This window comes from Sceloporus occidentalis, unplaced genomic scaffold, assembly GCF_023333645.1.
Source record: "Sceloporus occidentalis isolate IW3139 unplaced genomic scaffold, rSceOcc1.0.p SCAF_25, whole genome shotgun sequence".
Lineage (NCBI taxonomy): Eukaryota > Metazoa > Chordata > Lepidosauria > Squamata > Phrynosomatidae > Sceloporus > Sceloporus occidentalis.
Window position 1 is genome coordinate 13652133 of NW_028317005.1, and position 144179 is coordinate 13796311.

At 39.4% G+C, this 144179-nt stretch overlaps 4 protein-coding genes across 4 annotated transcripts in view; 2 read left to right on the plus strand and 2 right to left on the minus strand.

Annotated features, from left to right (window-relative positions):
- The window catches only part of LOC149300424 (large ribosomal subunit protein uL29m-like), a 4628-nt gene extending 2220 nt beyond the window's left edge, over positions 1–2408 (minus strand). The window contains exons 1-3 of the mRNA XM_089485341.1: positions 2300–2408; positions 1926–1986; positions 1585–1681 (exon numbers count right to left, since the gene is read on the minus strand). Of these exons, the coding sequence (XP_089341467.1) occupies positions 1585–1681; positions 1926–1986; positions 2300–2408 (267 nt within the window). The remainder of the gene's footprint in view (positions 1–1584; positions 1682–1925; positions 1987–2299) is intronic.
- Positions 2409–3466: 1058 nt separating this feature from the next.
- On the plus strand, positions 3467–8655 carry NDUFB5 (NADH:ubiquinone oxidoreductase subunit B5). Its single transcript, XM_089485440.1, has 6 exons — positions 3467–3584; positions 4909–4994; positions 6185–6251; positions 7463–7524; positions 8030–8136; positions 8535–8655. Exons 1-6 carry the CDS (start codon positions 3467–3469, stop codon positions 8653–8655), a joined length of 561 nt encoding a protein of 186 aa, XP_089341566.1.
- A 5615-nt stretch (positions 8656–14270) lies between these two features.
- On the plus strand, positions 14271–51952 carry LOC149300426 (ubiquitin carboxyl-terminal hydrolase 13-like). Its single transcript, XM_089485346.1, has 21 exons — positions 14271–14381; positions 27065–27190; positions 28980–29040; positions 34296–34414; positions 34743–34885; positions 35167–35351; positions 35757–35851; positions 37400–37587; positions 38588–38659; positions 39337–39430; positions 42580–42705; positions 42945–43098; positions 43279–43453; positions 46279–46367; positions 46503–46625; positions 47224–47250; positions 48168–48311; positions 48899–49059; positions 49576–49735; positions 50855–50939; positions 51865–51952. The coding sequence occupies exons 1-21, from the start codon at positions 14271–14273 to the stop codon at positions 51950–51952; spliced, it is 2526 nt and encodes an 841-aa protein (XP_089341472.1).
- Positions 51953–67128: 15176 nt separating this feature from the next.
- On the minus strand, positions 67129–110662 carry LOC149300427 (PEX5-related protein-like). The gene is made up of 14 exons (XM_089485342.1): positions 110600–110662; positions 107151–107255; positions 99102–99213; positions 97447–97637; positions 94301–94419; positions 93702–93798; positions 85511–85606; positions 77462–77578; positions 75764–75907; positions 74515–74585; positions 73211–73408; positions 71339–71504; positions 70815–70972; positions 67129–67333 (listed from the first exon to the last, which is right to left on the minus strand). Exons 2-14 carry the CDS (start codon positions 107217–107219, stop codon positions 67129–67131), a joined length of 1743 nt encoding a protein of 580 aa, XP_089341468.1. The 5' UTR covers positions 107220–107255; positions 110600–110662.
- Positions 110663–144179: the final 33517 nt, after the last annotated feature.

Sequence of the window (144179 nt, forward strand, 5' to 3'; positions counted from 1 at the left end):
AACCATCTCTCTCTTCCTGCTACTAATCCCTCTCGCTATACAGCTCAGCACCCTGCTTGCTTTTTGCAATGGTTTATTACTTTGCCTGCTTTCCTTTAAGTTATCAGTAATAATTACCGTATTTGCTCGATTATAAGACGACCCTGATTATAAGACGACCCCCCAAAATCTGAATATTAACTTAGGAAAAAAAGAAAAAGCCTGAATATAAGACGACCCTAAAGGAAAAAAGTTTTACCAGTAAATGTTAATTCATGTAAACTATTTTTTTAAATAAAAGCTATGATTGAGAAAAATATTTTTTTTGTTTTTATTTCCTTGTATTTTCCAACCTGTCCCCCAGTTACGCACATCTGCCCCCAGGCTTGCCACACCAATATGGCACTGTGGCCCATGATATGCCTTTTAACCCTCTATATGCCACTGTGCCCCATGGTATGCCTTTTGACCCCCTATGTGCCACTCTGCCTCCAGAAATGCCTTATACCCCTATATCCCATTCTGGCATTTAGGGGGTTAAAATGCATATTATGGGGCAGAGTGGCATATAGGGAGGTATAAGGCATTCCAGGAGGCAGAGTGGCATTAAGGGAGTTAAAAGGCATTGTATAGAGCACTCTGCCTCCAGAAATGCCTTATACCCCTATATGCCACTCTGGCATTTAGGGGGTTAAAAGGCATATTATGGGGCAGAGTGGCATATAGGGAGGTATAAGGCATTTCAGGAGGCAGAGTGCTCTATTAAATGCCCCCTTAACGCCACTCCAGAAATGCCCTATGCCCCCATTTAACACACACACACACCCTATACCCCCATTTAACTAACACACACACACACACACACTCTCTCCCCCCCCTCACCCCTCTCTTCCCTCTCTCCCCTCTCTTACCGGTGCTTCCAGCCGGGGCAGCAGGTTGACGTCGCCTTCCGCTGCAGCCGGAAGGAGGTGGAGTTGGCAGGGGGGGTTTGTATGCGTCCGTCGCGTATACTTTCCCCGGCTGTCAGAGATCAGAGTTCCCCGCACCGGTGCGGTTCCGGTGCGGTTCCGGTGCGGGGAACTCTGATCTCTGACAGTCGGGGAAGGTCTACGCGACGGACGCAGACAACCCCCGCTGCTAGCCACACCTCCTTCCGGCTGCAGCGGACGTTGTCTACGCGAATCGCGTAGACGTCAACCCGCTGCCCCGGCAGTACAGCAGGAAGCACCGGTAAGTGTGTGTATGATGGGGGGGGGGGTGAGACAGGAGGATCCAGGTCCCCTGCAGCGGTGGGGGGATCTGGATCTTAGTCTCCTAATCAGACCTCTATTTGAGGTCTGATTAGAAGACGACCCCGATTAGAAGACGAGGGGTATTTTTCAGAGCATTTGCTCTGAAAAAAACCTCGTCTTATAATCGAGCAAATACGGTACTCCTAAATCCCTCTCTTCCAAACAGTACCCCCAATGCTATATGCTGCCTTGGGATTTGTACGACCCAACTGCATTATTATACAGCTTTTTTACTCATCCATAAATATACGATTTGCTTTATAGTTTACTGCCACAAACAACTATTGCTCCTTCCCTTTGGCCAGCTTCATACCTTCCTCAGACGTTCCGGGCTTGGCATTGCCAATCTCTGTCTTTTAGACTCCTGCTCCAACGTCAGAAGCATGTTTTTCTCTTTTAGCAACACGTACCTAAAGTGAAAAAAAAAAAGAGGGTACGAAACGTAAAACATATACACACGAGACACTAAATGACGCCGATTAAACTATCAAATAATATTTTTGCTTCTAAGCATTTGCTAGCGCAGCATAGAGCAAGTTCTTGTTCCTCGAATTGAAAGTTTACTTACAACAGACAATTTGACAGAAAGCATATTCCCAACCCAAATGATAATTAGAAAAGAAAGTTTATCTTGAAGCAAAGATCTCGTCATACCAGAGCTTATGTAAATCTTCGTTGCTTTTGCCTCTCAGCTGTTTAGAAGTCCAAGCATCACCTATTAAGATGAAAAAAATCAAAACAAACAAGAATGACCTTATGCCTTTTCTACGCATGTTTAACTTCAATGTAGTAACCGCTACGAATTCCTGCTGGAAACCTGTTCCATGTATCTACCACCTTCTCGGTGGACGAAAACGTCCTTACATGTCATCTACGCCTCTGACCTTCTAGTTTTAGATGAAGACCTCTCGCAGAAGTGCAGCGATCCACAAAACCAAGCTGTCTCCCTTCCACGGCACGGGGTATAAATACATGGGAGCATGAAGAAAATATTAAACGATAACTTAAAAATATAGGTTTGAACTGACCAGACTTCACTGTTGGTTCTCCCCAGTTCTTGGGATCGTCAAAGAACTCTTGGAGACCGTTACATGCGGCTGTTGAGTGGAGGAACTTGCATTCTGATGTGGGTTTCATCATCGCACTGTGAAATATGCTGAAAAAGAGCATAATATTTACACAAACACACATAAAAAAACACAGCACCCCAAGGTGTTTATTGACATCTCTACCCGCTCCCCCAGCTAGAGCTTCCCATCACTGCAATGCTGGTAAAGACGATACCTGTACCGGCTTCCTGACGTATAACGGATTGCAAGCTTTTGAGACCATCTAGGTCTCGTCTTCAAGCATATTATAGCTACCCTAAGTATAATACCTGCGAAGCCTTGAAAGCTTGCAGAGCGTCACAAACCTACACACAGATACGTGGCTGATATTACTGCAATCTTAATACATGAAGCAAATGCAGTGTACCCCTTATATGGTGGGCCAGTGACCACAGGGGCTTCTTTATTAGGGGTCCCTGTTTGGTAAGAGTCAGTCACCCCATCTAAACCTATGTCTTAGACTCATGCCAGACTGCGAAGGAAAAGGAAAGACCGAATATATTCGCCTAGGGTAACTCACATACCCCGAGAGACCACCCGACACCCGGCCTGCGGACTGCAGGGACCTCATCATCCCCGCTCCGACCCACAGATTCCTGCATCCTGACAGCAACCTGCACACCGAGGTCGCCGCCATCTTGGCAAGACCCACAATCCCCTTTTGCCGGAAGTGTCCCTGGAAAATATGTCAGCCTCGAAGTGCTGGGGAGTTTACTTCCTGTGACTGTCAACATAAGCGCGCCGTGTAATTTAGTTTATGAAGCAGTTTATATATTTCTGCTACGATGTATTTTTACACAATAAATAATATCAGCTCGGGTCATAAATACCTTATATCAGCACCGTGTCTCTCATAACAAATGCGAGTAATCTTAACCGTACAAAGAAATTGGTGACAGCTCGGGCGACAGACAAGCGCAATCCTACAGAACACATATTATACTGTTGCTGAGGTAAAGATTTGTTGTGCAATTAAAAAAAACCCCTGCGCTGGTCACATGGGGTATTTGCCCTTAGTAAACATGTCTCCAGCGGCTTCGTTTCTCCAGTGCCCACCCACAATCCCCTGCTTCGCTCGTAGCGAACATGGCGGGCATGAGCCTACTGAGTTCAGCGGCGGCTCTTGTCAGTCGGCTCCGTCCAGTAAATCGCGGTTTGCTCGCAGGGAATGTTCTTTTCAGAAACCTACCGCAGCCTGGGAACGGTAAGAGCCCGGTATAGGCATCCAGGAGCGGAGCGTGCGGCCTGGAACCCAAAGCAGGGCTGAGTGACCTTGATAGGTGGCGGGTGCTTGAGTCGTCTGTGGGCTGACATTGGGACTAGGGACCCAGGCTTTTTGTGGGGTCCAGCGAGGTATATGTACCAGTAATGTGAAGTAAAGGGGTATCATCTTGTCTTTAATTCAACCGATCTTTATACAATGCAAAGGCGCTCTATTGCTTTAGCCTCCTTTACAATGAGAAGAGTATCGGAGGTAAATCCTGGCACCGCTGTCATTGCCATTCATTAGTGTGCTGGTCACATAGCTTGATTATATGTTGTGCTGGTAGAACCTCAAGCAGATGTATAGATCAAGAGAAAGCAGGTATGATTCATGACATCACTACACCGTACAAGTTTATTTCTTTACGCCTGTAGTGGGAGTTTGTATAGCACCCCGAGTTTATGCCACGATTTACGAAAATTTATTTATTTGTTTGAATAGTAAGCAAAAATATTTGCATTTTTGTAACGTAGTTAAACTATACAGAAATGTAATACAAAAATCGTTAGTTACAGCGACGGTGTATGAATACATTTAATGAGATCGCATACTTATCAGACTTACAATATTGGGAACCCCTGACTCCCAAATAATATCTTTTCGAAATTTTAGGCATGCCTGCGGATTCTCGAGGTTTGACCCTGCGTCTCAAGGTTTTCGCACCAGTCTTGGGGTGATGGGGCAGATTCCTGGTCTAGAACTGATATCTATCTTTTCTGCACTGCTGTGATTAAATATAAAACTCCAGTTGCTACCAGTATCTTATGGTTCATATGCCTGCTTGACTGCAGGTGACTCCGTTAAGTGTATCTTTAAAGAATGACAAGTTTCTATAAGGACCGGTATTAGACCCATTCAGTTAACACATTTGGAGAGTCGCTACAAGTAATCGTCACGACTTGCCGTTAAAGGATTATTATTTCAAGATTCATGGTCAGCTCATTTAGAAAGTTCCCGGGGAAGACCATCTTCTCCGCAACTCTGAGATCAGCGTTCATTTCTTTCTGAAGAAAGAAAATCTTAGAAATGTTTGCCCCCACAACAAAAATACAAGGTATATGGGGAGATAACTTCACCATGTTCTTGTTTACTAATCAGTAAACATGCTTTAAAATAGGTGCTTCATACAGATTAGGTTATATTGAAAAGCGTAGTTTTGGTGATTGTTTTTTATGCATTATTTACCTTATGATATATATATATATATATATATATATATATATATATATATATATATAATTTTTTATTTTTTTTAATTGTCTAGTGCCCGTGCGATTTGGCAGCCATGGAAAGAGACTGTTTGTCATCCAGCCTTCAAAGTTTTATGATCAAAGGTTTCTGCACTTATTGGTAAGAAAGAAAAAAGAAGAAAAAAAAAAAAAAAAAAAGCGGCTTCTCCTAACAGTGACAGCACCGATAACAGATATACCGTATTTGGTCGATTATAATGAAACCTGCCAAAGTTAATGAAAGAAAAAAAGGCGTGAACACAAAATGACCCTTTTGGGGTAAAAAAAAAAAAAAAACCTCACTCTCTCACTCATTCCCTCTCATTCATGGAGAAAGAGAAGTGTTTTTGTACCTCCCTTTTCTCCATGAACCTGCAATATTCTGGCTTTTGGAGTACTTCCGCGAGAGGGCAGGGCCGCAGCGCTCCTCAGGGAAGAGGGTATGCGCAGATGCTGGGCCCTTTTTTGGAAGTACCTGGATAACAAGGCTGATACCGGGGAGAAGCAGATGAAGGCAGAACAAGAAGGGCAAGAGAAGAAGTAGAGCTGCAGAAAAAGAGACAGGGACACGGAAGAGACATTGAGAGAGCATGAGAGTGTGAGTGACAAGCCCCTAGGCTGTGCAGCAGTGCCGCAAATCTAAGGTCTGATTAAAAGACGACCTCGATGATAGGACAAGGTTTTTTTTTGTTTGTTTTTTTAATCCCCCCCCCCTTTTAAAAAACCTTGTCTTATAAATCGAACAAATACAGTACTTGTCTGTTGGTAGCATCTATAATTAAGCCTATTTTAAATAAATTCCTATACATTTTCTGCAGTGAATTTTGAATGTTATAATATGTACGTTTTGAAATGAGAACTGAGAGGTAAAATAAGATGGAGTAATTAGTGATTGTGTAGGTTTGTGATATAGGAAATAGAAGTTAGACAACATGTTGTTTGTCTCTACAATAGTATGACTATAGTGTAAAAAGTTTTTTGCCACTACTCGTTATGAAGGGCAGGTTTCTCCTACAAGTAAGGCTGAACTGGCCCTTTACCATGGGTAATTCAATAGGTGAAGAGATTTTGAAATCATCTGATTTAACCATACATGAGACGGGGCCGGTCAAGTCTTTGGATTGGGCCTTTGTAGTGTGTAGTGAAGTCAAGAAGGTGAAACCACAACTCTCCTGTCGCCCATCCCTGTCTATACTAGATGTTTTGTGTTGCTTTCAGTCAGAAGTTGCAATCTTATCCTATTTGCATCCAAATTTGGCGCAGAAACGTCTGCCTGTGAAGTAATACATGCTTCTTAATTTCTTCTTTCAGAAATTTTACATTCTGTTGACAGCAGTACCCGCAGCTCTGTTTGTAACGTATGTCAATATTTTCATCGGTGAGTATCGAGACCCCCTTTTAATCTGGTAATCTGAACATTTCTAGAAAAGAAGAAATCAATGTCAGTATGTTTGGCTGCAGTACTATTATATTGTTTGTGGGCAGGTGGTGCTCTCACAGTAATTGCAAGTGCTATTGGGTCTAACGCTTAATTGCATATCAGGTATACATTTACACCAACAAAAGAAAAAGTGTGTCCGGTGCTTTATGATGCCAGAAACATATGAAGAGGACTTTGCATGTAATATAGCATTTCAATCATCCATAATAACCCAGTTAAAAGTTGTTCTTTGTCTTCTTTCGTTTCGTTTCATTTGGTTTGCAAGGTTGTGCAATATATATATATATATATATATATATATATATATATATATATATATATATATATATATATATATATATACACCGTATTGGCTCGGATATAGGCCGCCCCCGTATATAGGCCGCACCCTAAAAGTTTGGTGCTTTTTTAAAGAAAACGTTTTTTTCTTTAAAAAAGCACCAAAAAAACATGCTGCCCCCCGAGATATGCTGCCACTGTCCTCCCTCCCCGAGATATGCTACCACTGTCTTGCCCCCCCCCGAGATATGCTGCCACTGTCCTCCCCCCGAGATATGCTGCCACTGTCCTCCCTCCCCGAGATATGCTGCCACTGTCCTCCTCTGCCCCCCGACTTACCGGAGCTGACTCCCGGGTGTCTTGCGAGGCCGGCGGGGGACATCTACACAATACGCGTATACAACTTCCGGTGCCGGATGTGCCGGCACCGGAAGTTGTATACGCGTATTGCGTAGATGTCCCCCGCCGGCCCCGCAAGACACCCGGGAGTCTGCTCCGGTAAGTCAGGCGGGGGGCCAGAGGTAAAACGCATCGTGCGCTTAGACAACCTCCCGTGCCGGCGCCCCCCTCGTGGGAAGTGCTGGCAGGGGAGGCTGTCTGAGCGTATCGGGGAGTAGGATGCAGGTCCCCTGCACCGCTGCGGGGGATCTGTATCCTAACCCCGCTGCCTGCCCGGCGCCCGGGACTGCATGTCCCGGGCGTCGGGCGCTAGACCCCGAATATAGGCCGCACCCCCACTTTAAAGACTTAAAGTGGGGGAAAAAAGTGCGGCCTATATCCGAGCCAATACGGTATATAATTTGTGTTCCTTCTGATTAAAATGTTTTTTTTTTTGTTTTAATGTGATGTGGTTTGCTTTATCTTATCAGGAGAAGCTGAGCTTGCAGAGATCCCTGAAGGTTATGTTCCAGATCACTGGGAATACTACAAGGTAGGTCCTGTATGATAAGCACTAGACAGCTTTAGGGTACTGAGGGTTGACTAATTTCTCATTTCTGCACAATTGTTGAGGAAATGCATCTGATCTTTATGTGACCTGGTGAATTCCACCAACAATTTTGACCCAGAGACCCTTAAGGATATTAAACTTTGATGTGTCCATCACACTGGGCCAAGAGTCAGAGCAACTGGGTTTCAAAGTTGCTACTAACTTCCGCGAGTCAGAAACCATTATTTAAGCAGGTGTTTTGCTTTTGATGCTCTAGTGAAAACCAACAAGAATCTTTAACAACAAATATATGTGGTCGCCCTGAGAATTTGACCATTCACCCTAGACCAGTATGGGATAAAAACTTTGAGACCTAAGGCTCTGGTCGTATGTCATATGCTTTTAATGAATTATGTCACTTGCCATACATGTCTTATTGGTCATGTTATAGGTTACTTATGTTATTTAGCCTAAGTCATTTTATGGTGACATCTGATTTTATTTTTAGCATCCAGTCACAAGGTTTATCGCCCGCTATGTACTTGACTCTCCAGAAAGTTTATATGAAAAAACGATGGCTTTAATAGACACTGAAGCTGAGAAAGCCGATCTCCGGTAAGTTACAAATAGCTTTCAGCTGCATTGCAGGAGTGTATGAAGAATGCTAAGTCCTGAAAGCTTCTGGTGTAAGATCAATAAGGGAATATTTATTTTAACCCACAAACAATCTTTGAGTGAAAGAGGACTCTCTCAATCTCTTTATTGTATTGCACAGAATGCATTGATCTCTGTCCTTGTGTTTACACTCATTTCACCATTATGAATATATAACACAAATCCTTGCTCTGCTTCACAATCTTAAATACTTGTGACGATTGCCTTTATTGCTTGTACATGTTGTGCTCAGAGGGCCCTATGAGGCTATATCTCAGCCTTAGTAGGGGGTGAGTCAAGGAAAGGGATCAAGGTAACGGCTATTAAAATAAAACGTAATTTTTATTTCATTTTTACAGGTTGAAAGAACTTGAAGCACGCCGATTGATGAGGCAAAGAGGAGATGGTCCTTGGTATCATTATGAAACGCTAGATAAAAACCTCATCAATTATGCGCACAAGGCTACCCCTGATGATTAGGGACTACTAACATTCTGAAAGGCTCTGAATCTTTCTGATCATAATAAATTATGTCATGTACCCATGGGTTCTCTTTGTTTCAAATAAAGTTTTTCAATACGGTGTTGTCCGTCCTCAAACCTTACAGTACAGAAAAGTCATGTTAAGCATCTTTTACCTCAAGAAAAAAAAAACTTTTTTTTTTTTTTTTTTTGATATTCACTGGATATGCACTCAATTCTTGCTTTTTTAAATTTACATTAGTATACTGATAAAAAAAAAAAAAAAAGTTAATTTTATTGCATTCTTCACATAGCATGGAAAGGAAAAATGCATTAATATAGTCTATCCAGTCAAGTAGCAAATGTGTTTGAATGGGGGTTGGATTCTGTTCCGAATAAGAGAAACAGTGAGCCATTGAAACTCCCACTTACAAAATTTTCTCCTTCTCCTTCTCTAATGGATGGATGCTTGGATGGTCTAATTCTATCCCGTTTCCTGTTCCAAATACATATTTTTATTGGAAAATCTTATATCATAAAAATATAGAATTTCAATGGTTAAGAACCATTTGAGTCATCTGCTTTTTCCTGTACCAAGAACCTTAAATCTTATACTCACCTGGGTCTTGTTATCTTTCAGCATAGAAATCATGAGCCACCTGTTATTTTTAAAAGAGGGGTGTACTTCAACCTCTACCACTTCTGCCAGAAGATATTTCTACCTAAACACTACCCTCTTGGGTAAAGAAGAACTTCCTTACATTACTCTGATTCTCTAGTTTTAGACTGAGCTATTATCATAACATTCATCTTACCCTCTCTTCTCCTCTATTACATTTTGATTCATTCTCTGCTATGATTTCCTATATGGAGTCACTAAGGAATACTAGAGTGAAAAAAAACCAAACATTGATTTCTTTGTGAAAGGAGGAGCACATATTGTCTGGGATTTTATAGTTCCTCACCCTTTGTCTCATTCCTTCTTAGGCTTTTCAGACTCAGGCTTACAGAAGTAAGGTCATCTGATGTTACTGTTACTGTAGATGTTCTTGTTGATTTGTATGGACATTATTACAATCATCTGTTCTTTGGCAGGTCTAAAAATTAGACCTTAGATGAACAACAACACATGACATACTAGACTGTCATGATTTATTCAACAAAAATAAAGCCAAAATGGAGAAACCATGTGTGTACACCTTATGATTCAATAGCTTGTACAAACACTTTTATCAGTCTCGCATTGTTGTGGAGGAATTTTGGACTAATTTTCTTATATTTCTTCAGTTCATTGAGGTTTGTGGGCAAACAGCATTTCAATCGGGTTTCAATTTCAGCCAATCTTTAGCCGTTGGACAGACTTACATCTGACTCTAGAATGCTTTAGAGGCTTTCTACTGGCAACCCTTCCAAACAAATCATACCTGTTCAGTCTTTTTCTAATTTTCATAAACTTTAACATTTAACATGATAACTGAGGTATGTAGCGTCTAAAATATAAAACTTGTTATTTTTTGCAATTTCTCTGAGCATTGCACAGTTGGACCTTGGGGTGAATTTGCTGGGACGTCCACTCCTGGGAAGATTGGCAACTGTCTTGAATATTTTCCACTTTTCAATTATCTCTCTCACACTGTAGAATGATGGACTTTAAATTGTTTGGAAGTGACCTTATAACTCTTTCCAGATTGATGGGCAGCAACAATTGCTTCTCTAGGAGTATTGCAGATGTCTTTCCTCCTTGGCAATGTGTTAACACCTGCCTCAATGCTTCATACCAGCAAACTGCTAAGACTTTAGTTTTTATAGAGGTGGTCACACTTGCTGACAGGGCCGGACTGGGACTGAAAAGCAGCCCTGGAAAAATTTGGAGACCAGCCCCATATAGTTTATCTCACGGTGAAGCTCTTATACCCACACGCACCCCTTATACATACCCGAGTCACACTATGTGCAATTCTTTTTATCTCATTATTTGTATTAAAATGCCAGAAAGCAAAAGTGTTAAAAGGCCCTAATAAATTAAATACATTACACATAATAGGATCAAAACATTTACTACTGCGAACATTGTTAGATGAAAGAGTTCCATTTTATTTAGTGGAACAAAACACTGATCACATTATTCTTCACGATATTCTGGTAAAAAACTTTTATTTCTTTATTAATTCATGTAGACTATTTTTTTCCATATTTAATAAAAGCTATGATTGAGACATATTTGGTTTTTATTTCCTTTCATTTGACAACCTACCCCCGAGTTATGCACCTCTGCCCCCAGGCTTGCCACTCTGCCCCCCTGATATGCCTTCTAACCCCCTATATGCCACTCTGCCTCCAGAAATGCCTTATACCCCCTATATGCCACTCTGTCCCATGATATGCCTTCTAACCCCCTATATGCCACTCTGCCATATAGGGGGTTAAAAGGCATATCATGGGGCACTCTGCCTCCAGAAAAGCCTTATGCCCCACTATATGCCACTCTGCCTCCCTGATATGCTTTATACCCTCTCTTTATACCCTCACTCTGCATCCAGAAATGCCTTATACCCCTATATGCCACTCTGTCCCATGATATGCCTTCTAACCCCCTATATGCCACTCTGCCATATAGGGGGTTAAAAGGCATATCATGGGACAGAGTGGCATATAGGGGGTATAAGGCCTTTCTGGAGGCAGAGTGGCATGAAGGGGGTTAAAAGGCATATCATGGGGCACTCTGCCTCCAGAAAAGCCTTATGCCCCCTATATGCCACTCTGCCTCCCCGATATGCTTTATACCCTCCTATATGCTCCTCTGCCCCATGATATACCTTTTAACCCCCTTTATCCCACTCTGCCTCCAGATATGCCTTTTGACCCCCTATATGTCACTCTGCATCCAGAAATGCCTTATACCCCTATATGCAACTCTGGCATATAGGGGGTTAAAAGGCATATCATGGGACAGAGTGGCATATAGGGGGGTATAAGGCATTTCTGGAGGCAGAGTGGCATATAGGGGGACACACTTACATACACACACATGCCGATTTTTTTTGTTTTTAACAAATACAAAAAACATTATACAGTACAAAAAATACATTATTTTACTCACCTTCTACTTGTCTTGACTTCCTGGTAGCTGCACACTGTTCTCCTCAATGCTGACAGGATGCCACTGACCTGACATCCGGTGCTGCAGCAGTCTGAGTGCGAGGGGGCGGAGCTTCCACCTCACGCTGCTCCCATCACTATGCAGCCATCAGACTGCTGGGAATGTAATCTAAACGGCCGGTGCGTGCTGATGCCGCCGGCCGGAGCTCTTTTTTTTTTAATTTATATGGTAAGCTGGATCGGCCTGCCATATAAAGTAAAAAAAAGTATTAAAGCAGAGGCGGCCGGCGGCATCAGCACGCACCGGCCGTTCAGATTACATTCCCAGCAATCTGATGGCCGCATAGTGATGGGAGCAGCGTGAGGGGTGAAAGGTCAGTGCGAGGGAGCGGAGCTTTCACCCCTCACACTGCTCCCATCACTAGACGGCCATCGCACACGGCTGCTGGGTGCTGATGCCGGCCGGCCGCATCAGCACCCAGCGGCCGCTTTGATTAGATTTCGGTAAGCCTGGGGGGCAATTGCCCCCCTGCCCAGCCCGCCCCTGGCACCGAGGGAGGTGTTCATTGCCATTTGCAGCCGCTCAGCGGCTGTCTTCATGGTAAGTCTGCCGGCCGCCCAGCCCACGGACCTTCCGGCCCACCGGGAAATTTCCCGGTATCCCGGTGGGCCAGTCCGGCCCTGCTTGCTGATGAATTAATCAAAGGCATTGGATTAGCAGCACCTGTCTGCTACCTAGCATCTTAGTTCCTATGGAAGCAGTAAGGGTGTACTTTGTTTTTCACACATGGTTTCTCCATTTTGTCTTTATTTTTGTCGAATAAACAATGACACAGTGTAATATGTCTTGTTGTTCATCTGAGGTTGTATTTTCCAAATTTTTAGACCTGCTAAGGAACAGATGATTGTTGTCATGTCCTGATATGTAAAACCATAGAATTTAAAAAAAAGGGTGTACTTTCTTCTTCACATGACTGTATGTATAATGCAGCAATACTATAATTGTTTTTCTTATTTTTACCTTGTATCGCAGGGAAAATACCTCTGCATGTGTGTGTCTAGGCATGTGTGCTGCTGGCATTATAATAAATTATACCGGTTTTATACCAGAACATTTTGACAATCTCTACTCAAACGATCTCTGTGACAACATATTTAATGCTCAATTCTGTAGTTAATATACACACTTAAAGAAACAGACATAACAAAATATTGACATTCTTGTTTGTTACGCTGAAGTCACTTGGCTTCGCTCCTTGTTAATTTGATAGTATGCTAGCCTGTTCAGCTGTCTAGCATGCCATGAGTGTGGACTGGTCCTGGCAGGGGTTAATCCTGAACTTTGATGCTTTGGGGGGAATGCATGTTCCCAATGTCTGTGCATGTGAGCAGTTGATGTAAATAATCAATGTTTCTAAGTGAAACACCACACTGCTAAGGCAAGCAGTGTTTACGTCCAACAACTGCCTGCCTTCCCATTCATCTTGTTGTTGTTATTATTATTATCTTTATTAAAAAAAGCAGCACTATCTCCAGTTAAAAAGCTGGTAGGCTAAAGTACTTCTGAACATAAGTGAGAAAAAATGCGTGCAGTTTTTTTCATGTAGCAAGATTTTTATAATGTTTTTGATTTTATAGATATACAAAAAGAAAGCCAAACACCTTCTTGCCTGTGAACTATTCCCTTATGGGTTAATACTGGCTAAGCTGAATTTGTTATATACAGACCTACATTATTTGTTAAGCATTTTGGTGACTGAGCTCATCTCGCTTATTTTCATCACTTCTTTGTTGCCACCAAAAACGTAGAAGTTTACTATTTTGACAGACGAATAGTATTTGTTATTAAGTTATTCTGTACACACTGCTGCTTTCATATACAAGGAGAAATTCTTGTGCAGAGCAGCAATCAGAAGGAATATTATCAGCTGCCATAGCGATTGCACTACTTTTAACAGTTAATGTCTGCCATTGTACAGTGCTATGTAAATCAATATTATTATTATTACTGTTATTATTAATAATAATACTATTCTCAAGTTTTGTTATTCTCCAAGACAACTTTTCCAAATGCCACCTAGAGCATGGCGATAAGCCAATGTATCAATTACTCTCTGCACACAGATCAACCACTTTCACAGGGCAGATTATGAGTGTTTCACTCACTATATTAGATTGAAGTCCCACTACATGGATCTGAGCCCCTTGTCAGACCCACCAGCAGCAGCCAGAGGGACTGGGGGGGGGGGGGGTGTCTTCTCCATGCAGATATGAAGGACCAGCTGGCCATTTCTGCAAAATAAATAAGACTTGGCCATCTATAAATAGCCAGTAGCTCTGGCAGCAGCAGCTACCTCCCTTCTCACTCTCCCTTCTCCCTCCCTCCATCTCCCTTGCAGCCGCAGCAGCAGCCGCAGGACCCAGGGCTGGTGCGATTCGCCATTGGATTAAAATAGCATCATCTGCCTGCCCTCTATCGCCTGGGCCGCAGGGCACGGAGTCACAGCATTGTTTGGGAGCAGCAGGAATGTGAAGATGGCTGCAGATCTGGGAGAACTGATTGTCCCTTACATGCCCACCATCAGAGTGCCCAAGTCAGGGGACAGGGTCTACAAGACGGAGTGCGCTTTCTCCTATGAATCCCCAGTGAGTGAGCTTGATGTGTGCTCCCAGTTCCCCTCCCCACCGCATGCAGCTTGTCTTGCCTTTCTCCTCCTTCTTCTTAGGATCCTGATCATCAACAACACGTGAAAGGAGTAAGAGCACTGAGCTCCTTATTAATATATTCCCTGTTCTGTTATCAGCCTCCTGCACTGAGCTCCTTATTAATATATTCCCTGTTCTGTGATCAGCCTCCTGTACTGAGCTCCTTATTAATATATTCCCTGTTCTATGATCAGCCTCCTGCCCGAACTCCTTATTAATATATTCCCTGTTCTATGATCAGCCTCCTGCACTGAGCTCCTTATTAATATATTCCCTGTTCTATGATCAGCCTCCTGCCCGAACTCCTTATTAATATATTCCCTGTTCTATGATCAGCCTCCTGCACTGAGCTCCTTATTAATATATTCCCTGTTCTATGATCAGCCTCCTGTACTGAGCTCCTTATTAATATATTCCCTGTTCTATGATCAGCCTCCTGCACTGAGCTCCTTATTAATATATTCGCTGTTCTATGATCAGCCTCCTGTACTGAGCTCCTTATTAATATATTCCCTGTTCTATGATCAGCCTCCTGCACTGAGCTCCTCATTAATATATTCCCTGTTCTATGATCAGCCTCCTGCACTGAGCTCCCTGCCTGGGAAATCCCACGTGGGCTTTTGCAACATTCTAACTTTTACTGTTATTAAGTAGCAGGGGTTCTCCTTGTATTAAGACTTGATGAGATGAAGGTTGCTGTAAACTCTGTATATCAAGTGATTTCAGGTGTTGGAGAACTAATTTAAGGAGCTAATGTGAACCTGCACTTTAAAAATGGTCCTTGATGGACATTTGGCTTTCTATCTTTTTTTTTCTTTTCCCCATGGTTAACTTAATCCCAAATCAGAGGTTTGCTGCTCAGATGGTAAAGGACAGTTTGGGTTTAAATGACCTATGAGCTACATTGTGAAGTATTGTTTCTCCTCAAGGTGCTTGAGATACCTTCAACTAAGTTTCCCCAATAAGCCTTCCTCCTCCATCATCCAAAAATCAGTCTGTATGCAACAAGTACATTTATGCTATTGTGAGATGGCACTAGAAGTGAAAATATGTTTGGTTTTTTTGCTTTCTTCTTAATTGATTTCTTTATATATATATATATATATATATATATATATATATATATATATAATATATTTTTTAAGCATCCCAAATCAGTTTTAAAAGTGACTCAGCTGTCTGGCGTTTATCACACATGCTGGGGCAGTTATTTTTATCCACACACTTCAGGTTTCAAGTGTCAGGCAGCAGTTTACCCACCCATTAAAATCCCACGGCTTAAGAGGCCAAAGTACCCAAACAGGCAGTATCTGGGTCGGCAACTATTTTCCTCCAAAATATTGATGGTTTTATTGGTAGCAAAAATAAAATGTATATTAATGTAATCTAATATGTATATATATATATATATATGCATGTGTGTATTATATATACTGTTATATGTATGTGTAATGTAATTGATTGCGATTTGGAAGCCAAAACCATTTTTTTTTTGGAAGCAATTTTTTCCCCCCTAAGTGGCAAGTTTCTGAAAATAGCTAAATTGGGTGCATGTTTTGCCATCTTTTGGATCAAAAGCAGGAAGGATAAGTAGAAAGTTTGAACTTGGTGGACTCAGGTCTTTTTTTTCCAACCTAAATTACTATGTTAGTAAAGTGAAAAGTTATAAATTATTAATGCTAGGAATATTTAGGGTTTATATTTCTCTATCTCCCATAGGATTTTTCAGCTCTGTTAATTAATACTTTGAAATACTTTTAAAAGTGAGCAAGCGGTCAGGTGCATTTTGGTAAATATGCTCCAACTATATAGTTAAACTAGATTTGTCACTTTTTCCTAAATCATGTATTTCACGGTTATGAACACTAAATAAGCCAATGTAATGGGGTTTACAGATTTAGATATCCAAAATATGCATCTAAAGTGCACCCACATATATTTTAGAATTATTACATTTGTTGCAATTGTAATTTGTTGCTAATGCATATTTTAATGAATTCCATGCCATTTGTTGAAAAACTTCCCTAACAAATTTTTGTCCTGCCCGAAACTCTGTTGCCCTTTCACCTAATCAGCTTTCTATAATGAGCGGGAATGCCTTACATATTTCCAAGACATTGCATAGAAGTAACTCGCACGCTTCATATGGGACATGCTAGGAAATTCTCATGACAAGTGCACAACTTTTTAACTGTAAAATGTTGGGAATCCCGGCCTGTCTTGCCGTCCTTCAGCCAGGGAGGGTTCCATTGTGTCTGTAATTCCATTGTGATCTGGAGCCAGATATCTGGTCTCTGATGATAACTCTTTATCAGGCAAGTCTAAGGAACCATCATTTCTCTACAAAGCTTATAGTAAGTGGTAAAATGATGAGCACACTGAGTTTCTTCTGAGGGACTGTGAGGAAACTCCTAGGACTTGTAGACACTTGCAGGATGATATGCTGCTTATTTTTGTCCCAAAGTTCCCATCTGCCTTGCTGCCTGTCACGTTTCACCATGCGCTAGCTGGACTTGTTCAAACTTTGTTGTTCATTTTCATTTACCGACCACTAGTGGCCGCCCTTGCCACTCAGACCACTCTGACTAATTATCAGGTCCAGCTGCAGTGGCTTACCTGATCAAGTCAGCCTTGATAAACCTGCCCAGCCCTGCAGTCTGGGCCTTGACATTGAAGTTGGAGGACTACCTGTTTGGTTCCTGATTTGTTCCAGTACCTGCCTTGTTCCAGTACCTGCCTTGTTCCAGAACCTGCCTTGTTCCAGAACCTGCCTTGTTCCAGAACCTGCCTTGTTCCAGAACCTGCCTTGTTCCAGAACCTGCCTTGTTCCAGAACCTGCCTTGTTCCAGTACCTGCCTTGTTCCAGAACCTGCCTTGTTCCAGAACCTGCCTTGTTCCAGAACCTGCCTTGTTCCAGAACCTGCCTTGTTCCAGAACCTGCCGTGTTCCTGAGTTGCGGCCTGCGCCCCACTAAGTGGACTCCCAAGAGGAGTGCCCTGCATCGCGACTCCCAGGATGACTGCCCACTAGCGGACTACCCTGGTTGAGTGCCCTGCAAGTGGGCAACCTGCCGTGTGCCCCGCAAGTGGGCTTATCTGCCGTGTGCCCCGCAAGTGGGCTTATCTGCCGTGTGCCCCGCAAGTGGGCTTATCTGCCGTGTGCCCCGCAAGTGGGCTTATCTGCCGTGTGCCCCGGAAGAGGGCTTCAAGTCGTGTGCCCTGCAAGTGGGCTTATCTGCCGTGTGCCCCGCAAGTGGGCTTATCTGCCGTGTGCCCCGCAAGTGGGCTTATCTGCCGTGTGCCCCGCAAGTGGGCTTATCTGCCGTGTGCCCCGCAAGTGGGCTTATCTGCCGTGTGCCCCGCAAGTGGGCTTATCTGCCGTGTGCCCCGCAAGAGGGCTTATCTGCCGTGTGCCCCGCAAGTGGGCTTCCTGCCAAGTTGAGTGACTTTCTTTGTATTTATTGATGTACCATTGCAGTCAATACAACTCTTAATCCAGATCTGTTGTCTGTGGTTTCTTCCTGCACCTGTCTGTAACAACCCCAGACCATAATGCATCGTGGGGTACAGACAGAGCCCCTCGTATCCCCTGCACCTGGGCTCCTTATCAACCTGTGTTCTCAGCTCGTGACAGAATGTCAAGGCCCACACAAGGAGTTCGCGGGGATACCTGCAGTGCTGGAATTGTTGGCAGAATGTGTACTCCACCTATGCAAGTCGGTAAGGACTGTGGTGGAAGCTGATTGCGTGGACACAAAAACCAAGACACAGACACAAAGAAAGAAGGCTGCTAAGAGCTTTAAGCGAGAGCCACTCACCAAAAAGGAAATACAGAGAAGGCAAGAGGACGACCTGTGCTTTTATTGTGGAGGGACTGGCCACAGGATAACATATTGTCCGCACAGACCAGTCAAGCCGTCCGCAACCCCCATTGAGAAACCCCATGTCCAGGAACCTGCATATGACGTCAGCAACGTTACAAAGCAGAAGCATCCCCTGTCGTGACCACAGACAGGTAATGCAGGGGTTAACCAGTCCTCGGCACCTGAGGATCCTACGCCCTCTATAGTAACGTCAGATGACCTCCAGACCTCGTCTGACGCCCCCGAGTGGTCTGATATGGACAGTGCGTCATCTGAGGCGGATGTCATGGATCTCAACCCCCCAGCTGTTTGTGCGGTAAGGAACACCACTCCTACCACTCACAGGAGTAGGAAAAGGACACTCCAAACCGCACAACACTCCCTAGGAGCTCCTGGCAACGTCCTTGCATCAGATGGAAAGATCGTACACAGAACAGAACTGAAACAGTACGAACAACGTCTCCGTGACCAAAGGTCCAGTAAGCGTTCCTCTTTTCCACCTGCAACCCAGCCCTGTCTTGGTGCTATTCAACACCGCTCAGAGGAGAACCGTGCACAGGGCGAATACCTAACCCCTGGTGAATTCAGGAGTAGATGTGGGACAAGACAAGCACTTACCGGGACTATCACATCTGTCTATCCAGCCCAAATCAGCACAACAGAACCACTGCCATCAGATCGTGTAGTGACTTCCAACGGCAATGTAATATGTCGTGAAGACCTGGAAGCGTATGAGAAAGCACTACGTGCTAGGACAAAGAAGAAGTCTCACCGCAGACGGTGAGACCACTGTTCCATGGTTCTGTGAGCATCCGGAGGCTGCTCCTTGCAGTGGGGGTATGTCACGTTTCACCATGCGCTAGCTGGACTTGTTCAAACTTTGTTGTTCATTTTCATTTACCAACCACTAGTGGCCGCCCTTGCCACTCAGACCACTCTGACTAATTATCAGGTCCAGCTGCAGTGGCTTACCTGATCAAGTCAGCCTTGATAAACCTGCCCAGCCCTGCAGTCTGGGCCTTGACATTGAAGTTGGAGGACTACCTGTTTGGTTCCTGATTTGTTCCAGTACCTGCCTTGTTCCAGAACCTGCCTTGTTCCAGTACCTGCCGTGTTCCTGAGTTGCGGCCTGCGCCCCACTAAGTGGACTCCCAAGAGGAGTGCCCTGCATCGCGACTCCCAGGATGACTGCCCACTAGCGGACTACCCTGGTTGAGTGCCCTGCAAGTGGGCAACCTGCCGTGTGCCCTGGAAGAGGGCTACAAGCCGTGTGCCCCGCAAGTGGGCTTATCTGCCGTGTGCCCCGCAAGTGGGCTTATCTGCCGTGTGCCCCGCAAGTGGGCTTATCTGCCGTGTGCCCCGCAAGTGGGCTTATCTGCCGTGTGCCCCGCAAGTGGGCTTATCTGCCGTGTGCCCCGCAAGTGGGCTTATCTGCCGTGTGCCCCGCAAGTGGGCTTATCTGCCGTGTGCCCCGCAAGAGGGCTTATCTGCCGTGTGCCCCGCAAGAGGGCTTCCTGCCAAGTTGAGTGACTTTCTTTGTATTTATTGATGTACCATTGCAGTCAATACAACTCTTAATCCAGATCTGTTGTCTGTGGTTTCTTCCTGCACCTGTCTGTAACAACCCCAGACCATAATGCATCGTGGGGTACAGACAGAGCCCCTCGTATCCCCTGCACCTGGGCTCCTTATCAACCTGTGTTCTCAGCTCGTGACACTGCCACACGCTTTTCAGCTCAAAGCCCATGAATCCCTCAATCCAGCTCTACTGCTAGTCAAAAACTAGAAAGGTGACTCGGTACTGTATTAATTCATGATCTAGTAACCAAAAGTCCAACTAGTTGAGCTTCACTTTCTGTTAGAACTGCTCTTCCTCATATCTGGCATATTCCTCATGTTGCCTGATGGACACTTGATGCGAAGGCTACAAAAGATTCCAAACATACCAACGAATAACAAGGTTCAGGGCATGACACAGCCCTTTAAACATTGCTTTTATCCAGTAGACTCTCCATAATATCCATAATGATATCTCAATACATGCCTGTGTACGTGATTCTACAACCTAGTCCACCAACATTGTTATTGGCATTGTCCATTTAAAAAAAAAAAAATACAAGCTAAAAATCATAACCCTTAAGATTTAGCCTTCAACTAATGGGGAACAAGAGGCATTAAACCCCTTGTAATGCAGAATTTACCTTCTCCTTTACAAAGCCAATTAGTGTTCATGCATCTTATGGTAAAAACATTTGCTGGTCATATGATGGGCTCATTTTAGAATGTCAGTGGGGTTCTTGTTTAAATATGTCCTCTAGTCACCTGATTGACTATAGGAAGAGCAACTGCACTTGTGTTAAAGGATCACTACCACCCTCATAAGCGCTTTGATGCATACAATAGCTAAGAGGTCCCTTTTAAATTACGTGGTGCCCATGTTCTGCAGAACCCTTTGTATGCTTTTGCCCCTTTTCCCCACTCTTTGCTAGTTGGCATGGAGGAGATGTTTTGGGGCTGAACACATCTCTTGCAGTGTGATAGTCTTACAAAACAATTTTTGTGGATAAAATATATCTCACAAATTAGCTGAGAGTTGTATGTCAAAACCTTTTTTGGTTTTAAAAACCATAACCTGTGATGTTCTAATCAGGTACGTGTGTTCCAAAAATAGTGTGTATCGCAATACCTCGTGTTGCTGTATTGTATACGGTAGTCGAGTGCTTACAGATTGTTATTGTTTTTATTGCCCAAATGTTCTGGTCTGAGAGTCGATTCTTTTTTGTTACCTGAAAATAGAAATTTCTTTTTCTTTTTTTAAATTGTGACAATAGAGATCAATTGATCCTGAGTTGTGAAACTTGATTAAAGAAAATGATGTATTCATAGATGGGGAGAGCGGGTGGCTTTATAACGATTTGTTCTGTATATGGTTGAATACTTTATGTAAAATATGTTATAGCATATATAATATCATGTCCTTTTATCATATTAAATTATATCATATTATAATCTACGGCTGGGAATTTTCATCATTGGTTGCTGAATTATCCCTTTTCCGGAAGTTTTTCAGGCATGCATAGATGAACTATTCAATGTGTATTTCTTAGATCTAGAAATAAACATAGAATGTTAATTAAAGGGACGCTCCAGTGTCCCATGTAGCCTCACCAACAAAGAATGGATAATAAAGTTCTTTGTAAGTAGGGGTTACAGCTTCCCTCTATGCAGGGAAACCATAAAAAATGTAAAGGGGACACTTGACTACCAAATATATTAATGTGCAAATTAATAATGGAGGGTTCCTTTAAAGAGCCGTCTTTATTCATGTGAAGAGGTTACACATAGCGCTAACGTTTTGGGGGTACATGAGGACCTACATGAGAAACCCTACCCTGTTTAATGTTTTACAGATATAAAACACGGATTCATTGTATGAGTAATGGTGTCATACTTTAGAAGTACAGACCTAAATAGACAAGCCTCCTGATTCTCTCTAGCCTTGACTAGTTTGGGAAACCTGAAAACTAGTCTTCCGGAGCAGGGCAATTTGAAAAAAAGAATTGTCTATTGTCTATAGCAAGTCGGCTTGACATTGACGTTGATCTTTCTATTCTATAATTAGAATTAAGTGACTGTTATATTTACTGCATTAACTTTGGTCCAAAAGTGCTTTCTTATTTTTTTGTTTAAAAAACTACATTTTGTTTAAATAAATCATCTATTTACGAGTTGATTAATTACAAACATACTATTGCTGGGTGTTGGTTTTTACAGTTATTTGGTGGATTTAATTCCAGCAATGCTGGATATATTATTTATAGCACCTATACTTTATTTTTATAGTCTTTTAAGTGATTCTGATTTTTAAATAATGGGTGACAAGTTTAAGGCCAACAGTTCATAAACCGCACACATGGTAGTATTTTTAACTAACTGGTCTACACTATGTATCTTTTCTACTTTTTTTTCTAAAATGTTGAGTATCTGGGTCAAGTTGGACAACTCAATTCATAGCTGCTCTTGTTGAATGGCAAATCACAATGTCTTCATGAAAGTTGAAGTTCATCAATAGCTTGGGACCTGGGATAGGATTTGGAATCTTGTTGCCCACTTAGTTAGAACTAAGAGTCATTGGGTGGCAGCAATTTTTATGTGCTCATAGACATTATTTATGTCCATGTATGTTGCCTTTCACACAGCTCCCAGCCTCATGCCATCTCTTGTACATCGCATATTTCTGTAAATGGAATATTATTAAGATGTTGTCAATGCTTTCTGACTCATGACAGTAACTAAGATCTTCGAAAAAGAATTTCATGAGCACCGATCTAAAACAGATATGACTCACATACGACCTCATCAGATGTAAATGTCCATACAAGGAATCTACTCCATATACATTGTAGATTTTTTTATTTCTTTCTGAAACTATTTTTTTTAACTGTAAGTCTGTCCAAGAGTTAGAATAGAAAACTGTCCAAGGATTGGCACTAATTGGGATATCAAGGGCCCAAATATACCAAAATAAACATATACAGAATATAGAGTGCTCCAGCTACACTCAGATCTGCAATGCCCCTATGTAATATACCAGTGCTACATATTGTGTCTGCACTGGCCTCCTCGGTATAACTTATTAGATTTTTTACGGGAGATGAATTACTGTTCCTCTCACGTTGCAGAGATTCCATTTCTCCATTTGGCTTTTATGTTCTTTGTCAGCCCACATGGCTAGATATTTACCGTATATTCCGGCCTATAAGACAACTGGGTGTATAAGACGACCCCCAACTTTTCCAGTTAAAATATAGAGTTTGGGATATACTATATATAAGACTACCCCTCTACCCAGTATACAACAATCACGGCAAGCGATGTACGTTACTGGTGATTGGCTGGTTGTTGTATACAAAGCCTGCTTGGATTGGGTGGGTCAGCTCTCCCTAACATATGCCTGTCCACACACACACATGTATAGACATACAATGCCCTCACATACCCCTTCCTTTACACACATATACACGTAAACACCAGCTTACAAACACACATATACATGTACACACCTGCTTACAAACACACATATACACATACACATATACTAACATACGCCTGTCCATACATACACATTTATACACTGCCCTCACCACACACCCCTGCCTTTACACACACTGCCACTCTGTGTGTGTGTCCCCTGAGATATGCTGCCACTCTGTGTCCCCCGCGAGATATGCTGCCACTCTGTGTGTGTCCCCCCTGAGATATGCTGCCACTCTGTCCCCCCCCCGAGATATGCTGCCACTCTGTGTGTGTGTCCCCCCCGAGATATGCTGCCACTCTGTGTCCCCCGCGAGATATGCTGCCACTCTGTGTGTGTCCCCCCTGAGATATGCTGCCACTCTGTCCCCCCCGAGATATGCAGCCACTCTGTCCCCCCCCGAGATATGCTGCCACTCTGTGTCCCCCCCCAAGATATGCTGCCACTCTGTGTCCCTCCCGAGATGTGCCACCCTCCCCTAGACTTACCAGTGCAGACACCCCCCGTGGAAAGTGCCGGCAGGGGAGGCTGTCTGAGCGTATTGGAGAGTAGGATGCAGGTCCCCTGCACCGCTGTGGGGGATCTGTATCCTAACCCTGCCAGACCTCGAGCTCCCTAATGTTGGGCTAGTTAGAGGGAGGTTGTGATCTCCCCAACCAGCCCTGCTCATCGGGGAGATCACGATTTTGCACCTACCTCGGCGTGGCCCTGAAGACCGGCCCAGGGGAGGCGGCTTCTCCGCCCCTCTCCTAGAGATTCGTGATTCTCCAGTCCGGCTCAGTAAGTTTTAGTACCCGGCATATAAGATGACCCCCGACTTTTGAGAAGATTTTCACGGGTTAAAAAGTAATCTTATACGCCGGAATATACTGTAGTAATTTTGTTTCAATACTGTATTTGCTCGATTATAAGACAACCCTGATTGTAAGATCACTCCCCAAACTTTGGATCTTAATGAAAGAAAAAATAAAAGGCCTAAATATAAGATATGCTATCGTAAAATATCATATGCGCACTTAACACTCAGTCACTCTCTAATACGCACACTAACACTCTGCCACACACACATACTGTATGTACACTTTCTCTGCCACTCATTCATACACACATTTATGTAAGTAAAGGATGTGCATGAGTGGGGGGGTAATGAAGTGTTTGATAAGGACCTTGGTTCGGGCTATTGGGTTTGGGGGTGTGATAAGGCTGTTCGGCGGCACTCGTGAGGCTTTCAGAAAAGCCTCATTGCGAGAACACCATGATTAGTCGGCTGTGATAGGCGCCTCTTTTAAAAGAAGAAGGAGAAAAAAATGCAAAAAAGTGCAAAAACACAAACACTCCAAAAAGAAGTTTTTTACTACAGTATTACTCGCGATCTTGTAATTACTGGCTGATGTTTGTAAAGTAATGTGTGCAATATACCCGATTCCTCCGTCAGGGGGTATTGGAAGTTGTTACTTGAAACCAATGGAAAGAGGTAGGAATTGGCGATTAGTCGACTGTGCAATCTGATTTTTTTCTAAAAAAAACCCTTTGTCTTATAATCGAGTAAATACTTTACATTTATGCTTTTATACATCTTACTATGGCCTTGGGTTCTCTGAGGGGACATACCTATTGTTATCTTTATAGTAAATAAAGCTTAACAAAATATTAAAATGTCTGCCAGTAGTCAGTATTTTATCATAAAAACAAATCTTTTGAGGTCAACACACCATCTGTTTGGAAATATTTGGTAACATGTTACCTGCTCTATAAATAGCTTTCTATTAATAAAACAAGATGAAATTTTATTGCATTTTCATAGCATCATTACACACTAAGGCAGACAGATTTGTGGAGAAGTTGGGAGCTAGCTTTATATTTTTAGGAGACAGAAAGAGGGGCACCCATGAAGACAGTGACGCAACCTGGCCAAGGCCGACTCGGGCAATCAAGCCCCCAAAGTGTTCTGCTACATTATGGACTGGTTACAAGTGAGATCTTTGACCTCCCCAACAGGCCTGTTTATACTATGGAGGGTGTGCTGACTCAGGATAGCCTCCATATACTTCATCCCTTTAAGAAATGACACGGGATATGATGTCATATCCCGACGCTCCATTTCCTGAAGACGCCTTTTATTATACTTGGGACACCAACCATGGAAGTGGAGGTGGCTGGGGGGTGCTGCCCTAGGTCGCTCCTAAGGTGGCCCCAAAGGTGGATACATCACTACATAAAGATCAACATAAAATGGCTCAAAAATACAGGAGCCAAATGTAAAAAAACTAGAACAAGAACCTACGATTTGCCAAGCCCTGCACCAAGTTAAAAAAAAATTATGGGTGTGTATACTATCATACCAATGGTGTTGACGTCTCGGTAAAAGATTAAAGCAGGATAAACAACCCAGTTTGCGATTTTATTTTGTACTGTTGTCATAGAAAACACATAAATTGAGCTGTGTAACATGGCAAGTAAATAAACCTTAGCAGATCTGATATTTTATTCTTTCCACTGAATGTTTAATAACCTAAAAATAACGCAGAACCCTAAAGATTTTTCAGTTTCTATAGCAACGACCTATCCGTGCCTGTTTCTGTGTCACGTTTTCCCTGACAAATGTACGTTTAGCCCACGAGTAGCAGAAGGGTTAAAAACATCCAAAAGCATTTCTATATATAACTTATATATTTCTAGGGTTTCACAAGCATTTACAGAAACGAAGCACCCCATAGAGATATTTACAGTGAAACTTTTTTTCATTTTTCTTTTTACTCAAAAGAATCTAATCTATGACAATTTATGAGCCACAACACCAGTTAAAGTGCTAAAATACTTTACTATTTTGGTTGTAGAGCCTTGTGCAATTATTTTGCGTGTGGTTTTTTAGCAGGCCTTTTGGAATAATGAAACATTGTTTTTGATTTGTTCTTGATGGTATGAATTTATTCTAAATTAAACTGGAAATAATTTCTTTAAAATATATCTTTACAACGGCGATCCACTGTTGAGTAGAAGCCATACATTTTTGATACTTGGGGAAAAAAAAACCAGCTGAGTGGTTTATTGATGGAAGCCTCTGTAACTCATGTTATTTCTGTGACTCAATGTAAGCGGTATACCTAAGAATTAATCTGAAGTAGCTCTGACGCTAAGTGGTTTTACGTTCATAGCAAACCATGGATTCAGCAAGTCAATTGGAATCTTCCATTGGTTGCTACAGCGAGAAGACCACCAAACTTCTCACCAGAATAGCTTTTTATGCGTAACTCCCAATGTTACATCAGCAAAGGTAGAATGCTAACAATTGGGTTAAGAAAACTATAAGAATGTTTTTCCTACATTGGAGTTAAAACACAGAAATGGCATATACACGTGCCATTAAGAATGAGATGATTAGAATAATCTGCATTTTATGGACATAAGCTGTTACCTTCAGCAAACGCGAAAGCTATAGGTTTACGCTCTAGTTTACTCCATTCTGCACGAGCAGATAAATGGAAACCTCTACTTTATGATCTAGATTTGGTCATTGCTCACCGAGTGTTATGGTATTTTTCATCCAATAACCTTAATGTTGGCAAATATTCTGAATTTTGAGGTTGACCAGGAAATTCTTATCCGTGGGCAATCTTAAAAACCTGGCATACTGACAGACTTTACTTGGGTGATGTTCTCCTGTTTGCTTTGATAGTACGGAGCTCCCAAATGTTTGAATTGATTGCTATTCTTATCATTTCTCAGGTGTCTGAAGGAGGTCTGTATGTTTGCATGAACACCTTCCTGGGCTTTGGCAGAGAACATGTGGAACGGCATTATAGGAAAACAGGACAATGCGTTTACATGCATTTAAAGCGTCACATTAGACAGGTAAGGCCCCCGCCATAATAATTTTACAGCTTGTGTATAACATGGGATGTTTCCTCCATCTAAATGCAACTGGTCGAATTATGTCCAGTTTTTTGTGTATCTACATTTTTTTATAACATTTTATGATGACCCATGCAAAGGAAATTTTAACTTATTATCACCAAAACCATTGATATTTATTCTTTTTTGAAATGCCTTGTCTGCTCTCTTGGCATTTCACCCAAAACAAACAAACAGAACCATTAACACAGAGCTCATGGAAATGATCATGATTTCTGTTTACATGGAGCTATTGAAACACAGGATTTATAAGAGTTATTCAGGCTCGATGACCACTGCACATGAACGCTCCACTCTGAGATTCTTGGCTTGCGTTGAGACCACCTGTCACTGTTTGATATCATAAAAACTACTTCTAATCCTGCCTAACTTTGTCTCCATGGGATAGGGAATAAAACACAGAAACGTACAGGTAGCACAGCTTGTTTAAGAACAACATCACAAGTAGATTACATGAGTATTATCTGTTGTAAATCATTATTTTTACATTAGAACTAATAATGTTTTTGGCTACCAGGACACATCTTTTCCAAATTAATTACATTATTTCTATGTTTTTCCTTTTCTTTGGTTATAAACAAACACTATGTTCCTAGTTTGATCTATACCTTGTCACTGAATGCCATTCTTTGTTCTTTTGTTGTAAAAACAAAGGGCCATTGTCAATCTTTTACCTTTGTCATAGACTTCCCGGTCCAATGTTTTTAAAGAAGACCTGTCACTAACAAACTGTATCCATAAGCCATAATACATAATAAATATAAAATGTATTTTCCTTTATTAAGAATTTTTTTGTCAGACGTGACTATAATTAAAGTTTATTACTTCCACAGGGGATATGAAGAGGCATGGTAGGCGCATGTCTCGTCTCGCCAAGGGGTTAAATGTTTTTCTCCCATGGGGCATAGGATAGGGATCAGGGGAGGACATATGTACCTCAAGGGTATTATTTTATATCACTATATGGGAGGTGAATGTGGCCTTTTATTCATTTTTTTAAAATGTGTCCATTGTAAGCTTGTAAGTCAAATTGTTATGTTATATACCACTTGTAATGACCTGTCTACCTATTGTACAGCGCTACGGAATATGATGGCACTATATAAAACAATAAATAATAGTCACAATACACAATATATAAAAGTGGATTTGCCTTAAATAAACATTGTAAGGATACTTAGTGACCATAGACAGCACTGTTTTGTAGTTGCCATTTAGCCATTCTTTATGCGTGTGCAACTTGTGTCATCTGCCATCTTGGGTAAACTTGGTCTGCTTCTTATAGTCTTTGGGCACCTAATATATTGGAGCGACATCACCTGCAATACATAAAATTTAAAATAGTATGCAATCTCTTCTGCTGTCAGACAATCCATAAATTGGTGAATATATAAGTTAATTTGTGAGTGTTGCCATGCGAAAACATGCAGCTCTAGTAGAGTTAACCCTTAACATGTTTCAAAGAATACCATGAATTTTTCTCTCTTTCTATGTGTTACATGTTTTGCCTTTGTTCTTATGTAGCTTGCTTGATTTCTTTTTAAGTCTCTATTTACTTTTTTCTTGGGGACAGTTTATTTAGCAATTTCCAAATTATGGTCTTTAAAACAAATAAATAATTGAAAGTTTTGACAAATGCTAAAAAATAACTGTTCACATATATACCTTGATGAATCTTTTGTTGTTTATTTAACATATTCGCTTACCAACTACTTCTTTTGATTTCTAGAAAGCAACGGGTGCATCTGGTGGAGCCCATCCAAGACGTATAAATGGCAAAATATTTTTAGGTAAAGCAGACCTTTTTTTTTAAAATTGATAAACAATATATATATATATATATATATATATATATATAAAGTTGATGTGCATACCTATGTGATAGAATCAAGGAATATATTGAACTCCAAAAAAGCACAATGCATCAGCAGTTAGGTTCCTAAATAATTAATATTGGTGCTTTAGTTGTCTGTGGTCTGCGTGTCAATCCATGCATAATGGAAGGGTTTAATCACAGCTTTCATCCATCCACTTCACTGTATGTGGGTAAAAACGTAATGAAGAGCTAATATACCATGTATCGTTGCTTTATTGTTTCAGGCACTTGAAAACCATATCTTCTTTTCTTTTTTTTGCCAAAGTATACTACACCCCTAAGACTCCTCGTTGTTACAGTTTCACAGAACATGAATATATATCACCTGTGGAAAAACAGAAAATATTAAAGCCTTAAATACAGCACTGTGTACAGTAATGGAGTTTAGCATTGAAGAAAATAAAGTTTAATTTAATTTTGTTCCAATAAAAATCCTTTATCTGGAGGCTGCCATTGTTGTCAGTCATGTGATATTTTGGATACCTTTCCCCACACTGAGCTGATTCTTTATGAGGATGCTGGCAAAGTCTAGCCTCTATGGTCTTTGATTGGAGTTTCAATTTAGGTTATTAACACAGGTATTCTATTGCTTACCTCAGGCAATATGATAATGAGTGTTTGTCTAATGGATTGGGCTAAGATAACGGAGACAGAACACATTTAGATGACTATTATGCACTTGTCTGAAAGTATTGTATTATCTAAAAAAAGCAATACAATATGTTTAAAAGCATATTTTTAATGTGAAACCTGTAATAAAAAAACTTTACCTTAATGTGAGGTCAAATATGCCCTGTTGTGCATCAGTGAGCTTTGAAGTGTATGTATTATCATAAAAGAGATTGAGGCCCTACTACCAGGGCCAGCCCGAGACACTGTGCTGCCTGTGTCCAAGGGTGACATGCTGCCTCCCACCAAAACCATGCCCAGATCCGCCATGTTATATCATGATTAATAAAACTAAAATTAAAGCAGACACGTTAACACACACTGACACAACAGGACACACACATTCAGACACCTACACACACTAACATATCTAGACACACACACTAGCATACCAACACACACACACTAACATATCTAGACACACACTAACATACCCAGACACATATGCTGACACACACTAACATACACAGACACATACAACATCACATACAACATGCTTTTAATGGAGAAGACTAATCTTGTCCTTAAATTATGTGACCCTGCCCGAAAAAGTACATGCCTTGGGGTGGCAAATTGACACCCATTGGGACCTATGTAAGGGTCGGCTTTGCGTATTACTATAATATTTTTACAGTATTAAAATGTAATGAATTAAACAATTCTACATAAATGTATCTGACTTAAACAGGTGGCCCTAGTGCCTTTGCCCATCAACACCGTATTTGCTCGATTGTAAGACGACCCTGATTATAAGACTGAATATTAATTTAGGAAAAAAAGAAAAAACCTGAATATAAGACGACCCTATAGGAAAAAATTCATTTAAACTATTTTTTTTTAATAAAAGCTATGATTGTGAAAAATATTTTGGTTTTATTTCCTTCTATTTTCCAACCTGCCCCCCAGTTATGCACATCTGCCCCAGAAATGCCTTATACCCCCTATATGCCACTGTGCCCCATGATATGCCTTTTAACCCTCTAAATGCCACTGTGCCCCATGATATGCGTTTTAACCCCCTATGTGCCACTCTGCCTCCAGAAATGCCTTATACCCCTATATGTCACTCTGGCATTTAGAGGGTTAAAAGGCATATTATGGGGAAGAGTGGCATCTAGGGAGGTTTAAGGCATTTCACAGAGCACTCTGCCTCCAGAAATGCCTTATGCCCCCCATTTAACACTCCCCCGCCCCCCCCCAAACTTACCGGTGCTTCTAACTTCCCTGTCATGTAGCCGGGGCAGCGTGTAGATCCCACGCACTTACGCTGCAGCCGGAAGGAGGCATGACTAGCAGCGGGGGTTGTCTGCGCAGACCTTCCCCGACTGTCAGAGATCAGAGTTCCCCGCACCGAATCGCGTAGACATTTACACGCTGCCCCAGCTACACACCGGGTACTGAGAAGTACCGGTAAGTGGGGCGGGGGGGGGAGACAGGAGGATCCAGGTCCCCTGCAGCTGCAGGGGATCTAGATCTTAGTCGTCTCATAGTCAGACCTATTTGAGGTCTGATTATAAGACGACCCCGATTATAAGATGAGGGGTATTTTTCAGAGCATTTGCTCTGAAAAAAACCTCGTCTTATAATCGAGCAAATACAGTATGTGTGTTATCCTCTGTACGGTGATGTCTGAGGCGCTCAAAGAGAATAAGGAGTTTTAGGGTATTTAATAATTTGTAGCAATTATATTTTGTGGAACTAGTTTAGCTACTCTAGTATGTTTGAGATACATCCTTGGTATTTTACGTTAAAGTTTAAGATGCTAAGCAAGGCTGTCTGGCCAGTAATATTAAAAATAACATGTCCAGTAATAACCAGGCCTTTATTGCTTATGTACGTTTGAACCAGGTTCACATCAAGGGAGAAAAATCTTAAATTTGAGACAAAAGGAATTCTTGGCTACTTTTGAACTGGCCCAACACTGGGAGCTAATAATCAAACGGGTGGGCTTTTCAGCTGGTAACAGATCTAATTCTGAGTAGGTATTTGTAGTCGAGCATCACTTCTTCCCCCCCAGCACTCATGTGTTATTTTCCAGTGCACTCTGTTACCTAGAAGTAAGTCAGCTGCTGAATTCCATCAGCCTCAGGCATGGTGTTTGGTGCTTCCCAACTATTCCCTGATGATGTCCAAAATAATATTGTATACTGTTATGACGCACAAAATAAAGGCACAGTTCCTGCTAAATGCTTTTGTAATGAATATGCTTATGAGGGTCCATGTTATACATTCAATTAACATACATAGCTGGTTAACAATAGAAATGAATTGGTTACCTATTCTCCTAAATAATTTTTTATTACACATAAATACAAAATAAAAAGAAAAAAATACTATTATGGCAATTTTTTTATTTTTTAGTCTAAAATCATTATTTCAACAGGGAAAAAACTGACCTATTTGGACTGATTGTTGCTTATTTATCAAACAAAATTAAATTGAAGCTTTGTCCCAGAATTGGTTAGTTTACAACCCAAAGAAATGCTTAGATCACCAAAGCACCAAAGAGGAATAGTATGCTTTAAACGTCCTAGTTTTGCTGCACCCTTCATTTTAGTTGAGGATTCAACTCCTTTTCTTATTTTGTTGTATTTGTTAAAGTGATGAGAAGTGATGTGGCTGCCATCCTAACTGCTGAACGGGATATGACCTCCCAGTGCTCTGTGCCGCTGGGAAGCAAATACCATGGAGACTCTGCCAGCTCAGCACAGTCCTCCATAATGTAAATGGATCTCCCTTATAACTGGCACATTGACCAGTAATGTACCTGGGGTCTGAACACCCAGTGTGGCAAAGGGACTGCTGCTCTAGACATCCTAGACCAGAATACACCACTAATGAAGAGGGGTGTCAGGGACCGGGTCCATACAGACGACTGTAATGACCCAGGGCGCCCAATAATGGAATTCAGCAGTTATCACGCAGTAGCAGGTGAAGGGCAACCACACTCCCCCTAGTGTTAAGCAAATAGTGTAGTGCAGCCACATTCCAGGGCCCTGACATGCAAGCTGGGAGTAGGGAAGCAAAACAGAGTAACAGCAGTAACAAAGCAAACAAGGGGGACAGAGCAAGGGACAGGGAGACCGAGCAAGAAACATAGACAGACAAGACAAACATGTACAGGACACAACAAAGGACAGGCAACAAGGCAAGGAACACAGGGGATGGAGTAATGAGCCGAGATCCTCAGACGCTTCTCCGTTAAGCAAGGATAGGATATCTTAACTGGGACATGGGGAGAGGAGAGAGGAACCGATATCCTCAGATGATTCAGGGTAAAGAGGGCAAATGCACATAAGACTGACACACATAAATACAGGACTAGCCTAGGACTATATGATAACAATTGGAAATTTTGTCATATCTTATGGCCATAGTATGCTTAGCCCACCACTTCGCCAAAGCACTCCAATATTCGGTGGGTCCTATCGCTAAACCCTGGCTACTGAATTAATAATAAGCTAAAACTTAACATTGAATCTAAACACAGAACAGAGAAGGACATGCCTAGAGACTGCAGACTGAGACAAACATAACAACTGGGTGGGGTACAACTTATAAAGGAAACAGAAGTTGAAACTAAGAGCAGGACTGGAATCAAAGACTCAGAAGTACAGGACAGAACATAAGGAAATCCAGGAATGGATTACAGCAAAGACAGGGGAACTGTAGCAAGACAGTCGAACTATAGCTAGACAGGAGAACCTAGAGATAAGCAGCTCCGCAGCCTGAATGGGGCCTGACAAGAGGATTGATGCCATATCATAATGCAAATAAGCAGTAATGCATAGCGGAAGACTACGGAAAGACTGTTTCCCAATCTAATACAGTGGCTATTGCGCTTGTGTCCATAACAAATATTTAGTTCAAACAGTTCTATTATATGGAAACTGAATCTATGACAACATGCCATCATGCTAGAGAAGGTATTACTTCCAGAGGTCAGCTCTTCTTTGCTTTTATAAGTTGCATCGTAAGATGAAATTGTAACAAAAAAATATCAAAATTCCTCCACCTTCGCCCACTAATTATTTGTTTGCTTTAACGATAAGGCTTGAAATGATGAGAGCTGTGATCTTAGTTTTGCCTGTAAGCTCACAGACTGGCTGGCAGCCACTGGCACTGTTACACAGATCATTGAGAAGACTGTAGAGAAACTGTTTCATAGGTTTGCGTTGGTCACATCAAGCTCACTGCCAGTTCTGCATCATGTGCTTTGATAAGCCTTCTGTGTCAAAGGGTAGTTGGAGAAAATGATCCTAATGTTTATCACAGGTTGCCTTATATTGGTCTAGTGGACATCCATGTTGTTCGTTTAAATTCTATCCAATCCACTTCCCAATGATCTGAATGGTTTGAAGACTATGTGTGTTATCCAGTTGTTAAAGAGAATCGGTCTCACCAAACACAAATCACTGCATGTTTATTCTCAACCATATTTTCTTTACCAGTGTGGTTGAAAAAAAATATTCCAAGCTACATTGATCTCCTGTATTGCAGATCTAGATTGCACTGACCCGAATAATGAAGACTACGAATATGAAGATGAAGCTAAACTTGTTATATTTCCTGATCACTTTGAAATTCCTCTGCCTAACATAGAAGAGCTCCCAGCACTGGTCAGTGAGTGTGTGCTTTAGCATGTTTTTTTTCCTTAGAATCTGGTTCAATTTATCCTTCTTCAAGCAATTCTATATTTTTTACACAGAAAATATGAATGTGATTTTCCATTGTAAACTCCTCTTTGGGCTTAACGTCATATATAATTCTTGTAGCCTTAAAGGGAACCATATAGGAATATATGTTATTTAACTTGTGTTACTTCTTGGGTAGATGTATTCTAACAGCTTTAACCACTGAAACCAACAATCCAACAACCAACCAACATAACACGGTATTACTCGTAGAATCCATAAATTTTTATATATATTCCTCTATTTTGTGCAGGTAACAATAGCCTGTGATGCTGTTCTCAATTCAAAGTCTCCATACAGACAGCTCGATCAAGAGTCATGGGAGGAAGAACTCCAAGTTTCAAAATTTGCCAATAACCTTGTACAAATTGACAATGGAGTAAGAATTCCACCAAAGTAAGTAAAAAATAAAAAAACTATTAAATACAACAATGATACTGCTTTCAGTTCATGATATTTTATCTTAAATATACATTTTATTTAAGTTTTGTATAGTTGCACCTCAAATTATTTTACTGCATTGGATCATATTATACCATAAATATAGTTCATCAATATTGGTTTTCTATAGCATTCTAAATTAAAGGGGTGTTAACAGGGCCGGATCATGGTTAAGAAATGTTGATGTTGACTGAATAGTTTTTAGGCAAATATGTTTTATTTTGGTGTTTTTGCAGTGGCTGGAAGTGTGCAAAGTGTGATCTCAGAGAAAACCTGTGGCTGAATCTGACAGATGGATCCATCATGTGTGGGAAGTGGTTCTGCTCGGGGAGCGGGGGCAATGGTCACGCTCTGGAGCACCACAAACAGATGGGGTATCCATTGGCAGTAAAACTTGGCACCATCACACCTGATGGAGCAGGTGAGATCTAATATAAGCTATTTTCATGTAAGACATTTCTGTTGTTGTAGACACTTAAAGGTGAAACATGTACCCACAATGTTTCAAAGAACATTAGCATTAACCGACAGTGGCTGAAGTGTCTCCAATACTGTTTTGTCAGAACTTATATCTTTGAACTATAAATACGTATGTTTTGTGATACCAATTGTCCATACCTCACATCTCCTCAAAAGAATTTGAAATGATAAAGAATATGGTACATTGTTAAAAAAAGACAGAATTTAAAATTGACCCAAAGTATGATGGTTTATGATAACACCTGGTTTCAGATATATGAATTTTGATCCAAAGCTCTCTTCTTGTAAAATAGACTGTATTGACTGTATTGAACAATATTTACAGACATGTTTTTTACCATTGCAGTTGTGTATTCATTTGATGAGGAGGAAGCTGTTCTTGATCCCCATCTTGCCAAACACCTTGCTCATTTTGGTATTGATATGTTACAGATGCAAGGGGTTTGTATATTTACGTCTTTGAGTTATCAATTTCATTTACCTTCAGAATGTATTTTTTTTTTCAATTGAAATGCTAATTGGATTATTTGAAATATGATGTTATAGAGCATGGTTCCTCTAAATGTGCTTTAGGGGCCTCCTGAGACCTGTTCAGACCCTCATGTGCATGTGCAGCAAGCATTCTCATTGATATCAATGGAAATGCTTTCCTGCTTCTGATTGGCTGCTTCAAGCAGCCAATCCATGACAACAAATGTTGGAGGATTGCAGCTGCTGCAGCAGGGCTGAAACTTTTAGGTCAGGTAGGTGCTTTTTCATTTTGAAGAATGCATATTAAAAGCTTAACATGATACTTTAATATGCATTATTCTTTAGAGGGGTGTCTTGTCTATGACTTGTTGACAAATTTCAGGAGGGGATTTTTTGTTCATCCAGAAAATCTGACCTCATTAACTTGAAGTACAGCTGGTTCCATTAGCCTTTATTGTAGTGTTTTTAGAGGTTGGCATCTAGATTCTACCTCTGATAATCTGCTTTTTGACAGGTCATTGATTTGGAGACCATGCATTTTTCACCTCTGTTAAAACCAAGTAAGGTTTAGTTCAGTCATGAAATCCAATCCATTTTATCTTGTAAATGAGTCCATCCATTAGCATGGGAGAACAGTCGACAAATGCCATGTAGTCGAGGAAAGACTGAATTTTTGGATAATGATAATTGCAACAGCAAGATGCTATGCATGAATACCTTTCTTTAAAAATAGGCACTACTCCTTGATTTCATTTTAACATTGGTACGTCATGTACATTCATGCATGAACAGACAAAGATAAGTATTCCATCATATTTAAATAGCCAAGGTGTACATGTCACTGGCTAGTTAAGCCTTCTTTCTTTTCAGCTGTAATGCTGTAGATTGTGGTATTGTTTGTCTTCATACATAAGATAGATATAGCCATATTGGTCAAAGACAAAATTAAGTCTTCAGTCAAAGGTGATACTTTTTATTGGGTCAATGCAGAAAAAGATGTAGAGTGAAATAGGTTTTTGGGAAATCAAAAGTGTCTTCATCAGATGAAATGATGTCTGTGGTGCCAAAAGGTTATGTCACTCTATCTATTCCTGTAATGGCCCACTACAATGTAAACCTTAACTAAAGATTCAAATTGCTCTTAGCAGTGAGCCTAAGACTTTACTATCACATAAAAACAATAATGGGCCAGGTGGGCCCTATTGGTAGATTCACTAGCCCACACAGAGGCATTGGAGCGAAAGATAGGGTATTGGGGCTTTAGTGACAGCAAAGCACTTTAGGCTGGTGAGAACTGTCCAGAGTAAATGCTCTCACACCTTCTGTAATGAGTGAGCATTAAACAATAGAAAAAAATGCTGATACATTCCAGCCCTTGGGTAGTCATAATTTATTGATATGCTAGACTTAAAGCTTAGAATAATGGTTTTGCAGATATGGAACCTTATGAATCAACAACACATGTGAAGACAGTAGAGTTTAATTTTCTGTTCATTTGTTTGATTTCCTCGTGTGTAGAATGGAAATAGAGTTTTGGATAATGAAGTCAAACCAAGGTTTAATGAGTGGGAGCTTATTCAAGAAACTGGCCTGAAGCTAAAACCAATGTTTGGCTCTGGCTTCACTGGCATTAAGAACCAGGGAAACAACTCCTACCTCAGCACAGTAATGCAAGTCATCTTCAGCATCCCGGAATTTCAGAGAGCGTAAGTTTTCATATGTTTTTATGTCATTGTCGATTAATAGATTTTCAATCCCTCTATGGAACATCTGTCTCATTTTCCTCCTCCTTTGTCTGCTTCTACTGGATTAGTAAGTATACTCACTTATGCTGCCTGCCCATGTGCTGTAGCACATTGCCTTCAATGGGAGTTCAACTGCATACTCCTCTGTGGCTGTCAAGTGATAATTCAACACAACAAGCGTTTATGTTTGTCATGCACAAGCAGCGTACCTAAGTGCACACTCTGCTTCAATAAAAGCATGCAGTGGAGGAAGAAAATGGGGGCAAAACTTTATTTTTCTAACTCCACTAAGAAACAAAAGTAGGCACCAGTTTGCATTCAGCATTAAAAAAGATTCAAAACTAGGGACTTGAGTGTATTCATCAGTGTGTAACACTAGTTTTCTCACTGATCATATTAGCCCATTTAGTCACCTACCTCTCATCAAACATTATACAAAATTGAAATGGCCTTTCCCTTATACCTAAATGCTGTTGTTTGGGACTTCATATTCACATAGTGATTAGGTACTGATAGAGAATTCATGTAGTCTTTGTTGAAACACATTAGTTCTACACGAGAAAACCATGACAACTTCCACATAAGCAAAGCAGGATTGCCAACCATGGAACTGACATTATGTTAAAATATTACTGACAATAAAATTGCATCTTCTATGTATGTAACATTTTTGGTCTAAAAATGAATGTAGATTTTGGTCTCTTTACATTTTTGCCTATCCAAATTCTTTTGCTTAAGTGTCTAGCATTTACTGAGCCTCTATGTTGAGTCTCCTATCGCCCCAGTCCATCTCTACAACTGACCAATATGTCTTCTACTAACTAACCACAAATTATGGACTTTTTGTAGTAAATATTCCATTGATTCCAAAAAAGCTCATGGCTTTATCCAGTATTACCTTGGCCAATTCTTATATAATGTAAGGACTCCCAATAACTGTATTTTATTCTAATTTTGTCAGCTATGTAGGAAACCTTACTCGAATATTTGACTATGCTCCTCTCGACCCAACGCAGGATTTCAACACACAAATGTAAGTATGGATGTACACCAGCATGTCATTAATTCATTCTAATTAACTCAAGGTGAAGCAAAATAATTTTCTTTATAAAATAAATGGTATGTTACCTTTGTCTGACTAGCGCCGCTCTTTGAGAATTAGGCTTTGTGGGATGAGATTGCCTAATTGGACCAGCATATTATGAAATAATATAGAGAATAATTTCATGGCATATTATATTACCTTTTGTGTATTTAGTGTTTGGAAGATATTTATAGCGTACAGATTCTAACCTGAGAAGATTTAGTGGTTTATATATTAAGCAGGAATCTGACAGGCTTTTCTCTACATTATGAAGGGCCAGCTGTATTGGGCATCTGTGGCAAGAAGAGCTTGCTTTGCCCTCTAAAAAGCATAATTGAATCAATGAAATCCCTTGTAAATAACACAGGGTTTAAGGGTTAATATATGCAATATACATTGCCTATCCAGCCCTTCTTATAGGAATAAACATCTGTGTTGGGTTGTACAGCAACCTTTCTGCAAACTCCAACTTTTTTTTAATACATTTTTTTATATTGTAGATTTAAAATATATATAAGAAACGTCCATTAGGGTTCTTCCTTCTTCTTTCCAACAAGGCTTTATCAATTATTGATTTAGACTATATAACGAAGACTTTTTATGTCTGTTGTGTTTCTTTATGATAGGGCTAAACTTGGATATGCCTTACTTTCTGGCCAGTTTGCCAAACCACCAGTGAAATGTGAGCTGATAGAACAGGTCGTAAAAGAAGAACAAAAGGTATTTGATATTTGGCAGATGTGAACAACAGTGACATTATAACTCTAAATCGTAATTTCATTGATTTCCAGAGATCATGGTGGATTATAAACAGGGGAGTTGGAAGGAGAGTTTCAGCTCACTGACCATGCAATATAAGGGGTCGGCCCCAGTGAGCTTCACCTGTAATAAAATCTTGGATGACCCTGTATAATGTATAGTTAAATCAGTGGAAGCCACCTCACCAATGTAACTATACATTAAGCAGGACCAATTCTGCTCTTTATGCAGAGGTAACATGTCATAAATTAAATGAACAAAAACCACATCTGTTCTGCAAACTAGTTTAGAGAATAAACCTCACAGTTTTGTTAGGGTTACAATCTTTGGAAAATTAGTTGTTGATCAACAGCATTTAATCTAAATGCCCTAGAAGTCCTGAAGAAATAATGCCCCTTGTTGCTGGGGGATCTGTGGGATTTGATGGGAATACATTTGAATCTGTAATTGATTGTCCAACTGGACAAAAACCCTCCATCCTACTCCGCAAAGTGTACAGCCGCCCACATGACTTCGTTAGACAAGACACATGTAGATGACGCAGCCTTGGAGCTGTCCGATTACATGGAAATATGATGTAGTCTCCCCAAACCAGTGGCGGAACTACCGGGGTCGCAGGGGTCGCGACTGCGACCGGGCCCTGGAGTTCTGCCAGTCAGGGGGGCCCAAGGGGTGCCGAGCGGTTGCTGAAAACCGCTACGCAACTCTTGGGCCCCCCTGACTGACAGAAATCCAGGATGCCTCCGCTCCCCGCCGCTGCCACTGCTGCCGACGTCGCCGCCGCCACCTGCCTCAGCGCTGCCCAGAGTACAGTGTTGGGAGCTGATCCATCAACACTCCCAACACAGGAGTTGATGGTAAGTGACCTACAAAGGGGGGGGGTATGGAGGGACTGGGTAAATCGTGAGAAGGGGGGGTAGGGAGGGAGAGGGTAGATCGTGAGGGGGGGTAGGGAGGGAGAGGGTAGATCGTGAGAAGGGGGGCAGGGAGTGAGAGGGTAGATTGTGAGAAGTGGGGTAGGGAGGGAGAAGGTAGATTGTGAGAAGGGGGGCAGGGAGTGAGAGGGTAGATCGTGAGAGGGGGGTTAGGGAGGGAGAGGGGAGATTGGGAGAAGGGGGGTAGGGAGGGAGAGGGGAAACTGTGAGAACAGGGTAGGGAGGGAGAGGGTAGATCGTGAGAAGGGGGGTTAGGGAGGGAGAGGGGAGATTTTGAGAAGGGAGGGAGGGAGAGGGGAGATTGTGAGAAGGGGGGGAGGGAGGGAGAGGATAGATCATGAGAAGGGGGTTAGGGAGGGAGAGGGGAGATCGTGAAAGGGGGGGAGGGAGGGAGAGGGTAGATAGTGAGAAAGGGGGTGGGGGGCCCTTAACAGATTCTCGCACCGGGGCCCTGAGGTTTCTAGTTACGCCCCTGCCCCAAACTCATTGTTTTGTAAATGAACCCCTCTATTTGTGATTCAGCTTAAACAGTGATCTTACATTCTTTCAATGTACATTATCATTCCTCTGTATTAAATGACTTCTCCACCTTGGTGGAAGCATTACAAGGTGCGTGACGATTAAGCTGGAGTGTTCAGGAAGAGACAGTAATATTAATTAAGCATATTTTTGGAGGTAAAAGTCTTTTCAAAATAACTACACTGATTGTAAATCAAAAAGCAAAAGTGATGGGTAGTTTTAGTAGATGCTGTTAGGGTGAATTCACTATTTGTGGGCAGTTCCAAACATAATGGTATTCATTTAATTAAGCTCTATTAATTAATGTAAGATGAATTGACTACTCCAATATGGTTCTGTGTGATCAGCAACTCTTTTCTGGTGGAAACTCACTGTTCAGTGTCGTGAAATATAATGTTTTTTTAAAGACTTCTAAATTAATGATACCAATTAAAGTTATTGGTGAAAATACCAATATTGATTTGAATCTGATTTAGATTATAATGGTGGGGCCCTGAATTACTGCACTGTTCATTTCCTGCTGTGAACTTACTTTATTAGTTTGTAGATATACAGGTACCTAGGATTTTTATAGAGCAGTATCAATAAAACTAAAATATGACTAAACGTCCTCTTTAAGTACCCTTCTGGTTTGTGTTAGGGAAGCTATTTCGACTGTTGACTGACCCTAAGCCAGAATGGAAATGCCTGTTTTAACTGCCAAGAAAGAAAAGGGTCCAGGAGTGATCTTTCACAGATGGGGGCAGGGAGTAATTCCACTTGGCAATGGAAAGATAAACAAAAATAGCCCCTTCCTCTCTCTGGTTTCATTAACATGTGTTTCCACAATTTACTGTGATTGTTAGAATGTATGCACCAGCAAATACGGGTTCCGGGTGCCTTGTGTGTACAGGTGCTCCAAACCACAGAATCGGTGTGACTCTCCCGCGGATTGTCTCCGTAACGTTTTGTCAATGTTCTGCTCAGCGAGGGCATCTTAGGACATTGATATTTCCATCAGCAAGCGATGTGCATAACACATGGACTCTACCATATTTATGGTGTACATTGTTACCTCAGACATTTAAAAATGAATTCTATCAACTTAATAGGTTTAGGTATAGTAGAAGCATTATTAAACACTCATCCACATCTACCAGACAAGCCAGAAGGCTTGTTTTTTCCCCAGAAATCCCATGGTGCTGCCACAACCACAAGGGATTCTGGGTAGGCAAATGCAAATGAGGTCAACAATGATCACCTTTTGCCTTGATATCCTCTTTATACATGGTTTAGGTATTGCGGGGTAACTTTAGCATTTATATTCATTAATGGTTAATGACTCTGTACACCCTATACATTTTATCTTTCTTAGTGAAGACCATAGTTGACTAGGTGCATGCCTAAAGTCAGAAATTCTGTAAGTCCTATTGAATTTTACATCATTCTGTGATAGTCTAGGTTTGTGAATGGTATATGGTCCTCAATATTAAAATAAACAGGAAAAACTGGTGATGGTGATTAGAAGTAACAGGGAGTTAGCTTGTCATCCTGTATCAATAAATCATGACCACTAACCATGGAATTAGACTTCAAGCACAAGGTTTTTAGGAACTCATTAGTTAGGGTGGATAATAATGTATAGAACTTATTTTATGATTCTTCTTTATTCAAAAGCCACAACCAAAGGGAATTACAACCCAAATGTTCAAAGCCTTGGTCAGCAAAGGCCACCCAGAATTCTCATCCAACAGACAGCAAGATGCCCAAGAATTTTTTTTGCACATCATTAATTTAATTGAGGTATGTACACTTCAAATTTTCTTTTTTAACAGGATTTATTGAAGCCTAGAAGTATTTACTGATTTATAATTTTTATGATTGTATTGGACTGCAACTTTAGATACTGATGAGTATCTGCAAAGGTTTCATTTGTCTTTGTCCATAGTGCATGATCTCAACACATTTTTAGAAATGTTTGTCTTGTTACCAGAATGGTTTTAGTAGCTAGCATTAATGCAGATCTGTGCTTACCTTTTCAGAGAAACAGCATTGGCTCAGAAAACCCCAGTGATGTATTTAGGTTTCTAGTGGAAGAGCGGACACAGTGCTGTCAATCTAGAAAAGTTCGGTACACACAGAGAGTCGACTATCTCATGCAGCTGCCGGTGGCCATGGAAGCTGCTACTAATAAAGGTGACAGATCAATACACTCCTATCTAGAAAGGCATATGTTGCCGCAGGTTTTCCCAAGACGTCAACACTTACCAATGTACTCAGAAGGATCTTAATCTAGCATGTGAGAGACAATTGTCACTGATGACCTATTTGCCACTTTAAATGTGCACCAACTGCTATTGTGTTTCCTCAATATAGATGAATTGATTGCTTATGAACTGAAAAAGAGGGAAGCAGAGACTGCCAAGAGACCTGCTCCAGAGCTAGTTCGTGCCAAAGTCCCATTCAGTGCCTGTCTACAGGCCTTCTCCGAGCCTGAGAATGTGAAAGATTTCTGGAGCAGCGCTCTTCAAGCCAAATCTGCTGGTATTAAGTGAGTCCTTTTAATCATTTAGTTACAATTTTTTTATGTTACTTTAGGGAAGTGTGTACATGCCATGTAAATTAAGTTGCCATTTCTGTGCTTTGTTTTAAATGCATAGTCATTTTCTAATCATATAGATCTGCCATATTTGATATGCCATCCTAGTATAAGTCTGTACTGTGCACATAGCACACTTCTGTTCTTATTTAAAGTACTGTAAGGTCATTTCAGTCTCCTTTATCTGTAATTTCTGTCCTCCACTGGATGGGCCCCACTCAATGTATTTTAAATTGTTGTGTAATTACTGCAAGTAAATACTTTAACCAAGTTAGTTAACCACTATGTATCTTCATGAGCTTTACACATATCTGCTTATCTATTCATGCTTTTGAATCCTAACATGTTTCATGCCCATATAGTCATTGTTTAGCATTCTACTTTACACGTTTTCCATCTATTTTTCTCTCCCCCTCTGTCATTTTCATTCATTCTTCTCTGTACTCATCTTTTCCTTAAAGAATCTCTTATGCTGTCTGTATTTTTGGCTATTTTCTTTCCTCTATTCTCTCTCTCTCTCTCTCTCTCTCTCTCATCACTCACCTTTCCTGTGTCTGTAGGGATTTTGTTCTTGTTTAACAATAATATCTGTTGTGAATATTGGTGTGTTCAGGTATCTGGACCTTAATTTTGTATTTATTTTATATAGGAACCTTTGTCCTTAGCAAGTACTGAAATATGGTTTTGGTATGAAAGCCAGATAAATACTAAGAACAGATTAAACATAAGTAGGCCTGTCCATCCACTGAAGAAGTCAATGCTTTTTTCCGCTTTTGGTACCAAGTGGCATTATCGCCAACTAACCAGTTTAATGGTGCAGCAAGCAAGAACCTCCTGCAATTTACATTGTGGATCCATAGCTATGAACATTGGCATGCCTTTCATATGAAAATGTAAACTTTTTTCATTTTGGCTACATTTCGATGTCTTATTTCTTTTGTAAACTTATTTTATATACTCGTCAATTGTAACTCTTCCCATTCCTACAAAATAATAAGTGCCTACAATCTCTTGATCAACAACCCTTTTCCTTTATAATCCTTCCCTTGAAAAGTGTCTGCCTTCTCTTGATAACTTGGAAGCCTTATCTCACTTCCCAATTTCCCACTATAAATAGGCTATGTTAGATAACAGCATTCCAGTTCTGTAGTGGTATATACTGTGAGATTGTGAACCCCAGGGAGATGATTAGCATGGCATCTGAGCACAGCTGCTATGCAGATTATACATATGGGTCCCTGGGGTGGAGCAATTGGAGAGCAAGGTGGGCCAATGCTCCATTCCCCCATTCTGTGGAATATCCATGCCGGCTTTTCCAGGAGACTGACAGAGTTAAATGTTTGCTATGACAAACTGAGTCGTGGTGAATGTAACAATCTGGCATGGACTACCAAGCTCAGGAAAGTGGAGGCTATGTCCAGAGATGAGCTGAATCAGTATGTGATTGAGCAGTCAGAGTATGTTGGGAGAAGAGGAGGTTCCCTGTGCTCCCAGGGCAAGGAGAGGCCCTGAAAAAGACAATCCCGGAGCCAAGTGAGGCAATACCTGCCTGGACATTTTGTGTGTTGTCTGGGGGAGGTTTTCCAGAGCCTGGCGTAGCTGGGTCTGGCTGGGAGGTTGAGTTAGTGGGTGATTAGGCTGGTCAGTCTGGACCAGCATAGTTTAGTTAGAGAGGGCTCCAATTGGGAGCTAGGTTTTATTTTTATGATTTGGTTTTTGGGGTTTAAGCGGGTAAAATAAAGTGCTGTTTTGTTCAAAGCTGCTGTTACTGACTCTGATTGCGCTAGAGGACTGTGCTTAGGACCCCTAAAAGTGACATGTATAGCCCTCATGCTATAGGGTTTGTCACAATACCTAGAATCACTGTGTGGGCTAACTCTTTGACTGACAGAAGATGTGTTCTATTACCATTTTTAGTATGTCTGTAATTTCTCTGCTGGTCTAGCGGTTCTACTATATTTTTCCTGTTCGCCAAAGTGCAGGAACATCCATTAAAATAGCTTCAAAAGAATCGTTCTTTTGTAAGATGGTTCTCCATATCACTTCCTCCTAGGTATAATTTCAAAAAGTCTATCTTGATGCCCCTTACTTTCTTCCCCAATTTAGCCTACCACCTAAACTCTCAATTTGCTGTCTCCTAGCAAGGCTTGTAGGATATATAAATGATATGTGTTAATAACACATTGATCAGTGTCAATTCAAGCATCAATAATTGGCATTCAATTATTGGCTGGCCTATCAGGAACTTGATACATAAGTTGCCCAGTCTTAACATCTAAGTGATACACAGCAATGGGCAGAGTGGATAGGTAATATTTCAAATTTGATATATCTGTGATATTCAATTTGGACTTGTAAGCCTAAATATGCATCTTCCAAGCACATACCTTCCTAATGTAGTTATTACATTGAGCTACTGTACTGTGGCTCATAAAAGGTTCTTGGTCACTTAAAGTGACGTTTCTTACACCTTTTTTTTCTTGTCGACAACTCCTTTTGCCACAAGGTCATCTAATTTCTTTTCAGCCAAAGGCTAATTAATTATTAATTCAATAATTCATGGAGCTACAACTCTTCTGGCCGTATTTTACTATTGTTACCTGTTTACTCACTTTACTGTTTATTCCCTCCTGGTGTGAACATTGAACCACAGTCACCACAGTACTGTACCCAGGCCATGCTACAACTACTACTAAAAGCCCTGACAGCTCTGTTATATGAGACAAAGTAGTGTGTTCTTTATTCATGCACAAATCTATGTTTGTTTTCTTTCATAGGACATCTAATTTTGCTTCATTCCCTGAGTATTTGGTAGTCCAGCTAAAGAAGTTTACATTTGGCCTTGACTGGGTGCCCAAAAAACTCGGTAGGTATTACTATTTATATGAATATTTTGTTATTGCGTGCAGTGATGATTTTCAACAAACAGTAAATAATTAAATATGTAGGTGTGATCATAGGTGATAGATATATATATCTTTTCTGCTCTTCCTTATAATAGATGTAACTGTGGACATGCCAGATCTTCTCGACATTAACCACCTCCGAGCAACTGGGCTCCAAGCTGGGGAAGAAGAGCTTCCAGACATTACACCTCCAATAGTCATTCCTGACGACCCCAAAGGTATAATGTTTAGGCATAGTGAACACATCCAGTAACCAAGGATCTCAACATAATCAGTCTATTTTGGCAGACCTTTCCCAAGCTCTCCCTTAACCTTCTTTGACCAAATCCTTACCTTCACATTGTATAACCATATCCACCATAAGATTATATCACACTCTTTATTCACCACTGATTAGAAAGAAAAATAAAGGAGTATATTATCTGATCAATCCATAAATGAAGTCCATCAAAATATAAAATGATACTCTGATTAATTGGCAGAGATGTATTGTATATAGTATTTAGCAGTGTTTAGAACCTTCTTTTTCATTGCCTCAATGTCAAATTTGGACAAGTCCTTTTGATCTTGTGTTTTGCTCCTGTCTTGAAACAATTTTCCTAGTGCCCATGTGTTGGATCTTGAGGACTTTTTTTTGTATGTTGTAAAATGCTGACTTGCACCTTTTGTTATTGTATCTTTAAAAAAAATATAGCCTTATGTGTAAGGCCTTAAGTGGTCGGCTTTCTGGTAACATAAGCAATAGAGATGATGATTTGCTAAGAATTCTGTACAGGGTTTGAACGGAGCCCATAAATTGCATTGTTTTTCTTGCAGATCGCTTTAGAAACCACTACATGGAGCGTAAGTATCCTTTCTCCAGCTTTTTTTATATATGTTTTGTGCAAACCAATATCTGTCCTGTACACTATTTTTCTAGATTTAGCAGTAATTAATTAATTATAAGAAAAATGCATATAGCTGTAATTGTCCAAGAGAAGATAGAGTCTTTAGTGAAACATGATACCTTTTATTGGATCAACATAGAAAGAGATAGAGTCACATAAGTTTTATGTAATAAAATGGAGGAATAGGGAGTGAATAAAGAAATTAAGACTTTAGAGGCAAAGTCCTTTCCCCTTAAAGATTGTTAAAATACCCACAGTTAATGTTGTACTTAGACTAATGAAGTAAAGCTGGCCCACATATAGAACATGGTCTGTACTTTGACGTGGAGTGCTCCAAATACCAAGGACAAAATTAGCACCCAATAGTGGACAACCCTTTCTAAACCAAAAGTTTTTTAATAAACTGCTTTTAAACATCGACTTTTGAAGGGTAGGTACCTCATTGTAAACTGAGCTGCTACTTTGAGGCAGGTCTGGAGAACAGGTTCAGAGCAGAGCTTTGCAGTGAAACAAAGATTAACACCTTCTTATTTAGCATCTACATTATGTTTATATTCCTTCTAGAAAAAGCGATATAACTGTATTGGTCCAATAGAAGATGGAGTTTTTAGGTAATTTTTTGGGCCAACGCAAAGATGCAGTAATATAAGTACTCAGGACCTTTAGATTCTTTAGATGGCCCAATAAAAAATGTCACCTTTAACTAAAGACTCCTACCAGAAATGCGCAACAATATTCCATATGAATTTTCCTTCTGCTCCCCACCTGAGTAGTCAAAAGTGAACACAAGGCAGTCATACGTAGATTGCAAAGCATGTTAAGTTGCACGTGTGCATAGCATTATTGAATGTTCACTTCTGCTCTGGGCCGTAGCTCCTGATATAGATGAGTCTTCGGTGATGCAGTTGGCAGAGATGGGCTTTCCTCTAGAGGCTTGTCGGAAGGCTGTCTACTACACGGGGAATCTGGGAGCAGAAGTGGCCTTTAACTGGATAATTGCACATATGGAGGAACCTGGTCAGTCATTTGCATTTGGTGAACTCAAACACAATAAATGTTACATGTAAAAGTGGCGGCAATGGCCAGGATTTTTTCCAGGCATCAGTGAGGGAGGGAATGCAGAACAGGATCTGCCCAGCTCTTCTACAGTACAGCCTACTATTCGCCAATCTATAATGGTTAAAGCCAAGCAGCTCATTAGATTATTTCACATAACAACTGGCTATACAGCAAGGGAAGGTTGTGGAAACTGTAAGAACACAATGAAAGGAACAGCCAGGTTTAAAATGCTAGTGGTAGTAGTTATCTAATAGTAGTTCTCACTGCTCATTTAAAACTTTTTGTCTTGGCTGGTAACCCTGTGTGATATACAGCGTATGTGCAATCTGAACTGTGCCCAGCCAAATGTACTTTCCTTATCTCCAGATGGTAGGTGGCTTTCTAGCTGTTGTCAAACTACACCATCTATGATCCTGGTGATTGGACACCTAATATATTCCTTATCGTTTTAATATTGGCTGTAACTTTAATTCCTACTGTTCCATTTTATAGATCAAAGTGTAATCTGCATCCCGCTTAAACAACGCTCTTTTCTTCCTTGCCAGATTTTGCAGAACCATTAAACATCCCAGGGTTTGCTGCTGCGGCATCCATATCTTCTTACGGGCAGAACGTGCTTCTGAATCAGCCTCCAGAAGAGATTGTAGCACTTATCTCGTCTATGGGATTTCAGCGAAATCAAGCAATTCATGCACTGAGGGCAACCGTGAGTTAAACTGTATTAAACATGCCAGTGAACATGATATAGTCATTCTGAAGCACAGGAATCAGTGACACTAGTAATGGGGAGATCCCAGTGGCCTTAAACTTCATGGTCATCTCCTCCTACGGCTAGCTTCAAGTTTGGACTCATAATCCCTAATAGTAATAAAAGGACACTACCAAAAATACGTTTATATATTTAAATAGGCTTCTGTTTTATATTTTCAGCCTTTTTACTAATCGTATAACCTGTGCTAGCTTTCTCTTTTCTAAGAACTATAGCTATATCTCCTCATGTACACACTTTTTGGTACAGAGATATTTCTCAAATAGATTCCAGTTATTTATGAATATAAATATGTGTCATTTAGATGCATTTACTTTGCTGTAAAAAGCCACCCAAATGTTGTAATCAGATATCTATATTAATTTTAAAGTGAAATGTGTCTGCAGTTGAGGCAATTATAAATATTGTTTGTGGATACCGTTCCTTTAAGTATGCGCCTTTTTTCTCCTCAAGAATAATAATTTGGAGCGAGCACTAGATTGGATTTTTTCACACCCTGAATGTGAAGATGAGTATGGGAACTCTTCAGAATCTGTTGATGCCGACAATAACCAGAATGGCATAATTACCCAAAATGAAGATGAAGGACCTCGAATAAAGGATGGAAACGGAAGTAAGGGGAACATAGCACAAAGCACTGCAGTGCCAGAGACGTCTTATTTAAATGTACTGATTTACATTTTCCCATTATGTATCTTTTGCTGGTTGAATGTAACCGATGAACTGAGAAACCCATGTTACAGTTTATTTACCACCCCACAGTATTGCCCTGTAATATGTAAGTTGTGAAGAGGTATGATGACTGAGGTAAGGTCCATTTGCACAGTACATAAACGTTAACATCTCCTCAATCGATGTGGCCCCGCTGTTTCATGCCCAGCAGCCCGATGATCACCTAAGGCCTTAAGCCAAGGGAGTGTCTTACACTTAAGCCATAAGGCTTGTGCACCACGTGCCACCATTCCACAAGACGGTTAGCTCATGCACCATATAAACCAAATATATAAAAACCATAAACATATCCATAAAATAAAATCACTAGCTGCAGTACCACATTGTTTACCACAACCATAACTGGGGAGGCTGGGGGTATTTATTTTCTTACTGTAAGAAAAAAGACCCTGTTACCGTGCTTTTATAATTGCACCCCAATCTGTGTTTTGCACATACACACCACTTTCAGTCCTAGGGAGCCAATACCCGTGAAAAAACGGCATGAAACTAAGATCAGGGCATTTTCACCTCAGCCATGGGCAGCCTTTTGTAGGATTTGGCCTCTCCCCCAGGCCCTTTCTTTTACATGATAGAATCCCAGGTAAATTTAACTCCATCCTTTATTATGATTGAATGTTAATCATAAGGAGTTGAAATAAAGCCTGCGATTATACATTGTGACTGATAAAGGTAACCAAGTCAACATATATTGCCCCACAGCAGCAGGACAGCAGAGTTTTAACAGATGTAGCGTGTCAGTGGTGCTTTGCCCAAATAATTAATGATGACATCATTATGGCAGCATTAGATTTGTATGACCCGCTGTTAGAACACTAGCAATTTAGGGAAACCCATTTGGACTTGTAAAATCTGTTAAATACACTTTATGAAATGCTCAAAGTAGAATAATGAATTTCAAACAATGGATGGTGTCATTGGGTCTTCATCTAAATCCTGAGACCTCACCATGTCAGTGAGTGTTTGATTGACCGTGACATGCCTTGTCTTCCCTTCTCAGGATATGAACTCTTTGGCTTTATTAGTCATGCGGGAACATCCACAATGTCTGGACATTACGTCTGTCATATCAAAAAGGAAGGAAGGTAAACATAAATACAGGAAAAATAATACGAAGAACTGTCATTACTTGTCATATGAATTTTATTTATTGATTAATTCATTTTTACATTGACTTTTACCTTAAGAAGGAATATATTTTTGAAGGAAGAAAGATCCACTAATATAGGGTTACTTGACATTCATTAAACTCCTTTCTGGACTGAAAATACGCAGATCAGACACTTTTACCAAATATTGTTTTTTGAAGATTCATATTCTAAATAAATGCATGTAATTGTGGTGAGAGTTTATAAAATATATCTACCCACCTTATTTGTATATATATAACATTTTGAGAAGCCACCTAAACATTTTGTTTAACAGGAAGTTAAAATAGTATAGTTCCTTTTAAATACTTTGTAAAAAAAAGTTCTCATTTAAAGAAAAATATAGTAAAAGGTTCCTACACTCTGTCTAGTGATTTCTGAATTGTAAGATGGCCTTGGTAAACGGGGGTGAGCCTATGATGACCGACACCTGCCAGATTTTCCTTGGTACCTTTATAATCGGTATATTAACCACATTCCAACTAATAATCCCCAGACCACACCAAGATAATGCCCAAAAAACTTTTTTTCCCCTTTCTTTCTCCCGAGTTCTTCCCCGGTAGTAAAATTGAGGAGGTATCATGTCCTCTATCCTTCAGGTTCCTTATGTTGCATAAAGCTTCAGTGCCAGGATATGACATCATATCTTGGCACGTGGAAGTGGTGCGCATGATGGATCTGCACAATCTAGGTCTGTACTAGAGGAGGCACAGATCTCAAACACCTTCTCTCTTTTGTTGGGGACGGATCACCTTAGTGCACCCTGTTGGTAAAGATCATTAACTCATTTCTGTTTAATACTTAAGACAACACTATTATCCTTACATTGTATTATGCCCAACCATGTTTTTTTGTTTTCCAGATGGGTGATTTATAACGACCATAAAGTTTCCGCTTCAGAAAGACCACCAAAGGACTTGGGCTACATTTATTTCTATCGCAGAATATAAGTGAGGCCTTTATAAAGCCATATCATTTTTTTTTAAACCCTCTGCAAAAAAAACGTGGGACTGACGCCAAGAGAGAGATAAAATATTTATATGCAGTTTGTTTAAAAAGAAACCAGTATTTGATGCTTTTTTAAGCGTTGCATCTTCTTTTCCAAAAATGTAGGTTCTTTTCCTTAAATGTATGTTTCTGAATGAATGTACCCAAAGGTCGGCAAATTACCAGAAGTTCTGAAATAATTATTTTAATAACTAGGAATTCCTTCTGGATGTTACATAGTATGTCTATATTCTAAAGCTTTAAAATTTGAGACTGCAAGTTTTCAAGTGGGACTACATAAATAGTATGTAGTTTCTAAAACTTTGGATGCCAAATGTGCTAAATTCTCTTGCCCTCCTATCATTCTTAGAAAACAGTAGGTGGCACTGCAACTACACCTATGAATTCCCTACGTCATATAGTAGCAGGCCAGAATTGCATCCATTTGCTATGCAAAGCAAACCATAATATAAAGATAGGTCCATGTAATTATTCGGGTTACGCTATAACAGTTATTCCACCTTTATTATATTAGCTACTGATATCCCTCTTAGGTCTCTGGTATGTCTTTCTCTGCAATGTTTACTTTGCTGGCAAAGTTGAAGAAGTCGTTATGGAGCATCAGGCTGGCTGTGTTCCATCTAACACATCTCCTATGGACACATGGTAGTTAGTGTGGCCATCCAATGGCAGAGTGGGATAAATATGTGAGAGCTTTCTTTTTCCAAGTGACATGAAAGGCTCACATGCTCTGGATTGTAATCGTTTATGATTGTTCAGAGGAAGGCCGGCTCCGACCAAGGCAAGAGAAGAGAAAATATGTGAACACACCCTCGGTATCCGTCACAAAATATTTTTGGGAAGTGGGTATAATCAGGTTTATTGATTAAAATCGCTTTCAGCAAAACCAAAGTTGACCTGCAAAGGTTCAAAACGACCCTTATGTCTTTATGCCACGACAATAAATGTCACTACATAGAAAGTCAGATCTACTTGGAATTATCAGTATTTTCTGATAATTCAGAAAATTCGGAGATGCCTTTTCACTGTTTACATTGTTACGTGGGAGGACTAAGAAAAAGAACAAAGTGTGATGAAAACCAGAACATACTATGAAGGACATAGTAAAACATGCAGCAGGTGTATGTCAGTATAATAGTGAATACGAGATAGTATCACATATAGCTATCCTGTAGCAATAAGTTAAGGAATTGCCAGGTGCTCTGCGGTTGAAGTGCAATGCTTTAAATGAATAGTAGCATTAGTCATGTATTCCTAGCAATGTTATTTTATAACACTGCGCCCACCTCTTGTAACTAGGCCTATACAGAACAACATATAATGCTGCCGAATATACTGTGTGAAGTCGCAACATCGGCGTTCTTTCTGTACCAAGGTGCTATAAAAGCATGGGGTGCGTTCACTAACCTGGGAGTTCAACACCTAAACTTTTTGACTATGAATGGGAAATTCCAATGAGCTACTTTGACCCTAAATAATGCACAGTCAATGGGCAATCCTTACTTTAACCATGAGTAATTCTCTTGCAGGAGACATCAGTGATGTTGACCCTTCATAATGAAGCTGAAATGTACAACTCCTGGGTTAATGAACCCACTCCAAAACTGCTTATATGTCCACAGCATATTTTTTATGCAGTGTTTTTTCCTTTGGTATCTTTGAAGAACAAGAGCTGGAGTTTGTGATTTAGATGCTAATAACAATAAAATACATATTTGTGTGGAAGGCACATATATGTATATAATATACATATGTTATAGACATAAGACCAATTATATGAGGATGCGAATAGAAAAGTCTGTTGAGAAGAAAAACACAGACACCATCTTTTGAGCAAACAGAGAGAAATTTGAAATATCACTTTCTTCCATGCTGTAATTTAAAATAATGACGTGCCCAATTATCAAAAACATTGACTGTTTATCATGTTCAGCATGACAAAGAGCTAAGTCAGCAGTCCCTATATTTGTAGAGTCTGCATTTTAATGGTTTTTATATATATAAAAAAAAATAATAATAATCCTTCCAGAGAGCTTATTTAAGACTGTTCTATCGTTAGTCATGGCACTGGATAATTCACAGGACAGGAGAAGTGCATGATTATGTTGCTGGTAGAAGAATACAGCGTCGGTAGATTTGCATTATAGTTTGTAATTTGTAGACTACATCAAGTGCCACATCACAAGAGCAGTTCTTGTGAGCTCAGAAAGAATTGGAACATGATCTGAGTATTAGGTTCTCGCGAAATGCATTTTATATCAAGTGAAAGAGGAAAGTAATCATTAAAATGCTTAAATTATTGTTAAACCTCCACTGACACTGCCACCTCTGAGTTGAGATTATGGTCAGTTATTCTATGCAGAATTAGTTAAAGAAAAAAAAAAATCAAACATGTCATTAATTAGTACATGTGATGTAATCTATGCCATGTCATTGCAAAGGCATTGTGTTTAAAAGGAAATAAAATTAGAAATCTCTTTTTTTTAATATGAAATGTTCTTATCAAACCAACCATGTCAGTCTGCTAGAATTGTTCCATTATTGTTAGCATTATGACTAGAATGAATGTATCTCTGGAATGAACGTGCCATTAAGTTTACTGGCTCAGTATTCAACCTCATACCATGTTTATTTTTTTTTTAATCTTTTTTTATCTTTCTTTTTGCTGAGTCAGATGTAATGGCTAGGAGCTCTCCAGGTTTGACCTGGAGTCTTCCGGTGCAGTGCTACTTCCCTGGGTCCCTGGGTCACTTTTCCCTTTTCTCTGGCTAGCGAATTGGCATTTGCTCATGTCCCGCTCAATTCTCCTTTTTCTCCCAGCCCATTTAATACTATCTGGCACTAGCCCTGTCTACAAGTATGGCTAGCCCTGCTCTCTCACAATGTGTTCCGGGTACCATGCCCCAAAAGTTTCCTGGCTAAAGTAATCATGTAAAGTCAAAAGCATGACATAAAACCAAGTTGCTCTATTTGATACAGTGTTCAGAAAATATTCATGGGCTGGGCAATAAATTCAATGAAAATATTTGTACAATTATATTGAATGTAAAATGCATAACTGATTCTCTGTGTGTAAGGTAATCACACAAATTTGCTTATGTACACAGATTCCCTGTTTGACTATGCATAGAAATTAATCGTGACATAGGCTATAAAATACCCAGATGATAAACTGACAATCCATTGTCGATTAATACAACTGAGGTTCTGTAATAATAATAAAAAAAAATCCCCCAAAATTTGTGTGTCCATATTTAAACCGTTTCTTTAAGAATCCCAACAGTTGTGGCTTGATTCTAAATTAAAGTCTTGGATGTAATCAATAGACTTACATGTTTCAATAGAAGGCAATGCAATTCCATTTGGAAGCAGAGAGATTAAATGTCTCTCCGACATGGCATTTGATGTATGCATTGATGCGTGTTGTGTGTGTATTATATTCCTTGTAATTGTTGCAGCCGGGTCTTTGTGTGCTTCTATGGTTTAAAATATTTAATATTTTTGATAGATGCCCTTGATCTGGATCCGCAATATCTTATCTCTGGGAAACCTATCGTTCCTTAAATGTTAATGTTTCTTAGCTATTCTGTTTCTTCCATTGTTTTTGGAACTTCACTGCCCTTGCTTGCTTTTCCTGCACAGACTGAATAAGGAACTGCACAGCTGATCAATAGAATGATGAAATATCCTCAAAACGGGACACTACAGAACCTGCATATAAATGCTGCAATCATTCAGAAAGCAAGGACTTCTTAAAGTACTCTTAAGTGGACAGTTTAATGTCCTGGACACCCACGCTAAACATGCATGCATAAAAAAAATCTCCTACATGGAAAATACCTGGGGGAAGGAGAAGGGCATATGCATATAGGGAGATTCTGCAGAATGCCCCTCTGGATTTGCAAATGGAACATCACAGAAATTTAAAGGGACCATGCATCTATCATTTAAGTGCATACGATCACTTCTCCAAGGACATATGTGATTAAAAAATATAAATACATAAAGCCAAGTAGCTGAGAGGTCAGGCAAAGATAGCAATTGGGCTTGAGGATTCCGGTGAATCCCTTCATGCATTTACAAGAGTTGAGATAAGTTAATTTAAAAGGGACATTAAGCGATCATATGCGTTAAGTGAAAAAAAAAAAGTTTAAATCCAGGAGATTTAGCTATGCATTACACATTACAGTGCTGTGAACTGTAATATAGGTTAATATTGACAAGAGCTTGGTTCTATCTGATTTTACACCAATAAACCTCCTTTATTTGCAGACCTGGAGGCCGCCATTGTTGTCCTATGATATTTTGTGTGGCTCCTCTCTGCTCAAACACCACACTGAGCTGATTCTTTATGGCAGTGCTCCAAAAGTCCTTCTTTTACAATGAAATCCTTCATTCACATTTTTTGTTTGGTAGATTGGGCTAAGATAACCAAGCTAGAACACATAGAAATGGCTGTTGGAAAACATCATATTATGCAAAAATAACAAAAAAATAAACAATACTTTTAAAACGTATTTTTTACTGATAGTACCAATAAAAATGGAGGAGTTTCTTCTGTAACAGTTCAGTTAAAAGCAATAGTTTTATAGTGTTAAAAGAAATGATCAAAACAGGATACAAATCAGATGTGCCTATTCACAATAAACACTTAATCACAATCCTACACCTGCTTTTGATTGTGTTCTCTGTTTCCAGCAAAACCTCTTTTTCAATTAGATGAAACCTTGGAATAATTACAGTGACACATATCATACTAAACTGCCCAGGAACTTGTAGGCATTAGTGCAAAAATATGGAATAAAAGGTGACATCTTGTCCACCAGTCTCTGAAATCTTCAGGAAGCCACACTAAAGAAAGTTGTCACCTTTTTATCTTTGAACTTACTTGCCTTCACAAATGCCTATCAATATATATATAATACTATATTATAAAAGAGGTAGTAGAAGTATTATTAAACACTCATCTACAGACACCAGACAAGCCAGAAGGCTTGTTTTTCCCTCAGAAATCTTATGGTGCTGCCACAACCACAAGGGATTCTGGGTAGGCGCATGCAAATAAAGTTAACAATTATCACCTTTGCCTCTATATCCACTTTATACATGGATCCCTTGAAAGTAATTGCCCGCTGTACAACACAGCCTTCAGACAAAACTCGGGAAGAGGTACAGTAGCCAGATCACTACTCATGGACAGCTGTTTCGTCCTTAATGGGACTCGTCAGCGTGAGGTTGGGATACTGGCTTAATACGTGAGGCTTGGGGTAACCAAGAAATACCATTACATAAGTTATGGTGGGTAAAGCCTTCTGGCTTGTCTGGTGTCTGTAGATGAGTGTTTAATAATACTTCTACTACCCCTTAAATTTAAATGGAAGGGTTTCCATCACCTTTACCCACCATGGTATTTTATAAAAGAGGAGAATACAAAAAGTTGAATCTAAAATAATCTTAACACAAACTTGTCTCCGACTCCATTAAGAGGTTGTGGTAAATAAGACAGAAGGTGAGGAAGTGCTTGGAGGTCAGAGGCCAGGTGGTCTGGAAGGTGGGGAGTACAGAAGGTTTCCAGAATGCAGGTTGTGATTATTAAGAGGATAGTTCTCAGAAGAAGTGGGCTTTAGACAACATTCAAAATAGAATAGATAGGGGAGAGTCTGAAAGAACATGAATACAGTGTTGGTGGGATCCTAGCACTGTGAGTAAGAAGAAGTGAGGAGGACAGAAGCAAGTTGTGGGCAAAACAAAGAAGAGGTGTTAAAGTAAACAGATGTATAGGGTGGTGCAGTGCTGTCTAGAGCGTGGTAGGTAAGGAGTTGGCAGAGGTGTTCTGAATGGATTGGAGCGTTGAAAGGTGATGACAGGGCTAGGCCAGTTTGTAGTATCACCATCACAAACGTTTACAGGTATGAATATCCACCTTTGAATTTATTAGCATAAGTATTAATCCCATTAGTGGAAAGTATATTTATGTCTTGCACTTGAGGGTATAATAAAAGCGATATAGATATACCTGTAGAATTTAGCGACGGTGAGAAATCTATTCAAATGTCTAAAAAACTTACAACTGTTTCCTCACATATTAATAATTCAGAGTAACCAGGAAGGGTGATGAGTTGCATGGTGGTATGTATATCATATTTTCAGCGAAAGGGACAGGAATGTTTATCTTTTGGGTTTAGAATTTGCTTCGATAGCAAAGCAGATCTTATTGCTGTACAACCGCCTGGCTATGAAAAGCCTACATTAATAGTCAATGCCAGGTAATTCACCTACTGGTTCCAGATGGGATTTAATCTGTTGGAAGTATTGTTCCAAATAGCTGTGAGTATGCGATAATCCTCAATGCGCTGAATGGATATTTCTTTGATATGAGAAAACATATAAGAAACATAAATGCAGAACGAGGATAAGTGCTTTTCAATGTGTGTATTGTTAAAGCAAACGGTGCAGTCAGGGCGAGCCCTGCGTATTTAGGGGCCGCATTTTAGATGTTTTACAAGGATATTTATCTTAAATACAAGAAATGGAAAAACTAATGCCTAAGCATAGCGAATTCAACATTAAGATAAATCTTCAAAGTTGTATAAGTCTCGCTCTGTGAAAATGTGGGGATTAAGAAATTAATTAAATGATTATAGAATACTGTATGGCTGTTACATTTTACTTTAAAATCGACAATATAAATATTGACTCTAACAATAATACATATTAAGACTTACTGATACAGAAAGAGAAGAGGGCTTACAAATGTTAAGATTTCAAAAACATTTAAGCTTAAAATCTATTTGATCATACCACCGCAAAAGCATTATTGCGTCCTTGATTCCTGACAACATATTACATAGGTTTATTTAGTGTAAATAACTGCAAGGAAGAGTGACAGATCATCTTTAACAGGGAAATCAAACATTATGCCCCTGCGCCGAGCATGGGTTAAAAGAAAAGACATTTAACACAAAGCCATGAGCTGCACAATAAAGCCGTAGAGCCAGATGTAAGCACTTCCCTCCGAGCATAGCCAAAGACTGGAAATCTTGCCTATTCATTACTTTTACAATCAACAAACACGGCTTTTTAAATGACCATCTGTTAATAGAAGATTGTGGTAAACACAGTCAAGGGAAAAGTAAAATGAAGACAGACAGCAAATCTTTTCAGCAAGCCGAGTGAATTAAACCCTGACTTATTTCCCCTTTCAGCTTAGACCTGTCATCTTCCTTCACAAAGAAAACGCTGTAGCTGTTAAAAAAAGAAATCAAAAGTGACAACCCCATTCTTAAAAACAATGCTGTCATAAAAATAACCCCAAATATCTGCAAGCACGTATTTAAATGGTTCTGTACAATATACGGAAGCTTATTCACTACAAGTTATATACTGGGGAGGCTTTTTTTTATCTAGCTTTAACACCCACTCACTCACCACTGAACACTTACACACACACATACATACACACACATACACACACACACGTTCTTTCTCTTATTCCTCCTCTCCCCCTGCCAGGTGCCACTAACACTGTAATCAATTCTCTGTTTATTGCACATTGTTAATAAAAGCAATGCAGAATCACATGTACAGAGTTAAAAACAATTCACAGTAAAAGAAAACTTGGTTTCCACAAAGCGTACATAGAAAATGATACAATCTGTAATATCACAATATTTGTGACTGATAAGTACAGGCTTCACAAAAGTGTGAAGTCACAGAGGTGGATTACAGCGATAACAATGTGTAAACATTGGTACCCAAATAAGTGTTATATAAAATATGCCAGGTGAGTGGAAGAGAGATCGTACACAGCTAATGGAAGCTACATGTGTGCATGGGTACCTTGGAGTAAATAAAAGAAATAATAAACTAGCAGTCTCAAAATGAAAACAGATAAACGGTATACTGCGACCCGGTGACACGCCTGGCGTTCATAGCCAAATGGTAGGGAAAAAAGAAAATTATAAAACGAGATGTTTAAAACTAAAAACCTTAGCCGTGTAAGGGACTGATCCTAAGGGAAAAAGGTGCAAGGATGGTTTTCTAAGTTAGAGACATAGGACCTCCAATGAAGCTCATTTGTATAGGCGCCACTAACACTGGGCTCACCCCTGACATTCCAACACCATAAGCTGACGCACAAATGACCAATAACATCATACGCTGACACCCACACCCACACATGCTAACACCACATACTAACACACATACACTCATTCTAACACCATAGACTAACACATTCTGTAACAGACACATGTATGCTAACATCCTATGCTCACAAACATTAATACCTTTTAGTAAAACACACATGTTTACACCATGCATGCTAGCCACATTAACACCAATACATACACTCTGCATGCATATATACACACTCAAGCTAATGTCGTCATACAATAACACACACTATATGCACATATGTGCTAACATTGCACTCTTTCTTACAGGCTCACACTATCCAACAACATACACTAACACACAACTGACTCTAACACCACACACACACATATATGGCGAGAAAACTTAAGGGATTCCTTTGGATTCTCTGGTTTTCTGCATTAATGTCAGAAAGTAGATGCCACTAAGCTGGTTCTCCTTTGTGGCCATTTTGATCAAATTTAGAAAATCTTTGCAAACGCACCTTTGAGAAATCAAATCTCCTTAACCCCTATACTGCTGCCCATGCCACACTTGTGATGTTTTGTGGTTAGTATTGCTTTTGACTTGACAAAGGGAGGTTGATACTCTCAAACGCTTGTCCTAAAAATGGAATGTTGATAAAAGGTATCATTCTATATTGCAGTCAATTTGGTAACTGCAGCCAACCTCTGTATACGCTCATCCGCAGATGTAGCATGCGGCCAGGCATATCCAACCAGTGCCCGCATACTACTGCACCCGATCTGCTCTTGGAGTGGCATATTGGATGAGCCAGTGGCCCACCACGCATTTGAAGTCTGATCTTCTATTGGAATGCTGGACCTTATGTGCAAAATCGTTTTGGCTGCATTTTTAAGTAGCAAAGAAAAAATTAGGGTAATCTAGTGGTCTATCCTTCTGGGATACTAGTGTTATTTTTGTATATGTGTTTGTGTACATAAGTTCCTGGCAGACATTCTATTTAGTATCCCTTTTTACTGGAACTTGTCACCAACTTCCTTCCATCCATCTCCTCATCCTTTTATGTTCCTGCTCTCATAATTTATTAACCTCCAGCTGTCAGCATCCCACTGTGCTTTTTCCTGGTAACACAGACACATCGCACCTTCATCAGCTGACTTGATATTTTGCACATAGTGGCTACTTACATCATGCTAATGTGACTTCAGACGGAAAGTTGTTATAAATCATAAATGAAATAGCATCATCCAAACTGTCCTTTTTTTCATCACAAAGTAACAGCCCAGCAGAACGTCAAAAGCAGCTTGGGTACATCAATAATTAGCTCGTCCTTTAGACAGAACAGCATCTTTGTAAGGAAAAGACTGCACGCTCTGTCACTGGGGCTGTGAATATTTATGCAAAATTAGACAACATAATATGCCTTCACAAGTGAATATGTTCATTTTATGGATTCTATTCTCCATCCTACAACAACTTACTCTTAATTATTGCTCCAAATAGCTGGAACTCACTCTTTTTACATTTGTCTCAATTACCAATATAACCCCTTTAAGAATGTAAGCTCGTGGGTAGGGACCACCATTCTTGCCAGGAAGGTTGTATGAAAGTGGAATAAGGCTAGATTGTAAACTCAGGGGCAGGGTCTTCAACTCCTGCATCTGTATGTTAACCAAATTTGTTTGGTGGTGCGACATATATTAATGCTTAATAAAGAATCGTTATAATAATTGAGGTTCCTATGATAATTAAACCTCACTTCTTTGAATAGGATTTCGGTTGTATCTTTAGACTATATTAGGAAAGGGTCTCTGCTAAATGTTCAAGATGCCTGTGAAGTTCAAACTTATTTGAAACTGTTGTCATACAAGCTGCATTAAAAACTCGTTACGATCAATTATTAGCTTACCTTGGCAGTCACTATGTCTACACATGGGGGACACCAGAGGATCAGCAGAAAACTCAGTATTATAAGTAAGGAAACTTTATTTTTCTTCCCATTTTAAAATGCACATTAGTTATTTATTGACATGTTGCTCATTGACTTTTTTCCCTGCTCCAATTTCCACTGAAATGAAGTATTGTCAGAAGGTCTTCGCTGAATCCACGTTATCAGCTCAACTTACCAGTGTTCAACACCAGATCTACAAGGGAGCATCAGCAGAAATAAGGTGGTCCTACAGTTCTAAACCACCACTGGCAGTCTGCAGATTTGGCTTTAACCACTACCAATTTGGCTACACAAACCTGGGATTATTACTTGGTATTAAGACCTTTGCTGATGTTAGTGTTAATTCCATGAGATGTTATGTTTAGTGGTTTTGGTACAACCTACTGTCAGCAGTAGATTCCTACATTTTAACATAAAACCAGGTGTTCTTACTGAATTGCAGAGACATGAAGGATCGTTTGTGAATTGCCAGTTTGCAAGCTGTAGCAAAGGAGTTCTAATAAACTTCAGCAGACTGAGATGCAAGCTATCATGGATTTCTTTTAATTGGACTCTACACCTTGTCCTGTCCTTTCACTGGATTCCTTTCTAGGTTTCACTTACCAGGTAAGGTTTGGTACCATCAAGCTCATCCATGATTGGATTAATTGATGTCTGTTGAATATATGGACTGTTGTTATACCTGTTTAGTACAGCTAAATTCTGGTTTTAGCAAGAACCCGTTGATGCATACATAACAGCCACAAAAACATCTTTAAAAATACAGCCCTGGAGCAACACGTGACAGTACCCCCTGCTGACTGAGGATCCTGGTGGCCTAAAATGCCCTATGGTCATCATAAAAGGGTTTCACATCCCGTGGGCCAAACAAGCACAGGCGATAGACAATTAATACACACACAATGATGAAATAACATTAGCCGTAAATGTGTTTTAATAATGTAAGATACTTAGATTTACATTTTGGTACATTATAATGCATGCTTTGGGTTAAAAATTTGAAAAGACACCAATGCAAGTTCATGCAACATGGTACCTGAGGTTATTATTGTTTTTTGTTTAGAAAAAAAATGAACATTTTACAAATCAGATGCCTTGACCCATCAAAGTAATTATACAATAAAAATATAGATTTTGACATGTAAATATCAGTCTGGTCACTTGGGATATAGAAATACCATACTTAATGTTGGATTTCTTTCAAAAATATAGGCTAGAAAAATAAAGAAACATAATGTTAGCTTAATTTGACAAAGGGGGAAATCTTCTAAGAAAGGTGCCATCATTTCTTTAACTAGCGTCATCCATCAGCTCAAAATCAAAAGTATGATAGAAAACAATGGTCTTTAAAACTCAACTGAACAGTGCAAAGTTACCAGCAGATCTACTTTGTGTCAAAACTGCATGAAAAGTGAAATGGTGAAGATCTTAAAGCCATGTCCATGTTGGATAAAAGGAACAGCCTAGCAGCAGAAGTGGTGAAGCCTAATAGAGCGAGGAAATGTAAACATGCCTAGTATAGGTATGTGACTATGCTGAATCTAAGGCAAGATCAAAGGTAAACTAAACTTGACCTTGAGTCTAGATCAGAGAAAATGGACAGACTAGATGTGCGGAATGGTTCTTAGCTGCTGTCAAGTTCTATATTTCTATATGCTTTCTTTCGCATGTCCCTATTTAGCCGAGGAAATTTTATTGGCGCATTACACTGATTAGCCAAATAAATATATGTGACACCTCACAGTAATGTATGGATGTAAGCACTCTTTAGTCAGGACTGTTTGTTGCGTTACACTTTCAGAACTTCATGTTCTATAGTCATACACTTTGTATATTACATCATATAGCTATTTTTCTAGTAATCATGGAAGGACGATATGAGGCTAAAACCACTGGAACATTTTTCTTCTGTATGGTACCCCAGCAAGTAATTTAGATGCAGGTCATGCTGGCAGTGAATTTATTTTAAGGACTTTGATGGATAGTTGTGATACTGCAGATGGGACTCTATAAGTCACGAGTCTGCTGTGGAATGAATTCCAGGGCTCCATCAAACACTTGAGCTCCAACATAATCAGCATTCCTTACCATGCCCGTGTGTTATGCTCAATACCCAATGCCATATTCAGGGGCAGTTATATGGATTATACGGATAAATACACATTGTTAGACGAAAGACTGAACAATAAAAAAGTCCTGCAATCATCTATATTACGCTTAAGTTTGTTAAAGACCACAATTATCCAAACTGAGATTCTACTTCAGGACAAATTCTAGATGGGCTAAATATTTTGTATTCTCTGTTGTCAAATTATGTTCATTTAACTTCCTTAGGATGTAACAGTAGCTGCCTGCCATTTGCATCTGAATCATATATTTGGATAGGCTGGAATTGAGTCTTAAAGTGAAGGATGAAACATTTTACTGAGTGTACCCAATGTATCATATTTGGCTAAATGTTTAATCATATTTTGGACCAATGTAGCTATATTGTACATGTGTCCCATATATGCATGTATGCTTACATACTTCTAGAAAGTAACATGAAATCAATGTATAACAATTATACAAATAAAGGTTTCACGCACGGGTCATCCCTCTGTGTCTTGTGAATTTATATATATTTTTTGTAGCTAAGTATTATGTCTATGGGAATGTTCTTACCAGATTCTGTCTACTCTAACAGAATGGAATGTCTCAGTTTAGTATATTACATCCATGGCTATTCTTCCATATTATAAAGGACACTAATTCATGATCCATGCTTTAAAAGCATTGGGTGAATAAACACCCAAATAATTATATTAATAATAATAATAATCTAGTGACAATGTATTAATCATGTTTTGTGCTTTTAAAAATCTGTCCTCCAAAAAAATGTGGGTGACAGGTAAGCAAATTTCTGCTGTTCCTAAAGTTTTGAAACCCTGATATACTAAGACTGTAAGGCGAAGGTGCTGCAAAATATATTGGCAAATAAAAATAGAGATGCAATCAAAGTAGGATTATTTTAAGACCTTCGAGGCAATCACTGTTCCTTAGCAAAGAGGTAATCAGAAAGTGGTTTGAGACAGGGATGGGGGTGGGGGGCAGAAATGAAAAAAACACTGGGACGTTATGGTGATAGAGCTTGGTATTCCAGGTACAAAAGAATATTATATCCTGATTGGAAGGAGGGCTAAGTATAGAAGGACACGGGGGGGGGGGGGGTAAATGAAATAAGATGAAATAAGTAAACACCTGATATGCTAAGACTCTTCTGGAAAATCTTCCATCACTATAAATACCGTAACCTTCAACGTGTAACATTGGGGCCGTTGGGATAGACTAGAGAAGATAAAGTGTGTAAAGTGTGCGACTTACTGTGGGGGCTACTAACATAGTAATACAAACATCTGTATATATGTGTATGTATGTATGTATATATATATATATATATATATATATATATATATATATATATATATATATATATATATTAGATGTTTGTATCAAAGGTAAATTATTTAATGCAAAACACTAACAGGTTAACCCCCCTGTCCCTTTTACGTTAACCATTTGGATTCCAGTGGGGCATCCTACGAAACATCTGTATGAGTTAAATCTATTACAAACTTCATGCATGAGTAGAATTTGAAAGAACACATCAGGTTTAGTGCCTTCCTCAGAACAAAAAAACTTTAACTAAATAAAAAATTACTAAACCAGTTTTTCTAGTTTTGTTATCATGCCATTGGTGGAATTGGAATACTATGCACAGACAACTATGCATGTATTTAAAATTTGTATGTATATAAATGGATCTCTTCTCAAAGCGACAGCTCTTGTGTGATGTCACACAAATTTGTTGAATAGTTGTAATGTATCATAAAAATTGGCAGTCATTGGATAACTTATACACATACTGCATTACACTCTTTTACGAAAATATTTGTTTCAAAAATGTTCTTGGTCTTTATGACCAAATGTATATTTTGGTCTTTATAGCCATATATATTCTTAAAAACAAAGGTTTCTTTTAGGATTGCTTTCTTTCCATTGATGAAAATGACTTTAATTTTCAATATAGAAACATAATGGGGTTGTTAATTTGATTACAAATATGCAATAAAATATTTGGTCCTATATACAACACCGGTAGCGATTATTCAAGAGGAAATACATTACTTATATAAAAACAAGGCTAAAGTGCATATACATATATATAGCCAGGGCCTGGAGTAGTATAGATTCAGAAATTAGTGCAACTTATTACTTGTATGGGCAAAACCACCACCATCTTTCATACCTAATCCAGCTGTAGCCACCTTCTTGAACAAAACAGATTACTTTTTTCCTTTCAATTTGTATATTGTGTCAGCCGGCAGCCATCTCTGCGAGCCGTTTCCTTCTTGTGTAAGAAGCTCAGTGTTAAAACAGGTGTATCCCTTTTTTCTATCTCCCAATTAATTTAGGATAGTATTAGGGGACAGACATGCTTATATATATATATATATATATATATATATATATATATATATATATATATATATATATATATATATATATATATATACGCAAAAAAGTATTAAAAACACTTCTAATAAAACTACTCGATATCCATAAACAAGTCAAATAGTCTTGCAGGTGGCAAATAATTATTTTAAGAAGTAAATATATCTTCATGCACCTAGTAGTAGATCCCATCCCATGCATTTCAAGCTGCAGAAATCCAGAGTAAGAGGTATTCCATATTTTGGAACATTTCTTCTTCACCCTTTGACCTGCACATTTCTTAAACTTATGGATGTCCGTTGTTGGTCTAAAACACATTCATATTTCAATATTATAGTGACATATTTATGTAAGCATTCACTCTATTATTATGTTTACCACCATTTCTCACTGTTTTGTGCTTTTTTTTATGAGACATAACTCAGCAATCTTTGGGTAAGGAAAAAATTTGCCAAGTTGTTGTCTAGTGGAAGTGCTGAATATTGTGATTCTCCGAATCTCTTGAGAAAGCCTCTTCTTGTTGGATCATCATATATGAGATTTTCACACACTGCTTCAGGGATCTATATTAAAAGCTCTCAAGAGGATATCCAAGTCTCCCACATTGGCAGCGTGAAACAGCTCCGGCTTGTCCATCATGGAAAGAGCTATTCTGAGTGCTGCCCAAATGTTACCTGAGATGACGGGAGGGTGGAACTGCTGCTGAGTCCTGCTTTTCCTCTGTAGGCTTAAAGCTGTCAGAAAATTACTAACAGCTTCCCTGTAAACCAAGCAAGACAATATATTAGCATATTTTATAAAATATGGTGTGAGCTGCTGTGGAAGAAAACCAAGTTCTAAGATCAGCATCTGCAGAGCTATAAATCCAGGATATAGAAAATGTACATTGCAGATGATAACAATGTATAATTTGGAGGCAACTAAATAAGCGTCCAAAGGGACATAACATATTAAAAAATAAAACATTAAAGCACATTATGTAATGAAGAATTCCTTACCAGTGTAGCATTATAGGGCCCCCTATTATTATTATTATCATAGACCTTCATTGTCCAAAGTGGGAGTTTGCATGTAATATGTCACTATGCAATATTAATGGCCAACCCCAGAGAGCTTGGAAGGGCTGAGTTTAATCGGTGAGATGAATTATTACAGATTTAACAATGCATTACACAAAGCCAACCCAGATGTGATGCAGGAGAAGCTCATGTGGCTTGACTTTTATAATGCATTGTGTGGTCAGTGAGTTTTGCCTCTAATTTCCACTTAAGTGAGTAAAAACCATACATAAACTGCAAGTAAAAGTGGGCATTCAGTGAGAGGCTTTGATAACATTGATTCTGTAAGGATGTTGTGGTGCCTGGGATGACAAACCAGTTATAGTCACTTGCATAGTCTTTGCATGAGTGATGTCATCAAGTGGTAGCACCATGGTGTTAGTTGCTGTTACGTATGTTGGGATGCTGTGGTAATGTTGGGCTGGAGAAGTTGATTAAATAACTGTTTATTACTTAGAAATCTTCTCAAACTTGTATTGGACATAATAATGGCAATGAGGGTATGGATGTAAGGATTTCATCATGGGAGAAAAAAAACGATTAATGCTGTGGCAGGAAGTAGCCCTGGTGGCGAAGGTGAGAGGTAAAACTGAACTTCCAGCAGTGACAGAGTAACAGTATAACTCAGTCAATTTCAACAAGCATATATACCAGGAACACAGCTTTAAAAGATAAATGTGTACTAACAAAGAAGCAAAACTGAAGCAAAACTGTACAATACTTAATGTGAAGAACATCCCTGCATTGACAATTCGTGGCAGCCATTTTGTATATACATTTCAAAGCTGCAGAGGTCAACTGTCAGCGGTCTTGTAAATGCTTTCATCTGCCGCTGGAGTAATTAAAGGCTGAGGATTAATGCTCTAACATAGTTATATGTTATTTAGGCAGATGCAGTAGGCGGTACATTGTCAGAATCTAATGCAGAATCAGGAACCTGGCTATCCTGGGTGGAATGACTTTATCAGTATTTAATTGCAATAAATATTGTGAAACAAAAGTAAAGTTTTACATGTTCAGATTCAATGTCTAATTCTTGTTACAGATGTGGAGGAACAGGCCATGATGCATGATTTTGCAGATCCAAAAATGTAAATTGTCATAATTTTGTTAAACAAGATCATTTGAAACAGTTTGTCGAAGTTGAACACCTTCAATCCCGCAGGTTTTCATAACCAAAGGACCAAAATATTTTTTTGTCATGTTTACCATATGTTTATTAAACTGTGCCCTTTTCCATATTTGATAACATTATGACATAATTTATTCAGGAGAAGTGGGGCCTTAAAAACATAATAATTATTAGTTATAATAATTAAAAACTACACTAAAATAGAAAAAAAAAATTTTGTTGCAACCTTGCTTATATTTTCATCTATACTGTAGGTGCCACATCTGAACAATGACCCAATTTATGTTCAGCAACATCTCCTGATTACAGCCATACCCCATATACATATTTTTTTATGTTCCAGGGGGCCACATCTATGCTTTACATTTGCTTTGTTGCATTGTTCCCAGTGCAGTGTGGCTAGAGATCCCTTTGGGGAATTCTCATAAATGTTTTATGACAATGATGTCATGTTGACATCATTGGGTTCCCAATAAATTTGAATTATGCATTTTATTTTTTTTTCATTTATATTTAAACTTTTTTAAACATTTTTGAAAGGGGAGAAACTATTTTTCTCTCTCTATCTCCATAGCCCTGCATTGCAGATTGAATAAATGCAACCGGCCAGCAGGGGGAGCAATGGGAGAGCCAAGCTCGGGCTCGCCTGTCCTCAAGTGAACTTCCTACTGGAAGGGAATGCCCAATCGCATGATGAGGCATTCCTTGAATAACAGTGTAGCAGACTTTCAACGAGATTTATACAATTCAGACTAGCAAGATAGACTGAGACACCTTTCTATCTGCACAATAAGCAGAAGTACATCAGGTATCGACATCGCATTGCTAATTGACAAAAATAAATTAATATGGATGAAGACACTGAAGTGGCAGTATCAGTTATTAATAAAGATCAACGGCATACTCTGAAATTAAACATATTTATTAGAAGCTCTTAAACCACTGGGATGTGTGGCAGTTACAGTAATATATCAAAATGTTACTAACATTACATTAATACGCACAAAACTGGACTAACTTAGGCATTCCATGACTACTGACATGGGTCACAAAAAGCAAAGTGAAACGATACACCATTCTGAAAATTGCCCAAGAGACACATTTAAAGAAGGAGATAATATGTGGATGAAATGCTACAGGGGAGCTGCCTCTTAGGTCCAAGACTTATTTTGTAAAAAATAATTTCGGTCAGCAATTCAAATGTCAAATAGACCAATTGCTGCCTGGACCTTCTATTTGCAAAAATCCACATTGTGAAAACACTACATCAGAAACATGGAGTTCGGCCATACAGGATGCACGATTTGGATTGTCCACCTAGTTCATCAGGTGCTGTGTGGGAAGCTGTTTCTAGTCATTCGGGGAAATACCCTTTAATGGTCCAAAACGAACAAAACAAGTGTCAACAACAACAGACTCTACCAACTGCACAAGGAAATACTAAACCTCACAGAATGAGTGAATGAGCGAATGAGCAGAATGAATGAGCGGATGAGAGACTTTCAGAAACCCTGGAGACTTAAGAAATGACTACTATATATAATGTTATGTATTTGTCATCCAAGGTTAAGCGAAATCTAAATATTATTTCATAATTCAATTCTTTCTATTGTTATTATTTATTATGTTTATGAAAATATTTTCTTATGGAAAGGAAGGAATTGTGGTGTTTGGGATGACAAACCAGCGCACAGCTGAGCAAGAGATATGTTCGATGGAAATCACCTCCTATAAAGCAAATAGATGGGGGGCAAGTAAACAGAGCAAAAATATAGAAAGGATTCTAATTAATCCCTCTATGTGTGTGGATGCAAAAAAAATAATCAAATTTAGGGTGTATGATGACTGGAGTGTCCCATTAACTGCATGCCCAAACCAATGAATATTTAAATAAATATACCAGACATTGCTGATAGCAGTTGGTTAGATGCATACAAATCTTTATGTAATTTTCCTTTTAAATCTAAAGCAGACATATGGTGAGAGTGAAATTCATTCTTAAACAGTTCACCCATGTTAAGCTCAGATTTCAAACCTGTAGTTTTACTGACCTGTAAGCCCCAAGGTTAATACAGCTTATTCCCAAATTGTATCTAGACCTAATGAAGCCAGGCTGTATTTCCAGTGCCCTTGAATAGGCCTCCACGGCTTCTTCACTTCGATCTCCATTTGCCAGTGTTGCACCAAGGCGGTTCCACAATGAGTAATCCTGTCAAGAAATGTCTTGTTCTTAATCATTTTCAGGGAAAGACCCGTTATTTAGTATACATTATTTGCAATCACTGCATAAAAAGCAGCATCTGTTACAATTGTTAGAATTGTCTGATGTTCTGCAGATCATAAGAAGCATATAGACAGTCTGTCTATACATTTCTCCAGTTCCGTGCATGTGTAACCAAAGGTCAGATTCATTTAGCAAACTCTCTTTGATAAAGAATAATTCCGCACACACTCTTATTATCTATCTTTTTTCATGTTTCAGCATCCATCTAACAAATAACTCAAACCAATGTTACAAATTGCTTTAATATAGTATATTATATTATCTAATATATCTTTAAATGACCTTATCTACCTCTGGTCGGACCACTAACGCAGAGTTGAAAGCATCCACAGCTCTGTCAAACTCTCCGCTGAGGTTGAATAAAACTCCAAGTCCTGTCTGCAAATCCGGATCCACCAGCTCCCCATTCTGGTGAACTGCCTCGAGGTACAACTCCTTTACCTCTTCCAAAGATGCACTATGACAAGATACATAAAGAAATTGTATGGAAACAGCCTACACAAATGATATGATCATCAGATATAAAAATATCAATTGGCTCATGTGGCTTTCCTGTGAATTCCTGAATAAAAGCCAGAGAAGTTTGCAGGAGAGATGCTGTGTCAATTTCCTAACTTCACAATGGATTTCGAAGGACCAGCCCTAAGGAGCTTCTCCAGCAGGAGCTTAGAGAAACCTGTATAATACATAATGAAACCGGAGAGATTTGTTGGACAGCTTCTAGATTGACCTTTGTATAGTGCCTACTTAGCCCTTTATGCAGCTGACACTTCCCAAAAAACAACTTATAGCACACTTCCAAGGCCAATGCATATTATCAAAGGCTGAGTTACTTTTTATTATTGTTAATATTATTATTATTATTATGGTATTGCAAATATGCTGCTCTGCCTTGCACTAGCCCTTTTGAAATCATTTCACTTTTTTTGGAAAATGTGACTTTCTGGCGTATGTGTGGCTACCAACATTAATTTTTTGGTACATCTGATTAATTTATTATGCTTATTGGTATTTTACGACTATGTAATGAATTTAATCATTGAACAACAAATACTAAAGGCTTGTTTTACTAAAAAAAAGCAGTAATAGCTAATGATCACAACAGAAATTAATTGTATATTCAAATATATTGGAAAAATATTGGATTCCTATTATTAAAAAACAAACTCACCCACTGATAGAAATCTTAAAATCATTCTCTTTTTATTGCTTTGAGTACTAGTTTAAAATACTGTGCTTAAACCAAGCTTTTTAGGATTACCCATTGAATTAGTTGAGTGCTCCTAACGGAAATATTTAAAGCATAGAAAATGTTTGTCTCGAAAAGCTGGTCTTGGGTCCTCTGGCGACAATGTTAAGTGGTTTAATAATTTTGCGGGACATGGAGTTCTCTCAACTTTTCTTCATCAGTGGTACATTAAATTTATGAAACGACGCAATTGCGCATCCTTTCATCTTGGCCGAAATCTGGTTCAGATTTGCTCAGAATTTCATACCCCTATACTCACTGACATCAGGTTTGTTTAAGGGACTCAGCAACTATGGACAGCAGTGAGTAAAGTTTTTATAAATTGGGTACTAAAAGAAAATAACAAAAACAAAAAATTTGCACTTTGTTCTATTTATTTTTGTCCTTCAAATTCTGAATTATTTAATTGAATTCACTTTTGTGCAAAAAAGTACAACCAAAATAGTTTAGTGAATATGCATTATCGGTTCTAATATACCGATATAGGCTTTTAATCCCTAGCTGATAATATCACTAAAAGGGATAGTGAAGTTGTCCTCCATTTTTCACCACTGGGGTAAGTTTTCATAGTTTATATGTGCCGAGTGATGAGCGTTTCAGATCACTGTGAGATAAAACGTATTCAGGTTTCTTTCATACAAGCATATTACAATTTCCCCATATTAATCACATTATGCATATGGAAATTTGAGACTTTGCTTTATAGGGTAATGTGGTGGCTGGAGAGACTTTTTATATTTAATTGAAAGTGATCCAGCATAAATCTTCAATAAAGAAGGCACATAACCTACATGATTTAGCTTTTACTTGCATCGATTTGCATACTGCACCAAGTCATAATTATCAGTGAAGAATTACGTCCTATACATTTCTTCCAGTGCTTTTCATCTGAGAAGAATACTAATGTCTGGCACCTGTCGCTTGTTGGCTTTGGTGTTTTCCTTGCTGGAGCTGGAGAAGTGGACTTGCTCTTCACAATGTGTTTGTATCTAGGGTTTTGCTTCATCCAGGACTTCAATACCTCATATGCATCTTGCTGATGTCCTATATTTGTATAGCTGACAGCCAAAGCTATAAGAGCTTTCAGGTTATTTGGTTGTAGCTGTAAGCACCTGTAAGATAAAAATCAGCCCTGCTACACAATATATTTAACACACTCAACAAAACAGCATAACTAGAAATTGCAAGTTACTGTTGCAATACAACGACCACAAGGATCATATGAATTGTAGTCAACCCATAAGGCTATCCAGGCAGAGTGGCTCATCATGACTGATCCTAGACTCTCTCTTTTTCTGAACAGTAATGTATAATTCCTTACATAAAAGTGGATCTGTGGTTCAAAGGTGATATAAGCTGTTTTTTATGAACCTCTATAACATGGAAGCAAAATTGCTTGTCTAACCCCTCTGGGGATTACAGTAATTGCTGCCATCACTGATTCACCTGCAGTTCTTGTGGCGTGACCAGCAAACTGCAAAGCAAATGGGGTTATAAAAGGGGGCCATTTGGGAGTTTTGGGGAGTACAATGGAAGGTGAAGGACCCTCATGAAATAGTAATTGAGGCCTGGGAGTGAGGCCTGTCCATGAAGTGTGCAGCGGGGTGCTGGAGAGGCTGGAAGAAGCATCAAGATGAATCAGAGCAAGATACCTAGACTTTCTGGCTGAGATTGCTGTGAGCAGTTATGGAGGAGCAGACACCTGACAGACTGATTTGTTTGCAGACTAGGGTGACCACATCAGCCATGTTTTCCAGCATAACTGACTAACTGGTTCTCTTCCCACATACTGCAGGGCAGCATTTTTTCTGGGCTTTTCAGCAATATGTAAGAATTATACATGTCCTGGAAAACATGGCCGATGTTGTCACCCTAGTTTTCACTGACTTACATTAATGGTGGTTGAACCAGCGTAACCAAACCCTGTGTGGATTACTAGTTTTTATGGGCCCCAACTATGTGCACCAACTAATAGTACCAGACTGCCACTAGGGCGAAGCTTAAGGTAGCAGCATTTGCTTGTAGGTTATACAATAAACTGGACCTAAAATGAATAACAATTATGGAAATAAAAAATGGCGAGGAGGGCCCTAATCAAATACGCTTACAATGTAGAAAGGGGTGGAAGGATATCATACAAGGTAAAAGTTTAAACGTCTGCATCTCAGGGAAAACATTGTTTAATGAAATGATATTACTAGAAGTTTGTGTGTCTTACCTCTGGAGGGATACAATAGCAGCCTGCTCATTCTCATTCTCTGCCTGGGTTATGCCAAGGTACTGCCAAGCCTGCAACACACACAAACATTTACAATCATGGCAGGTTTGAAGCCTGGACTCTGTAACACCCGAAACGGAGGACAACAAGTTTGCCTTTCTTTTATACATTAAAATTACAGTTTGTATCTACTCCCCTCCTCTGCCTACTTTTTTTATCTACAAGTACCGGTGTGGGATAAAGAAACTCCCAAGGAGATCATCATACTCTTATGAGCATATTTATGCCGTTTAAATTGTAAGGGTCCGATTTGCTTAATAGCTTTGATATACTACACCATAATTTTTTTCCCTTTCTTTTATATATGAGCCTTTTGGATACTTTGTGTGGGAACTCTCGCTGGAAGGGTATCTTTGTACATACTTTTGTGTTGCACATATCATTTTTTCACTTATTATTTGGGTGCCCAGACACTTGTGTGGTTTTAATTGCATTTAATTTGGAACATTTTGGAGAGTTTGTTTCGTTTGTCTTTGCGGCACCACCTCACCAGAAGGTCTAATATTTATATTTAATTAGAATATTGAGCGATATTTAAAATCGCTCTATTTTAATGGGCAACTTGTGTATTTTTTATTTTCTGAAGACCAGAGAAGTGAAGAACACCTTACATATAACACACAAACGGTGGGGACTATACATACTAATCTTTTTTCTCATGGGTCTCTTAAGTAACCTCTAGTCTAAACTATTTGTTCCTGAAATTGTCATTACTTGGATTAGTAAGGGTGATTATCAAGGCATTGATACACTAATTGGCTTTTATACCTTAATCCTTTTAGCACAGGCTTACCGAGTTTACAGTATTTGCTTTCCTTGTCTAGTTATCGTTCAAGCTTTAAACTTGAAGGCTGTGAAACCCCAGTGACCTTTTAATTTATAACACTTGAGAAGGCACAGGCAATGTCAACTCAAGATTCTAGCTACCAATGCCTACAAACAGTAAAAGGTCTTGGCTTTTCCATAAGGTACAAAAAGCAGTTCAGTAAAGAACATTGTCCCAAGGCACCAGAACAAACGTGATTGTGGCTAACTGTAAGCCCCGCACAGTTCCATTTATATGCCAAATGCACACTATTCAGCACATGCCCTGTCTACAATGAGGGATTGCAAGAGTGGCTTGGCTCTGAATGCAATCCCATGGCTGGTTGTGTTACGTTTTTGTAAAGATGTGAAGAAGGTACCATACCTCAGCATCATTTGGATCTTGTAAAATTGCAGCTTCTAGATATAGTATGGTTAAGGGCAAATCGCCTTCTTTCAGTTTGTTCATACCCTCTTCAAATGCACCAAGACATTCTCTAAATGGATTGTCCATGTGAAAATAATAACCCTGTAACACAATACAACAAGCATATATTTTCATCTATGTATATGCATATGGTACTCAATGCTATGTGTTGCTTCAACTTACAACGACTCAGTACCCTTCATTTTAGATCTGTAATGGTTAGCACTGGACAAATTCATAACACAACAAAATCATATCTATCTAGCTTCTGGGATAGATGGAATGCACCGATAGGCATGTAAGGGACCGTTACTGCAGTCTGGAAAATGTAGGATTAAGAAGTAAGAAATTTCTCAGGTTTTTTAAGAGAGACACACTATTTGTCTTTAGACTTATAAAACTAAGAAGTAATATGTAGAATGAAAAGTACCTAACACTCAAATGAACATCCTTATGCATATAGCCAGGGGTCACCGAGGTGGGGACACCACACATGGGCACCCCTGTTACCATAGGGCTCATTGGGGTCACATAATATGACAAAGTACTTCTGCTGCCGGCCGCCAGTACCTCTAGGCTCGCTCTTGTGCACAGCCAAAAATTAAGGTTTTATTTTATATTCATGTGACCTTTTCAATATTATGAAACAGTAATATTAAATGTAATGAAAAATATTTTAAAATGTTTAGACTTACATTTTCCATACACTTTCTCATCCATGTTTAGTCTAAGGCAAAGCAGCCTACGTATGAATAGTTTCCATGCTCAACGGCCTATGACAGGCCATCATTTTTCAAAATCCCCGCTTGGGCATTGACATCGCAATTACAAATTCAATAGATGTCTTCAAGCCAGGACACATAGAAGTCCTGGACCGTTTGCGTCACTAGACAAGGAGTGCAGCCTGATCTAACTGACCTGTTTTCCGTCAAAGTGTTTTACATCTGATTGCTGGGAGTACCCTTTTCTCTAGACAGGCACAGCGTTTCTTCATCAGGAAGAGAAAGTACTTATAAACCAGTGTTCCTTTTGCCCGCATGATCAGCAGGTAAAGTACCAGAGCCAGTCTTTGTAATGTTTGAAACAAAATTCCATATTACATTGGCCTTTCCCTTTAAATCTACAAATTAACTACATGATCCTATTTTAAATACTATACTCCTAATACCGACCTAGATCAGGAGGACTCCCCACATTTCCTGCTATAGTTATTCTAGGCAGATAACGATTGATTTTAAGGCTTTTCCCTATTATAGCTCAAGTGAGACAGATCAACTGACAGCACCACCAATTATCCCAGCTGTGCTCAGCCATGGGTATCCTGAAAATGCAAGCTCTTAATGGCCATTGAGGATCGGAGTTGATGTACACTGCTCGAATATAACTAGCCCGTTCTCTTGCTAGCTTTCACAAGGCACTCTTCTTTTCTAAAAATGATGTAACTGCCGGCTTGGGAACAGGGGATTGCCGTCACACACGCTGGAGATGCTGACATCTCCTTGTGCTGTAAGAAAATGCTTACTCTGACAATGTTGTTTGCAGATAACAGAAAGCAGCTGCTATATGGAACAATGGGGGAAGCTGCAGCACGAAGGAGAAAGATGTACGCTCACTATTATACTTCTAATTTCTCACCGTCGGTTCTGATGCACATACCGTTTCTTTTGATGAAGTTCCAGTCTGACTTGCTGAGTCTGTGTTCTCTGAAATCCAGTTTCTTCTAGCCATTTCTTCCCATTCAGCTTGCATCTTATCCCAAAATTCAGTGTCTGACTAGGAAAGATAGAATTGAGTCTTTACGAGTTGTGTACGGAGCTTTTTTGTAAGTGCTTGGTCAGGCAAATCTTTTTGCCTGAATGCGGTAGGTAATATAACAACCCCCCTTATACTCATCCAATATATGGGTAGTTTAACTTAATGGGCATGGCAGCCACATTGCCTACCATGGTATTATTTATTGAGCATTCATTAATCTGTAAGCAAATGAACTATTAGGCTCTGTAGATGCTTTGCCTACCGTGGAATTATGTATTGAGCATTCATTAATATGTAGGCATATGAACTATCAGGCTCTGTAGGTGCTATTGACTATAACTCTCATCATGTAACTTCCGAGCTTCGGCTAGCCAGGGGAGGTCTTGTTGACTTAGGGGGGAATCCTGCTGGCATCGGGCCGTTGCCGCTCACATTGCAGGAAACCCCCCGATTTCAAGGGAAAATGGGATTGGAGTGGGGCCCCGCTCCTGCGACCCGGAGGATTCAGGTGTTGACCCGGGTCAAACCCAGAGAGTTCCCAGGTATGTGTATTTGTATATTAATGTGTATAAGAGAGATGAGGGATAAAGAGATGAGGGATAAAGGGCTATAAAAGGAACATGAGGGAAGTTTATGCCAAAGGAGGAGAAATGCTAGGAAAAAAAGATTACAATCAAAAACTAGGGGGTCAGACGGTTAGGTGTAATCTATTAAGTTTTATTCACAGGGTGGTAAATAAGTGGAACTACCTCCCAGCAGAAGTGGCAGAGGTCAATACAGTAAGGACATTTAAACATGCATAGGGTAGGGAGAAAGCTATCCTGAATCTAAGAAAAGACAAGCACTGGCTAAGTTTTGAGTTTTTACATCAGGAAAAACAGGCGCACAAGATGTGCCAAATGGTTCTTATATGCTGTCAGATTCTATGTTTCTATGTATTTGGTTAGACAGATTCCTTACTTCTGTATACTCTGCCTGTGCTAATATTAACACAGTAAACAGTTAAATAATTTTCCTTTATTAGAAAGTGTGAATCAATAACTGCCTAAATCAAATGTGTTAGTAACTAATCTGCATTAACATATGCACTTTTCTATCTAGATGGAAGCAGGTGTTCTCCATAATTCCCTCCTATTCTAGGTCTGGAAAAGGGCACAGTTGTGTCTAATTATATTTACAGTCCTCAACCAAGTGTAAAATTGCGAGTAAAACCGATGATTAATCATTTTCCATTACAACGTTAACGGTAAACATTACAAAATAAAGCACTTCAATTCAGATAATACATTGTACAAATTAAATATAGTTAGTAATTCTGGGTAAATTCCTAGTGAACTGATGGTGCAGAACAACAAACGAGAATGATATGCTTTTTATATGGATTTTGTCGTATACATATGTTTAAGCTATGGACTGTTGTTTTTTTTCTTGTAAAAATCAATGTTACCTAAAACATTTGGTACGCACAGAATCATGACAAATAACAAATATAGCGATTAACATGACATGACTCTCTCTCCCAAATAACATGATAGGGGTACGAGCCAACCTTAGGTTCAGGAGTTTAGTTATGTGAGTGTGAGAGCGTGAGAGTTGCTGCTTTAACTCACTGATCTCATGATGCATTACAAAGGGCCGACCTCTGTGACTTGGCCAAGCATTCCTCCCCTGCCTGGAGACCCCAAAAATACATTCACCCGAAGACTTCTGGTCAAACTTCGTGAGTTTCCAGCTGGCTCTCCAGACTGATGGCTTTCATCTACTGAGCCAGTTATTGGTTGGGACATTTTTTGTGTGGAAATACTGTACATAATTGAAACATTTTGTTTCATGAAATGATTTTACTGACTTTACCACTTTATGTAAATAAAATGTTTCTTCCATAATTCAACTCCATAAACCTATATGTTTTGCATCAACCTCAAAGAGAAGGAGCATGATATCTCTCTCCTCAAGAGCTGCTTCACAACAAATATTTTTAGATGACAGGAATGTTACTTCCCATGATGTGTAGCAATAATTTGTCATTTTAATTTGAAATCTAATTTAGCATTTCCTGTTTCAAAATTTGTGCAATTAATAAAAATAGCCAGGATCAAGTTATTCAATTCAATCTCTTGAAAATGTGCTAAAGTAGCTTTTCATTTTCATGTATCATTTGCCGTGTTACTGGCTTTTTACCAAAGAAGTAACTTACTGAACTTACAGAACCATTTAAAAAAAAACAATCTTAGTTTTTTTAGCTGTTTATATATACCTGGTGTATTTTTAAGAAGATTACCCAAATATAGTAACCTCTGTTTTAAAAAAAATAATATTTTATAATCATTATTATATATTGCCCTACATTCAAATATCTTGATTCTACTTACTGATTAACAGCAGACATCTATAGAGGGTGTTAGAGCAAAACACCCTAAATCTCTATAAGTGCTTATTTTTGAGGTATCGTAGTCGGATATTTGATGCTGCTGGCAAGCAGTCTCTTCATTGCCCAGACTCACATGACTAGGGCTGAGGGCCTGGTGGGCCTACAACGATGACTTATTCATAGGCCTGACACTTTTGGCTTGTAACTTCCACTTGGGGTTCTGTTCACCTAGTCAGATCGAGTGGTGGTTGCCTGTATCAAGATTGTGTGGGCCTCTGTGCGACACATTAGGAGGCCCTGGGCTCTGGACACTGGTACTGAGAGGACAATAACAGCACAAATGTACAACTGTTGATGGTCAGAGCTTCAAACAGAGTTTTGTTTTTCTACTTGATTTTTTATTTGCTCAATTGAAACAGCAAGAACTATACTTGCTTTCATGTTACAGTTTCAATGGTTTTCTTATTGTTTCATTTATTATATACACATGGACAATTAATTTTGTTTTTTTTTACAGTGGGAGCGTGGTTTGTCTAGCCAGGTCATGGATGCCTAATCCTTGAGAATGTGGCTCCTCTGATGGGAAGGAGCAGAAAACTCACGGGCGGACTTAAATGCCAGGGTCTCACAATCTGTGAGGGACTATTTTTTAGACACGAACCATACTCCACTCACAAACCAAGTGATCCCACCATTCTCTTCCTATGAAAATAAATTTGAGCAATTTGGTAGTGGACATTAAGTAAACTCTCCGGTCACATTTGGCATTGAACGCCACATGGAGGTCAAGGCCTCAATGTCCCAGACAAGAACAAAGCAGTCGGAGACAGAGGCAGTTACAGCACAGACATTCAGGGTCCTTGCAGATTTTGTGAGTTTGGTGAAGGACTTGGATAATAGGTGTCAGGAACGAGACATGAAGCAGCAACCTTGAGCATGGCAGAACATCAGTCTCACCACCAGGAGGCTCTCTGGTCACTGGGATTCCTGTCTCCCCCATGTCCCTGTCGAGTGTGTGACAGGTTCCTGTCATACCTGTAGCCATACCTGGGAACTCTCCGGGTTTGACCTGGATATCCCTGGGTGAAGCACTGCTTCTCCAGTTCTACGGGTCAATACCCAAATCCTCCTTTAAATGGGGGTGTTTCCCACAATGTCAGCGGGAACGACCACTGACATCAACAGGAAAACCTACTGACGTTAGCGGGGCCACCCACGGATAGCCGGAGTTCCGAAGTTCCAAGGTATGCCTGTAGCCTGTCAGATAATTATAACCACAGTTCATCCCAAGCTCCATTGTTGGAGCATTATTTTTTTGGCCCTGCATTATTGTGGATCCTGTTTGATTGTGCTGTGCATTTCCTGGTTTTGGCACCCAGCCTTGGACTCTGATTTTCTTCCTGTTTTGCCCTTTGAACCTCATCTGATTATCCAGATTTTGATCTTTGGCTGGGACTGCAATGATTCTTAGGATTATCCTTTAGTACTGTGCTACTCAGCTGCCAATCTCCTCAGAATCTGCTGCCATCTGCCAGTTTCCTTAGCTCTATCATCTGCTAGTTCCCTGCTGCATGTCTGTAGATGATGCCTAGTAAGTTAGCTGCAGCAGACAGGGGCACCTACACCTACCTACACCACAAAGGGTTCTGATCCTTGTTAAAGGATTGGTGGGTGGATTTCTTGCGGATTTGTGAGAGGTATGAGGAAAGCTGTTTCCCCACTTTTTTCCACATCCCATTCATATTTATGAATTGATTGTATAATATTATTCTGCATTGCATTGTGTTTTAAATGCTTGGTTGCATTGTGTTTTTCCATGAGTTGGGTGGAACTCTTGAGCAAGGGGGCTGAGGATAAGGGATAAGTTTGTTGAGGAGTAGATTTTTTCCCCTTCACATGGTGGTAAGATATAGGAAGGAGGATCTGTGGATTGCATTGCATGGCATGTTTTTTTCATCTGCAAAGTTTTATACGAATGATTCAAAGGGTTATTTCAGTTTTTGTTGAGACAATTTAACACTTGTTCTGGACACTAGTTTGAGTGTGTTTTTCTACATTAGCTTAGTTGGAACAAGATCGTTTCCCTTAAGGTTAGAGTGAAACTTCAGGCACATGTTTTGGAGGGTGTTCTTCCAGTAGACGTATACAGTTTGTCAGTTTGCCAATTATCTAGGAAGCACACAAGGCAGTTATGTGATTATTTCTTTAACTACACAAGTCTCTAATCTGGAGAGAATGCATAAACTCTCCACTTAAAATGGATTATGAATGTTTTGTGTTGGCTGTGTCACCAGTTCATTCAGATCCGACAGGTTTCATCCTCAGAGATAGCCTAAGGACAATACCATGAACATATTAAACATTATACATTTGGTGGGACTGGCAGCCAGAAGGTCCTAATTCTCTCCATAGGCGCAGAAAAAGACAGACTGGGCTGGTCGTTTATGTACGTCAGAGGCGGTTCCATCCTATAGTATGATTAGGGTAATGGGGGAGTTGATAAAACCTGTCCCTGAAACGATGCCTTCATATAACACTACTTGGTTCAAGTGGTTGGAATTCATGGTTTAAAGTATAAAATCTTTGATGGGTAAAAGGCTATAATACAAAGGAGTGAAAGGGGCAGTGGGATTCCTGGACCTTTTGTACCTTCTCTGCCTGTAACTGGTAGTATTTTCATCTTAATACAAAATTTGAGTTAGTATATTCTGTTTTCAAGAAGTCATTGGTTAACATGAGGTTACACATCAGTGCACAGTTTTAGCTGAGCTACCTAATACCAAGTACAGCTTTATATGCCAATTTGTTCATGCAGTGGATAATTTAAAATGACTCAAATTTATAGCAATTAAAAAATATTGAATAGAAAGCCTAACTCTGCTTCCACTTGACAGCTAGATAACAATATAGTGTATAGAATGCTCTCTATTAACCTTTCCTCATGTTTGATTATGAAGCTAGAATGTTATTTTGTCCCAAGAAATTATTAATTAGAATGAGATGGAATAAAAAAACCATTGTTGTAGCTTGCTACATCCAGTGATGGCATTTCTCATGCTGGGCTAAAAATACCAACATTGTGCCTGGTAAGAAAAAATAGGTAAAACAATACTGTATAATAGGAGCAGAGTGACTTTATACCACTGCAGTGAATGCACTTATGATAGGGCATACCCTTTATTGTTTTCTGCACCCTCTATTTGGATGATATGTATTGTTGCCGAGAACCACCAATGAGTCATAAGTCATAAGTTTTTATTTTACATACTTTCCCTATACCCAATATGTAAATGTGTTTGTATATAGCTATGACTGACTGTCACAAACTGGGTCCAAACAGATGACTGAAAGGACCCAGCGCGCCCAAAGAATGTGTGCAGGAGTCACAGTGCAGTAGTGGAGTTAGACAGGGCCTGGTTGCAGGGCGACCACACTCACCCAGGTGTTGAGCACATAGGGTTGTGCAGCCAAACACCAGCGCCCTGATATAGCAGCGGATGAAGTCCAGAATGAAACAAAGTGATATCCTGCAGGCACCCTGGAGCAGGCATGAAACATATCACTGGAATCACGTGCAGGATGCTGCAGGCTGGGAGTATGGAAGCTAAGCAAAGGATATAGCAGAAACATAACAAGCAAGGGACAGGGAGGCCAGGCACGAAACATAACCAGACAAGATATACATGTTACGGGGCACTGCAGTGAACCAGACAAGGAATACACATTACTAGACAAGATATACATGATACACGGCAAAACAAAGGACAGGGAACAAGGCAAGGAACACAGGGGAAGGAGTGAGGAGCCGGAATCCTCGGATGCTTCTCCTTTAAGCAAGGATAGGCCATATTGACTTGGACAAAGGGAGAGGAGAGAGGAACCAGAATCCTCAGATGATACAAGGAAGAAGGGCAAAGGTACATAAGAGACAAACAAACATGAATACAGAAACTAGCCTAAGACTGTTTGATAACAATTGGAGATTCCGTCACATGATATGGCCATAGTATGCTTAGCCCACCACTACGCCAAAGTACTCCAATGACGGTGGGTCCTAACGCTAATCCCTGCTGACAGTGGTACGAAACAAACCAAACATGTAATCAAACCACATAGCACTGAGACATACCTGAGACAAACAGAACACATGGGTGGAGCACACCTTATAAAGGAAACAGAGCTGAAGCAAAGAGCTGAAGCAGAAGCAATGAATGGAAGATCAGAACAAAGCAAAAGGAAATCCAGGAAAGGATCGAAGCAAAACAGGGAAACTGAAACAAGAGCGAGATATGCAGCTCCGCAGCCTGGGCAGAACGTGACACTGACAGACTTGGCATTCGGATTCCTCCGAATTTTAAATTTAACAAAACTTGCTAATTTTGTTAATCCATACAGATGTCGGGAATGACGAGGGACCCCAATGAAACAAACGAAAATGAGCAGTGAGCTACCAATTTTAGTTTACATTTCGTGGTTGTTACTCTCTTTCATACTCTCACATTCCCACACTCTCATCACACTCTCTCTACCTTCTCCGCTGACTGCTTCTGTGTCCCTGTCTCCTTTTCCAGAATATTGCAGAGAAAGAGAAGATTTAGAGAGCATGAGAGAGTCTGAGTGAAAGTATGAGAGAGCGAATTTTGTTTTTGAATGGAAAATCCCTCCGAATTTCATCCAGATCAAAAGGGCAAGAAACTCAATGTGTTGTCAAAAAATAAAATTGACCAAAAATTAAACAAAATATTTGTCCAAATCATTTTTGGTCTTTTTGCACTCTGACAAATTAATAAAACAAATGTATTTTACAAAGACATAAAAATATCTTAATAATAATCTTAGAATAATGCATAAGCAATGAGCTGCTTCACGTAAATATAATATTTCAGACATTTGTGGTGTCATGTAGCTTCCCATATGTCTTGGAAATATATCTCCCAGATGTTCAATAAGTATACCACAGTGGAAGATAAATGTTTATGTAACTATGCACTTTTTCTGTGCTGACCCAATAAAAATTATCAACTTCAATTAGGGGCTCCATTTTCTCTTGGGCTACTCAAGGCTATAAAACACAACAGCTGGATAGCTAATTGCTGACTACCCCTGCTTATGATGTAATTGTCTCAGCGTTGGTGTTTATAATCCTTGTTTGAGATATAAAATTATGAGCATAAAGCTCTGGTTTGGTCAATAATTGAACCTATAAACTCAACATCCTGTTTCCCATATTGTTTGTATCGTGATACGGTTTTATCCTTTGTGAATCCTGTAAAATCTCATGAATAACACACACAATATTTGTTACAAATGAAGACTGGGTGCATATACTATAAACACCTTGAAATTTATATTCACTAAATATATTCTACTATTCTGGATCTAAACAAATGTCTGCGCATTATTCACAAGTGTTTATTATATTATTGTATAATATCATAGACTTTACAGCAGGTCGATCAAAATACCATACCTGTGAACTTTACTGGGTTTACAGTTGATTACCAGGGCTCGGGGCAGAATTTATGCGGATGTCATATCCACTGCAACATAAATCAATAAATAATAATAAAAGAATATACCTCCACGGCAGCCTTTGCCCTTTCAAACTCTTCTTCTAGAGAATGGTTTCTGGAGAGAAATGGTCCCACCAAGCGAGATTCTCTAGTGAGTTGTCCCTGGAAATGATCAATGAGTTAAATTTGTGATATTTCACATGAAACGAACAAGAATTCAAATTACATTGTAGGTTCAGAAAAGCACTAATCGAAACATATTCCAATAATATAAATTGTAATTTTTTGGACGGCAAGCGAAACCGGGTCAGACTAAATTTTTATTTTATTAGGGTGAAATTCGGAGGCCTTCTTTGATTGGGAAAGGTGATTTTTTCAAAGGGAGGGTCCTCGACTCATCTTTCACCCACAGTAGCACCATCTCGAGTTTTAGGAAGGGATTTTGCACTACAGAACCACCACCAGGAACAGCAGCCATCCAGCAGCATGCTATAGGACTAAATATCTCCCAAAATTGGACCATTTTGATTAATTGATTCCTCAGCGTACAGCTCCACAGTACAGAGGAACACTGAATCCCCCCTCCAAATTAGAAAAATATGTAAAGAATTGATCCCTCGGAGTAAGCAAACAGATTGAGACGCAGCAGCAACATAAGCAGGTCATTCACAGCAGACAGACATATCCAGCTACTTGGTGCAGAACTGAATTTCCCCAATATTCAAAAAAATAAAACAACTGATCCCTCAGACTAAGGAAGGAGATTAAGGAGCAGCAGTAGGGTATGTGGTCTGTGCAGGCACTGGCACAAAGACAGATGCAGCCCCTTGAGACAGGACTGAATTTCCACAATATACAAAAAATATACTGTATATAAACTTTATTCCCAGAATAAGAAGGCGACAGAATAGCAGCAGTAGGGCATTGGGCTGGGGCAGGCACTGGCAGATACACATAGTAACATAGTAATTTAGGTTGGAAAAAGACCAAAGTCTATTAAGTTCAACCCTTCTACATATCCTTCCTGCTTTTGATCCAAAAGAGGCAAAACTCCCCAATTAAGCTATTTTGCCACATAGGAGAAAAAAATCCTTCCAGACTCCAAAAGGCAATCAGATTTCTCCTTGGATCGAGAAGCTCTAAAATATGAATGTTATATTCTATAATTTATGTATGTTCTGCTTTTCTAAAAAAAAATATCCAGTACCTTTTTGAAGGCATCTATTGTATTTGATAGCATCGGCCTTCTTGAACTCTGCTCAGGAGCAGTATTTTAACAACTAAAACACAGTCACACTGTGCGCAAGTGTAGTCAAAGGCCGAAATTTGTAACCAATATTTATCAATGAATACAACAATAATTGTAATAACAAACAAGGGGCTTTGCTGGTAGCATAAATGGAAAACGGTCATAATAAAGACTACTCAGGAACAGTATATCAACAAATAAAACACTGTGTGCAAGCACAGTCAAATGCCTACTTTTGTCACCAATATTATTAATGGGTTATAGTTCTGTATTGTCCACAAAGTAGAGGTTTTGCCCCATCTTTAAATTAAAAAAAAATCCCTAAAATAAATGAAAATAAAAATGTTTGCTGCAGTCTATGTATATTGACAATGGACTAATATACAATACACTACAGCTCCTCAAATCCACCATACCTGGAATACCTGGAATACATTTAAAATGGAATGTTGCCTGTGCACAGTGCAATGCATTGTTCATAGGCAGTATTCTTATGCTGGGACCCACCCGACTTTAATAGTACAGGACCCCCAAAAATGGGACTGTGGCGAGAAAATTCGAGACTTTTGGTAGGTATGATCTCAGCCTCTACTATGTCATTGTCTCGCAGTCCAACTCTCATCAGGCTGTAACTTCTACTGACAATTTAAAATTACATTCGCACATTTTATATATCTAATGCTTGTCCCTACTTAAATGCTGATTAGCAGAGTGAAAAAAGTAAGGAAAAAACCCACAGATTGTGGACCCATCAAACACAGCTATAAACATCAATGAGACCAAATTTTTACTATTACTTATTATTCGGCAATATATTTCTGTTAACAATATTCCTAAACATATCTAAATAATATTTAGCATACGAGTAGCCAGACTCAACTGGCATCTTACCTCACCAGTTTCTTAATGCATCAATAAGTGGTGTAACACCACATGTAAATTGTGTTGAACATACTGATGGAATGCCTACAGTGATAGTATCAAGTGATGAATGGACTTCACGGTGTCAGAAGACAACACCTTCATAAATCTGAACTATCATTAAGTAGGTCCTAGGGGTTCTCTAACGAGAGAGTGGCATAGAAATAGTTTAAAATAGTGCTGGCCAACATATGATCCTCCTGTTCAACTATGGCCATCAAGCCAGATTTGAAACCAAGAAGCAATAACTCCTATTGACTCTATGTTCAGAGAGTATGATGTGAAATCCCATAAGCTTTAAAGAACTCATAGTTCCCAGAGATATAATCAATTAAGGAGGGACCTCTGAGGTCTTGAAAGCTTATTTGGCTGAATGAATGATGGTAAATTAAACATACGCCAAAATTCTGTAGAATATCTTCTCTGGGATGATGGAGATGTTTCCTTTGACATAAAATATGCGAACAACTAATAGCTGATTTGCTCTAAACCTGCCCAACTTGCTCTCTGTGCTTCGATAGATCCCAACCGCACCACACTGATGAAGGATGTCTGGGGTTGTTAGTTCTTTAATACAGATGAAACGTGGCTCCCATTTTGGATCTGGACTGTCCTTATGGAAGGAATTCTGATTTGCTGATGGAGATGGCAAAATACAGCAAAACATGATGTGGGATTCTCCCAATCGGGCAAGCAAAGTTCTTGTCTGAGATGGTTTCAAACACATTTGCATTTTTTAATTTGGGACTGAATTAAAAACAAAGCAAACGTTCAAGTTAAGTGTTATGGTTTTGTTTGTCAGTGTTGCCAAACTGTCTATGCACCAATGGATTCTTATTTCTTAAAAATATTACTCTCTATTCAAAACTATACAGTAACCTAAAAAAAATAGAAAAGATGTATAAGTGAGTGAGCAGAGGAAAGTGTTTCACCTATCAGTTATCAGACTCTATGTACTCTTACACTGTATTAGTAATGAATATAACAATATACCTTTTCCTAATATAGCTGGCAAGCAGGTCATCAATATTTCATGATCTGATCCATTACTAACCACAGAGCACAGAGGTCACTTTTAGAGAGGTTAAAAGAGCCAATTTTTAATGCATTAACTTACAGAGGTCGTTTGCCACAATCAGCTATTTGCGACCCTGAGCTGATGACTGTTTCACTACATAATGGCCCCACAAAATGGGTGTTAACGGTAAAAATAGCCACAAAGATATGGCAAGAATCAAACCTACTGCCTACGCCATTCCTGATTTTATTCTGTAATTCTGGTACAGTATATATGACTACAATAGCTACTGTTTGCAAAATAAATATCAACAATGTAAAAATAGAGGCTGACATTCTATTCTATTCTATTCACTGCAAGTTATTTCATTTTAACTAATGCTAAAATAGCAAAATCCAGTATTTAACTTAACTGACCTTAACCTTACCAGACTTGTAATAGTTGGGGTGTGTTTTAGCCTTATTAAGTGATAGATATATTTGAACATTCTTGAAGCCTTAATATGTGTGCCATGATGTATAGATAGAGACAACCCACTCGACCAAATCACATTATCATGTTGTGTTATATCTTTGCTATAGAACAATATAGACAGGAACTTTCTTATAGACAGGCAACTTAAACTGTGATTTTCCTCAAAATCACCAAGTAGGATTTACCTGTTACAAACTAGATAGATTAATATCAGGCACCAGTGAAGATTTCTGCATGGCCACAAAAGGTAGACATGTCAGTCCCTTTTAGACAAAGAGCTGGCAAGAGTTGCACTTAGGATATCCTTGTTTTTCTCTATGAGCTCAGATATTCACCTGAACATGGTAGGAATTCACTTCTACACAGTTGACAGTAAGTTTCCTCTGACTTCATCTAGAAAGTCGCTATGGGTACCTGAGCCAGGGGAAGCCTGAAAACCTTCAGTGTGAAGGGCATAATCGGTCAAATAGCCTTCTAACACTGCAGCCTAACAAACATATGGAAGATAACATACTCAATGAGCACCTTCCCATCCAACAAGAAAACTTATGAAGAGATAACATACTACTCTCGTACTGATGCAAAACATTTCCAAAATCATCCTGTAGTAGGCCAAAACCCTCAAAATAGAGCTGCTCAAGAGGCAATGCTTTCCTTGAGCTGGCCAGAACATGTATTCTGTGTGCACCTTGCATTCTTACAACTAATGAGAAGCAGATGGTAAATTCTAGGAATTGATGCTTAAGTGACTTATGGACAGGTCAGCATATGGATACTCCCTGGAATAATAACAAGTCCCTTAATACCTTTACAAGCATCTCTCAGCACACTATCAACAATGCTGTGCTCAAATTCTAGAGGATCTTTGAGAGGTTTTAATGATCCTTAGTTTTCCTGAAGCCTGAAATAAACTGCACATTAGGTACTGTATATGTCTTTACTGAAAAATACCAGCACATAAACAATCTGTTTTAAAACTAGCATATTTATTAATCCAAAGGAGCAATTCTTATAACGTCTGTACAAGTACTATGAAGTACTATGAAGACGTCGTTTAGCTGTAGGTTGCATTAACTCTACCTCATGCTTAAATACTTAATAAGGACTTCTACTAAAAATACATATTACTGTATCGGGCAGATACTGTTCTTATGCACACAAAAGATTTATAACTAAATCCTTCTTAACAGCTTCAAATGTAAAAAACTCACATTTTTGCAAATTTGCTTATTATTTTCTTTTAAAGACTAGGTTGCACTGCTAACCAAATTTGCAACATTGTCTGACTACAGTAGTACCCCACATACAATGTTTTTTACAAACCCTATCCTGCATTTTACCTTTTTGCTGTAATTATCATTTCACCATTTAAAGCAGTTGAATGCTCTGAATAAAATAATAAAGGTTAAAAAATGTTCTAAAATCTGGACTATAGACGTAGATACAAACCCTATGCTGCATTTTAACTTTTTGCTGTAATTATCATTTTACCATTTAAAGCAGTTTAATTACTCTATAGTAGTTGCTTACGCGACTCAAAATATAAATATCGCAAGTGCTGTGGGATTTGGGCATTAGCTCAGCATTTTATGCGCACAAACTAAACAACGTTACTTGCAGATGAGAAGCCACGGGACACCGAAAATCCATTACATTTCAATTGTAATTTACACAAAATTCAGAAGTTTAGAATCAAGAAAAGTAGTGTCATGCACTCATCTATATTTAACGCTACAGGAGGCTGATTGTATTATTTCGACAATTGCCATTCTACAGTCGTGCAGGGTGTTCCTTGCTTGTCAAGACTGGTCTTATATTAACCTATTGCTTGCCATGGAAGTTTTAGGCAGCGTATAGCAGTATACACTATGAAATGGAAAAGAATCAAATTCTCAGTACACATCCCATTTATAATAAAATCTTATTCAGCATTAATAAGACCCTAAACCCTAGGGAAGAATAAACTCTCCAACAAAAGGTTAGCAGGGTTTTGAGAGTTCTGGTCAATGACATACTAAAAGATGGTGTTCCCCCCCATACTCAAAACTTTTTTTTTTCTGAGTGCAGCATTAGAAATATCATTCCTAATAGATTTGTGCGTTCGGATTTATAGAAACTTTATCTTTAACAAAAAGAGTTTGTATGAATCTCCAATGATGAGGCAGGTCCCCAACAAACATCGGTACGATACGATGACTTCATTTGTTTGCCATGTTTTGGCAACTCTCTTTGATGGGGTAAATTCGAAAGGGACTGCGTGTAGGAGAGTACATATAAATGATTAATAGGTAGAAGTAGCCAAAAGAATCAACAAGATGGTCTCATTGATGTTTTTGGCTGTTGACAGGTCCAACAACCTGTGAGCTTTTTCCTTAGTTTTCTTTTACTCCAATAAGCATTTACAAGAGTCTATTTAACTTGTCAAGAGCACCCACAGATTGAAGAGAGTTAGAAGTGTGAGACAGTACGTGACAGCATTATATTTAGCCGAGATTGAAGTTCATCTGTCTACCAAACTGCAGGTGTCAAGCAGTGTTGTGCAGACAATTTACCCGGGTGGGAAGGATTGGAGAAGCTGAACAACTATAGTTCATTTTATTTATTTACTGGAGGAGCAGTTTTTTCCCCTTTTTATGTGCTTAGTGATTTATTTATTTTTGTGCTCTAATTAATTTACAAGTTAATTCTTTAAATATCTTTCCAATTTTCCTATTAAGTTGTACCTTAGTAATATTATTATTATTTATTGTTTTATATAGCGCTATCAGATTCTGTACTGTCGGACAATGGATAGACTGGACATAACAAGTAGTATATAACAAATTGACCTACAGAAATAACAGGTGAGGAGGGCCCTGCTCAAATAAGCTTACAATCTAGAGGGAGTTAGTGTGTATTACATAATAGGTACAAAGTAAAAGTGCTATTGTTAGGGATGGACCAGCCACACTAGTTAAAGTATTGCAGGAGAGGGACTAGGAAAGGTGAGCTAAATGAATATGGAGGGGGGTTAATGTGCAATGTTGTAAGCGTCCTGGAAGAAGTGGGTCCTGAGGGATTTTTTGAAGGAAAGGGGGAAAGAGCATAAAAATCTACATAAGAACCTACAAGAACTTCTAGAAATATCTAATTCGTGGGTATTTCTTAGTAAGACCAAATCAAGAAGCAATGATTGCTTGCCTATAGGATACTTTTCTTTAACCATAAGGGTAAAAAGGCATTAGAAAAAATACCAGCAAGCATTAATTTGCTTATACTGCTACACCGCGTTGTCTGTAATGAGCTTCATCTGTGGCAATGATCTGTGCCAACATCAATTAGATGTTATCTTTTGATCTCATAAATAATTACTTCTGTACAGACATTTTTCTATATTTTTTAAAATTCTGAAACAAGAGTAGTGTCAGCTGTGGTTTTACTGATACACTTGCGATGTAGACAATCCAATTTCTGATAGAAGAGCTTGCAAATCGAGCTCTCGTCAGCTTTATAGTATACTGGTAAATCTGTAATACAGCAATAAGGTGCTTTATCTATGGATTAAACAAGCACAGTATTCCAAGATGCTGGTACAAACATAAACAACACCAAAGCAACATGACTGACACATGAGTCAAGCTATGATCTTAACACAGTGATTAAGCTATAAGTCTAAGCTTAAAATCTGTATGTCTTGAGGGAGAATGGCGTCAAATAAATGTAAATCTCTGTAATTATTGCCCTGTCATTTCACAGATCTTGACTTTTTCAAACAGTATGAGAATGTTAGTCAGAATTTTTAATTAGCTTCTTTAAAAAAAAATCTCAGGTGATAAAGAAGACACTAAAAGATGTGAATGCATTAAAGGGATATTATCATATTGATTTCCCTTACCCTTTGTAAGTGAAGAAACCCCAAAATTTAACCGTAACAGTTAGAAATGTTACAAGGACTGGCATACTGAAAATAAAACACATACATAATTTCTGTCAGTGTTCCTTATCTGCTGCTCTTCTGTGCCAATCACTCCACTGACTCCCCATACACTTCAGAGTCAAATTCAAACTCCCGACCCTAACCTACAGAGCCCATAACAACTCCCCACCCATGTATATCTCTACCCTCTTATCCAAATAAACTCCTAACCGCCCTCTTCGTTCTGCTCATGACCTTCTTCTCTCTTCCACCTCATTACCTCTTCCCACTCCCGCATCCAGGATTTCAAACGTGCTGTACCCCATTCTTTGGAATTCCCTTCCCCATCCTGTCAGATTTTCTTCCTCATAAGCAAATTTCAAAACCCAGCCCTTTCGAAGCATCATAACCCTCTCAGCAATCATCCTGTCTAAGCCTGAACAACCAACATCCTCTAGCGCTCTATACTAACTCGATGAATTCATCCCCATCCAAGCAGTCCTCTTGTACTGTTTCACTTCCCCCTTAACCGACTACATTGTAAGCTCGCAAGAGCCCCCTTCTCCTTTTGTACCAGTTTGTTATTGTTTGTGTTTTAAATTTATTCTACCGACTCTATGATTGTAAAGTGCTATACAAATAAATAAATGTAATATAATATTATTATTAATATGATTGATTTGTTGATGGTCATACTTACTCTGGAAGTAGGTACCAAGTCTAACTCTGCTCCTGGTTCTCTTTCCACCATATTATCTACCTTTTCTGAATCGGGTGGAGGTTTAATATCTGCACACCTAGAACCAGACACGATGCAGAACATTACTATTGTTTTTCCGTTGCAGGATAATATGAAAATAAAGTACATTGGTGTCTGTAGGATTTTTTATCCTCCCCAGCTTTCCCTTCTCCCACCCCAATACCTCCTTACCCCATCCCCATTTCCCACTTTTGTTGGCTCAGGAGAGGGTTTCTTGGTGGGAGGCAAATATTAGTTACTCATTAATAGGAAAAATTATATGATCATGTAGTAGCTACAGACCAGCATGAGCCTGCACAACATTTTTGACGACTACCAGGTGTTTTTTCTGCCTTCATGTCTAGTTAACCTACTCCTAATAATCTACTGGTTCTCCCTCTTGCCCCCCCCAGACACCCATGCACTGATCCTCTGAATATGGTTCCAATTAATTTATATTTCTGAATGCTGCTTATCTTTTTTCAATGGTCTGTTTATTATAATTTACCATAATGGGTTATTTCCATTTGTCCTTTAAAAAAAAAACATGACAAACATACCATAACAGCTCTTTGGAAGCCTCTTTTGATGATGATTTTCTTTCTAGGGCCCGGTGACCATCGCTGCTCTTATCGCCTCGAAAATGGCCATCGCTCCATTTTTCCAACTGTGTCTGAATGTGCACTGAAAAAGAGAAGAGCATTTTTACTGGATAACTTCTCATCTGCAATTTATACCCAGTAATGATACTAAAATAGTAGAAATTATGTATCACTTTATCACAAAACATAAGGTTTATAGCAGCAGCTATGAATCTTTCTTGACCCATTTAAGCCTATGGTGCTTGACCTTCTTTGGAGCTGATGATAGCCTCACATTTATTTCAAGCAAGGCTAATGTCCCTTTATTTAGGTTTTAGATTTTAGGTCTTGTGCTGCGGTGCTTCTCAAAGTGTGGTCCACAGATTACTGAGGTTTTTTTCCTTTTGTGAGTGCAGGCGTCAAGAAAGAAAAGTCCACTAGCAGAAATGTTTGGAAATCATAGTTCTACCAATTAGATAATGCATTCATACACTATCCTTTCAGTATGATAGTAGTCCTTCATATTTGGTTTGTCCAGGGATGAGACTGGGTACGGCATTTTGGTTTTTATTATTATTATTATTATTATTTTTTATTATTAACAATAATAATTCTAATAACTCATTCTTTATAAAATAAAAATTTCACTGTATGAAATTCTTATTTACTGTAATAAAGCAATCATTAGCAAACCTGGAAACTCTCTGGATTTGACCCAGACTCTTAGAGTTTTTAAAGAACTCTCAGGGTCTCAGGGTGAATAGGCATATTCCTAGGGTCACACAGTCTGATGCCTACTCTTTCTCAAATGGTTTATCATGGTTAACTTTTAGAGATATCCAAAGTTGTTGTTTAGATTTCTGTGTACATAGCCAGCATTTCTATGAAAGAATGTTTTGAACGCAAGTGCAGTTTGAGCTGATTTGATAACCAGTTAAACTGTTTGTTGTGCATGGCTGGCAAAGCATAGCAGAAGAGCTGGTGGTCAGTGGTGCTTCCTTGGCAGCTCTTTCAGCTGTTACTTGTATAATACATTTTTAATATGATCCAATAAAAGATATCAAATTGACTAAGTCAAATAGCAGCTATTTCTATATGGTAGCCTTAAAGCACGTAGTACCAGATGATTGTGCACAAGGATTAGAGCATGTATAGAAATTAAACACATACTTATAGGGCTACCCTGTTTGCTGAAGGTCCTATTGTATATTTTTATAATCAAAGAGTGGGGATTAGATGGAACCATTTAATTTTCCTATATTTATTACAAACTAGTATGGCCTTTTCTATATACGTTTAAAAAATAATTTCATATTTGCTCATCAGAAATAAAACTATATTGGAAACTATGGCTCAGACAATCACAATAAAATATAGAGTATAATACTCACAGGTTTTCTTTATGTTAGGATAGTTAGTTGAAGAGTGAATACATATTATACATGTGAAAAGAAGAAACATGTATATCAAGATTCCCTACAATCTGGGCTGCGTGTATATTATGTGTGGGATTTTACTGTGGACTTACTATATATTTTTAATTTATGGGAAAATAGGTTATAAGCTCAAACACCAGGGCCCACTTCTGCTTGTCTAAATGTTGATGTTATTGTAAATTTGAATATTATTGATAATTATAAATCTTTCCTGCTGTAATATTGCTAGAGAATCTGTTGCTGCTTTATTAATTAAATAAAGTGTAATATAATGTAAAAATACAGTGAAAACATCCAGTCCCATGGTACATGGTATTGCATTTTACAGTGATTTTACAATATTTCCCTTGTACAGACACCTGTTACTTGAGTCAACATGCATATGTTATGTTGTAATATATCAAACAAGTCTATAAACACCGAACACAATTTTTACTTCATAAAATGGAAAGGCCGCTGAATAGATTGGGAATTACCATCCTTAAAGTGATGGGTGACCCATCAAGAACTTAATGATCTGTAGCTGCAACATTACAGGTTTGGAACAGTGGGATATCATTTTCAACTCTCTGCTCTAGTTTTCTCTATGCTTCATTAATCAGACTAATAAAAGTGGCTCTTCGGAGTTCATTCAAAACAGGATGCAAACTCTTCTCAATGTCAGCTTCACAATGGAGGTAAGGCACATTAAATCACTATGGAAACATATACAGTATGCATACCTACTGCTCCAAATGTAACAAATTGTCCCAGTTCCAGTTTTGATAAATATGGACCATAGTCTAGAAATAATGAAGCAGTAAACAATGTTGACAGATGGACATTTATTATGAGTCCGGCTTAGTCCTGGTCTACAACAGCTGTCTATATCCCAATATCTATGAAATATGTTTATTAGTAATACCATAAAGGATATTACCTAAAACATGTTTATGTTTATGGTATTTGCATATGTGTACATACATCTTGTTTTGTTGAAACAGGTACTGTTGAACCTACCCAATGCATAGCTCTAAGGTGACATTATCTTTATATTTTATGTTCAGGCCAGCACATTATGTTAGGGAAACATATGTACCATTGACACCCATAAACTCAACGCTTGTGTGATAATAAAAGTACCTATATTTGTTCTTAGTTCAGAGGTTATCCAATTTCAGAAGCAATCGGTGATACTGACACAATGGTTTCGTGCCTCTCATGAGGTAAATCCCAACTATCCACCTTTCACCCCAATAAAAAGATTGAAAGACAAGATTCGAGGACAAGATAGTTGTGATTTTTACTTGTCATAGTAAATTAAATACACTGAGCATCTGCCAAAGAAAGGATATGCAACAGGGCAATATTTGTGTTTCAAAGCCTATAGAACCAAGCCTACAACCACACTGAACCTCAATTTAACCCACGGATTCTGCCACATATCTAAACCACGATCCACTTTACCTCCAGTTTTAGCTTCCCATTTATGGCTTGTTTACCCTTTTTTATTATTATTTTCAGATATAGCTACCAGTTTGGGGATACACTGTACAATATTACCTAAATAAATAGTAATATGATGTTATTATTATTATTTACATTACATTGTTGGGATCATAGGCAGAAACCTGTCATTAGACACAAAGTCTGTGCGTGTGCGTGTGTGTATGTACTTGCACATAATTTATATACAAAAAATAACAGCATACCCAAATCCAAGCTACTCTTTGTGCTTCTGTCTGTCTCTGCTTTTAGGAGTTCAGGTTCTTCCACTTTCTTCTTTATGGATTGACCTTTGGATGCATCCCCTTTTAATGTCACATCTGATTTTTTTCCTTTAGTTTGAGTTGGTGTGATTGGCTCGCTTAAGTCTAGAAGGTCCAGCCCTGGAGATAATACTGTGAGATATTGCACATTTAGAGGTGATCATATAAATCTGATCATATAAATACATAATCATTCTTTTATTTTGTTCAGTTGCCAGAAGTTTCACATTTATGTCCTCAGTGCTATTAGATAATCTTGAAACATGTAGAAAGTTTAACAGAAAATATATGCAGATACAATAGTGTGGCATATGTTATAAAAAAAACAACAATGAAACATATAAATAAATAAGAAACTGAAATATATTCAGGGAGGGTAAGCTAGGTCTGATCCGGCAGCTTGTTATTAGTAACTAGGGGGCTGGTAAAGGCTTCATTAAGCGTGAACTACTGGGAAATAAGTTAGGCTATTATAATTGTTTGCTTTTCTAATAAAATAATTTTACAGTTTGAATGCTGTATATTTCTTTGATTAGTTTAATAGTGGGGAAGAAAAGATTCATTAAATCTGCCAACCTAGCTATACAAGCCACTAGCATATATGAAAACGACTGTCGGAGAAACTTCATGGAACCTAGATATCAGATCTAAAAATATCAAGGTCCTTCCAGGGAATATGAGCTAAAGAAATAAATAAAACACAAAAGAGCAAACTGTTTCAGATGGCAGATATGCCTGGATTTGCAATACAGTTTTATTGCTGTAGATAATTTCTGTGCAATAAAATGAAACAAACCTACCAAATTGACAGTCACAGCTATGTGTATTTATACATATGGACTTATCTGGGCATCAGACAGCCTCTCAAATTAAAAATTTAAGCACAACACTTTCTTGCAGATGCCGGTCCTGGTCATCTGGGGCATCGTGGAATAGTAAATTCAAGTAAAACAGTTGTGCAGTTACATGGCTCAGTTATTATTAATGGATGCCAACAAAGTCAGTGTTAGCAAAAGAGTGATTATTTAAACATAATGTGGCCAAAAGCCTTATACCTAGAGCAACTTTCATTTGTTTGTATAATGATGATGCTTATATTCCTGCTACCCTTTAATAAATAAAAAGTAATGTAAAATTCTGCATCAGACAAAAAAATAATAGATACTTCAGAATTTCTGAAGCTGGTGAACTATTTAATGTCAAATAGGGTATTTAACATGCAAAGTTATAATCCAATGGATAACGGGATAGGCAATTTAGGACAAAGAGCATCAACATAGGTGGCATCTACCCAGGGCCTGACTGGCAATAGAGGCAACCCAACGGCCTGCTCTTTTGGGTGAATAGGTGAAAACAGAGAATTCTGCCAAAGCCTCTCTTTACAACAGAACTCATAATCCCCTGGAACAACACATATGTTTTGTAAAGTCTGCACAATATTGTCGCCGATCTGCTAAACACAAATTGGTTTCTATAATTATAGTGCTACACATTGTGTACAGCAATTCCTCTTTCCTATAAATTGGTTGTGAGTAAAAGCTGCTAGAAGGGATTACTCTATCCAAGAGACAACAATTGATTACAGTTTACAATTACCTGCTGTATTTGAAGTTACTGGCCTGGCCTTTGGTTCTGATTTGGTTTCGCACAAAAAGTCATCAATTGATGGACTCAGTAGGGGTCTGCTTTCTTGTTGTTCATTCACCAGCTGGAGATAAAAAAATACCAAAAAGAAGCCACTGTAGTCAGAGTAATAGGTAACAGATATAACCCGATTATAGTTTGTTAAAAAAAGAAGTTAGAAGGCAACTGTGCCACATACACGTATGGGGTTATGTATAAAAAAAAGTGACTCTGATACATTCTACAAAAAGTGGTCTTATCACCACAGCAACCAACAGAAAGATCCTGCTGATAGGACCCCCATTCTATTTTTACAACTGAAAATTTTAACATGGATGGCTGCTTTTGGCATTTCAGCACTTGTGATTCTCGGCAAGTCACTTGGTAGTTGTAGTGCCAGAGTTGTCCATCACTTTACTAGGATGATATATCATAGCAGAAATGATAGATGATACGTATATGGGAATAATCTAACATGGTTCTACAATATGTTTATTGATAAAAAAAAGATGAAGTTTTAGCCATGTAGCCTCTACGAAAAGCGTATATATAGCAGAACATGACAACAGCAAATCCTTATACTGATATGCACTGAACAAAGGCGCATCTTATTTCTCTTCTAATTCGGAGCTAGGTAACTAGGATTGGATAAGTAACAATAATTAAATTGTGTTTTTAATCTTTTATTAGGGGATTTAGTTTTCATTAAGCCTGCAGAAGTACATAACGACTGGATATTTCTGGGACATATCATGGACCAAAAACACAGATCAAATGTGTCCTTTGGACAGTCTATTTTTAGAAATGATGCTCTCTAAATGAGATATTCACGTTGTATCTAAGTCACGAATCGACAATGTCAGGAAATCAGAGGAGAAGCAGAGCTTCACGGAAGATAGCTAGGGGTCACGTAATAGAAGCAGATTAAAAACTCTCCTCCTTGCATTACACCAGTGTGGGGAAAAAGTTATGTTGTATCAGATTTGAACTGTGTAAAATGTTCCTATCCCTCACTTGATTAAAAGGTTTAAAAACACAGTGTATGTGATATAGCCCTTTTCCCTGAAAAACATTCATTTTTTTTTATTTTTTATCGTTCCTTTTTATTTTATCTCTTTTGCATTTGTATTCAATTTTAGCTACATATTACAAGAAGGATATCATTTGTTGGGTGTATAACATTTCAAGTTTACATGTTTTATTATTTTCACATTTTGTTTTCCATATAACATCAAAGCTTACAAACGAGTGCAGCTTTTCAGAAATCAAAACAGTAAAGAGTCAGCAACAGGTCATAGGAATCTAGTCATAGTGGTATTTTTCTAGCAAGTATAAATATATGCAGCTGAAAAGGGTCAATCAAAATAATTCACCTGCAAAAGCTAAAAGGTAATCTTTTTGTCCTTTCAAATTATTGTTTAAATAGTTGTATAGATGATGAGAAAAAAATTAGTGCAATCTCATATTTTTATCTGTATGGGAAAGAGAAAAAAATATTCTAATTTATTGCTTGTTATGAAACTATATTTGTTTTAAAAATGAGCATTACTGTCAAAATACATACCTCCCAAGTGGGTGTTTTGCATCCTTGCATCCCACTTTAAATATGTGCTTATATTGTGATGCTTATATTGTGATAGTGCTGCTCATCCCTCAACTATTACCTCCACTTTTTAACTGAACTGGTGAAGCTAACCAAGTTCCAGTACCCACTCTTTATTTCCAAGGTGCTTTTTCTAGCTTTTGTTCTTCATGCAGTCTTTTTCTCAGCATTGTTGACCCCGAAGCATCTTGGTGTTTGTGGATAAAAAAATAACCACCACTTTACATATTCCTTGCGCTCATAAACAGGTGTCCATGAATATTCAAGTCATCACCAGTTTACCCAATGTTTTAAAGATGAAGATGTCATTTTATGAGACATTGAAGAGGATCAAGTAAGGAGCTGGAGTCAAGAAACTTAGGTGGGTGTAAACAATTCTTTCAAGAAGCTTAGAGGCGAGAGAAAGTAGAGAGATGGGACATTAGTTGGACATATCAGTCATGTCCAGGGAGGGCTTTTTCAAAACAGGAGTTACTGTAGCATTCTTGAAAGAGAGTGGGACAGATCCAGTAGAGAGGGATAGGTTGAAGATATGAGCTAGTGTAGGGAAAAGAGTACATGAGAGAGACTGGGTAAGATGAGAATGTATCGGACCAAGGGGACATGTGGTTGGACAAGAGGAAAAAAGGTGAACATGAACTTCATCTTCAGTGAGTTGAAGAGGAAGGAGAGTTCAGTGCATGGGAGGGTGCAAAGTCAGAGGGAGGGCAAAGGGAGCAGGAGGACTGTGCATATATATTACATCTGATAGGGCAAAGAAGAGAATTGTAAGTACTGAAGAGGTTTTTAGGGTTGTAAGGAGGAGATAAGGGAGGTGAGGTAGGATTCCTTAGCAGGGGTAAGAGCAGAGTAGTAGGAACAAAGCATGGATTTATAGTATAGGAAGTCAGACATAGAATGAGACTTCTGCCAACTGTGTGCCAGGGTTGGAAACATGAGTGTTGTAAAGAGCGAGTAGTAGTTGGGGCTACATCCTCAAGAGCAGATGTAATGGTGGAGTTATAGAGAAAGGTAGCAAGTTTAGGGCAGTGGGGGGTCAGAGAGGGGGAAAGAGGAATTAGGTTTGTGAGAGAACACAAAAATAATGTCTAGAGTGTGACCGTCATTGTGAGTAGGTTAGTTAGTGTTTCTGCATGAGATCAAAGGATGATGTAATGGATAGAAATCCTAATAGCACGGTACCTAAAATGGTATCTACTGGGAGTTTGAAGTCTCCAATGATGACAGAAGGGACATCAGAGGAGTGGGCAAGCCATTAGCAGAAGTGGTCAAGAAAGATATTAGCAGGGCCAGGGGGAAATGGTTTACAACAGCAATAGTAAAGAGATGAGATTATTAAAAAGCTGGACAGCATGGACCTCAAATGAGGTGTGAGAGAGATGAGGGAATAGGTCAAAAAGTGAAAGAAGCTTTTCTGTGACCTTCCTCCTTCTTGACCATTATGGTAGGGGTTCATCAGCCAACCAATATGGCTCAAAGTTACCCCCCTTCAATTAACACCTCTAAGACAGCTAGCACTTTCATCAAAATATGCTTAAATAAAAATTGACTGAGGTCCAGGCATAATACAAACTTCATACTGACCATAGACTAAGTAATCTGTATTTGTACTATTTATTCTGTGGCATTTTATATTTACTAAATGTATATTTCCTTTCATTATTTGCTTCTTTTGTGTATTTCATACACACACACACATATCATGCAGAGGGTTACTGCACAGAAAACATTAACTTTATTAATAAAGATCATGCTTAATACTTAAGAAGTTGCAAAGTAAGGAACTACAACAACACACATACCCGGGAGCTGATCATGTCTCCCCTTTCCTTCTCCATATGTAGAGGCATGGAGGTAGACCTGGATGTGACTAGTTGAGGGTAGGTGGGAAAAGGAGATATTACAGAGCCTTCAGTACATAGAATGCTTATATGGAGTACTAAATATACTGTTTTTTTTAACTAGTAAAGTATTTATTATAAATTAATTATATATAGTCAAAGTTCTTAATGTACAGTGGGCACCCTGACACAGATCAAGGGCCAGAAAGGGTCGGGGCCCGTCCGCCAGTGGTGTACCGAGCGGGAGGGGGCACTATTCTGCCTAATGCAGGAGGGGCAGGGTCGGTTGGGGAGATCATGACTCCCCAATGATCATGGGGACTCTAACTGTCCCAAAATCAAGGGAGCGGGAGGTCTGTTCATACAAACCTCTGTATCCTGCTCCTTTCCAATGCCTGTCAGCTGATGCTGAACGCGGGAATATGATGTCAAATGCTGGTGCTCAGCACTGAAGCTGCACCCCCCGACCAGAAGACAAAACAAGAAGAAAGACAGAAGAAGAGGAGCTGTGGGAAAGGAGAAAGGGATGCGGGAAAGTTAGGGATACATTGTCAGAGTGTGAGAAAGAATGAGAATGAAAAGTGAGAGTGTGATGGCAATTATAGTGAAACACTACCAGTGACTGGCTCAGTATAAAGTGAGGAGAGTTAAGGTGTACCACCATCAATGTCTAGCTCAGTATGTAGTGATAAGAGTTATGCTGTACCACCATCAGTCCCTGAGGTATTAAGTGATGGGAGTTATGTTGCACCACCACCAGTACCTGGTTCAGTAAATAGCGATGGGGGTTATGCTGCACTAACATCTGTGTCTGCCTCAGTATATAGTGATGGCAGTTATGCTGTACCACTGTCAATGTCTGGCTCAGTATATAGTGGTAGGAGTTGTGCTGTACCACCATCTGTGTCTGGCTCATTATATAGTAATGGGAGTCGTGCTGTAATACTGTGTGTATCTGGATCAGTACATAGTTATGGGAGTTATGCTGTATCACCATCAATGTCTTGCTTAGTATATAGTCAATATAAATATAGCTTTGATTAAGTAATTGATGAATTTGCAGAAATAGAGGCTTAAAGGCAGATGATTTAAATCCATTTACCTTTGCAGAACAGACTGAGCGGTAACTTTGGACCTCAGTTTTTTATGTGTGTGGGGGGTTGCTATTATAGAAAGCAGTGTTGTCTGACCATTAAATGTAGGGAGCCGTCCGACCACTATTTCACGGCTGCCATGGCTTACTTTTATTAAATGGTCCTGCTGTGACTGATCAAAAGGGCTTCCATGAGTCAGGGAAGTTAAAACTTCAATGCGCATGCATCCGCATTCTTACGAAGGGTGCGTAAATAGGTAGTTTTGTAGGTCAAAACAGTAGCCAAGCCAATATACTGTTCCTCTCCTGTAAGTTTTAGGGTATACGTTTGGTGAATTCATATTTGGAAAAAAAAATTCTATTTGAGAAGCCTTATATTGTTTCATAATCTTTTCCATTGCAGCCCATATGAATATATATTTACTAATAACTATATACCGTTTAAATGTTACTTTTTATTACTACACATACTTTACAAATTAGATATGTGGGGATGTAACCACTAGGGATGGACTTAACAGGAAGAGCTGTGGTCATGATAGGGTATGGCTAAGGGAGGGGCATCCCCATGGGGGGCCCATGACTTTTTGTTGCCCAGGGCCCTGAATGGTCTCAATCTGTCCTTTTATAAATGTAAAACATTTTCATAATAAAACTTTATCTTAGAATTACTTCCTGCCCATAATATGACACAGATTAAATAATAATGCAAGCTTAAATATCCATCATGCATCGCAGTGGATATTTGACATGTTTATTTAATAGGAGGAAGATGCATGATAGCCATAGGTAGCAGCTATTTACATTTAATATAAAGCACACAGACACACACACACACACCTGGTCATTACACCAGCAGGGACTTTTATTGCAGTCTAAATACATAGACATAAATATGTAGTTGGTCTCCCCTTTGCAGCTTCCACTCTTCTGGGAAGGCTTTCCACAAGATTTTGGAAAATGTCTTGGTATTCTGAAAGGGACATATCAAGACATTTTGGGCAATGCTATGCTTCCAACTTTGTGGGAACAGTTTAGGGGCCCACACAGAGCACTGACCTCAACCCCATCGAACATCTTTGGGATGAACTGGAACAAAGATTGATAGCCAGGCCTTCTCCTCCAACATTAGTGCCTGACCTTACAAATGCTCTACTGAACGGGCAAAAAATGCCACAGAAACACTTGTGGAAAGCCTTCACAGAAGAGTAGAAGCTGCTATTGCTGCAAAGGGGAGACCAACTACAAATTAATGTCTGTGTATATAGAATACAATGTCATTAAAGTCCCTGTTGGTGTAATTGTCAGGTGTCCCAATACTTTTGTCCATATACTGTGTGTAGATATATCTATATGTATCTATCTATCTAGATAGATAGATAGATTGATAGATATAGACATATCTACAAACACATACATACTGTACATACATACATACATATGTGAAACATTGTAGATTTCACTTTAAGAGAAACTGTCACATATGTGATGTTACCTATGCGGTATTTTTAAATTATTTCACAACTAACATTGTGAACCTATGCTCTTTTTAAATATATGAACCTATTTCGCAAAACAGTGGTGAAGTCGGGAAAGGAAAAGAGGCAGATTTGTGCTTTCAGTGCCTTTTCATAAGTTGTACAGTAGTTAAATTGAAATCTGTTAAATGCTTTTAAAAAGCATAATGACAGATTTGACATGTCATAGGATAAGACATATTTTTATAGATGACAGTTTATCATTGATTTCTTTTACAAAGAAAATAATCAATAGATCTATCTGTTTGAAAAAGTTATCAGGCTGCATCATCTGATGTTAGATGTCCTACAATAGAAAGACGTCATGTTATGTGGACAAGAAAGACTCATGTAGTATATTTTATTCACCTGTACTGGAGCTGACAGGTGTTCTCTGGTTATGTATGTCTGTGTATAACCAGCCTGCTATACTTTTGGCATTTTGCCGTATTAATCTTCCATTTATACTCAGAATGTCATGAAGGCAAAAAGCTCTAATGATATGACCTTCTACAGAGACCAAAACACCTGCCTGTTCTGCAAAAAAAAGGAACACATTACTGTGTTCACACAGGTTATAATAGAGTTCATTTTCCTATATGCTTTCTTTTCTGGAAAGAAAAACTGTGATGAGCAATACTACCAAGGGACTGTTTTAACCCAGGGAGCCCTGATGTGACCTGCTATATATGAACGGGAAATACTATATGTTTATAAGGGTTACTTACCATATTTGCTCGTATATAAGACAGGCAAATGCTCTGAAAAATCGTCTTATATTTGAGGTCGTTTTATAATCTGACCTCAAATAGAGGTCTGACTATAAGACTAAGATCCAGATCCCCCGCAGTGCTGCAGGGCTCCTGGATCCCCCTCTCTGGCAGCCGGTGAACGCCTGCATGATGGGCTGCCCGGCACTTCCGCTAGGGCTGCATGACCTTCCGACACTCCTTGTCTTGGTCGAAGTGCCGGGCAGCAGCAGAGATTTTCTATGCGCATTGGGCAGATGTCCACCGGCTGCCCCCACAAAACACCAGGGAGTCTGGAGCACGGGGGCAAGTCTGGGGATGGATTGGTAAGTCTAGGGGGCAGAGTGGCATATAGGGGGTATAAGGCATATCTGGGGAGCAGAGTGAAATATCTGGGAGGCAGGTTGGCAAATAAAAGGAAATACATTTTCTCAATCATAGTTTTTATTAAAAAGTAAAAAATAGCTTACATGTGAACTAATATTTACTAGTAAAACTTTTTTCCTATAGGATAGTCTTATATTCAGGCTTTTTGTTTTTTTCCTAAATTAATATTCCAATTTGGGCAGGTTGTTTTATAATCAGGGTCATAATCTAGTTATAATCTAGCAAATACGATAGCAATAATGTATGCATTTTTTGTATTTTTTTGTTTATTTTTTCTGTGTGGCGAAGCAACTTGTGGAGCTTCAAATAGATGCCACATATTTTGTGGCAATTGTTCTTGGTGGTAACATATCAGGATGATATAAACTGTGATCTGTTTGGTTCTCTCCCTTATATATATATATATATATATATATATATATACATATATATACATACAACAAAGTAAGTTGTAGATCTTTTCTACATTTTTCTCACCTTTTTGTGTACTTTATTAATAGTCAAAATCCTTATATTTGCTTTACTTTCTTTTACAATATAACATTAAAATTGCATATATTATCACATAAATCACTGCACTGGGAAACTGACATATGCAGATTGTGCCCATGCGCGCATCTGGTCCATGCATTTGATTTAATTAAATGTCACCATCTGATAGGATCTTGTTAATTTCTCAAATATGAGATAATAACTGGTACAGATGCACAGAGTGTGCCGAATTGTAATTCTTTTATAAGGCTTTCAAAAACACTGGGTACTCTTGGCACTTCAGACCTCCGCTAAGAGCCAGTTGCATGTGTCAGTTTCCTGGTATCCTTGTGCCGCCCACCTGTGACTTCATAGTAAGGAGGGGTTTTTCCTCTGCAGACGGCAGTCTCGGTATCTCCTTCATCACCATGGCAACAGCCTTATCTGCCGCCCTAGAGCTTTTCCCCTACAACAGTGAAATCAACAACGACTCATGTCAGGAAAATTGGATCTTGTTAGAAAAGTGAGCTGATGTCACAGTGTTATGCTTCATGGGTTACAAGTTTGTTTCGAGAACCTTTGTCTATTCAATATAATGAAACATGAAGAACAAAATGTTGCAGATTAAAATGACTGGAAAATCCAAGACCTATAGCCCTTTGCTTTGTGTTCTGTGTATTATTAAAGTTGAAGGTGGACCTATCCAAGGGGAAGACACATGGTTACTTCTGATATGACCAATGGAGGATAGGCTTGTATAAACTTAACCAAGCGCCAACTGTAAGGGACAAAATGGCAGGCATTATTTTTTTTTTTTCTTTCCTGGGAAAATTGGGAGTCTACGGGGGCTTTTTATCAAAAAACCTTTCTTTATCAGAAAGCTGACAAATTTAGATAGGTTAATTAACTTAACTTGATATATTTTACTGATGGTGCACAGTTGGCCAACTCTAGCACAATACTGAAATACAATATTGTGCTCGGCTACCTGGCCCTCATCATGGATATTAAATATATTGGAGTTATGTGTTTAAATATTGATTCTGGCCCAGTATTCTATGTTTAGAAGGGGCCCTCCATTAGATCCTATGGAGATTAGACAACTTTTCAAACTTTGCACCAGTATCACTTTTTATACTATTTATTCTATTGTTTCTACCCTTTATCATACTGGATTAAATATTATTAATGTATGCAGGGCTTGTTTTTTTAGTATAATACCACTGTTGAACAGCAAGATTCTCCAACCTCACTCTTAACCTCATGTTTATAAATTCCCTATGTTTGCGGTTTTTAACAGATTGGTTCAATAGGTTTTAAAATATATATATATGTATGTAAATATGTATTTCTAGGACCCTTGCATGCCACCAAAACGTAAACAATTAAGACATCACTGTTAAGGCTTCACGCTGGTCCTCTAAGCGAATACACCTTATTTAACATACGTTTCTTTCATTTTTAAGAAATCAAGTAAAGTTAAATGGGATAAAGGGAAATGTAAAACAGTAAATAATTTGAAATGTTTTAGTTCATTGATATTTAATTTCATCGCCCAATAGTTTTACTAGATATATTTCCTTTGAGAAATCTGATGTTCTGTTTTGTATTTTTAATCAATCTTCCAGGAATAGATTTCATTAGCAGAGTCTGTATGTTACTGGAATATTGCATTATAGTTATTTTGCCATTTTTTTTTTATATATTACATCATACATCTAGGTCATTACATGATTACAGCTGAAATGTAAGCAGTTTACACATTTACTTAATTAAAATACACCAGATTTACCAAAGAATGTTCAGTGATGTCCCACAGTGCTGCACTTTCTTTATACAAGAGTACATAATTAATCCTGCACGTGGTATACTAAGGCTGTAGCTCGTGCACACTACATTCCACATTACTTGCAATACAAATCCTGTGGTGGATAAAGTGAAATATACAGTGAAAACATGCTTAGAAACACTAGTATAGCCTAGAGTGCTATAAAATCTACAAAGTTGCAATGCATTCAAATGGCAATGCCTACCCTTCAAGCAGTTCATTGTTTAATTATTACAATCTGGGTATTTCATAAGGATGTCTTCCAGTTCTTGTGAGGAAATAGCTTGATTATCCTTCTGTTCAGAGAGCTACATACTCAAACTCTTTAGGGCTTTTATGCAGATATTATTGGGGTAACTGATTCCAAAGATTCCTCTGTTCTTGATGATTTCTGCACTGGGAATCTGCATATTACAAAGGCCACATACTTTGTTTAGGGGCGCCATTACGTCCAGTAACGTGTAATTTATCCTTTACGGAGATGGGAGGTGGATTGGTGATGATAGATGCCAAATCAAATGTTTTATTTATACATTAAATTGTGTTATGTTTCGCAAAAGTAGGCAAAATAAACTTCAAAAGTCATTTTGATAGGGCATTTACCATTTTCTGTTATGTCTGTGTGACAAAAAAAACTCAGTGATAATGTCAGGGAATATCTAAACTTGAAAACCCATTTATTAATTAAGCCACATGTTCATTTACTAAATGGACTTATATGTGAGACCAGCATTAGAATGTGTCCTGTCACTCATCATTCACGGCTATTCATTTTGATTCAAACATTGCTGGCATCCGACCAGATGAATATTGAGTAAACAAAGGCCCTTCTGCTGTTATTATACAATGACTTTTATCATACTTAGCTAGCCTGATCACGATTACTGAACTTAAGAATGGTTGCATTTTAGCTCACCAATTTAGAAAGGTTTTATAAATGAGTGCTGCTTTATTGTGTCTTGGTATTTATTGATTATAGGGTTGTTAGCAGGGTTAGCATGACTGTGCATGAGTGTACGACATTAGGATGTTTGTGCATGTTACTGTAAAGTGTTAATGTTTGTGGGCATATGAAGATTGCATGTGTGTGTCTGTTATGGTATGGTGTTAGAATGTGTATGTGTTTGGAGTTAGCATGAATGTGTGCGTGTTAGTATTTCATGTTAGCATGCACATGTGTGAGTGTCAATGTAAGATGTTATCATGAGTTTGTGTGTCAGCGTAAGGAGTTGGAGTGTCAGGGGTGAGCCTAGGGTCAATGAAGCCTGGAAGGGGGAGAGAAGGAGCATTAGAAAGAATGTATATGTATGTAAGTGTATTGTAGAAGAGTCTGGGTGTTAGTATGTATGTGTGTTAGTAATAGTGGGGCCTTGAAGGAATACTGCACCCAGCCACCACTAACCCTAGGCTTGCCCCTGTTCTCATAAGGTGTGCTTATGGAAAGATCTTAAGACGGAGTGATGGTGAGGCAATGTGTGGTCCAGTGGGACAGTCATGGGGGCCCCAAGATTTCTGATGGCTGCCCTGCTGTAGTTCCCTGATATATGGGGAACTACCAATTGGCTTTCAACTAATCTAAACATTAACCAAAACTATTAATATTTATTTTTGTCTCTGACCCTCAAATCAAATTAGCAACACTGTGAAGTAACACAAATATATTTTCCTCTGTAAAAAAAATGTAAGCAGTAATAAAGTGTCAGTTTGACTCATGCTATGTTATTAAAGGACTTCCACCATTAAGATAAATAACAACACTGCAAGTATTGGCCTTGGAAACAGCAGATTCACTATATATTTAGTAGAAAATTACTGTATGTTCAATGACATTCTAAATCTAGAATCTACGACTTTGCTATATCTAGCAGCATGCTTCTAAGTGCAAACACTAAATCATTCCTACGAATGAAAAAGCAAATCTAGAATACATATATAGCTGTACATGCAAGTGAGCTGTTCTCCCGTAGGATAAAGAAACCCACCAAAATTGGGGTCAAGTCACTTTTTGGAAGACTGAACCACTTTTTCTTCAAGGTCACACCTACTACCTGAAAGAAGCCATGACATATTTTATTAGCGCACTCAAACTTGACCTCACAATGATTCCTAAAGAAAGTAGAAATTTTATGTAATAGTTATTTTTCAGAATATACTATTTATCACATTTGGAAAAAAAACATTCTAATATACTGTATTAAAATGCAAAATACTTGGAATATAACATTTGCGGATACTATTTATAGAACATTAAGGTGCTCATTTAAAAGAAGCAATCAGACAAATGAGGTAAGGTCACTGATTTAAAGATAAAAACGATAATGATTTTATTAAACGGCAATTTACATTATTTAAAGGTATATTAAAAAATGTATTCTGGTACATAGTTTGACAAGTGGTCTTATCACCATAGCAGCCAATGTAATGGCCTAATCAGGAGGAACATTCCAGAGGTTGCTAGGGTGATATGACCACATTTAAACCTTTGCACCAGTCTAATTTCACATCTAACACATTAAAAATATAAAGTTGGATGGGGCTGTCCTTCATAGTTTAATTTTAACATCTTTTTATGATAACGCTGCTAAAATACTCCTGTGAAGAGTCCACATTGGGTTATATATATATATATGTATATATATATACACACATATATGTGTATATATATATATATAATATATATATATAAATATGTGTATGTGTGTGCGTGTAGTCCTATGTAGGACTATTTAGTCCTATAAAAAAAGGTATTATTTTATATTGCAGTACAGTATTTTTTTTACATATATGTATATATACATATACACGCTAACTATAAACTGAAAAACTTCCTCAAACACTACAGTCTAATCTATCTTTTTCTCTCTGCCTTTCTATCCCTTTTCATTAGATAATTAAACAGTAAAAAGTAATTTAGGTAAGTAATAGGTGAATTATTGTTATATTAATAATAAAAAAATAAAGTAAATGGTTTTCGATTTGTGTAAAGCTTTAATTTAATTATATATATATATATATAGTATAAGGTAAATATAGGTTGATATAAATTCAGAGAATAAAAATAAATATAAAAACAAAGAAAATGTGGTTCGCATGCATCATTAAAAGAAAGAAAAATAAATAATTAAAAGCTGTGTGTAATTGGAAGTGTCCAAAGTTAACAGAAGGCAATTATTCTAATGAGGAGTTTATAGTTCAATGGCAGTAGGGCACAAAAAAATGAAATATTCATACTACCATACTAACAACAATAGTGGGTAAAACAGGTATTCGATTTTAAAAGATAGACAAGATATTTGAGGAATATACTAATTATGGGATGTCTAGACCAGTGAGGACCATGACATGATTTTTGGATAACTTGTAAGGCATTGCTCTGCCATCAACAAGGCTTCTTGCTTTTTTACATATTATTTAGAGAAATACAAAACACACTTAACAGTCTTAGTTCAAAGGATACCAAATGGTCCCAAATTCCGAATTCTAGAACGTAGAATCCCCAAACATGATTACATGTTTTTCTACCAATTGATCAGTTGATAATTGAAAGCAACTGTTCAACTGCATAACTAGTCCAGAAGACTAGCTGGTAAAAATGTTTTCAAGGTCAATTAAACTTTTGCTTTAAAATAGAGCTTTATTTGTGCTCCATGTGTAACAATTTACTCTTAATCCAAGGTTGAATATTTTTATATAACCTTTTCATAAAGTTAGGGTTGCCACCCAGCCGGTGCCAGTGATCAGTGTTTTGAAGCCGGTGCCAGCATAAGTAAAATCCCAGCAATGCAAAAGCCAGTATTTTTTTGTGCAATGGGGATTCCCACACAGTTGCCAAAATAGGTCAGGCTGGCTTAAACAAACTGTGGTTAAGGTGGTTCAAGTGGGTCCAACAAATGTAACAAGTGGTGCTTATTAAGTATCAGCTAATACAGCAAATACTTTTTCTTTCTTAAATAAAAAAAAATCCCAGGGGTTCTGTGGGCTTCAAGCTTCTTCTGCTATGAGGCCGTTTCACATGGCTGGAAAATGGCTGGTGAAGGTGAGTGAGCAGACGAGGGCTAATACAAGGCAGGGTGAGAGTGTAGGAGGCACAGACAGGTCTGAGGGACAACAAATTTCATTTCCGAATAAACCCCCCATTTCCGAAAAGGCAGTAAACAGAATTTGTTGTCCAAATTGAATGAGCCAAAAAGGATACAGAAAATTTGTATGAAATGATTTGGGGCCCTGTGCACAAGTCTAATATGACTGATTATAAGACAACCCCCCAAAATCTGAATATTAACTTAGGGAAAAAAGAAAAAGCCTGAATATAAGACGACCCTAAAGGAAAAAAGTTTTACCAGTAAATATTAATTCATGTAAACTATTTTTTGAAATAAAAGCTAGGATTGAGAAAAATATTTTTTTTGTTTTTATTTCCTTGTATTTTCCAACCTGTCCCCCAGTTACGCACATCTGCCCCCAGGCTTGCCACACCAATATGGCACTGTGGCCCATGATATGCCTTTTAATCCTCTATATGCCACTGTGCCCCATGGTATGCCTTTTGACCCCCTATGTGCCACTCTGCCTCCAGAAATGCCTTATACCCCTATATCCCATTCTGGTATTTATGGGGTTAAAAGGCATATTATGGGGCAGAGTGGCATATAGGGAGGTATAAGGCATTTCAGGAGGCAGAGTGCTCTATTAAATGCTCCCTTAACGCCACTCTGCCTCCTGAAATGCCTTATACCTCCCTATATGCCACTCTGCCCCATAATATGCCTTTTAACCCCCTAAGTGCCAGAGTGGCATATAGGGGTATAAGGCATTCCAGAAATGCGGGGAACTCTGATCTCTGACAGTCGGGGAAGGTATGCGCGACGGACGCAGACAACCCCCGCTGCTAGCCACACCTCCTTCCGGCTGCAGCGGACGTTGTCTACGAGGATCGCGTAGATGTCAACCCGCTGCCCCGGCACTACAGCAGGAAGCACCGGTAAGTGTGTGTGTGGGGGGGTGTTAAATGGGGGGGGGGACAGGAGGATCCAGGTCCCCTGCAGCGGTGCGGGGGATCTGGATCTTAGTCTCATAATCAGACCTCTATTTGAGGTCTGATTAGAAGACGACCCCGATTAGAAGACGAGGGGTATTTTTCAGAGCATTTGCTCTGAAAAAAACCTCGTCTTATAATCAAGCAAATACGGTATATAAAATATATCTGGGTGTGTAATCTCAGCAGTTCTATACTGTGACCCTGAATGGCATAAATAAAATGTGGTCACTCTAGCCCTCACTAGTAAAAGCCTCTTCAGATCAATATCCAATATCAATGGAGGGAAGCGTGGGCTCTGCCTCAGTCTCCAGAAATGTGGAGAGTGTCAGTTTCACAGGTGGTCAGACAGTGCTCCAGTCCTCCAGGTAAACCTTCACTACTTCTGATGCATTGCATTACCGCTCCACCCTTTATGACCACACACTTTAGTAGCTCTGCCCCCACAAATATGGCTAGTATTTTTTGGAGGAAAAGGTGGCAACCCTATGTAAAGTTGATTAATCACAAAACACACATTCTATCTATGTATTAGACTGTAATAGATATTAGATTACTGATATCAGATTATTTAGATATCAGATTATTGATATTAGATGTTATATCTGACATGTCGTGCGTCTACTCATGCTTCCTTGCATGTTATAGTAAGGCTTAGTTACAGTGGCCCTGTATGGAAATTGAGAACTTTTCTTGTTATACAATGTGCACATTTCATCAATGAGAAAATAGCAGTCAATGTTTAAATTGACATAGTAAAATTTGTGGAAATACACATCTAGACTGATGAGGCAATGATAGAGAAATCCGAGAGACAAAATAGTAATGTTAAAATCAGCTTAGAGCGAGGTGTCTGTGCATCAGGAAAGAGAATGTGCATGGATCAAGTGGATGTAGTGCGGAAGCACATGAGAGAATTGTGAACAGTTTTTTGGCTGCTTATAACAATGTTATACAGATGAAAGGGGCAATAATAGTTGTGTATAGGACTAGCGCTGGCCACTTGAGCAGTTGAAACAGAAATAATGGTCACAAGTAGTCAAACATTTGGACACAGAAAAAACTTTCTATTGCTTTGAAAACTTGCTCCTCTGATCCAACTTTTTGATTATCAGGAACAATGCCAGCCAAAATAGAGAGATAGCATAAAAAGGAAGCAATGATGTGGAGAAAATAATAAATGTCGTTAATTCCATTGGAGTGTGCCCTACATCAGTAAACAATTTCAAGAATACGCTCCTAGAACATAAAAAGAGTGCTGATGAGAAAACTGAGGAGGCGAAACCCAGATGAGATTTCATATTGCCTAAATTATTAATAAAGTGCAGTTCCTGCTTTGATTTAATTCTGGATGTACTTATTAAATAGGAATTCAATTATTTGCGGTGTAATAATAGCCGTAGAGCTGATGGTGGTTTAATGGAGCTTTTTTATAAAAAGGGGCAAGAAAATCAGGTGTGTTTAGAGGAACATATACACAGGACTTCTAGACTATTATGTTTTAAGATTGTTAAATGGCTACATTGAAATACCAGTTACTTTTAAGTAAATCTTGGGAATGACTTGTTCTCATTTACAACACTACGTTAAAATATTTTTACATATATGGTTCTTAGTTATCGACAGTCTCTCATTAGGACCCACATCCCGTCTCTCTTTGCGGGACATGAGTGTGTCACAGTATTCCTCAGCCCCTTATAAAAAATGATATAAACATTAGAAAAATAGCCTATAAATAATAGTCATTTCAAGGACACTGGAGGAAGACAAGTTTGTGTATAGAAAGAAACCATACCAAATCTCTCTCTTTTTTGGTTACTTTTACTATGGAAAATCTCAAAATATTCAGTAAGTATTTCCATATTTCATAAAAAAAAAAGATTAGGGATACCTGGCAACAATTAGGAATTATTCTTTTTTACTTAACCTTTAAATTAAATTAATGAAATATTTTTTTATTTCTTTAAAAACATAATATGCATTATTAGCCATGTAGTCTGTGATTAATTTATTATTGCCTCCATAAAAATTAAGTTGAAGACAATAGATTTGATTCAGCAAGCGATAGGCTGGCTCTTGTATACACAAAGGATGTGGGTATTAGGCAACAAATCACTTTCACTAATACTCATTCAGGTCCTCCACAGCTCAACGCATGTGGCCATAGTGGGCTCTGTCACTACTGCGGGTCCCGGCGCTGGCGGACGGAGGTCCGTTCGCAACTCACAGAGAACCGATGTCTCTGTCGCGGATCCCGAAGCTGGCGGACGGAGGTCCGTCCGCAGCTCACGAAGACCCGATACTGTCACCCCGGGTTCCGGGCACTCCCCGCGCTTGCGGCGCATGGATGCTGCTTGTTCCCGGGTACGGGAGAAGGAGGGGGCTGTTGGGGAACTCCTTGGCAAGCAATCATATGATTGCTCGTCAGCCCAGGAGTTCCCAGGGAGTTACTTACCTCCCCTCCGGTCGTCCGTCACTCCTCTGGGGGCGCAGCTGTGCTGCCAGGCTGTCCCGGGGAATTGATGGACGGCTGGGAGGCGTGGTCTTGTTGTCAGCTGGAGGAGGGGCCTGAGACTGGCGCCAGATTTAAAAGCCAGTCTGTGCTATTCTCAGGCACCCTGTTGTGGTCTATTCAAGTGCTCCTGTGTATTGCTGCGTTTTGACCCGTGTTTTGACCCTTGCATTTCCTGACTATGTTTTGCCTTACGATTCTGTACCTCTGCCTGTGATTCCTGTGTACCGACCCGGCTTGGCGGACTACCTCCTTCGTGTTTTGAACCTCGGCTTGTCTGACTACCTCCTTCGTTACCGACCTGGCTACCCTGAACATTCTTCTGTGTTTACCCCTTTGTTCTGATCTGCTGGTATTACGCATATTGCTGTTCACCTTGCATAGAACTCAGTGCATACCTACTACCTGCCTACTCAGAGACCTCCTCACTGTTGGGATCATCTAAGTCCTGGATTGTCGCTGTTGAGGGCCCCTCTCTCCTCAGCGGTTCTCTGGGCGGAATAACTTCTGTGGTGAGTGTCTCAGGTGTAGCAGACGCGACAGGCTCAATGGCGAACACGTTCAGAAAAGATACCAAGAATGCATCTCAGGCCTTCTAAGGACAAACATTAGGGGCATAAATCAAGGCTCCTGACTAGATTTGGTAGTAGTCTGGAAATACAGATTGTTCTCTCCGCATATGAACGTGTGAAGCAATTCAATGCTCCTGGCTAAATGCACAAAAATTAGTGTTCTCTACCAAAATGCACATAAGCAGTAAACAACCATATAACTAATAACACTACAACATGCGCATATATAATACTGTATAAATATAGGTGCAATGTCTGTTTCAAATGTGTTGCAATCCATTATACTTCAGCCAATAAAGGTCTCATTTTTACCTAAAACAAAAGTATACCATTTGACATTTTGGAAGCTATGTTCATACCTGGGAACTTTCCGGGTTTGACTCGGAGATTGCCGGGTAAAGCACCGCTTCTCTGGTTCTCTGGGTCAAGACCCGAATCCTCCAGGTCTCGGGAGTGGGGTCTTGACACGCCCCGCTCCCCACCCATTTTCCCATGAATTAGGGATGGACCGCCCATGACCTCAGCGGGACCGCCCCTGACCTCAGCGGGACCGCCCACTGATGTCAGTGGGCAGTCCTGACCGCGTCCCGCAAGGGAGGGTAGCCGGAGGCTAAAAGTTCCCAGGTATGGGTATATTATGAGATATGATCAGAACTATGGATAAAGATGTGAATGGACAAAACTTTAAACATTCTCAGAGGCCCTGTGTAATCCACTAAAACATTAAAGAGAGCTCCCAATAAGTCTAGTAACAAGGTGTGCTTGAAACTGAAGTTTATAGAGAATTGTTTGTTCAAATAGTGATATAAAGGATCTAATGTGATATAAAATATTTAAAAAAATTATTAAATTAAAAATTTTACAAAATCATTTTAAAAAGAAAAAATAGACAGCTGTACTGCAGCAGTAAATAAACGCTTGCATACAAATGAATTTATCATTTTTTAAGATGTGTGCATCTAATAAAAATAAAACCAGCAGTAGAAAATAAACAAATCTATTTTTTATTCACATTGCATATGAAGAATTTTCACTTGGGAAAACCCGGAAAACGCCACCGCTCAACACAGAGCACCAGCTGCAGATTCTCTATTACAGGGCTGTGCAACCCCAGTCCTGTTCTGTGTATCCTTACTTGCAGGGCCGGCCGAAGACTTAACGCCGCCTGGGGCGAAGTTTAAAATGCCGCCCCCCGCCGACGCCGGGGGGGGCGGCGGCATTATCTACCCCCCCCCACGGTACTTACCCTTAAACAGACCTGCGGCGAGTCTCCCTGTGCTGCCACGGTGCCGGCTTGTAATGCTGAGCGCCAGAAATTCACGTCACTTCCGGCGCTCTGCATTACAAGCCGGCACCGAGACCGAACAGGGAAACTCACCGCAGAGGAGGGAGAGAGGGGCGCCGAGCGGGTAAGCGAAAACCACTCGGTGCCCCTCTCTCTCTCCTCCGCTTCAAAAAAAACAAAAAAAAACGCTTGGGGCGGCACTTTGCCGCCCCTTCTGAAGTGCCGCCTGGGGCAATTGCCCCAGTCGGCTCCATTGTAGGGCCGGCCCTGCTTACTTGGAGAAAAGTAATTTAGTGAATTTTGAATATGCTTGCCCTTTTAATTTGAAGAGAGACACAGTAACGTTAATTTAACCCTGCACAACGTGTAATCATAAGCTAGAGAGGTGAGTATTCTTGTGGCTGCCAGCAGGCAGTTAGCAGTAGGTTCATATTGCTGTCTTTTTAGTTTGAAATTAATTGATCTGTGCTCCTTGGCTCGCTCCCTTGTACCCAAGTCTTTAATATGAAATACACCTGGGCATTCCGAAAACTGGCAGTATATAAATGTCTATAAAAAATGATTGAATTGCCACAAAACTTTTTACGTAACATGGTTTGACATTTTTACTGTCGAATAGTTTAATTAAATGTTGATGTTTATTGGAAAATGTTTTATCAACAATTTTATAAAATGGTCATTTAAATTGACTATATTTATTTATAAAAAGATAATGACAGCTTTGTTATTCCTAAAGTATAGACTTAAAATAAGTACCGTTTATAATGTGATCATTTTCTCTGCATAAGGTACAGTTGGTGAAATTGAATTGTCATGGGTGATCCTTTAGGTGAGGAAACAGATCGAGGTGTCAAGCCAATTAAACATCTGCAAACGAACAGTTCGTGGTACAGTCCCAAAGCACCTCTTTGCAGCAGATCTCAAAGACACCAAGGTCAGCGACTACGATTCTATTACTATGCTGTTCTCTAGGAAGCAACACAGACTTTTATAGAAGCCACAATATAGGCTAGTATAAAAGTTTGCTATCAGGTCGTATTTTTATTTTAGGCATGACAAGGCATAAATTGATTGTGTGAATATATACAAAGATCTGTGAGGCCACAAAATGCTTTTAACACATTTGTGGAAAAACCTAGAATAACAAATCAAGGCAAAACCAAACCATAAACAATTCATCTACTTATTTCTTCCAAAAAAATAAAATATGGTCCAATTTCTAGGAATTTAGGAGGGTGAGAAGAGTGACATTTAACAAATGCGTGCCATTAGGGAAAGTTGGTTCTTATGGGTGGCTTACTGGCCTTGAGAACATATCAAAACAACTTATTGCTGCCCTAAAGAACATAGTCAAGACCAAGGTCAACTGATATAAATTGCACCTTTCATCAAGTTTAGAATCTGGACACCACTGAGTCTAATAGGTGGGACAGGTTAATAATATCACCTATGTTCTATAATAATGGATTAATAATACAGACTTGGTAAATATGGTCACTGCATAAATAATCTATATTCTTACCAATGGTAGATTCATAGTGATCATGCTTTTAATTGTTTCTTTAAACCTAGCCTTAACTCAATTACACCAGCAAATCAGGATGTGGGGTACACGAAGGTTACAACTGCATATTAGTATATAACCATTAAGTATTGAATTATCCAAAGTGTTATATATTAAATATCTAACTTTTGTCGTGTGAACAAGATAACACAAGTTGAATACCTTCTTTTTCATCTAAACAAAACAAAACCAGACAAAAAAAACAAGATAACTTTCGCCAATTTTTGATAAAATGTATCACAAAGTAATGTGCATCTGATTTTCAGACATTCAGTTATTAAAATGTTTGCGTCTTCGTTTTTTTACTTCTTCAGCACTTAATTTTGAAAGTGGCTCCTTGGACCACCCTAGTTGTCTGTACTCTATCTGATGCCCTGATCTGTCAAAGGACACTTTCCTAATCTCTACGGATGACGCATGTCATGCCCAGAGTTTGGAAGCCTCATATTATGCCATTGAATTTCCAGGTTTGGGAGCTATATGCCGGGTTCTCAGCCTGAAACCCTAAATTCCTGTACTCTAAATATTTTGGAGACCTTAAATCCCATCAACATAATAAGGGTAAGATCCCACATGAATCCATTAAAGTTGTGCTGTTCTGTAGCCCGTGCCAATCAATGCTTGCACAGAAATGATGAACACAGCAATTCTATTGATATTAACTCATTAGACCTACTGCTTCTACACCAGAGCACAGATAAAATATGATATAAATTTGGGAGGCAGAAGAAGTGATAAGAGAGCCTCAGGCAGCTGTAGAGGTCACGTCAGAGCAGCAAAATCGAGACTAGGTTTATTAGAATATATCTCAAATGTATTATAATCATAAACTTTCATGAATACTTGGTAGCTCACAAAATTGTATATTTTATTGCTGTCTTTAACTTGACATTTTCACACAGAGTTTTATTAAGAAAGGCTGGATATAAAAAAGATGCTTATATCGGCCTAGAACGATTTTATTGGGGGACGTTATCAAGTAATCATACAGAACATGCTTCTAAAAATGCTATTTGTCAAGATCCCCCAGTACTCAACCCAGAGCAAGCCCCTTTTTTTATTTTTTAAAGCTGAGAAGAGAGAGAGAGAGGGGAGGCGCCGAGTGGTTTTATCTTACCAGGTTGTCAGTACCCGCTCAGTGCCCCTCTCTCTCTCTCTCTCCTCTGTGAGCCCCCTAGCTCGGTCTCGGTGCCGGCTTGTAATGTTGAGCACCGGAAGATGACGTCATTTCCGGCACTCAGCATTACAAGCCGGCCCTGAGACCGAGCAGGGAGACTCACCACAGGACTGCTGAAAGGTAAGTACGAGGGGGGGGGGGGGGAAGGGTAGATAATGGGGGGGGCGGCAGGGAGAGGAAGGGTAGATAAGGGGGGTGGCATTTTAAACTTCGCCCCAGGCGGCATTTTGTCTTGGGCCTGCTCTGCTTGAACCTGCCACCACCACCACTTTTGACTGTTTATGTATTTGTAGTCACACTCTGGAACCTATTAGGTAAATTGAAAGGAGTGTAAGGGGTAGTGTCAAAATACAGTGAGGTTTATTCACTACGAGGAGATTTGTAGGAGAGTTGTAGTTTTAGCTACCTAACTATTCATTGTGGAGGGCTTACACTAGCAAATTTCTATAGCAAGAAACGCTGAGTTGGTCCAGGCATAATGTATAATTTAATGGACGGGGAGACTGAAAAAACTGATTTAACAATTACACGGGGCCAACCTAGCTAGTCTTGCAGTAGAAGCTCCTAGGTTTCAACGATCCTAATGCCCAGTGAAGTCAAGTGGGTCTATTCACAAAAAAGTCAAATGACCCGTCAAGTTCAGGGTTAACTTGACTGACCCGACTTGATTCCAGTCACATGCCCCCGCAGAATAACACTACTGTTTAAACAAGGAATATCACTATATATAAAATTATAGGTATGATGTGTCAGCCCATGAAAACAGAACTTTGGGATATGCCTTTTTTTTCTAGAAATGAACTATAATAGGATGTTATTGAAAACTAAAAATAATGCTTGCAGGAGTGTGTGGGATAAACACTCTTGTAATTATTGATGAGTTCCAGAAATACATGTTTGGTTTTGCATGTTGAATAATAATGAATGAAAACTATGCATCAGTCATACTTGGAGCTAATAATTTAACAGTGAAATTAGACTGTAATTTCTGCTGTTATAGGAAATCCACAAGGGCAGCACTTATTTATTTTATTTAACCAAAATATTTTTTTTTTGTGTAAAACATTGCTACACTATTGTGTGAAAAGTGTAGCATGTAGGCAATGTGCGTTGATGCATGGATATGTCGGGGGTTCCTGTTTGTACGTTTAAACTTTGAATTGAGATTGAAACGTTAAGATTTCGGAAGTTTTGAAGCAATGTGCAAAATCAGAAATAACTTAAACGAAAAAGCAACAGCCGGTTCACTTTATAGACATCTCAAAAGATATTCATTGCAAATAAAACTCCTTCTGCTATTTCACTGTTAGGTTAATTAAATTAGATAATTTCGTCGTATGGGTTCTAGATATTCGGGATACTTTCTCCAGATCGCTTTGGTTTTGTACAGATTGATATAACTTTGTAACATAAATTCTTAATTGAACGGGAAAGTAATATTTTAAGTGTTCTTATGTTAACCCTACATAGGTTTGGTTTAAAGGAGCAGTCTAGCCCCAAAAACAGTAACATGCAAAATGAACTACTAAAGGAAAAGCTCATTCTTTGTGATTATACTCGTGGACCTCTCTGCCTTCGACGCTGCTGACCACCCCGTTTCTCCTGCAAACTCTTCATTTCGACCAAACCTTTAGCACCTCTGGAACTTGTTTCTCTCTCCATTACCTCTTCTCTATGTAGACCTCTTCTCTCAAAAAACCTAATCTATTCTTTTGGATTCAAGTACCACATCAAATGCTAATTGACCTTTCTTATTCTCTCATCTCGCCCTCTCTTCTAGCTCAACTAGCTCAAGACCAAACTCCCCCTTTACTTATCCTAACTTTAAACGCTTACCAAAGCTCCGTCTATTCAGGGAAGTATATAATCTATTCTGCATGAAAACACCGCACAGCATCTGTCCTCCTCACCTTTGGGATCTCTAACTTCTCCCTATGACCCCTCGTTACAATGGAATCACTCTCACTCAAGAAGTCCCTTACCCTCTGTCTCATTCCCCTCAACCTACTAATAGAATATTAAACTCACAATAGCAGCACTCTCATCTCTTTTTGAACCAGTATACCCTGCTGTGTGTTACTGTTATTGCCAGTGTTGCGTAATGTCTATTTTAATATTATTATTAATTTTAACTCTCCTGTGTGCTCTTGAGTTTGCTAGTCCTCTGCAAATAAAGTATCTTATAATACTGTCCAATAATAATTTTGAACTAATACAAGCTGGAGCACTTGAAGTCATACACAATGAGCTGTTGGACACTATGGGCTGTAATGTAAATAACTTTTACAACAGATTTATGTTTGCAATTTGCTTTAATTGAATTTATAACTAATTTCAGGCTACTGCAGTGCTGGGGTTTAGCAGCAAGTTCAAATGGTAGATGAGCAGTGAGAACTTGAAATTAGTGAACACATTGTGATTTACATGTGTTGGGGCTGGGGGGAGTCACATTAATGGTTAGGACGTGGTGGGCAAGATTGCATTTTTACAGAACATTGAACCAACCAATTTAATGCAATTTGGATACATGCCCACATCTTGTACAAAAGAATTACAATGCTCTCTTAGGAACGATTTCTATGGGATATATACAAAGACATAATGGACAGCAGATTTATATCTCTGCAACATTTGAACTGCTTATTATACAAAACCCCAGTATCTTTGGATGAAGTATCTTTGAAACAACTTATCTAACACATCATCTATAATTGCATGGACAGGTAGACCTGTTTTTTGAAACTGTTAGTAAGTAGCTAAAGGGATGCAGAATTAGAAATAACAACAAAAAACCTCCAATGCTATATTCTGCAAATAGGTAATATTGTAACATTTGGTGATAACACCTTGGGGCACATTGTATATTAAATAATAGACAGCATAATTCCATCTATGGAAGCTGATGCTTATCTAATTTCCCCCATGAGAAGAATATACATGTAAGACTCTCATTCTATTTTGCCTTTTGATACTCGCCTTCTGCATTTATTCCATTCTCTTAAGGTTATGATAAAATGTACTGCTTACATTCTGATTTGTTTCATTTTTAAATTACAACTATTGTTGAAGCAGTGGAGGGAGCTTTATCTTCTACCAGTATCCTTTCTCTCACCAATGTACTTTTTGTATCAGTGCATGCAATACTAAACTTTTTTTCCAAAAACCATATGCCAACATCAATGATCTCTTCAGCAAACTAAATAAGGTTTCATCGTCTAGGAATATGTGGTTCATTGTGCACAAACAGTGTTGAAAATAAAATGCTGGGATCAAAAACTAGCAAAATATTCAAGTGATTGTTATACTTGGCTGGTTTATTGTTACTCACCAAATGATATAGAAGCAGCTTTCTTAGTTGAATTTTTTTTAAAAATGCCATGGAGTCCATGGTTGAAGTTGATAAACTTTTATTGGCCAACATAGAAAATGAAAAGAAGAGACATCTTAAGACCCAAAATCTTATGTTACCTTACATATTTTCCAATGTCAGTCAAAGACTGTTGTGAGATATGGAAATATCCATGTTTTTTAATAAAAAAAATCGAGGAAGCCTACACAAATAGAACACAAATACCTGGTCTCAAGCTTACAATCTTCATGCTATTCAAAGAAAGCAAGTAGCCTGCATTTTATACTACAGTTTAACTGTAGATTCTAAGCGGATTGAAAACATTCAAATGTAGAAGTCAGCAATGGATGAAAAGGAGACATCTGAGAAATTACATTTGTGCCAATACAAAGTCAATAGCAGGTATGCAATTATGCAAGGTTAACCTCAACATAATATGCATTCTGACACTTAGTAAATATCAGGGGTAAGCAAAAGTGTGTGTAAAAGTCATTGGTGCATATGGATCATGTAGTAAGAGGTCCACCACAAAGTTCACTGCCTTCTCCTCAAGGCTTGTTCAAATTCTTCAAACAAGGCATGTCCAGCAAAAGACTTTCTCCCCTTCTACAAGTTACTGTTCTCAGTTTTTCCTGTATTGTAAAGAAACCTAGATTATCTGGACGTTCTTTTGTAGTGTATTGCATTTATTCAAGACTAATACATACAGTTCCTATAAATAATATTTCTGGCTCTGTTTAATTTACCATTGTTGAGCAAGTGTGGTATGAATTGAATCTCGTTGAAATAGCCCGCATTAATGGAACATAAGCGAGATTCCAATTAGGTCAGTTTCTCAGTCTGAGAAATGATACTGATACTGTATAAATTACCTAGTAGCGCTTTGTGTCATGTATAATTTTTACTATTCTCTATATAAATTGGGTTCCTCTGCAGATAAGCACTGAATAGCAGCCATGTGCACAAGTGTGAACAGACTATTGATGGACTTTTCTGTGAAAACATACAGTATATAATGTAATTCACTATGCTCAATTGCATTTTCCAAATGTGAAACTATACTGAAGTATTAAATTAATAGATATTGATACCAATATGCCATGTGCAGCGCGTTTAACTGCAGAATGTTAAGCATGCAGCTGGGTCCACCAATTTTAGCTTTCTAGATCAGATGTTTGAGAAAGTAACATCAGTTTAAAGAACAAAATTGATTGCTTGTTTGGATTTGTAAATTATTATTCATTTATATAGCACCATCATATTCCGCAGCACTGTACAATGGGTAAACATAAGTCTGTTAGAAACAAGGCAAGGAGGACCCTGCTCAAATAAGCTTATACTCAAAGATCTAAGAGAGATTAAGACATCTGGGGCTTCCCATGGCATATACGCTTTCTAGCTAAATGGGGAATTTTGCGATTTGCTGAAAAATAAATAAATGGGCACTTTATGGCAGTTAACAGAAACATCAAATACTGAAAGAGTTCCAAATGAAGCCAATATTTTTCTTTGTTGATTGACATAACAGACACAGAACAATGTGCTTTGTAAAATGAATAGTGAACTGTGGCATCTGTTATAATTAACAGTAAGAGAATACTGCCAAAAGCAACAACTTTCTGTTTACTCTGGGTGTTCATACCATTAGATGCACATCACAGCAGATGGAATGTTATCCGCACCAACACAATTGCCAACATCTGGACTTAAGCCAATGTTAAAATTAAGTTGTTCAATCAATCAGAAAGCAGATGTCTAATGAATATTGGGAAATGCAGTATATATCTGGGAATCAATGCAACGAACCCAAATAGGCAAAGATCAGTCCGCTGCTCATGCGAAGGTTACTGCAGTGTGAGCTTTGTGAGAGCATGGCAAAAGAGCATAGCATTGATTCAACTCAGAAATCAGGTTGTTAATAAATCACAATATAGAGTTTGAATCATTGAATCACACGCTCTGGACAACATTTTGGGTTTGTTCCAGTCAATCCAAAATTCATCCCTGCCTAGTCAATGATCATTTTGTTTGTGAATACGTGATGGGTCACAGGTCAAATTGAATAGGTGCCCCCAAACCTTAAAGGTAAAAGTCTACTCAAGCCATCATATACTACTTAATGCATGTTATAACTTAATGTTACCTTATACCTTAATTTTTTTTAGCATGCAACCAGCTATTTACCTTGCAGGAGGTGCATTGCATTGAACGCATTTTTTGTCAGCTTGTGTGGATACCACTGCCACTCAGCTCTGGCACTGAGTCGCTTGAGATTTTCATGTGTGAATTTCTCTATAATTCATTGTTTGTTTGTTTTTTATAATAAAAATGTGTTTATGAAAGAATAGAACATGGTCATATTGTATTAAAAAAACAAAATATGTTCTAGGAAGCTTAAACTCATACAACACATCTATATGTTTCTCATAAAACCATCAGCTCTCTGATATAAGCTGCCACCAGGATCTTGATTAAAAAAGGTTTCACAGTGCCTGGCCTCGCACTGATAGGATTCGTAGAGCTGGGTGCATGTTCCTCTGCAGAACCAGGTGTGAATGACAGTATACATAATCAGTGGTGGCACTATCATAAACACTGCTTAAGCAATGGCTTGGGGACCTTAAAGGTCTAAGGGGTGCCTTAGAAAGTGAAACGGTATGAAACCCACACAACATGGCATGATTGGCCAGGCCCATGTACTGCTGCACAGAGTTGGAAGAAGATCAGAGTAGGTACAGTTTTTTCTGGGCAGAGTACCTGGGCCTGCACAGTCGCATCATAATATGAGTCATGGGCTGTGATAGGGCCGTGGGTATGGTATAATGGAGGAAGAGGGAGCTCACACTTGGGTTGTAAGATTTATGCTCCTTTTGGCACTGTTTGTCTTCTGAATCTGGTGGCTGGTGGATGCACCAGATTATGATATAACAACCCCAGGTCTTTGGACCACACAGAAAGAAAGAAGACAATATGGAGTGAAGCCTCCATTGCTAGACCACCATAAGTAAACATGAGATACAAGCAACAGTGTTTACTGGCTGAGGCTGCATGTCTGGGGGTCGGGTGACATACGTTTTGTGGTGAAAACCAGGAGAGATCACTCAATTCGGCAGTCAGCTCAAAGGTGTGTTACTGCTCAATAGTCTAATTAAAAGCAAGTCCTCTGGTCTCCTCAACTAGCCCATTTACAATATGTACGTCTGTGCTGAGCGGCACAGTTCAACTAGATGAGATATGCTGTCAGAGAGGAAGATGGATGTCAAGGAATGTGTTGAGGGGCAGCAGGAGGGTCAGGGCAGAAGCCAACCCATATACACCACCGGACAGGAGGGGAAAGCAGCAGTATGGGTATGTGGAAGGGTTAAATATTTGGGTCATAAGACCCCCACTGCCTAGTTTGGGTTGTGGATCCACTGGGTAAACTTTTTTTTTGCATTTATAATTGTGACTGGCAGCAGCCAGTTTGGATGACTTTTTTCCTATGGTAAAATGGTTGGGATGTCCATATAATAAAGCTATAAACTTTCTGGCAGGAATAGGCAGTGTAATTGTAATTTTTATCTCTAATCATAATCCACGAATTAGCCTTTATAAATACTTTTTTTGCCTTTGGCTGAGATTGTATTGCTAAAATTATTAGCAGGGATGCCACATCAGCAGACAATAATACACTGCATGTCTGTTAGATTCATACTGTAGTCATAGGTATATTACATTTTATCTAATTATTGCTGAAGATGGACAGTGATAGTTCACATAATGTTATTATACTTGGGTACACAAGCTTAATGGTTTTCATGTGAGATTGGATAAATGAAATCAAGACTTTGCCATGTGGTGCTTGTGTATTTTTAATTATAGCCCATGGTGTAGCAGATCTTATTCTTCTGCCATTCTCTTATTACAGTTAGACATATATGAAGCCCAAGCTGTAAAGGCATAAACACATAACAAAAATAACACATTCACATCGCATTGTTGAACTTAGTCGATCGCAAATCAACTTCTATCACTGTCTGTGTCTTTGCAGTTTCCCTGTAAAGCAATTATCAGGACTATTGCAAGGTAGAAGTTCAAAACATGCAAGATGGCAAGTCTTGCGTTTCCATACCTCTCAATATTTGAAATGGCCACAGAGAAGCACTTTAATCTCAGGGGCTGCGGTTAGTTTTGTGGCTAGATGGGAGTGCTTTAACGAGAAATTTTATGTGACACAGTGAACTAATAAAATATAGTTAAGGACTAAGGAATTCAGATAAAGACAAAATGTTCTTTGTTTGCATGCGTTAATTTATTAACACATTGTTTTTGTACACTCATTATTATGATTTCTAGAGCTGTATGACATTGTGATACACTAATACCCAGTAAGCATTCTTATCTCCTAGAAAGGAGACACAGGCATTTGGGTCTCAGAGAGATGCTATCACTCCTAAAGTGGTCCATTTAGGAGATGTGCATAACAAAAAAAGTGAAAGCTTTAATGAGCTAGAACTTGGATATATTTCCGTTATTTGGAGAGACTGGCTTTGTGTCTAATAGTATTTTCCATTGGTTACATTATTGAAGTTAGGTTCAACACACATTAAATTCTCCAAATTTATACAAGCTTCTCAGAATATGGAAACTGGATCCACCTTCTGTAAATGTATAATCTATTTACAATTTCATTAGATTTTTTATATTAGGTTACAAATTCCCTACACATTTTATCAGCCTGTTATTAAACTTAAACCATCTGATTTTGTCTTAATAATATTCTATAATAATAGTAGGTTTGAATTGCAATTAAATAACTGGCGCATTGGTGCGATTATTCTTAATTAACGTTTATAACTCCTGCAACGGATATGCTAGGACTGTCATTTTAGATGTAATTATGTTAGAACCTCAAAATTAACATCCATTTAATTAGTACTAGATATGTGCTAGCATAACATAGTAACTAATTAGCAGGAAAACCTTTGACAGGTAAGCTATATTTAGAAATGCAAATATAACACATAACATTTCATTTATTGTAAGGTTTGTGAAGAATGGTCAATAATATTGTTAATATTCAATAGAGATAACTAAAGAAAAGTTCTAAGGTATTTTTATGTCGAATTACATTTTAAATGTTATTAAACACAATAAATAATAATAAATGTTATTCATTACAAAATAATTTATGTTTTATACCATTCCAGTCATCTGCCCATATCTGTACTGTAAGAGCATTCTAAATGTTTGATGTCAGAACCAAGGTTTAGCGTGAGCCTAATAGGTCTATCCCCAACGTGACAGGGACGCACAAAGGTGGATGCCGCAAGTGCATGGCATTGGTTACCATGGTAACAGGATCCTGGTAGGGAGGCAGCAGCATGGCAGCTCACATGGAGAATGCGAGCTACAGTGAAGATCTGAGTGAGGTAAGTGTGAGAAAGGAAGCTGCCAAGTGAGAACGTGAAAGTTTGTATGGATATATATATGTAAGTGTATAGTGTTAGAGTGAGTGTGGGGGTGTTAACGAATGCTGTCAGCTCATGTTTTTGAGTGTATGGTGTTTGTGTGAGCATGTGCTACTGTGTGAAGTTTCAATGTGTTACGTGAGTATATGGTGTGAGCATGTGTGAGTGTATACTGTTAGCATGTGTGTGTGTGCATGTTATTGTATGGTGTTTGCATGAGCTTGTGTTTCTGTGAGCATATGGCGTCAGAGTGTAAGGGGTGAGCCTAGGGTTAGTGGTGTGAGGGAGAGGAGGAGAGGGAGGTAGATAATGTGTGCATATGGTGTTTATGGTGCTAGAGTGAGTGGGTGCTAATAGGTGTGTGTTTTAGTTATAGTGGGGGTCCTGAACACATACTTCACTAACCCTAGGCTCACTCCTGTGACATGATTCCAGGACTGTCCTCTCCTATAGTCTATGAAGTAACAAGGATTGAATATTTAAAGGTGGTATTCCATCTGCTTTGACTTTTAGCACTTTTGTAACTAAATGTGACATTAGAAACATCATTACTAGTGGTATTAATAAATGCCAAAACCATTCCCAGAAATAATTCTTACACTCATGTAAAAGTGCATCTAATTAATACCCAGAAACACTTGTCATGTGTCACAAAAGAAGGTATTACGGTTGTTGCCACAGAAACAGAAAAATCTTCTTAAAAGTTTCTGTGTTGTTTTTGTGTATTTAAACCTTCAGTAAAGGAATAAAATAAGAGATCTGATAAGTTTTATTCACTTAACATGTTACAGAATGTGATCAAAATGTAACACACTATGGGCTTTGAATAGTGTAATGGTAGTAACTTTACTGGTGGAGCAGGGTTGGGCTCTTAAAAAAATGTCTATGATCTTCATTAACTTTATCCAGGTTGATGAGGCTCATGGGAATTGTAGCTCATGTGCCATTATTTTAAATTATTATTATGATATTATTGCATTTTTCCAAATGTTACTAGGGTATCCATAAGACATTGGTTCAATGCCCAAGCTGCTGGACAGTCAGTGATTTTCCTCTCCTACAGAGGATGCCTTCGGATGTTTCTCCATGCAAGGCTTCTTTATACTGCAGAGACTTCACATTTATAGTAAAACAATGCAATACTCCTTCTCATGGCTAAGTGGAACTGCTACACTAAATAAAGGACCGGCAAAGTCTCACCATGTATGGGATATGTGATTGGTCTCCTGTGACCGCTTGACCAAGCACATAACCCATACATCTTGTAGTTTTTGGTTAGAATCAAATTATTCTGGTCTTGGATGTGTTGCTTCAGACCTTAGTATCCCAAGCTTTACGTGCTGCACAGAGTTGTAGCTGGTGAGATAATTTTCCAACCAAATACACATTTATTACATTCATGATGCCCTATTGAACAACAACTAACACTGTCTTCTAATTAACCCTTAAAAAGGGAGAAAACCATCTGCTTCTATTTTCATACAGCACTTGGCTGAGGTAAGCTCCTCAAAAATATTGTTTGATTCAGCTATGTATAGTAAAAATATTTCAGACTCCTGAAACCAACAACTTGGTCAGTGACTTCATATTTACGAATGAAAGTGAATTTAGGTCATCTGAAAAAAAATCCCAGAAAGAACCTTTGTGAGTTTTCCTTAAGTTTATGGTACATCCTTCTATTTATCCCATGGACGAGCATACTGTCTCTTGTAAACAACTGCTTCACTATAGATTCCATTTATTACACAAACCCCTAGTGTTCTTCTCAATCAAGAACAAGTACATTTTGCTCCTACTGGGCTTGTTGTTATGTTTTGTCATGCTGACATTTCTTCTTTACATTTTTGTTCAGTGCCATTCTTCTGGTTAAGCATTGGTAAAAATCTTTAGCCGGAATGACATTTTGCTTTTTTAGAGAACTGTGCAAACCGAAAGATATTATTCAGAAGAAGTGATCATTTATACGATTAGAGTAAGATAAGAAACATCATTTGAAGAATAAAAAAAAAATGTGTCCCTTTTCAAAACAATAGTCCCATATAATTGATTTTATTCTACATGTGTATTGTATGATTGATATGCTTTCTTCATGCCATGCAGCTTGAGAAGGGTTTATCATTAGACTGCAGTAACAATATGATGCTATAAAAGCACCTCTCTAGCATAATCTATCTGCAACCTTCATCCAGTTTTCTCATGTTATGTTTCATAGTATGGGATATTGCGGAAAAGAATGAACCAGAAGAGGGCTGCAAAAAGTATAATGCATCAATTGCTAGTTGGCCTTTAGAGTCATTTTCTTACCACTTTTACTTGCAGTTTCTTGGGTGTGGGTTTAACAATCCTGGATGTTCTATGTTCATTTACAAGATTCTTATGCAGGACTCATTGATGAGTATGTGGACTGGATAACATGCATTGGGTACAATGTGCATAACCATATAACTTGCTCCCTAGGCCAAAAGTTAAAAGGCAACCTGTACTGGGTTTTTAAAGCCCCTGTATGCATTAAAACAATGCTAACAAACAAAGCTATTAAGGAAAAAGCATATGTAAAAAGCCACACCTAAGCATGCATCTAAGACCATGCATTGTGTATTTATATTGCGTATTAAAATGAGAGCCTGTCATACAAGAATGCACAAAAAGGGACCTTTTCAAACACCATAACTACTCATAATGGTGTTTGATTATGATGCCATTTAAAACCCCTCCCCCACTGGAAACAAGCATATGACCATCATGAAGACCTATCACACATTTGCATTTTTACCAAGTATGTCCTAACAGAATCAGAAGAGTGAGAGGAGTAAGATTAAAGCATATGAGCTCACATAATGGTACACAACATTGCACATAGCAAAGTACAAGGCTAGGTAGACCCTTATATACAAAAATGTAATTTTTATAGCTTTTGGGTATAATAAATCCTGAAACACAGTATATTATTTTGTTAAATGTACAGACACTGCTACTATTATAATTGTGATTCCGACAATATGTCATTCGCCAACAGTTTCATGTCTCTGTCTAAACAGAATGAATCAGAGTTGAAAAAAATAAAGTATTTTCTTTTGATTTCACTCAAAATACTGTGTTAGATTAATTTCTCACAGACAACAGAATGAACAGTCAAGAAGTGATATGACTTTTCCGAAATGTTCTTCAACTGTCACAAATACAATTGGCTATTTGTGAAGATGACAATGATTCCAAAAGCTTTATCCATCAGTCAAGTTTGGAATTTCAACGGGAACAGAAATGTCAAATGTTCCACCTGACAAGCAGATAAAGCTCTAGATAACCTTATATGCTACTGTAGGAATTCTAAAAGAATATTCAGCTAGCAGTACCATGACCTAGAAATGACTCTTCCAGTTATATATCCAATTTAGCAAACCCCTTCTATAACACAAATTCTTATGACTAAAAAACAATTCAATATGTGGATTTGGTGTTTAGAAAATTAGTTTTTGTTCTGTTAATAAGTAGATGATGCATTTAAAGGTGTTTATGCATTATTGGTAATCAATAAAGGAACTGAGGTACCAATGTTTTTCTAAAGGAACCAAATTTTTTTTGTCAGATTCATAATTGCTGATGATTAGTAATGCTGTTTGTAAAGGACAACAGTGTTGTAAACAGAGCAGGTTATTGAAAACAAGGTAAATACAAAAAAAAATCACATCACAAACATTTAGTCTTAGATCATTGCTTACTAATGAAGATAACTGTTTTTGTAAATCAATACTTTCTTGCAGAAACAGTGCTATTTGATTTTTAAGAAACCAAAATGTTTAAAAATGTTAAACTAAATTAGGGAGATAATACAATATCTTTGGTTTTTTGTACATGTTAAAACTCTAGGAGGCTGGTTTTAGAAATGTAATAAAATATATTAAAACAACCTATCGCACTTCTAAACTGTTTGGTGCCTTTGCCAAAGATCTGCAAAGAATTGGATATCGTGTAATAGAGCTAACATATGATCCACAGAACATAAATCTATTTATTTGCTAGCAATTTGAAAATTCTAATTACTTACTAAAACAAAAACTGTAGATTGTATAATATAACGGTTACATAATCAGTTTTGAAACTTAAACAATGTGACTGAATGTGCCATAGGAATGAATGAATAAAGTGAGTCCATAAAATGGCAGTTGGATTAGACTTTCTTCAAAAGAATGAAGGATGTGTAGCGACAACTCCCTTTCCTAGGCTGATTTAATTACCAAAAGTAAAAATCAAATACACTCATGCCATTGAGGGCATACCTAAAACATTCCACCTCTGAATTCAAAGTTCTCTAGTAGTTGAAGGCAGAGATATGCAGATTGGGACACAAAGTATGTCACTTTTTGTTTCCTAGGCTCCTTCATTTGCTTTATTCCTGTTTCTTTATACATAGCGTTGAGCACAGGATGGATATTGAATTTGGTTTAAAATTAAGAGACACTATTTTAATAGGAAAATACGATGATATGCTTAAAAAATATACATTATATATAAAATAAATTATTGTTTATTGAAGGAAAAACAAGGCCGTACACGATAGCACAACAATAAAATAACAGTAGCATGGTAAACATAGAGTATTACCAAAAGAACAGCAAGCACCCGCAAAAATACAAACTGAAAATAACATCGTAACAGGATGCAAGACAGCGGGTGGTTACAATTGCAAACACAGACAAGTGTTAACGTGGTACAGACAATATGCAAATACAGTACCCATAAACAGCAGTAAGGTGCAATGTATACATGCGTGCAGGGACTGAACGGCAAAAGAGCCGAAGCAGGAAGTCCCGGTAAAGTGGGCACAGAGGAGACCAAATAGAACCAAACTAAAACAGAAACAAAACCTGGGTGGCAGGCACACAAATAAAAAGAGAGCAGAACACATCAGATGCAGAGCAAACGCAGAGACCGTACATGGGGGGAGAGAGAGAGTACAGATTAGACCGGGGGGGTCCGAACGATCAGCCAGAGTGGATATAAAGGAACGCCAATGAAACCACTTTAGCTCTACCAAATGGCCCTGGCCCCTAGAAGCGCTAGTAAGGACCTCCATCTGGTAAATAAATTCCACTTGGCGGAACCAAGCAGATATAGAGGGAGGAACGACGGACTTCCAGGAGCGGGGGAGAGTGGTAAGTGCGGCATTAATTAAATGGAATTTGATAGAGCCTTTATAGGCGTGGTACGGAACCGCGTTATAATGTAGGAGCATAGCGGCCGGGGTAGCCGTAAATGCAGGGTCCGACACATCCCGAATGACTGCGACCACCCTGTCCCAGAACGGCTTAAGGACAGGACAATCCCACCATATGTGAAGAAGGGAACCTGGGTGGGAATTGCAACGCCAGCACGTCGGGGAGACCTGGGGCAAAAATCTGTGTAAATCCAAGGGCACCTTATACCATCTGGTGACTATCTTGAAGAGGGTCTCCTGCACTCTGCTAGATATGGTACCCTTATGGACAATCATGAGCATCCGTTCCCAATCCTCTGGAGAAAAGGATAAGCCCAGATCGTTCTCCCAGAGGCTGAAATAATAAGGTTTGGGGGCAGCCGCCGGAGTGAGCAGGAGAGCGTACAAGGCGGAAAGCAAGTGCGGAGGCTCCGAAGCCTCAAGACAAAACTGCTCAAAAACAGTGGGAGGGCAGGAGCCAGCACCCATGGCCCCGGTGGAGGAGAGAAAATGCTGAAGCTGGTGATAAAAGAAAAGAGACAGGAAGGAATCAACTCTGACAAAGGCTTAAGGATAGAGCCCCTTGTCACATGACAGACTCTCAAAGTGGAGACACCGGCAGGAGTGAAGAGCGCCAGACGGGCCAGATCACGACCCGGAGCAAAGTCAGGGTGCCCAGAGATAGGGAACAGGGGGGAGGGGTTGGACACGAGACCCCCAGCCCGGACCGCACACCCCAGGGCCTTCAGGGTGGGGCCAATCAAGGGGTGCTGGGGATGAGATACACAGCGCCGAGGAGAGGCAATCCACGGAAGAGCGGCCATCGGACAAGACACCGCCGCAGCCTCCACAGACACCCAAAGACGGCGAGCCCCAACCGACCACTCCACCACACGGCGAAGGTGCGCAGCTCTCCAATAGAGCTCCAGGTTGGGAAGGCCCATCCCCCCCGATGTCTTAGGCCTCGACAAGTAAGAAAAAGAAAGTCTAGGCGGCCTCCCCCGCCAGATGTAGCGGAGAAAGGCACCATGACACTTACGAAAATAGGAGCGGGGGAGGAAAATGGGCAGCGTCTGGAAAAGGTATAGGAAACGGGGCAGAACATTCATCTTGAGAACGCTGACCCTCCCGAACCAGGATACATGAGGGAATGCCCATCTATTGAGATCAGAAAGGAGAGAGGCCAACAAGGGATCAAAATTGAGAGCCCGGATCCGGGACAAATCTGAGGGGATAAGGATCCCCAGGTACTTAATAGAGTCCTCTTTCCAACGGAAAGGCATAGTGGTACGTATATGGTGCGACAAGTCCGGCGCCAAGCGAAACCCCATCACTTCCGATTTAGAGAGATTAATCTTGTAGTTGGAGACATAGCTAAACCGATCCAGGACCTCCAACAACGCGGGAAGGGAACAGCCCGGGTCAGAAAGCGTCACCAAGATGTCATCCGCGAACAAAGAGATCACATGAGATCGACCAGAGACGTCGACCCCCATGATATCCGGGTGAGCACGCACAGCCGCCGCAAGGGGCTCAACCACCAGGAGAAATAAAAGGGGGGAAAGAGGGCAACCCTGGCGCGTACCGTTGGAGAGGGTGAACGGGTCAGACTGAATGCCATTGACCGTAACCCGAGCAGACGGGGAGGAGTACAAGGCACGAACACAGGTCAAGAACCTAGAACCCAGGCAGATACCCTCCAAGACTTGAAACAAAAAGGGCCAAGAGACCCTATCGAACGCCTTTTCCGCATCCATCGAGGCCAAAACTAGAGGGATACCAGAATAATGAGCATGCGCTAACAAATCAATGACCTTTATCGTGTTATCGCGCGCCTCCCTCCCTGGCACAAACCCCACCTGGTCCAGGTGTATCAAGCCGGGCAGAAGAGGACATAAGCGGTTGGCCAGGACCTTGGCAAACAGCTTGACATCAACATTAATCAACGAGATCGGCCGATAGCTGCTGCAGAGGTCCAAATTTTTATCAGGCTTAGGAAGCACGACAATGCTGGCGTCGAGCGCCCGAGAGTCAAAGGGCTCGCCCCTGGCAATAGCATTAAAATGTGTTACCAAGTAAGGGCCCAAAAGTGGGAGGAACTTTTTGTAATAAACAGCCGTAAAGCCGTCCGGGCCAGGACTCTTACCAGGGGGGGAATTCTTGATTGCAAATTCAATTTCGGCCAAAGTAATCGGATCCTCCAGCGCCGCACTATCCGCTGCAGTAAGAACACGTATGAGATTTGCGGACAGGAAATCAGAGGTAGCAGCATGGAGGTCCAGTCCAGGGCGGCATTCAGCGGGAAGATTATAAAGGGAGGAGTAATAGTGCTGGAAGCACTCAGCAATCTCATGAGAATGAAAGTGCAATTTGTTGCTACGGTCACGAATTCTGGTCAGGTAGGTTTGAGCCCTCTTTGCCCTTAAGGCCCTAGCCAACAACTTGCCCGGCTTATCCCCAAACTCATAAAAAAGACGCCGCGTCAACAAAAAATTGCGTTTAATACGGGTGTCTAACATGGTCGCCAAGCGCGATCGAAGAGTGGTAAGTTGCAACTGAAGTGTCGGGAGGAGGGTGGCTTTGTGGCGCAATTCTAGGGCTTCAATTTGCCGAACAAGGGATAAGACAGCATCCGAATGTTGCCGCTTAGCCGCGGCTCCCAGCCCTATCAGATGACCCCTCACGACCGCCTTGTGGGCCTCCCAAACCACCGCGGGAGAAACGTCTGGAGTGACATTGTCAGAGAAGTACTGAGAAATATGGGATGACAAAGTCGACAAATTACCCGGGTCATCCAACAACGATTCATTAAGCCGCCAACTCCACCGGGGTCTGGGCAGAGGAACCAGGGAGAGCCCCATGAAGACCGGGGCATGATCGCTTATAGTGGAAGGGCCAATCGTAGCAGAGCGCAGGAAGGACAGATGGAAATGGGAAATGAAGACGGTATCTATCCTGGAGTAGGTGGCATGGGGGGCAGAAAAATAGGTATAATCCCGCTCGTCCGGGTGCAAGGTCCGCCAGGTATCTATGAGTTGATTGAGCTTAAGATGCCTGAGGACTTTGCGAATAATAGAGTACGGGAGATGTGATCTACCTGAGGAAGTGTCCACCAAAGGGTCGAATACCATATTAAAGTCCCCGCCCAGGACTGTAATCCCCTCCTGGAAGTCCGCCAATTTATTAATTATCGAAATAATGGAGCGGCCCTGAGATTTATTAGGGGCGTAGAGATTCGCCAAAGTAACCTTCTGGGAGCCTACATAGCCCTTGACTAGTATGCAGCGCCCCTCGTCATCTCGCCATTCGTCTAAAAATTGAAAGCGGACCATTTTGTGTATCAAGAGAGCCACACCCTTAGTCTTGGTGGAAGGGGAACTAGAAAAGAAAGCTTGAGAAAAGTTCCTATCCAGGAGTCGACGTTACGATCCCTGTTTGAAATGGGTCTCCTGAATAAAGGCACTATGGGATCGAGAAGAACGGAGAAAGGAGCAAAGTTTGGAGCGTTGCTACGGTTTATTTAAGCCCCTTATATTGAGGGTTACGAAACGCAAATGGTTAGATGGCATGGTTAAGACTGACGTAATACAGAGTAATTAAAAAGGGCCACCACAGGTCGAACAAATCATAAACAAAAAATAATAAAACACAATAACAAAAGAAACATGTGCATGAAGTGTAATGTGTGAGGTGCACGTAGGTCATAACAACGCCTACTACAGCGACACAAGGTGTCGACAACATATGAGCTGAGGGACTACAGAGAGTCCCCAATTCACTGTCCACGAACGGACAGGGGAGCTCGGGGGGGGGAGCGCGGCAGAGCAGATAAGGAGGTAAGGCAAAGGAGGGGGACAGCGGAGGAATAGAGAGCAGTGGAAAGAAAGGGACCTCCGCTGCCGCCCACCGTCCGAGAGGCGGAAAACAGAGGACAAAGAAGACGGGAGAAAGTGGCAGGCCAACCCTCGCATCCCCAATTGGCACCGACAAGGCGCCCACCGGGAGAGAGGGGACACAGACACAACGGGACGAGACGCAAACCACACATGGAAAAGAACAGCGGAAAGGAGAAAAGAGCGGAGAAGAGGTGGAGACCGGGGCAACAGACCGGGGGCAAAGCGAAGGAGAAGATACCCAAAACAAGGGGCACCGCGAGCCCTCCGGCATGACCGGCTGAGTAGGACATACCCAACAGGATACCAAGGCTATGCTCGATCGTACGTGTACGACAGGCAGTGAGTAGAATCGCTCAAGTATAAGGTGGCCACCACCAGTCACAGCCCTAGTGAGCCGACGTAACATAAAATAAAATCGACGCGAAACGCAAAACGAGAGCCGGAAAATCAAAACGAAGCGAAAAAAGACGGAAAAATAATAGGATAAAGGCCGAAAAACCAAATAAAAGACCCGATCGAATGATTTAGTCCCAGTCCACGACGACTACCGGGACGAAAAAAGGCGCAACGTGAGACTAGCACAGACACTCACGATCCCAGAGGGCCATAAGGCAAACGTCTGAGAAAGGAGGGATTCAGCCTGTGGCGATGAAGGGCGTCGGATCACGGCGGTTCCTCTTCTTGCGGTTGGACTGCAAGGTCCAGGAGGTGGCTGGATCCACGAGAGGTGGCTGATATGTTGAGGCTTCTTCCCAGTCCGGAACCTCCACAGTAGGTAAGTTCAGGGCCTCCAAAAAATGTGGTAGCTCCCCCGGATGTCGCATGGTGAAAGAAGCGCCATTCCGCCGGGCAATCAACATGAATGGAAAGCCCCATTGGTAAGAAACTCCAGCATCCCGGAGCGCAGCTGTAAGGGGCCGCAACGCCCTGCGTTTTTGGAGAGTCAGCGGAGAAAGGTCTTGGTAAATAGAAAGCTTGTCCCCGTCGTATTCCACAGTCCCGGAGGAGCGGCAGGCCTTCAATACCGCCTCTTTGACGGAATATTCGTGGAAGCAGCAGACCACGTCTCTCGGGGGGGAAGATGGAGATCCCTTCGGCCGTAAAGCGCGGTGGGCCCTGTCAAACTGGATCGGCGCATCTTCCGGAAGGCCGAGCAGCAAATTGAACACCGACTGCAATACCTGACGAATTTGCTCCGGAGGGACCGACTCAGGTAGGCCGCGTACGCGGAGGTTGTTTCGCCTGCCCCGGTTGTCCAGATCCTCCAGCTGTCGCCGAAGTTGGTGGATGGTTTCGGTGTGTGAATGTAGGGTGGTAGAATGAGAGTCGATGCGATCGCAAGTGGTAGTGTGAGAGTCTTCAAGCGAGAGAACGCGATCGCCCAGCTGTTTCAAGTCATGTTTAATGACCACGAGGTCGGCCCGCACGCCCCGAAGGGCCTGGTCAAGTGAGGAGTCGATCACGGCCGCCAAGTCCGCTTTCGTCGGGAGCGCCTTAAAAGCTTCGTGCCAGGAGGGATTAGGGTCGTCGGAGCACTCGCTAATCTGGCTGGCAGGAGAAGGCGCCATCTTGGGCTCCGCGTCCCGAGAGTCCTGGTCGGATTGCCCATGAAAATAGGACCTGACGGATGGAGTAGACGGTCGGTCTCGTGCTCCAGACGTTTGCGGGGTAGACCCCACTCGGTTAGTCTTCCCCATCGTCAAAGAAAGCGGAAAAACAAGCTTAAAAGTCGGACGGCGAGCGGAGCTCGAGGCTTAAGCTGCCATCTTTGTCGAGCGCTAACTCCGCCCCCCCCAAATTAACAGTTTTAATATAACTAGTGTACTATACCTGTGAATTTGTTAGAGAGAAAAAGTATTTAAAATCAGGGGGGGTAAGAAAGTTGTAACTGAAATAAAATGGTCTAAATTAGCCCAAATATTAACAGTAAATATGACTCCATCTGGGACAGAAGTGACTTTCAGACCAAGGCTTACCTTGTGTTGTAGTATTCTGCTTTTTTGTTTGTACCCCACAGGTGCCTGGCTAAAGTGACTGGCTACTAAAAATAGGGCACCTTTTTTTGCAGAATACATAGAATTTTAATTTGCTAGCAGATAAGAACCATACGGCCAATCTAGTCTACCCATTTTCCTACTTTAAAGACTTAAGCCTTAATCAGTCCTTGGTCTCACCCAGGGGCGTACCTAGAGTATTTGGCACCTAGGGCGGATCCTGTGTGCCCCCCCCCCTTAACACTTTAAAACTGCATAGCTTCTATGGTTATATACTGGCGCAGACATTGAAGGTGGTACAGCATTACTGTTATCATTATATACTGAGGCAGACATTGACGGTGGTACAGCATTAAACCTATCACTATATACTGTGGCAGACATTGATGGGGGTACAGCATAACACCTATCACTATATACTGAGGCAGACATTGACGGTGGTACAGCGTAATCCCTATCACTATACATTGAGCCAGACACTGATAATATGGCAGCATAACTCCTATCACTATATACTAACCCAAACATTGATGTGGTGTAGGCCTACCACTTCATGCACCGAAAAGAAAATTCTGGACTGAAACGGAAAATCCAGCATTTACCTGTCCGAAACCAAATATGACCCCCACCATAAAAAAAATCTCACACTTTTATTTAAAGTAACACAGCAAAATTGGACAAAAAATTAAATAACAATATTATATATATATATATATATATATATATATATATGACTGTTAACAGCAATCATACTCCTATCATGCCCAGGCATACCCAGATTCCAGCATGTACTGGCTGACAACGTAAAGCCAGCTCTGGCGTACACACTGCCCACATAGAACCTGACCAGCACCCAGATTACACACATACGATTTACCATCTTTGTCCCCAAACGGCCCAGCATGAGTCAACTTCGTCCCCAAACAGCCCGGCCTGTGCCATCTTTGCCCCATAAACACCCTACTTGTGCCATCTTTGCCTTTCCACAAATCAATTTTACATCTATCATACACACAAACACTTTAACAGTTACTCACTAATTCACACTTTCATTCACATAATTAATTCACACAATCATTTATTCTCTCTCATTCACACAAATTTACACATTCATGAATGCATTCTCACCACCTCATTAATTATCTCCCTCATTCAGACAATTCATCCACACATTCATTCATTCTCTCACTCATTCTCACTATCTACCTTTCCCTCTTTTCTACACCTTCTCACTATCTACCCCCTCTCCCTCCCTTCTCACTATGTACCCCCCTCTCCCTCCCTTCTCACTATATACCCACCTCTCTTCTCACTATGTACCCCCTCCCTCCCTCCTCACTATATAGCCCCCTCCCTCCTCACTATATTCATGTTCGGAGCGTAGTACTAAGTCTTGGCTAAGTCTAGGTGTTAGCACTTGATATCCAAAGCTTAGTACTACGCTCTAAGGCTTTTTTTTTGTTCCCCCCACAGCGTAAATATTTGCGCTCCTTATCTTGGGTTTAGCGCCCTTATTGGCACAGTTACTTCATAACATGTTATTGTGTCTGGAAACTTGCCACGCACCAGACAACATGCTAATTAGATAGCTAAGCATTAAAAGGGATATTACACCCCTCATCACTATCTCTCCCCTCCTCACTATATATCCCCTCCCTATCTACCCCCCTCTCCCCCCTACCTCCTCACTATCTACCCCTCTCTCCCCCTCACTATCTACCCCCTTCTCCCCCCTCCCTCCCCACTATCTACCTTCCTCCCCACTATCTATCTCCCTCCCCACTATCTACCCCCCATCTCCCCCCCCTCACTAAGTGACCTGATCCGGGACATGTGGTCGCCCTAGCCCGTGGCACCCCCCTGACGAGCGGCACCCGGGGCGGACCGCCCCCCTGCTAGGTACGCTACTGGTCTCACCTTAGATTCATGCTGCTCATTTGCCTATCCCATGCATGTGTAAATTCTCTTGTATCTGAAAATTATCCCTGCTCTGAAATCCTAGTCACAAGGACACACAAACTTTGCACCAGTGAAAACCATCATCTTTTATTATTCCATCAATAAAACTTATTCCAAGATTTCCAGCCTTGACAAAAAAGCTCTTAGATTTATTGATTAATTCTTTATGCAGTACAGCACAGTGCAGTACAATGGGTAAACATAACAATTTGACTTGCAGAAATCAAGTCCCTGTTCAAACGAGCTTACACACCTGTGGAATTAAATGGTAAACAGATACAGATATAGTAATGAATGTAAACAGATTCCTAAATATAGGGTCATGTAACCAGCTGTGTTTGTGGATCATAAATTGTTTTAGTAATATTTATATACCACTTATTATTATCATCAAATATTACATTTTATATTTAGCAACAGTGGCATAACTAGAATCCACAGGGTCCTAATGCGAAAATTGCCCCGGGCCCCCCAACTTATCAACCTATCTGTGCCTTCTTTGCCCCTTGCCCCCCACCCCTTCCAACATACACTCTGGCAAACATAAATAAACACATTTACTCATACTCACACACATTCATTCTAACACACACTCAATTTCACCCACTTACACATCCATGCTGACACACACAATTACGCATCCATGCTGACCCACACAATTACACATCCATGCTCACACACACACAATAACACATACATGCTAACACACATACAATTACACATCCATGATCACATACATATATATATATATGTATATTTACACGGGGTCACAGGGTCACACCGGGGTCCCTAGAGGCATGTGACCCCTGTAGTTATGCCTGTGTTTAGCAATATATGACTTATATATATGCAAAACTTTCTTTGCATAAATTTCCACTGAATAATCTAATCAGAAAAAAATATCTCAAATTTCTTAATGAAATGTCTGAAATATTTCCATATTTCCATTTCCATTGTAAAGCAATACTATAAATTCACTCTGAATCTACTAAAGGAACGCACAAAGCAGATCTGTAAAAGGGAGATTACCAAAGGCTTCTTTCTGGGTAATTGACAGAGTAAATTCAAAGATCCCTCAAAGCAATTTTCAGTCTTGTGTTTTAATTGATTCTAACTTGTCATAGCTAAGAAGTCATGGATTTAGACATTTGCTTTTTTTTGGCTAATCAGCGAGGTTACTTCTGCTGCTGTTTAGTCTTTTCACATCAGAGTTCCAGCACCAGTAAAGCCTCAAAAGAAATGTCACTTGCAATCAGACATTGAAAATGTCTTTTTTTTTTTTACTTCAACTTTCCAAACGAGAAATAAATGTAGCGGATAAATGAACTCCAACGGGACCTGACATAACAACACGTGTCTTCTAATCGAGTTCAAGGTGACAGACATTGCGTTGAAGTCTGGTTTTTGGCAAAATGGTCAATAAATCTACTAAAAGGGGTAAAATGGTTTCCACGAACCTCCATAAATTATCTAATTTGTTTAATAATTAATAAATTCACTGTCTGCTAAAGGTTTTTAAAAAAACAATTTATTCCTAACATCTCCAGACAACAAGCAGTCATTAACTCGCTCAGT

What these genes read in the sequence shown, in the direction of transcription:
- NDUFB5 (XM_089485440.1), top strand. Translation starts at nt 3,467, where the DNA reads ATGGCGGGCATGAGCCTACTGAGTTCAGCGGCGGCTCTTGTCAGTCGG. An exon ending in AAAGGTTTCTGCACTTATTG is followed by an intron (nt 4,995 to 6,184) that starts GTAAGAAAGAAA and finishes TTCTTCTTTCAG; the next exon opens with AAATTTTACATTCTGTTGAC. An exon ending in ATCACTGGGAATACTACAAG is followed by an intron (nt 7,525 to 8,029) that starts GTAGGTCCTGTA and finishes TTTTATTTTTAG; the next exon opens with CATCCAGTCACAAGGTTTAT.
- LOC149300426 (XM_089485346.1), top strand. Translation starts at nt 14,271, where the DNA reads ATGGCTGCAGATCTGGGAGAACTGATTGTCCCTTACATGCCCACCATC. An exon ending in ATATGTTACAGATGCAAGGG is followed by an intron (nt 35,852 to 37,399) that starts GTTTGTATATTT and finishes CCTCGTGTGTAG; the next exon opens with AATGGAAATAGAGTTTTGGA. An exon ending in TTCATGCACTGAGGGCAACC is followed by an intron (nt 49,060 to 49,575) that starts GTGAGTTAAACT and finishes TTTCTCCTCAAG; the next exon opens with AATAATAATTTGGAGCGAGC.
- LOC149300427 (XM_089485342.1), bottom strand. Translation starts at nt 107,219, where the DNA reads ATGGTGATGAAGGAGATACCGAGACTGCCGTCTGCAGAGGAAAAACCC. An exon ending in AGAGTAGCTTGGATTTGGGT is followed by an intron (nt 94,420 to 97,446) that starts ATGCTGTTATTT and finishes TTTTCAGTGCAC; the next exon opens with ATTCAGACACAGTTGGAAAA. An exon ending in GAACTTCATCAAAAGAAACG is followed by an intron (nt 75,908 to 77,461) that starts GTATGTGCATCA and finishes ATTGTGTTACAG; the next exon opens with GGTTATTATTTTCACATGGA.